At 38.6% G+C, this 108,380-nt stretch overlaps 3 protein-coding genes and 1 long non-coding RNA gene across 5 annotated transcripts; 2 read left to right on the top strand and 2 right to left on the bottom strand.

Annotated features, from left to right (window-relative positions):
* Window positions 1–50,697: 50,697 nt before the first annotated feature.
* MAIP1 (matrix AAA peptidase interacting protein 1) lies at window positions 50,698–57,063 on the bottom strand. Its single transcript, XM_005028552.5, has 5 exons — window positions 56,666–57,063; window positions 55,555–55,626; window positions 53,719–53,845; window positions 52,655–52,805; window positions 50,698–50,841 (listed from the first exon to the last, which is right to left on the bottom strand). The coding sequence occupies exons 1-5, from the start codon at window positions 57,008–57,010 to the stop codon at window positions 50,763–50,765; spliced, it is 774 nt and encodes a 257-aa protein (XP_005028609.2). The 5' UTR covers window positions 57,011–57,063; the 3' UTR covers window positions 50,698–50,762.
* Window positions 57,064–57,096: 33 nt separating this feature from the next.
* TYW5 (tRNA-yW synthesizing protein 5) lies at window positions 57,097–65,629 on the top strand. 2 transcript variants are annotated; one of them, XM_027462276.3, is made up of 8 exons: window positions 57,097–57,229; window positions 57,709–57,863; window positions 60,606–60,675; window positions 61,534–61,578; window positions 62,073–62,210; window positions 62,846–62,933; window positions 63,453–63,569; window positions 65,102–65,629. In XM_027462276.3, the coding sequence occupies exons 1-8, from the start codon at window positions 57,143–57,145 to the stop codon at window positions 65,356–65,358; spliced, it is 957 nt and encodes a 318-aa protein (XP_027318077.1). In that variant the 5' UTR covers window positions 57,097–57,142; the 3' UTR covers window positions 65,359–65,629. The 2 variants fall into 2 exon arrangements, with proteins under 2 accessions (XP_027318077.1, XP_071897466.1); XM_072041365.1 differs by lacking the exons at window positions 57,097–57,229; window positions 57,709–57,863 and adding an exon at window positions 58,551–58,764.
* An 8,266-nt stretch (window positions 65,630–73,895) lies between these two features.
* Window positions 73,896–78,657, bottom strand: C7H2orf69 (chromosome 7 C2orf69 homolog). The gene is made up of 2 exons (XM_038181770.2): window positions 78,222–78,657; window positions 73,896–77,459 (listed from the first exon to the last, which is right to left on the bottom strand). Exons 1-2 carry the CDS (start codon window positions 78,519–78,521, stop codon window positions 76,620–76,622), a joined length of 1,140 nt encoding a protein of 379 aa, XP_038037698.1. The 5' UTR covers window positions 78,522–78,657; the 3' UTR covers window positions 73,896–76,619.
* Window positions 78,658–78,881: 224 nt separating this feature from the next.
* Window positions 78,882–92,106, top strand: LOC106019806 (uncharacterized). The gene is made up of 3 exons (XR_001194947.5): window positions 78,882–79,093; window positions 81,637–81,738; window positions 91,210–92,106. It is a non-coding gene; the product is annotated as an uncharacterized lncRNA (long non-coding RNA).
* Window positions 92,107–108,380: the final 16,274 nt, after the last annotated feature.

Below are 108,380 nucleotides of genomic sequence, written 5' to 3'. Positions count from 1 at the left end.
TCGCTGTAGCATAACCACGAGTGGCATGGGATCCCTGACTAGCCGAGGTAAATGGCAGGAAATGTACCACTGACCTGCTGCTACAAGCAGAGGCCAGTGCAAGGACAGCCTGCTGATTAGCAGCATCGCTCCTGTGTGTGTTCTGGACACGTCCGTGTTCTGGACACTTGTGTTTCCACAGACTCAATCCTACACAAACTCTTTATTCCTTTCACCTCTTTTCTACAAACTGCAACTCCTTAGAAATCTTAAGCAGTTGTCCTATTATGTCAGGAGAATGAATCAAACTTAAGGATTCACACTGACTGAGAGAGTCCAGTTCTTACTTTTCTTGAAAGTCGTGCACTCTTTTGGATGGCCTGGTAGAAATTGGAAATCAGATCACAAATATGAGTAGGACAATCTAGTTATTAAGATCTTCTTTCAAAGAGGTACCTCTTTCACAGAGGTACCCAAATATGAATATCAGAATCTATTGCTGAGCACCCTCTTTGGCAAAAAATGACCTATTTTTTTTCCAGTTAAACTGAAGTTCATTTCATATAATGGGATCCAGCAGTTCTTTTCATGAGTCTACTTCCCTTCATAAATCAACTTACATGCTTTCGCTATTAGTATTATAAGAGAATACAATATCCTCTGAGAGCGTCAACTTGTGCGAAAGAACGTGGATGCACTGACTGTTTTGGAACACGGTAGATTTACAGCAGCTGAACAATTCACTGTCCTCCAGCAAAACTGTTGCAAAGGTCACAGATGCACATACCCAGTACAATGCTTGCACTTCTGTTTTAAGCTAGATTCCTCATAGCTGCTAAATTCACAGTAATTAATGTTGCAGTATGTAGCACAGATTACTACAAATCTAGTGCCTATGTACACACATATGGTGTAATCTTGGTTACATTACTACTAAATCAGTCTCTTAACTGTACCAAAGAATAGGTTACAAACTGCAGTTGAAAAATGTTTCATGAGATGGCTGGTTTACATTTACAGAAATCACATTTATTTATTTCCAACTATAGCTCATGATTTGGAATAGAAATAACGTACTTATAAAGTGCTCTTCATTCACTATTTTTTCACAGACAACATTTGTGGATTTCTTCTTTAAAATTGACAGCAGTTAAATTATCCTTAGAAATGCCTTACTTTCTAAACATGTGAATGGCACTTTTCCTATGGAAAATATTTAGTAATTTCAAATGACTATGTAGCATCGCGGATATAGAAATTAATGTATAACCTGAGGTTCTTCCCTTCCCCTTGTGAGTAAAACAATGAGGTCAGTTTTCAGCTCTGTTGGAAAAATCTACTACTCTATTAGAAACCCAGAATGAAAATTAACATGCTGATCATCTATAAATTTAAGTTGCTTACTTTGGGGTCTGATACGAATCATGATATTAAACTCAGTAGACTTTGGATGACACTGTGAGCCTTGTTTAGTCTTCTACTGACTTATTCTCTATTTCACATGAAATCTGCTGCATTTTTTGATGCCGCTAAGTACACTGCATATAGAAACTAACAGATTGCATTTGCAGCATTATACTGCACAGAGTTGTGAAATAGATTTTATAGAGGAATGCAATCACATGACAGCCAGTCAGGCATAGTAAGTCAGCCTCTCTCTGTCAGCACAATTATCCATGTTTCAAAGCAGAAATTCCTTCTATTTTCTTCTAAGTTCAAATGGATTCCTGCTAAATGCTTTCCTTTTTTACTTCCCTAAATGGACAAATAGTCTTCTTGCTACACTCAATGACATAGCATTCACAGCAGAGTGAGGGAACTGTTTTGTAAGAATATTATTTATTTATTTTAAGAAAGGTCCTTTGTTTGAAACTCTCCTTGAAATACCTTAAAAAACACCACAAAAATACTTTTGCCAAACACAGTGTCCAGAGGAGAACAAAAGTTCTGGGGCCAGAGAAAGAAAGGTTGAGGCTTGATGGGCCAAATTTTTCATTTAATTCCCTTACGGTCAGAGAGACATCCAAGAGTTCCAAAGGAGCCTCAATCTATTTTATTTGGTCACAAGGAATTCTGTGTGATGGACAACTTAAAATAAACACTCAAGAGGAAAGCATATAAATCAGGAGAAGAACAAAATAAACACGTATCTTACAGAGCCCTACAGCACAGACCTGTGGCAGCAGCTATGGTAGAAACTATTCTCCATTGAATTCACTAGTTTGGGCCTTGCTCAGTTAAAGGGTCCTTTGTCCTTCAACAAGTTTTGAGGGTTATCTAAGAATACGCTCTTCTCTGGTATTTATTAGAATCCTATGCTAGTTATGCATCCTGCTCTCAGGTCTTCAGAAGAAGAAAAAGTATTAGTTCAGTCTGGTTATAGGCAGACCCCAGAGGAAAGGCAGTTCACATCTAACAAGCTTCTTTGCATAGTTTTTAGTCCAACAATGGACTCCTCTCTGTTTATCATTAAATAACATCAAAGCACAGCATTCTTACAGCTTGTAAGTTACTCGAAGCTGATTTTTAACTAATCATTCTCTTTCCTTACACGTCTTCACTATTAACAGCACAGCCCTTCAATCCAGACGAAGAGTGCTCAGAGGACACCAATGTGCCGATTTCTCTTCAGTACACTTCGTTAATGAGCTGGTTTGCCTGTCACACACGTCTAACACATAATATTTGTCCAGGGAAACAATGGCAAATGCAACCCCATAGCTTCAAAGCACGCACTAAGCCACCTAGGTAAATAAGGACATAAGCAGGACATAATTTAGCAGGAAATGTACGTTACTGACATGGGAAATGGTCCTAGTGACGTGCATTCTCAATAGTGCGCGGAGAATTTTTGCATACTTCTGTGGTCATTGATATGCTGTTATATTCACTTGTAACAACTATGTACCTACCTTATCTCAACATACAAGTATCTTTAATAAGCCTAGGAAAAACAGAAATTGGAAGTTAATTACTGGCCTCCTATTTACTCCTGTAAACATAATTTCTTATACTCAAAGGTGAAATCACGTTCTTCTGATAGTACACAAGAAGAGTTCACACAAAAAAATATTATGATGTAAGTAGCAAGATCTGCATGTGCAAAAAATTTGTGAATTACCAGAAGAGGAGCCAGACATTTCAGAAGCCTTCACAAAAAAACACATCTATCCTGGGGTTACATGGTTTATGTCCCCTTGAGCATTACACAATGCATGGAGTAAACTGCTGCTAAAATGTGTGGTCAGGCTCTGATCTCAACACCAAGGTTTTGTTGAAGGTAGGCAAAGATCATGATGGTATTTTCTTCCCACATTACTTCCCAGGTTTAGTCTATGTTACTCGTTTACAATGTTTCTCAGCTTATTTTCCTCCACACTTTGTCTGCTCAGAGTCCTAATCCAGAATCTGATGTTTTTCTGCACAGACCTGCAATTCAAACTAAAACCTGCAACAATCACTTTATTTATTTATGTATTTATTTATTTATTTATTTAAACAAATTTCATCCAGGTCCCTGAAACCACACTATCCAAATTACTTGACAGTTCTGGAGTGAGAGCTGGATGGTTGGAAATGTCTTGTGCTCCTCAGCCTTTGGAACAGAGTTGTATAACCAGACCTCAGAAAACACCGATGTGATTCACTCTAATTTGAAATCCATGCCTCCTCTGGCAGGAAGACACAAACCCCATTTAGCTACATATTGAAATTATCTTCAGCCACTACAGGCTGCTTAAACAAGACAACCATCCAGAATCTGACCTATTTTCTTCAAGAATCACCAACTAAGCAGGACTTTTTATAAAGTAATTCCTGCCTTTTTCGGAAGCACTCGCTGTAGATATGATCCAGTTACACTGTATCAGGGGACCTCATGTCAGTATGCTTCTCCTTCAAAATGTTTACAACAGGGTTTCAGCGTTATCAATTAGCCATGCCCTGGCTGGGCAGAACCTTCACACAAGTTACCCATTTATTTGCTTTACACTACTCGCAGTGCTTGGTAAAAGTTTTTTGTTTGTTTGTTTGTTTGTTTTTGTTTTGTTTTGTTTTCAGTATTTCAGCTTTTTTCCTCCTCCTTGTACACTCAACTTTTGAAGTGATGTGTGCTAGTCTGTTTTCAATTATTTTTTAAAAAGTGTCATACACAGTACAGTATCAGACCAGTTATGGTTTACATCTGTGAACATATGTGACTACATTCTTTTGCTTTAAGTAAGCAGCAAGCAGCAGTGTAGTTCATGACCTTTTGGAAAAACAAAGTCACCACTGGAAAAAATTAGCTAGTAGATAGCTTTACGCAATCGTGACTCCAATTCAATATGCCAAAGATGGGGAGGAAAAAAAAAAAAAGAGCCTGTCAGACCCTGCTGAGGCAAACACACAGGAATTATTACACATTCATATACACTCCTAAAATAATCTCGCATACTAGCTTCTGGGAGCGGAGGTGGTGAATTCAAATTAAGGCTGAATCCCTGGACAAAGTCCATCTCTGTTGTAACTCACGGGAGGCCTCTGAAACCTCCAGAGCCAGCTAAGCAGAGCAGCCTGACAGCACACATGGAAGACGCAGTTCTGTGGCCAGGTGCAGTCAGCAGTATGCAAAAGCACGCCTGCCTACACACAGCTGAGAGAAATCCAGCACTGAAATGAAGACAGGCTTTTGAGTATCTGTACACTGAAAAACATATGACTATCTTCCAGTCTCTGCAAAATACTAGAGCGTTGACTAAGCAGAATAAGCCGTAGCTGCAGACAGAGGCTTGAAGCCTCAAGTCCGGATTTCTTTTTTTGCAGTAAGATTTAAATCATGAGGTAAGCTCCTCTCTCAGTTAAGTCTTTGATAGATCGTGTGCTGCCTTGCTTGGATGGAAGAAGAGATTTATCAAACGTTAATTCCACCATTTTGTCCCTCTGCCATATATTTCTAAAATGGAAAGAAAACTCTCTGGTCAGTATCCGTGTATACTACTCTTCTCCCCATCTATGAAATTTCTAGGAAGGAAACCAGAGTGTCAGGTAAAATTCTCCAGAGTCCTGAAGTGAAGCACATGTCCTTGCCAAGAGTCTAGTTGCCTACACAAGGAAGTTGCACATAAATGGAGAACCAGTTTTCAAATTTCCTTTGAATCTACAGACAAGTAAGCTTGTTTCCCATCCCATTTCCCCCTCCCCTGGCACACACAGTATCTGCCCTTTTGGGGAAGAAGCACATTAAAATCCACCCTTCACCTGGTATTGTTTTATTTCCCTGCACAGAAAGCTTAGGAAATTAGAGTTAAGCTGACACTCACAAAAAAAAAAAAAAAAAAAAAAAAAAAAAAAAAAAAGCTCTTGGAAATGTGGGATGTGTCAGCAAGCCAGTTAAAGCCACATCCAAAGGCTTTCAAATTTTGTTGGTGATAAAAGTAACGCCACCTTCCCTTCCCGTGTGGAAAGTTTAATGACTGGAGACAGTTTTCAGCCAGCTGACACTTTCATCGAAGGAAAATGCTTTAACAGGGAAAACAGCTGCTAGCATGGATTTCTGCAGTGTTCTTTGTACCAAGTACAGCGTCAACAGCCAGGACTGAAAGGACTGCCTTGGATGCAAAACTATACAGCTCTCCCTTTTCCCTTGATGCTTTCCTTGAAAACATGGAGAATCAGTAGAGAGACCGAGCAGAGTTCTGGGAACTGCACTGCAGACGCCAGCGTGCAGGAAGGATCCAGAAGCACAGAGCTGCTGCAGCTCAGTGACATGTTTAAGTTGCAAGTTCTTGAAAGTCCTCAGCTCTTCCAGGAAAGGGGACTGGTTTTGCCATTGCCATGCTAGGGCGCAGGCTTTTTTGACAGTTATTTAGCTTTTGGAGGTAATTTTATCAGCAGACTCTGCAAAGAGACTGGGTGGGTGATGATGGTCTACACTAGTCCAAAGAGGGTAGAGGGGTTATTCTCCTATCACCTGGGTTGTTCAATAACATTCCACTCTGCAACCAAATAAAATCTACAACAGGAATAAACAGAATTTTTTCTTGTCATGTGTAATCTCTCCCACAGATTGTCACATTGTTGCCACATTGAAGAGATGGTATACAAATTCTCCTCACCTGAGAAAAGAGAAAGAACATACAAAAAAAATAATAAAAAAAGATGGAAATGAAACCTATAAATGTTCTAGAAAACAAACAGAGGTCTGACATCTGTTAACAATTGTCACTCACATTTGCTAATTTTGAATTTGGTAGAAATTCCGTTTCCAGCACTGTTTTTCTGTATTCATACAGACTTATTGATCTCTGAAGCCAAATAACTTTCCCTCATTTCAGTCAGCAGCACTGCCTGATGTGGGATCCATCAGCTATGCCTTTTTTTTTTTTCCTCCTTTTTCCATTCAAAGTTTTCTTTCCAGGTAACTGGCAGCCCAGCTTCCACTTCTTGCCTTTTGGCTTGTCCACAATCCTCACACGCTCTTCCCAGTACTCGTAGCAGCCTTGTGTACCACTGGCTCACTTCTTGCTTCATGCCACACGTAATTTTACAAACTGGCAGCTCTGCTGCAACCAGTCCTTGGGACTTCAGTCTTCACAGTGTGGCCTGGCAGGTCAGCCTTTGTTTTAGAGGCAGCTCCCTCCCATCAACTTCTCTGGTCCTTGACAGCCTCTGACAGACAGTAAAATTCATCTTCAAGCTTGCTCCTGTCAGCTCCTAAAACCCAGCTGTACCCGAGCACTGCAATTTAGCAGCCCACTGAGGGTCAGGGAAAAAGCCAGCATGAGATATTTTTAATTACCACATGTATTCCTTAGCTTCTCAAAGAGATAAGATTAATACTAGATTCCATCAAGAGCTAACTGCAAGGATAACACCATTGGTTAAGGCAATTCCTGACCTGCAAACTGTTAGAGGATGGGAGAACATAAGGGAAAGCAGTGATCTGACAGGTTTTGGTGCAGGGGGAAGATGGAGCAAGCCACAGGCCATAGCCCAGCTCCACAGAGCTATTTAGTAGGAAGTACTCACAGCATAGACTTGTCAGACATTAAAGAGAAAAGAAGAGACATGACAATCTAGGCCAAAAGGCCAATAATAATAAAAGCCTGGATGTCCTTGTGGTCAGATGAAGCACTGGCACAAGAACTGTTGTGCTTCAAGGCCTCCAGAACTTCCCTGTTAGAACTACTTGCAGGAAATCAGGTGATGTCTTCCTCTATTTGCTGTGTTTAAGACTTCACATTTCCTACTGAAGCTTTGCCATCTCAAAGCATTTCTGGGCATCAAACTGCAGCAAGCAAACTTTACCCAGAGAGCTAAAATCCACCTGAGCTCCTTCACCACACAGCCAGGGTCAGCTGCAATTGCCCATTCTGCCTGTTCGTGCAGAGTGTCATTGCAGCAAGACAAATGGTTGTGCCCACTACTTATTCCCAGCACTAAATGAATAAATCAGCCTGTCTGTAACTTTCATTAATCACCCAAGATCAACTCAGTTTTGCTGGATGACTTATGATCTGTGGGTTTCTTTGCTGCTACACTTGAATAGCAGGGTGGATTTTGCCTTATGAAGTTATTTTTTTTGACCTTTAGAAAAGAAAGATTTGAATACTATTTTGACTTCTGTGAGCTGGCAGATACAAAAAAAAAAAAAAAAAATCACAAATCTCTCAATCTAGGAATATTTCTTTTATTTCCATTCATACAGATTTTCTAGAAACAGTGAAGGCAGATTCCTTTTCTTTTCCATCTCTGGTTCAGATTGCTGTTGGGAAGATCTCCTGGTAATAGGAATCTGACAGATATTAAAAGCTAAATTAAAAATCACAGAATCACAGAATCATCTAGGTTGGAAGAGACCTCAAAGATCATCGAGTCCAACCTCTGACCTAACACTAAACAGTCCCCACTAAACCATATCACTAAGTTCTACATCTACACATCTTTTAAAGACCTCCAGGGATGGTGACTCCACCACTTCCCTGGGCAGCCTGTTCCAATGCCTAACAACCCTTTCGGTAAAGAAGTTCTTCCTAACATCCAACCTAAGATTCCCCTGGCGCAACTTTAGCCCATTCCCCCTCATCCTGTCAACCCAAAGAATGGAACCCAAAATCACAAAATTTGGAATCTGCACCCTAAAACCAATTTTATGTACTGCCAAGCTTTTCCTTAGTACCCACTGAAGGAGAAAGCAAAAACTAATGTTTCTTTGAGCATTTAGCTACTGGCATTTTCTGCTGCAAATTAACCTTCAAGCTCCATACTACATAAACACTTAGGTTTGAATTGAATTGTAAGCTGGTGTGTATTGCTCACATGCTTAAAATAGAGGGCAGGTTCACATATTCCTTCATATAAAGCACATCCATATATATATATATATATATATATATATATAAATAACTCAAAAACACACAAGGAGAAAGTGACAAGCCACTACTTTGTGGTGGATGGATCAGTTCCTTTCTTAACTATATTGTTATGCATTTCTTAGCAGAGAGCACTGCTCACATGTAAACATACATTCAAATATTTCTTTTTTATAGGACATGCCCGCCATCGATCACATGGCCAGAAACCTTGATGAAACAGAGGAATTTTCAATAGATGCATTTCTTCCTCTGCCACTTTAAATTGAACTGCCTTAAAACCTCATTGTACAGCTACTACACATGCTGTAAATAAAACATAACAGGTGCTTGCTAAACATGGAATTTAAAGCTCATCTTGAACCTGAAACCTGCTCACATTAAAAAACACCCTAGAGACTTACATAACACCCAGCCTCGTTTCACGCTGCAGACACAACATTCCTCTTGGTGATACTTGCAGGAGGCCAGCACACACCCTCCATCTCACTCAGGCAAGTCTCTTCCCTGTTTTCACTTCAGTTCAGTCCTGGCTCACACAAATGGGAATTCTTTTTAACAATTAGTAGAAATAAGCTGCATTACAATAGTACCTATGAGGACATACTGTGCCAGTTGCTATACACATACTAAGCAGGAAGATAGCACCTTTGCCTGGAAGAATTTATGATCCTTATAGAACGACAAAACCAACAAATCTATGAAATGACCAGCCTCTTGAACAAATAAAGCTGAGGCAGAGAGAGATCAAGTAAAAAATAAATAAATAAATAAATGTCCAAAATCACTTAAGAAAGTTCATTATATCCAGAACAGGTTATTCCTTGGCAAGAACACTCAGATCACAAATGCACAAGTTAAAAAAAAAACAAACACATTTACTGCTTGACTGTTAAAAATGCCCTAACGTATTCACCTCAGGTGCTGTCCCAAAAGGTGCTGTTCTGTTTGTTCAGACAGCAGTCTTTCACTAATTAAGATTAGGTAAAGCTTCAGTGCCAGTCTAGAAATTAAAGCAATTATAGAAAGAAAGAAATGACATCACCATCATCACTTTATCATCTCATTTGAAAGAGAATTTTAAAAATGATTTCTAAGTACAGTCATTTAATGCAAATGTCCTCTCTTTAGTTCAGCTTAACCAATTGCTCTAAATCCTCCCCGATTCCTTACAATAGAAGTCTCCTCTTTTGCTCATGGACACCCCGGCTCCTAATCTTTAACTGAGGCACAGGGCAGCTCCATGGCATGGACAAGCTGAAATGACTACATGCTCAGGCAGAATCCATGACATTTTCTGGCAACATTTGGTTTTAAGGACCCCAAAATACCTACAACCTTTTTTTTCTTGTAACTATGCTGCGGTTACCAGATTTTGAGTTAGCAGCAATGTGTAGATATTTTTCAGAGCATTTTTTCCAGTGATTTAATGTATGAACAAATTCATCATGAAACACAGAAGTGTCATTAACATTCACCCTAAGCAAAAAAACAGCTTTGTGAGTGTCCACACACATTTGCTTCACTCCAGCCACAGTTCACTACATTGCATACTCATTCAACGAGACTGTTTGGTTCTGGTAAACACCAGACAAGCTTTCCTGGCTCCTGTAGTTATTAAACCAAAGGAACATTCTGTTGATAAGCGTGTAGCTGGTGTACTTCAGAACTGCAGAAAACATTCAAAGGCTATCTTTGAAAAAGTCTCTTTCATACAAGATGACAAACCAGGTCGGTACAGTAATGAGCAGAACTTTGAACTCTACAGAGCCTTTCAGTAAACCAGGAAAATGTTTTGATGATGGAAAAAGTGAATCCCCAGGAACTTAGCAAAAGCTATGCAGCCTAGAGGGTGATTTGCAATGAAATTCTCCTTCCTATCATTACCTAACGTGTATGCCTTACCCACATGGCACTGCTGCATATTATCAAACAAAAAAAATTACAGTTGAGGGATATTTTCATGAAGCCAAGTTTAATTTTCCCACAGGCCAAACTCATTTAATTCCCATCTAACTGCATCCAGAGACCAGTTCTGCATCAAGTGCACATGAGACCAGACACTTCCCAGCTCACTCCCTAAAATGTCAATAGCACGTAAATGAATTCCATATGCAAATGATCAACTCAGAGAATGGTGACAAAGAAGTCCTGCTATTCCAGTTCTCTGACTCAAGAAAAAAAAAAAAAAACAGGCAGCGTAACTACATGTCACCTTTTATTTAAAAACCTATATTAAACATGTAGTGGCCAGATTCAGAATAATGCAAGCATGTGTTATATTGTGTTCTGGTTTATGAGCTGACTCACTAGAAAGCTGGGATCTACAACTACAGTGCAAAAAAAAGGGGGCAAAAACAGGTTGTTAAAGGCCTTAAAATATAGCTGGATAGATGCTGATAATTCAGTTTATTTTTCCTGTATAAAAACATCAATAAGCTTACAGAGTTTATATCGGGGCACTGGAATGGGGAATTCTTCCTCCCTCCCTTACTTGCTAAGCAGGCCAGTAATCTCCACAGGCTTTCCACAGAGATCACAGGATCCCCCAGGTTGGAAGAGACCTCCAAGGTCACCCAGTTCAACCTCTGACCTAACACTAACCAGTCCTCCACTAAACCATATCACTAAGTTCTACATCTAGACGTCTTTTAAAGACCTCCACGGATGGTGACTCCACCACTTCCCTGGGCAGCCCGTTCCAATGCCTAACAACTCTTTCAGTAAAGAAGTTCTTCCTAACATCCAACCTAAAACTCCCCTGGTGCAACTTTAGCCCACCAGGGCTAAAGTTCAGGGCTAAAGTTCACTGTCACCAGGCACATGGGAGAATAGACCAATCCCCACCTTGCTACAGCCTCCTTTAAGGTACCTGTAGAGAGTGATAAGGTCACCCCTGAGCCTCCTCTTCTCCAGGCTGAACAAGCCCAGCTCCCTCAGCCGCTCCTTGTAAGACTTGTTCTCCAGACCCCTCACCAGCTTCGTCGCCCTTCTCTGGACTCGCTCAAGCACCTCCATGTCCTTCTTGTAGCGAGGGGCCCAAAACTGAGCACAGTACTCGAGGTGCGGCCTCACCAGAGCTGAGTACAGGGGGACGATCACCTCCCTAGCCCTGCTGGCCACACTGCTTCTTATACAAGCCAGGATGCTGTTGGCCTTCTTGGCCACCTGAGCACACTGCTGGCTCATATTCAGCTGACTATCAACCATCACTCCCAGGTCCTTCTCTGCCTGGCAGCTCTCCAACCACTCATCTCCCAGCCCGTAGCTCTGCTTGGGGTTGTTGCGCCCCCGGTGCAGGACCCAGCACTTGGCCTTGTTAAACTTCATGCAGTTGACCTCAGCCCATCGGTGCAGCCTATCCAGATCCTCCTGCAGAGCCTTCCTACCCTCGAGCAGATCGACACACACACCTAACTTGGTGTCATCTGCAAACTTACTGAGGGTGCACTCAATGCCCTCATCCAGATCATCGCTAAAGATATTAAAGAGGACTGGCCCCAGTACTGAGCCCTGGGGAACGCCACTAGTGACCGGTCTCCAGCTTGTTTTGACTCCATTCACCACAACTCTTTGGGCCTGGCTACCCAGCCAGTTTCTAACCCAACAAAGTGTATGCCAGTCCAAGCAATGAGCAGGCAGGCCAGAAAAGACCTTTCCCTACAATTCTTTGCATGACAGAGACCTGCACTGTGTAAAATCACTCACAGTCCACACATTAAGTGAATCAACACAAAGTTCTAAATATTTTGTGATGTACCCTATTATAAACTAACACTTCATTGAACAGTTGTACCAAAAACTTACTGTATAGTCACTTTGCACAGGAGTTTAAAAAAAACTACTGGTAATTTGCTGCTAGATTCTATTCTAGAAGCTTAAAAAAAAGCCTCCTTTACAATAAGGGCACATCATGTTTTAACATAGTGGTTTTACAGCTTTTAGCAGTTTAATTATACGGATCTTCAGAACTCATTTCACTGGCAGCTCCTTTTACAGAGTTGGACCACTGTACACTGCAAAAATTCAGATATGTTGCATAGAGCCATGGAAGAAAACTTTTTGTCCTGTCAAATCCTTGTAAAAAACAGCAGTTTAGCGTGTGAACTGTTCAACACATCCTATGCCCTAGAAATTCCTTACTGGTTTCAGCAGGGCTTGAGATGCATCAAACATACCAATGGTTCTTACATCAGGGAAACTGAATCACTTGGGCCATAAATAAAAAATCATTCATCTCTAACTATTATCAATACCAGCATTTCTTTTAAAATTCTCAGCTAAATCCCAGGATTTTGACATCATATCATTAATTTCAAAGAACAATTAACAAGAGAAAATTTTGTTTTCCAACTGAATCTGCAATAATTACTAGAACTTTAACATTTTGCACATCTTAATGTCACCTCTTCAAACATTTGCTGGTAACAGAGACCTCAGAGTTCATTGTGCTGCTGCAGGAGTGGATGAAAAACTTAACATTTAAGGGTATTAAAGGCAGTCCCAGCTATCTTAAGCTTCAAGAACAGCTCCTGTATTTTAAGACAATTGTATGCCCAAGTCATGTTGAAGTCTCACTAACCACTGGACTTTAAGCTATACTTCTCATGAAAATTAATAAATATACTATTTACGCCAATGCTATACCGAGAAATGGGAAAATTAAGATAAAAATGTTAGTTCAAAAAGCATCCATCTGATTCAATTCTTGCATTAGCAGGATGTCATGGTCCCAGGATGCAACCTATGTAATTTTATTCCAGTAAAAGCAAATAGAGGCTGATAAGATTCAATTTCAAGGGATCCCCAGCCATTATCACCAAGGGGCTCCAGGAAAGGTAGCCACTGATTTCAAAATAAGTGAGTTTATGGATCAAAAAGGTTTTGCTTCCTTTACTCAATTCTGTCATAAAGGTTACAGGTTAATTTAAACTCAAGCACAAATCCACTGCAGCCACAGTTCCATCTCAGGAGCAGACTTACTAAAGAAGATTTGAGAAGGCTTTCCCTTTTCTCTCAGCTTTTATATGTCAGTGTATATGGCACATACACTAGGACATTTGGTGGCTATGCTACAAGGACACTACACAGCTCTTCTGCACCTGCATCCACATCACAGCCACATCAAGCAATGTAGATACACAATGGATGCAGACCCTGTGGCAGCAGCACTGTCAAAGCTACACAGGCGTCCAGATACTTTTCTTACCAAAAAAGATTGTTCATGTGCACACGTATCAACAGATTAATCTGTCTTAAAGTCTTATCAGGAGATGAGTTCCCTCTTCTAAAGAATTACCCAGTTGGTATTCATGGCTATTTGATCTTTACATTCAAGGGCAGGACATCAATGGCAATGGTCTCAGAGTCAAGACCAGAGTATTCCAACATCCCAGTTGAATCCCTTAAAGCATTCAACTCCATACAGCACACTGCAGAAACAAGGTGTCTCTCTTGGGTGCATGCAGAGCTCTGCTCTGAAGAGAGGGCTGACACTGCACCTCAATCTGGAAACTGGAACTTTGTAGAACAAGACTGAAAGCACTGTGTGACCTTGGAAGAGCCTGGTGTCCCTGCAGAGACATGCAGCAGAAGCACATCTCCCACGGATCCTGCAACAAGTTATATTTGGAACTCTAAACAGAACCTAACGTGAAGACATTATAACACGTTTCTCATTTACAGCTAACAGGAACTTGCTTTTATCTCTGAAATCTCAAGGGTCTATTCTGTCAGCCCTGCAGAATGGCTAGGAGCACTTTCTTAAATTATCAGAAAACCAGTAGGAGCAAGCCAACCTACAGGAGGTTTTTGATACAGAATGGTGTGATTAAGCATTTGTCCATTAAACGAAGCACGTAAACAAAGCTTCATAGCAGAGATGCTTGTTATAGAGCATTTGTTGGCTCTCTGATATTTGTCATCTGAAAAGATTTTTTATTCTTCCAAATTGTATCTTGATTTGTCCTTTCTTTCTTACAGAAAACTGTATGATCACCCAGCATTCTCTTGACTTAGGTAAGAGTACACAACATTTTCCTTGCTCACGTGAACTTGCTTGCATAAAGTTTTCAGCTGTAGACACTAAATATATCAGTTAATGTATCTATAGATATCTAATATATCTATATATTATCTATATAATCTTATCTATCATAAGGAACAAATGCAACAAAACTCATGCATCCTGGAAGACTTCCACTCTGTTCACGTTCAGATACCTTTACCCTACATTAACCTTATTTATTTTTTTTCCCCACTTACAAATTCAAAAAAATCCTATCAAAACTTGAAGAAAAAAAAAAAAGACATTTTATACTATTGATAACTACTTAGAAAGCAAAAGAGTTAAAATTAAAAACTTCCTCAAACAGCATGCCAGCCCAAGTCTTGTGATTAAGACAGAGGCATCTAAAATTAATTGGGATTTTTTGGGCTTCAAATTAATTACCCCTAACTTTGATTTCAGAAGGAACAAACCAAAAGGAGATAGCAAACTGAGGTACTCTCAAAACAATATGCTGGTGAGCAACACCCAAATTACATTTCTTCTTTAACTGGGAAAAAAATACTTGCACCAGACTATCAGCTACTTTCCTGAGCCCTGTTCTGAGCCCCAAGCCTCCTTAGGCATTCACTGCAACACCACCTTCAGCAGCCAAGGTGAAAAACTACACAGCAGCATCTGACACGGTATTTCTTGCTGTGGGATACATGTCTTAAGGTTTTGCATGTAAGCTAACCCTAGCACACACCTTGACTTGCACTTACTTTGGACTGAACAGGGTAAGGAAATCTGAAACTTCTCAGAGCTCAATGACTGCCGGTTTTTGCAGAGCCTCAGTTTCACTGAGGTATCAGTACTGGGCAATGCAATGTATTCTAAAACTATGATAGCTTTTGATGAGAGGACTAACCTTGCTAGAAAAGTTCCCCCAAACATTCTGCATTCTGTTATTTTAAAACAGTAAATCTCTACCTGTCAGAACATTAACATTCCAGATTCATCTTTTGCACAAAATTTATGTTTGTTTGTTTGTTTTTTCCCCCTACAAGTTTGTACAAACAGTTTGAAGAGATTTTTCTATTTGGCATATCATCCTCGTATCAAGACCTCCACATTTTCAGATTTCTGCCTCTTGCTTCAATTTTTCCTATTTTCCACTTCCATTTTCCAAATGCATTCTTGGAATTGTCACCAGGAGGGAGGATCAAAAACAAAACATAACTAAGTGCTGAGCTCACTTTACCATATGTGAAACCACAACTAGGAGCCAAAGAATTTTTTTGTATCTAATCTATTGCAGGAAAGGGAGGATTCGAGGACTTAGCAGGTAGTGGGCCAATACGTGTACACTGAAGGTCTATTTCAGCTGTCAGCAAAAACATTGGAAACACTGGATCAGGGCCTAGAGCTTTTTAAACCTGAAGCTGAAAAGGCCTTGCCATGAGAAGAAAAATCTGTTTCGCACTATTCCATAATCAACTTTATTTCAACATCTTTTTTCAATATTTCAATAACCTTTTTTGAATTAGTCCCAGTGTAAACTGCAGCTCAATACGGTGACATTTGGTACAAATGGACAAAAGTGTGATAAACAGAATAGTTAAAAATCTGAATACATAGCTCTGTGCGTGCATGTGTGCGTGTCCATCGGACCACGCAAGCTAGTTATCCTACTCAAAGTACTTACCTACTCAAAGGTTCTGCTGAAAAGAGACAAAGGAAATAAGTTCTTAGCAAATGCTCCAGAAAAAAACCCTACAGAGTTCTCTACTGAGATGCTGAGTTAGATACCTGAGTTAGATACGTGATGCACCCAGTGAGGACACACACAGAGAACAGTCTACATGACATTCTATTCCTCTCATGCTGAAAAAGCCTCAGCTGGAATCTCTTGCTTATTTTTTTTTCCATCCTTTCCCCCCCCCTTTTTTTTTTTTTCTTTCAGTCATCTCTACTTCTCTCTACTTCTTTTCTCCTACTATATTCCTTTTACATGAACTAGAGTAGGTATTTGGGAAATCTAGTTTGGAATGCCAGATTTTTTTGCCTGAAAACCATCACATACTAAAGAATTTGGTCTAACTTTCACCATTAAAATCCTGTGAGATATGATCCTCATCTGAATTTGTCTAGCTTTAGCTTCCAACCATTAGCTCCTACATGTCATCCTCCACTGAACTGAGAGCTACAAGAAGTATTTAACCCAATTACATATTTATTATTAGAGAACAAGCTCTCTCTTAACCAAGAATGAAATGAACTGTCTTAAATCTCTCACCAAAAAAAATCCTTCCTAGCTCTCAAACTGTTTTCTTTCTTTCTGAACTATTCCAAATATCCAACATGCTTCTGAATGCATGGACACCAAAGGCCCACACAAGTTATTCACGGAACAGCTTTGCTAATGTTGTGGATGACTAACATTTCTTCCCTACAAGCACATTACGTTCATTGCTTATATAAAATAATCACTTTACTTCACTGAGCTGCAGAATCACACTGGGAATATGAGAATACGTGTGCAGTAACTTATTAAAATTACTCTTTGGGCCATTAAATCCTTTCCAGCATTACTGCATACAGCACTATCTGGTAACTTTGACCAACATGCTGACCCTTCCTGTCACTCCATGATTTCTTCTTCTCCAAGTAACCCCCATGGGACAGGACAGTAACTGTCCATTATCATCTTGATGTTTGTGAAAAACAAAACAAACAAACAAAACAAAAGCCTTCACTAAAAAAAAAAAAAAAAAAAAAAAAAGATAAACATTTTTCAAAATCCTCTTACTGTCATCATTGACTACAACAGGTATGTTTTGTGACAAAAGAATGACTTATAAGTCCTCCACTGTAACGCGTATATCTAGTAATGGAAAAACTCTAGTCCAGTATTCAGAAGACCACAAACCACAACTAGCACTGCTTTGTGAAGCCATTGTTAGTGGAATATACAGCCGTTTAATACAGAGGAAAGTTCTCAAGATTTTGTATCACAGGTGTAGCATATCTTTGTTTTGTGGAGATCCAATTAGATTGATTGTAAAATCCTTCTTGTGTTGCCAACACAGTGGAACAAAGCACAGGAGCAGGATTTGTTTCCTCTGTGCTGATGTCATCCAGTCCAACCTGCTCTGGTCTCCATGAGGGTATTTGTCAGTGGCTGGTGTTAATCAGCTCCTTATTTGCTCAACCAGATGGACAGATTTTCACTTTAGCTTCTAATGTAAATGTAAATGTTTCAGGCAACTGTTCCATTGTTTGCACCACAGATTTCTGGTATCATCTGCAACACCCCCATTGCACCTACAGTCTACTCACACTGGTTACTAAGTCGGTGATGAGAAGGTAAGAGTCACATAAAGATAAGCAAGGATATCTGTTTGCAGATGTACTATCCTTAGAGATTGTACAGCCTAAAACCTGCTCTCAATTGCACACAGGTAGCTCATAGTCACACTGCATAGAAAACAAGAAAAGATTTCCTACAGGTACTCACCTATTCTTGGGAACAGTCTGCTGTGCTCTGCAGCATGGGCCTCTCCAGGGATATAAACGTCAGGAGTGAATGCAAGTCTTCAGGTAGGTTTGACAGTAGGGCAAAATTTACTAGCTTCCAGGGGTCCTTCTGCATAGCTTTTAACATATGTGCTGGGTTACAGCTGTGGTTTTAAATGTCTCACTATCTTTTCTCTTCCCATCCTGTCCCCAAAGTATCAGAGGATTCATTCCCATCTGCCTCACCATGGGGCTTTTTGCTTCTTGAGGTAGAAGCTGTGCATCTTAAGAGGGTCAGCACAAAAGCTGCAGACCTATACTGCTTTGTCTGTGTTAGTGAGGAGAGGTGAACTCTCGAGGCTTAGACAGGGAACTGGAAGCAGGAAGGAAAGCAGTGACTTGCGGAAAACAGACTCCACAATCAGTAAGATTGCAAAGTAGGTGTACTTACTCAGTGCTGTGCACCAAAGCCATGCACGCACGGCTTGCCATGGTTATATGCAGTAAAGAGTTACATATGCATGAAGTTAAACAATGCTCCTATACATATTCATAACATGACCCCACTTCATATTAAAATTAGTTCAAGAAGTCATTTCCATAAGCTCCTCCCATCTGCGCTTGCACAGTGTCTCCTGGTTGTGGTCGCTGGGAGTCTTGGGGATGAAGGTTGGTGACTTCCTCATCACCGCTGGCTGACCTCTCGTCTTTGCGCAGACTCAGTTGCTTCTTGGCTCTTGTTCATCCACAGGACCAGTTTCTTGAGATAGGCTCAACACTCTTATCAAGATACTAACCTTGGTAAGGAGCCCAAAGCTTCTTGCTTTAATTAATTTGCACAATGCATAATAGTTAGCAAAGACACTACGTGGCATCCACTAGTTTAATACTGTCTGCGCGCTATCTCTGCTTGATAAGATTCTTCTAACTCCCTCTCTCAGCAAGAGCCTTTTTCCCCTTCCAAGGGCTGCAGGGCATGGAGTAGTCCAGAGCCAGCCATAACACCATAGTACCTGATCTGCTGTTACACTACTAAATAAAAGTACAGAAGCTTTCAACTTGGAAAAAGGAGAGCTGCAATTCACTTAGTGGAAAGATGTAGCTAGAAAGCATTAGCAGAAAATCCACATGCTGGCTGCTGCTAACACCTGTCAGCACCACTGTGATAACATTTGCTTCACGCATGTTCTGGCTTGGCAGGCACCTGATTTACAATTTCACACTTTGTATCAGCTTTCTACACACTTATTCTCTAGCATAATGTTCGTTCACTAGATACCACTACATGCTTATTTTTCAGTGCTAAGTGACATAATTAGGTTACTACACAGGATAAAACTTGCTCTAAAGTACATCTGTATCAAAACACAATAACCTTCAGACAATACATAAATTAATGACAATTTTATTTTAAAAAGCCATTAACCTGTTAATAACTATTAGCCTATTGCACTGCCAGATTTCTTCCTGCTGCACTGTAATAATGAACTCTGCCTGCTTAATTAAAAATGGTAACAGGTAACTATAACTCCACTTGTCTCAACAGAATTGCATTCATTTCTATCAGTCCTAGATTTGGCCCAGAAGCTACCAAACTTACTTGTCCCCTTTTCTGAGGTGACCAGGTAGGAAAGACCTGTATCAGAGACCTCTTTTTAATATATGACCTTACGGTGAGCTAGCCTCCATTTCACACAGAATTTCTAGGTTGGAAGAGACCTCAAGATCATCGAGTCCAACCTCTGACCTAATGCTAACAGTCCCCACTAAACCATATCCCTAAGCTCTACATCTAAACGTCTTTTAAAGACCTCCAGGGATGGTGACTCCACCACTTCCCTGGGCAGCCTGTTCCAGTGCCTAACAACCCTCTCAGTAAAGAAGTTCTTCCTAACATCTAACCTAAAACTCCCCTGGCGCAACTTAAGCCCATTCCCCCTAGTCCTGTCACCAGGCACGTGGGAGAATAGACCAACCCCCACCTCACTACAGCCTCCTTTAAGGTACCTGTAGAGAGCGATAAGGTCGCCCCTGAGCCTCCTCTTCTCTAGGCTGAACAAGCCCAGCACCTTCAGCCGCTCCTCGTAGGACTTGTTCTCCAGACCCCTCACCAGCTTCGTTGCCCTTCTCTGGACTCGCTCGAGCACCTCGATGTCCTTCTTGTAGCGAGGGGCCTAAAACTGAGCACAGTACTCGATGTGCGGCCTCACCAGAGCCGAGTACAGGGGGACAATCACCTCCCTAGCCCTGCTGGTCACACTGTTTCTGATACAAGCCAGGATGCTGTTGGCCTTCTTGGCCACCTGAGCACACTGCTGGCTCATATTCAGCCAACTATCAACCATCACTCCCAGGTCCTTCTCCGCCTGGCAGCTCTCCAACCACTCATCTCCCAGCCTGTAGCTCTGCTTGGGGTTATTGTGCCCCAGGTGCAGGACCCGGCACTTGGCCTTGTTAAACTTCATGCAGTTGACCTCAGCCCATCGGTGCAGCCTACCCAGATCCTCCTGCAGAGCCTTCCTACCCTCAAGCAGATCGACACATGTGCATAGCTTGGTGTCATCTGCAAACTTACTGAGGGTGCACTCAATGCCCTTTAGTTAATTTACAAGTAACTAAAACTATTCTTCCAAGGCATGTGTTTACTGACCCTAAGGGATGCAGAGACGGTAGAAATGCTTTGCATCATTTTCAGTGATGTAGGCAAGAATGATGAAAAAGAAGGCAATACTTCTGACTAGCCTCTTAACTGAAGAAGTTAATTCTGTTTTTCTTTGACCAGTATACATGTATCACTGAAGAAATGTCAGTAAGCTCTTACAGACTTGGGCTTACTTGCAAAGATGCTGAAAAAGTATTATTTAACTGAATTATGACAGAGGTACAAGCCAGCTAACATGTAATATGGGACCACACTCCTCAAAGAGATGATGATCTAAACAGGCAACAGGTGAAAGGAAACAGAGCATCAGGGAAACAAAATGGTCTATCTATAAGAGAGACCTTAAAGAGTTTGTAACAGAACCTAGGCATTTTGGTTTTCAGTTCTTGCTCCACCATGCGAGTTCATGCTTTTCACTAGAACTGGAAGTTTTACACTATAGTCAGGCAGAGATTTAAAAATTTTCCAGAGGCATCTGTCCAGTGCTAAGAAGTGGCTTTCCCAGGTAACATTTAAGCCATTTAACATTAGATAGAAAGAACCAGTTTACTATGATTAATAATACAACACAGGCATATTAATGTTTGCTATGCAAGAGTCCCTTTCTTAGCCAACTAGTTTTTAACAAAGGAGGCCCCCTATCACCTTAAGGGTGATCAGCAGAGCAGAGATGCAGCAGCTATATGCTGCGAGTGTAAGAACCCCAACTGATCCCCCCATACATGAAGAGATACGGAAAAAGTTTGAGTAACAGCCAGATACACTCCCAGAGCATTAATTATGGAGGCAGACAATTTTGAAAAATCTTCAACTGTATGAATTTTTGCAGACCTGTTAGCAGGCACTCACAGATGCATCAGCAGACAGCAAAGGCCTCCTTGGCTCCACAGAATAGCTTGATCTGAGCTTTAGGGAAGCTCTCTGGGGAGAGGTTATCACTGACCACTGAAAACAACGCATCCCTGACAGCAGGATGGATGTTCTGCCAGGGTTAGCAGTAAAATTTTTCTCATGTTTCTGCCTATGTGAATGAGGTTGTTCTCATACAAGAGATCTGTAAATTCAGAGAAAGCTGGCACTGCTATGAACTTGCATCTCTAACATGGGGAATAGCCCAGAAGGTTAAGAAATTTGTTTAGAGTTTGTAATAAATGTTTGTAGCAGATTTTGCTGCTTTTCAGCTTTCCTGTCTAAGGTCACAGAAGAGACATTTGTGTAGAGCAAGCATAACAATCTCATCCATGAGAGAAAACAGGAAGATTTTTATTGCACTGTTTTTACAAGTTAGTGGATCCAGATTTTTAGGAAATGATCGTCTGTGCTCACTGCAGATATCTTTAAAACAGTGGGTAGTCATACCACCTCAGTCATTAGCCCACTTGTTTTGTTACAGAAACTCACCTCTATGAATGAAAGCCTTGGTACAGCTAGGAAAATGAGATGGTGAAAGTTAGAGTGGGACATAGGAGAGGGAAAAAAAGATTCACTTCAGTGGAAAAGTGGGCAGAAAAGCCTGGGTCTAACAGAGTTTGTTCCCCTTCAGAAGAATAGAACCACAAGTGCAGAACAGACATTGAATGGTATTTCACAGGCCTGATAATAGAGTAAGGCACATATAAGTTCCTTCTAGGATGGCATATATTAGTGGATTCAACACAGTCTTTAAGTTAATACTTTACATCTTCCTCTCTGACACAAACTGATAGACTCTCACTTGAATGTAACTGACAGAAAAGCTTGCAACTTTCAGAAGTCTGCAAATTATTAGCAAAATCTTCTGGTAACAGTAGGGAAGTTCTGAAAATACCCTGCTAGGGGAGATAATGCAATTATCTGTGACTAAGAAGGCAAACAGCTACTAAAACAATGATATAAGCATACACCAGCCCATGGTGAGGTTGGAGGGATGGCCTGACAGACTCTGAAGGTCGTGTGAAAACCTGTTTTCTCATGACTCTGCTATAGGATTCAGTTCTTTTTCTACATCATGCATACAGGCACACCATCACACAACCCTGCCATCAGAGAAACAAGAAGATTGACCTCACTCAATCACTGAATTGGTATAAGATAACATCAATTTGCGAAAACAGAATTACAAAGTTTCCCACTCTGGGCTACAGAGCATCTCCTGAAAACTCAGAGTTCTCTCTGAGATTAGGTTAATCAGCTGGTTGCCTAAGGAAGTGGAACTATAACAATCACAATGTAGGAGCAAATTTTTGTACATATAAAGTCACGTCTTGTGTAACTTACAAATTTGTTAGCAGATTTCAAACAAAGAGGAACATGCAATTCAGAAGTAAGGGAAAACAAGCAACTAGGTAGAGGACACTATCTTCAGCATCTGGCTGAGAACAGCTTAGACATCAGAGAACACAGTTGGAAAGCTAGTCTTGTAAATAAAATCAGCTTTGTTACTTTAGTTGCTCATTTTGTCCTTCAGAAAGAGAGAAATTCAAAAATTGTTTTTTTGTTTGTTTGTTTTTTGTTTTTTGTTTTGTTTTGTTTTGTTTTGTTTTTTTTTTATGAGATACTGTTTCCATATCAGTTTATCAGTGTACACAAATCCTATTACTGTACCACAGCTCATGCAAAATGTGGGACTAAATGCTTCTCTATGTGACTGAACAGTAAGCAACAGATACAGCCTTTTGCATAAGAAATTGAGAGGCAACTACAAACACCGGGGCAGATAAGGGTTATGTAAACGTTCTTGGTACCTGTTCCTTTTCTCCCTTGAATTGTTGTTTTAACTCAGTTTTCACTTTACCTTTACCCTTCACCTTTATGGAAATTCATTAACTTAACAAAGAGAAAAATATTTTCTTTGCTGTCAGCAGTAATTAAATATATGTTGGCTTTTGCCTGTATTAAGATGTGTGTGTGCCACTAACAGAAGAGCTTGCTGCTAGCATGACAGTTGGTATCATTGTCAGTGCAACTAGAATTGTGTTCCATAAACGTGGGATCATACAAAGGTATGTAATTTTAACAGAGGAACATGTGTTTTAGAAAAATAAAAGTTCTGCAAGCAAGAGGAAAACAGCAGCATTTTATGAAAAGCTTGGTAAAGGTTATTTTGCTAATTTGCAACCCCTTCTCAGGGCTGTCCTGAGTGCAAAGGTTCAGATAAGACACTGTTTATGCAGAATCTGTTCTGTACTTAATGAGATGGAACTGGACACACAGCAACGCAGGTCTCTAAAGAAAACAAAAAGGCTTTTTTCACCAAAATTTAACCCAGCCTGAGAAATGATGTGAGCTGTGGCATGTTTCCATTAGACCCTTTCCAATCAAACATCAGTTAGCTTTCCTCTCCCAAAGACATGCTGAATCCAAAATGGCCATATATTGCAAACTCCTATGCTAATTAAATTCCTGTAAGAACATCTCATGAAACAGATGCTTTGTAGAATAAGAGACTACGCTTTGATGCAGGTGTAGGGAAGACAGAGCACAGGTAGACAGCTGCCAATGCACTTGACAACTCTGGCTCAACTGACACTTGAACAATATTTAATGTCCTTTGCTGTTTTACCAAAATATTAATTTCCTTTCGTTTATCTATACTGTTATGTGAGAAGCTTCAAGAAAAAAAAAAGGGGGGGGGGATTTTTTGTTGTTATTTTCATTGCTTATCTGAAAACTGAGCTAAGGTATCTAATTATATAAGAATTTTTTATTATTATTATTATTTTATTTTTTATAGCTTGTATGGGGAAGCACAGGAAATCAGCTCTGTTTTCCTTTGAAATTGCCCATCAGTATAAAAATAAATAATAGGACATTAACCTTCTCTGCTATCTGTTGCATGGCTAGACCATTACAAATGCAATCAGATAAAAAAAAAAATTATCAGTCTGATTAAACTTGAATGGAAAACCTCACCTGTAAATCCAGATATCCATGCTTCCGCAAACTGTTTCAGTTACTAGCACCACAGGATCGAATTATTAGCACCATACGTGGGATGGAACATACACTGGCTTTCAGGTAAACTAATATATTTTGTAATAACAAAAACATACTCAAAGCACTTGTTAACTGGGATGAAAGGAGGTGCAAAATTGCAAAGTGAGTTAGACTACAGGGATTTTTTCTCCAGGTACCAAAATTAACACCAAATAATATAAAAGACTATCCTGCACTAAAATACATTTTAAATTACCTTAGTGGTGTCTGGCATCAGAGAAGAGAAGCACTTTGGGGGGCCAAGTCATAGCAGAAACCTTCTCCACAGAATCCAAACCACAGTTACCAAGGGAGAATAATTCACAAGGTTATGTGGATGTCTATAAGTACTTTTTGGTGAGTCTGTCCAAAGATGCTTTTGAATAAACCAGTCAGATCCAAAACAGCAGTGTCACCATGGTGCCATGGCACCATGGAGTTGCATTGCTAACACAGCTGCTACCTGTATCAAGAAGACACAAAGCCTAAGCAAGGACTTTCAGTCTGACTAAACAAAAAGAAATGAAGCAAGGAGAGAGAGGTGAACAGACTCCTTGAAAGCCTTACAACAAGAGGCAATCAAACCAAGACTGAAGGCCACATGTGACAGCTGTGAGATTATATCATGAGCACCTAACACTAGCAACATGCACTGCTAGCTCAAGAGCAAGTAATCTATCAGTCTTGCATTACAACACTCTGGTATAACTTTTTTTTCTGACATACCACGTATCAGCATTACAAAGAAAGAGTCCAGCAAAGAGACTGGTCAAGGAAGTAGCTAAGTGAAACCCTGTTACTGCCACAACTGGTATGACCAAGCACACTGAAGGGCAGTAGGAGTCAAAAATGGATAAGAGCAAGTTCAATGAACAAAAAAAATAAGGCATTTAATGCTGCTTATACCGATTTTCAGAAATACATTTTTAACCTGATTTCTGTATCCAATTTCATCGGCAGTGGTTAAGCTAGTACAGTGACTCAGTTGTGCCTGAGCCTTAACTGTATTCCAGCTTCAGCCCCAAGGCAATGATGATACTACTCTCACTGTAAATGTCAAGGAAGTAGTAAACAACACTTTAAGTTCAGAAAATTCAGGTTCATTTTCCATTGTTCAAGTGACAAGACTAAAAAAACACCATGAATATTTCAATTTAAGAAAAACAGTACGGATGGAAAAGGACACATGCTATTCCAGGTTCTGTTTACACAACACAATTTCTTTGGCCCCTTCTTTGAAGGTAGAATTTTAAAAAGTCTCTCAACACACAGACTTTACTATGCTCACTGAAACAGACACACGAACTTCTCTATCCAGTTCTTGCTAGGTGCCAGGGACAAATAGCAAGCAGAATCATCAAAAGAAAAATGCAGCCATTGCTCCATTTTAACCAGTGACTTTTAAGAAATGCATATTTTTGTAGTTTGCACGGATGGATGTATATTTAAACAGCAGTGGAGCAGATAGATAGAAGATGAGTAGGAAAAAAGCTTGATATATTTCAAGATGAAAAAAATGACATTTTACAACAGTTATATTTGTCTCAACACAATATATAATGCTTCCTGACAAATGATTTTTGTCTAGCATGACTTTTGGAATTAACATCACTAATTTTTTTAACCTCAATGTAAGAGCTTTGGAGAACAAACTTTTATTAAAAAAAAAAAAAAAGTCTTAATAGCAAAGTAACGTATCTCAAGCTAAATATCCTAATGTACAAAGTCTGAAAGTATTGACCTTTTTGCTTCCTCCAGAAATTACAACCAACATCCACCCCACAATTTCATCTCCTAAATTAACCTTTCTTTGTCAAAGTGTCATATTTGTTCATTTATATGTTGTAGCTAATTGAAATTCTTTCTGATCTGTTATGCAAATAATTATCTCAAACAGACTTCACAGCCAGACTACACGTAATCTCTGTTATATGTTAAACTGTACCATCATTATTTGCATCACCACAATGCTTAGATGTTGCAAATGATGCTCTGGTTTTCATCTGCTAGGTGCTGTACCAACACAGTTACATAATCTTAGCACTTCAGTATCAGTAAAGCCATGTTTATGCTTAAGTGCTCTGTTGCTTGGAGCTAAGTACACACACACACAAAGCATTGGATGAAAAGCAGAGTGGTCAGCCCTTACTGTTTGGATGAAGGTGGGACATAAATTTGTAACAATTTTATCCAAGGACCCATACAATTTCAAGGGAAGGAACAGAAACCGAATTGAGAATCTACTGAACTAGGGCAGCGGCCTTAAAACTTGCTCACAACTTTCAAGCATTTCTGTTACATACATGCCACAGTCCAGACTAAGTAAACCCTAACTGAGTTGTGATAACACAGCTAGCATTTCCCAATTATACAGTCCAAAAAAGGAAAGAAAATCAAGGTCCTAGTTTCCAAATACACTTGAATACTTTCTAAAGAGGAAAGGGAAGACAGACGAATAATAACTAGTTAAGAACTTGCTGTCTTTATACCTAGCTTTTTCATTTATGTGATTGTAATCAAGAGAAAAGCACGTACCTAACAGAATCATCCGTTTTCACATCAGTGATGGGCACAGTGGGGTATATCAAGATTCCGAAAGAAGTTCCCAGGGGTGTACTGAAGCATCTACTTCAAACAGTTATTTTAACATCTTCCTGAGGAAGCATGGAGGTGAATTACAAAGTACAAGGAATGACATAAGATTCTCGAAGAACAAAAGAGCTTGAATTTTATGTATCTCCTGAGGGAGGGAGGGGGGAACTGAAAAAACAAACAAACAAACAAACAAACAAAAAAAAACCAACGACACACCATCCTTTCAGGTACAATGTCATTCAAAAATTAAATGGAAAATTTTAACTAGGATAAATGTTACTGCACCATTCACAAAGCAGGACAAATGCAGCAGGATTTGTGTCCACTGAGCTGGGATTCCAGGGGTATAAACAGGAGATGGAGTGTAATCAGGACTCTGAAACTGATCTTGATGAGTTATTAAAAGGAAACATTCAACTACATCTACAAAGCCAGGCCAAAATCTTATTAATGAAGCAGTCATTCGTGTTCATCATTTCTCAGTCAACTAGTGTCCATCATTTCTCGCTTCTTTAATTAGCTTAGGAATCTTTTATTGACATTACTATGAATTTCCCACTATTCTCCAGTAACACTACAGGCCCAAGAGATGGGTCTGCTAATGAGATCTCTGCTTGTTCATTACTCCGTCTTCACTGCAACTTTTAAGCACCACCTTTTATGCAACAGGGATTTCTTCATGACCACCTGCCTTCTCTCCACTCTCTTCCCTAGCTTCTGTGCCACCTACAAGTCTATCAGTACACAGAAAGTTACAGGTCATTTATGATCAAAGAAAACTTTGCAAATCATTTGTTTGCCGATTGTCACAACAGATGAACAATTTTTAAACAATAAATTTTAAACAATAAATTCTTGATAAATAATTGGACTGTGTTAGCCAAACCATGTTCTCATTTACTTGTGCCAGTTTATCTGTCAATAAATGATCAATAATGACATTATTCTCCGTTTGCTCAGCGTTAAAAATTCTGGAATTGGCCACAGCTATTCTAAGTATTTCATGTTCAAATACTGCCATATTATGAAGTAGTGCTATGCAATAAAAGTTACTGATACATACTCCTAACATACAGCCAACCTGAAGGATTTTTTTTGCCTGGATATTTATATAATTAATAACATTTTTCCTCATATTTTTCTTTCAGTAAACCACAATGCTGTTGCCAATTCATAATGCAGTTTTAAGACCTCTTCACGCTGAAAGATGTTCAGGACATAAGGGTAAGAAAATATTTACTTAAGTTTAAGGTCAATGATATGCTGCATGAAATATATACCAAAATACATTACCTGTAAATGTACCATATTATGTATTCCAGGAAGTTTTGCTGGGTATGTTTGTTTAACTTTTATATATACGTACATATATATGTATATACATACATGAACACGCACATTTCCCCAAAAATATACTTCAGTTCCCTGACTGCATTATCATAAAACTGTTAATATACTATATGTACCTCATTCTTTGGCCTGATTGCTATCACATGAACTTTGAAAGGAACAGGCTTCTGTTTCCAATTAATAAAGACATAAAAGTGTTTACGTAGAAGGAAAACCTGGAGAGCTTATTATGCTGACTCCTGTTCAGAGCCAATGTGGTTTTGTCATGTGTATGTTAAACTGACACAGCCAAGTTTGGTTACAGACTAGTAGAGCATCTGCAAGTCATTTACACAGTGATAAATACACACAGCTCTTGTGATGATCCAAGGGTTATGTCTGAAAACGAATGAAGAGAAAGCACTTACAAATGAGTAAGACCATTTATGAAGGAAACCATCATGGAATGATGGTTCTTTAGACTGAAATTGTGGAGGGGTAGGAATGGAAAGGGAAGGAAGAAACACAAGACATACTCCTAAGGGCCTGAGCAGAACTTTTTGTTTGCTCTCATCTTAAAATTATTCCTACCATGTGCTTACTGGTAATACATTTCATTTGTACTGTACAGACATTACTGCTTATCCATGGAAATACATTCAGACAGATGAGAAGTGAAAACAAATTTGCTGATTGCACAGCTGCCATCACTACCTTCATCATAACTCTGCAAGAGAAAGAGCATCGTGGGCAGATTCATCCCAGCACAGATCTTATCTACTCACAACCAAACTTCTGACTCAATCCTCACCTAGGGGATTATTCCCTGTCACACACTGAACAGGACTTCAGACACTGATTTTAATCACAAGAATTAGCCTTAATAGCAATCCCGAACCAATCACTTCAGAGTAGGTGCTATTTAGACTTTTTTTTTTTTAGACTTTTTTTTTGTTTTTGTCTGTTTTGCTTTTAAGATAAGAATCTCTCACTCTTACTCCAGATCTCTTCTAAGAAGCAAGAAAAATGTCTACATAGTTGGATCTACATTCACACTCCCACTGTGGACAACTCCAATGAATAGTCCTGATGGTAGAATCACAGCTTAAGGTCTTTTGGAGAAAGCTTAGGGTGCTGGTAACCTCTAACACGCTTTTATCCATTCATATAGGCTCTAGAAAGAGACATAAAGGATGTGATGCAAGTATGAGGAATGTGTTTGGACGAGCAGTCTGTATTATGCACTTCTTGGCCATTGCTGTCAGCCTCTTATTTTTTTTATGAGCAGAAAAATTGCTATAAATATTTAGTGCATATAAAAATCTAGTAACAGCTTCCTTTGAAACACAGAAAAATGCGTACACTTGGAAATAAATTTTTAATCTGGAAGGCTATTCTTGAGTTATACTGATATTTCTAGCTTTCACATCAACAGGAACTGCAAACCAATTCCTCATTGGTGACACCTCTTGCAAAGAGAGTCAAGTGATCACTGGACATTTTCTACTTAAAAGTTACCAGCATATTTTGAGATCTGGACTGATGCAGCTTATGCTCAAAGTATTTCCAGTCAGGTCCCGAGAAGTGTTCCATTCAACCATTGCCAGATGTGCAGCCCGTAGCTGGGCAGCAATGTACCTCAATCCAACCTCAGAACCACTCTAGAGTAGGAGAGGTAGAGATGAGAGAAAGCCCTGACTAGTTTGAGGATTACATGAATAAAAATAGATGTGACCCTTTGCCACAAAATCTTCAGCAATTACAGCGTGTAGGCCTGGCCTAGAAATTATGGGACAACCATGATGGATGGGATGTACTGCCTTCATGCCTTTATCAAGGGATTGGAAAAAGGGAATGCATTGTTTTTGTCTCGTCTATTCTCTCATCTCATTAATAGCCACGTATTGCTATAAATTGAATGTCACACTGACAGTGTGAATGTAGGTCCAGTTTTGGATGTTTTCTCATTCCTTAGAGGAAACCTAACTCTGTCTGAGCATAGTTTGCTGAAACACTGTGGGGGAAAAAGAGTGTCTAGAAGAAAAAAGGGCAACAATAACAGCAATAACAAAGGTTGAAACAGAGATGAATGAGAATAAGCAATCTGAATGTCTCCATTTTTCTACAAATTAAAAATATGATGAATAAGACAGCAAACATCAGCTATGCAACTCAAACCATGATATTTTTATAGCTTTTATTTCTAAGAAGCATTTATGGTTTCCATGCAAACTAAGAGTACGCTTGCATGATGGTTAGAGTTACAGCCCAAATACTCCAGAGCTCCAGAATCCAAATATTCCAAAATCCAGAGCAAGTGGTGGTCATGAGTAGAAGTAGCACATTAAACAGGACACTGTCCTTAAAATACGATGTATCTTACAAAGAAGTTTTCAAACAGCTAGCTTTGTACATGTTTCTAGGCACATGCGTGCAGACAAGCACACAGTATTGGAGCAGTACTGTCAAACCGCTCATTCTGCCAAATGACAAACTTCTGGGCACTTGGCCACATGACTGAATACAGGGATGAGTCAATCATAAATCTAAAGATATTCAAGGAGCTAAGCAACCAAAGGGTTTACATGTTAGCGAACACAAACACTCAAAATTCATCTATAATTATTGTATATTTGTAGGAATTTTGACAATCCAGCATGGTAAATTGAAAGAAGCTCTTGAGGACTAATTTTACTCCTGATTAGAGGTTATTAGAAAATCAGCCGTAAAGACAAAGCAAATACAGCACGAATTCCTTAAGAAAGAGACGGTAGTGTCACAAATATTGCAAGGTGAGGGGGTAATAAAAGCAGAGGCATTTGTAAACATGTAACTCTTAAAGACTGAAGACAAAGATATCTGACTGAACTTTGGTTTTGAAGATTTCTTACTATGAAATAATCAACTGCACGTCTTCTTCTAAGGAACCCAACTTTAAAAAAGACAACATACTTCTTTTCTTTTTACCTTGGTATTTGTTTTATCTTTGCAATATGAATGTTTAAAAAAAAAATTCAAGTTCATGTGCAGTGTCTTTCAAAATACTGTATGCAGATAAAACTGGAATGGAAGCTACTGAGAGGCTTCTGTTGGGTCAAGATACCACTCATGCCTAAGTTCCAATTCCACTTCAGAAACAGTTCCTATTCTGTTCATTCCTCTTCCTGGTATCTGCAGGTTTAGTAGGGATCCTAAATGTTTCAGATGAGAAAGAAAAAGGTACAGAGACTGAAACATCAAAAACTGATCACCATTACCACTTGTGCCTTTATAAAGTGTTGCAGCAAGATACAGGTTTTAGTTGGAAAAAAAAAAAAAAAAAAAGCTCAACAAGCAAGTTATTTCCTGCTTTCAAAAATGTTTGTAGGCTCCAAAATATACAGCCTATGGAAACTATGCAAAGGAAACTATATGGTTTTTGTGGGGAAAAAAAGTCACCTATGTCGACAAAGTTGGGATACTTTCTTTGTCTGAAACTGGCTAATTGGTCTGAACATATTACTTTTGCTATAGTTATCCAAAAAAAAAAAAAGTCAGGAGCTTGATTTTTGGAACTACTCTTTAGTGCACATCAAACATGAGTGTCCCAATTATACCCAACCTACTCACACCATGACCCACAACCATCTGTGCTCCCATGAGTACGTACAAATCTATCTCAAGACAACAGATTCATACGTGCACTATTGTCATGGTGCAGTAAGCAATAAAACGTTGTTTGTGCAGTGATACAGACAGAGCAGCCAAACAAGATTTAGGCTCAAGTTAGACACCTGCTAAAGGTCTGGAACAATCTCCTATTAGGATTAATAGGAAAACAACTCGTTACTAGTAGTCCTATAAGGCTGGGGGATCTAGCCTTTGGCAGTATGATGAACTAGAAGTGATTATTCAGATGACAACTCCCAGTTCCAGCTCAAGATTCTGAGCATCTTCTCAGAGTTTTGAACATCTCTGAGACCAAAATGATTAGCTCTGGGAATATGCTCACCAAATTACTTAGCACAGATCCATGCTCCTTGCACAAAAGTTCCAGCACTAACACTAAAACATGCCCACACAGCAGCACTTTACACATGACAGAAGGTAGCCAGGCTTCCAGAAGATGCCACAGCCATGCCAGCCAGCCTAACGTGTTCTGATGTCTAGAGCACAATCCCTACAAATAGGATGATCATAACCGTATTCAAGATGTGCATGTAGTTTCCCATTGTAGCTCACCTCCATCATGTGCTCCGCCATCAGGCTTGAGCTTCTGTTACTAACCTTTGTTTTGTTTAAGTACTTACAACAGAGATCAGAAAGGGAAAAAATCTCCTACAGGAAGGTATACTAATTTAGTGAAAACCTGCAGGGACTCAGTAAAATCTGCAACACAATAAAATGTGCCCTGGAATATTCAGAAGACTAGCAAGATTTGAGAGAAAACAGGCTCTCCCAATACATCACTGCTTTTCTTTGCAGAGACTCAGCTCTGTGGAAAAAAAGCTACCTTCTGATTTGTGAAATTGATCCAAGTTTTAATTGGGCTGCTGCCCAAAGTCAAGTAACTTCCTCAATTCATTTCCCCATTTCAGCTTTTTGGAGGTAGGTTCTCTCCACTGACCAAATTTGTTATTTTGGTTGTTTCCCAAAGTAATGAAATGTTATTAACTTAGGGGGTGGGGGCTTTAAGCCCCAATTCTTCACAACAGTAAGTTTACTTCTACATTTGCAACTGATTAAATTCCATAAGCACAGTGAGGAATTTTCTTCAGCTCTCAGTTCACTATTACACAGATTAAATGATTTGTCATTGCCTGCTGTGCAGTTATAGAAAATACATCCTGAAAAGTTGTGTGAAATTTTAAAGCTAAAGCAGTATTTACAAAACCAAACTAACGAACCTAACACCCCAATCAAACAATTTCAAAGCACCGACAACTGACATATCAATACTCAATACATCAACATTTAAAAAAAAAAAAAAAAAAGAGAAAAAAGCCATTTACCTCTTCACAGGAGCTAAACCATGAGGTCTCATATAACAACATTGAACGACCAAGCCCAGGAGTCTCGAGTACAGCAGCACAAGTCCCTTCTACCTCTAGTCAAAGACCAGCAGCTTAGACATATAAAGCCATTTAGATTTTCAAGAGCACTTAAGAAGGCTTGGCACTTAAAGCTAAATGAAAAAAAAAAAAAAAAAAAAAGGATTTTAGGCATCTACACTGCTTAAGCACATTCATTCAGCATTCAAATGTAAGGTCCAATTTCAGTGCTGACAGCCAGAAGCTGAACTCAGTATTTATACATGTTCCTGTCCCAAGAAGTGTGGTGAAATGCCACACTATTTTCCAGCACGTTCCAGCCCTGTAGAAACTGAGGGTCTGACCACATACTCTTTGGGTGCCGAGAAATCCTGTCCTGTTGTTTTTGATTTTCTGTATAATAACATGGATAGAGATTATACTGAAGAATAAATACAGGACATTAAACCCACACTATTGAGAGAAGGCATCCCTAGCAAAAAGCATCATTCATGCACGAAGTGCCATGCGACATACATCTAAATTCCAGTATTCACCCAGAGTCCTAGAAATATTAAGGAGGTGATAAGAACACCCTTTCAGGAAATGGTCTTGCCAAAATAGACTGCTTCTGGTAACTTCAAAAGATAGCAATAAATCTTACCACAGCCATGAAGAAAAAAAAAATGCAGCAGCAATATAGAGGCTTGAAGATTCCTTTGAAGATCCCCAGCTCCTCACGATGCAGCTGGCAACACAGCTGCCATTACCTGCTCTGTCCCATGACCAAAACTGCTTGCTAAGCCAGAACTGCTCTTCAGACTGAGCAGCAGTGGCCACGAGGTAGTGCCAATGGACAGCCTAGCTTTTTCTGTTCTGCTTGCTTATACTACGTAGAGAAACAGCATCGGACAGGAGGATTACAGCTTCATAAACTGGATGCCTTCATACTGAACAGAGCTTGCTTTGGGCTTAGTAATAAGATGTGTGTCTATGTTATTAGGATCAGTAAAGCCTTCCATAATAAGCCAGAACAAGAGAGCTCTTCTTCATATTGCATGATTTTACATTTTAAAAGAGACATTAATAGAGATATAGAATACATAAACATAATCATAAGAAAATTACTTGCACATCTAAATCCTCTGGGTTTTAAAATGGAGGATTTATTCCTTGTTTTAAGCACATTTCCTCTGCATTTCATGATGTAGGGGCTCCCTGCTGCTTGAGAAGGTTCCCTTAATAGAATGTTGAACAATGAGTTTGGAAAAGTTTTGATTGATAATAGCTTACATATGGTGTTACAGAAAAGAAGTCTATTTTAAGTATCCTTCTTCTCTGAGAAGGGATTTTAAAGAGGTGCCATGTGTTCCATACTTGCTGGAAACATGTTGAGCTTTTTCTCAGGGCCTGCCTCTTGAACTTGCTCTCTGGCTTACTATGGAAATGTACAAGTCCATCATAACCCTTACTAACATTTAATGTAGTACACTTCATTTCCTACACTTGTGAGGTTTGGAGGGTAGGGCAGCAGTGGTGCATAACAAGCAATTCTAAAGAGGATTCCTTAAACATTTGTACACTGTTGGCGGATATATGGACTCGGAGCAATAGATACAGTTCTTCCACATAAGCAGAAAGAACAGGAAACTGTCATCATTCAAGCCTACTCTCCTCCCTAGTGTAGGAATTTTAGAAAATTTTTAATACATTATTACAAGGAAATAGGAATTTTAGCTAAATAGACATTCTGAAAAGGATTTGATCAAGAATCAGGGAAAAGGAGCACGAAAACTTTTTATTAAGATGAGTCTTCACGTCTTTCTCACTTTCCATCAAGATTTAATCTCAAAAGATAATTTTAAAGACAGTATACTGAAACGTTGCCTTTCAGATAAGAAGTTCATATTCCTGACTGTAATCGAGGATTCCAGGACCTATTCTTTCAGCAAATAATAGGCAGGGAGGACACTGTGACCTTGCAGCATTTCAACCTTCATGAGAGCTGTCTGGCAATTTAAATTTTACCTCAGATTTCCAAGATTTTGCAGCATTTCTATTTTATTTCCTTTTCTAAAGGGTCACATAACTTTATGAATTTGTTTCTAATATTAGTCACACAGAAGGGTGAAATGATCCCAAGTAATTTTAGTGATTACAAAATTTCCAATATCAAAGTAAGATTATCCTTATCAAAGAAGCATTAGTTTGCAGTCCTTTACAAATACTTTTGTCAGTATCTACAGCTACAACAAATTACTTGGAACAATAAAATCATGCAGAAGATTTTTTGTTTGTTTGTTTATGAATTTTCTGTAATGTGCTCTATAGATGCACTACCAACATTATTCATATACAGAACTATTTGTTCATGGTAACAAGACCACTAACAGCTATCTGTCACCTGTGACTGGTCACTCTATAAACTGGACAGTGTTTCTGTTTTCTGTGCATCTACAACTTTGGTAATGGAAGCATCCTAAAGAAGTTCAAAGTGGCTGAACCGTTTTGGTTGGTGTGAACAAACCTACCTTCCTTTAACCATAAACTAGGGTCAAAGTTTTCACTGATCAGCAGAGATATGCATACAGAAAGATAACTTTAAAGTATTATCCGATTTACATTTTTCCTCTATAAAAATATATGGTGCTAATTCTTTTGTAGTATTTGCTCACTTATCTCATCTACTTTACTTACCCTGTAGGGCTTTTGACATTGTGAACAAACATTAGTGGTTCATTAGAGGACTCTTCACTTTGATGGAAAAAAAAACGGTAGTCATCAAAACAGCAAACTATGCAAATTACCAATTTTTTGTTAGACTACTTTGGTGTTTGCATACTTTTTCCTAGCAGCCACATGAATTAACTGCAAGTTAATTCCATAACCATACAAGGCCAAAGTTATCTCTAAGGAACAGCAAAGATTATAGAGTTGAACTTTACATCATCATCATGACATTACAAAGGACAAACACCTCAGTATCTCACTGCCAGCTCTTCTTTTTAATAGGTATTTTTACATTGTGATATTTTCCACACACTTGAGACACCTTTATTGCTCCTCAGTAGAACTTCCCTTTTACCTCTCAAGCAAGAAGACAAGTGGAATTTTTAAGACATGTGGCACAGAGGTATTCTGCAGACTTGGGGCATATCAAGGAGCCCACCCACAAACTCCTTCTCCCTGATACTTCCAGCTCCAGGAATTATGTCTACAAGAAAGGCAATTCATTTCCCTGGAAGAAAGCAGGAAATGGATAAACGTTACCACCAGGGAGCATTTCCTATTCTTCATAAACAGTCAAGCCAGTGCATGCAGTCTCACAAAATGTAGCTGCTACGCTAAGGAAAAACATATGCTTTCCATACAGAAACAATAAAAACTTTCCAAAACTGTCTTTCAAGATTCGTTTTCAGCCTAAGCTAATGCAGTCTAATCAGAGAGTCATTTGGAATAATTATGCAAAAATGTCTGCCACAACTAGTGCTGCATTGCTCCTTGCAGCATTTTGGAGCAGCTTCCTTTGGAGCAGCTATGCTCATTACATCCTATGTTTCCATTCTTTCCCAGGAAATGATCCCTAATCCACAACGCCAGTTTGCCTGCAACACTGTTGCTTCATTCCTTGCCTCTGCTGCCCCACACCACAAGAAATATAATCACTTCAAGGAGGAGTCAGATACCACATTTGACCTGACCCCCTCTTTCTTAGAAACTAGACAAGCTTGTGGCCAAGCTGTTTCAGGTCAGAACATAGTTGGGGTCTTGCACAGCTTGAAACATTGCACCTCAAACCTAAGACTGCAATTTACCAAACAGATTTACCAACTGAAAGTTCATTTGTAACTAAAATGACCATGCAAAGACCTCCACATAGGGAAGTTTACTTACTCAGCAAGGCAAGAGTACAGCCTGTAAAATAATTATTACCAAAATTGTCTATAACATTCTAGGTAAGGGAACGCAAACTCTGTAATTTAAATACAGAGGAATTCATCCTGATCTTGTTTATACCCAAGAGAGCATTACAATTCTGGCCTTTAGGAACTTCAATAAATACTGAGGAGTTTTGTAGGTAGTTAGTTATACGTACATTTAAAAATATATATTTAAGTGGAATACTAAGAGACTGTCAGTGGTCCCAGTATATTCCAAATTTTCTGGATTTCAAGGATTAGAAATATTGGTAAACTCCTTACAGTACCTTAAATCTCCTGTAACCATAAAAGCTTAAGCCTCAGGTGACAGCAGCAGGCAGAATTGCATTTAAGGTTGTGACTTACAAAGTACAGTTTGACAAGGCTGCTACCATCTCCTTAAAGCACGGTATATGCCACTTACGAAAAGGGTAAGTGGATCTCAAAAACCAACACAGATGAGAAGATACAACTGCTTTCTTGTTTCCATATGCACTATCATATATATATATATATATATATATATATATATATATCATATATCTATATATCTATATATAGATATGTATCTTTCACCTCCACCTACAAACTTGAGTCAGCACTTAACAACTCCCATAATCAACCACCATGCCCCACATGGATCTGAAACCCCCATTTCCTAGAAGCACAGCACTGGACAAAACACATCCCTAGCCCTAATAAAAAAAAAAACTTCAAAAAAGATGCCCTTAATGAATGTATGAACTCTGAAAGCCAGAATAAAGAAAAAAAAAGCAGCTGATTTTCATAGTTTTTTTTTTTTTTTTTTTTTTTACTAGCATTAAGCCAATTTCAGGTCTTTTGGATGCATGTGATCAGCAATACTGAGCAATGACAGAAAAATAAAAGGGAAGATCAGTACCAGGACATTGACTGCTACGCAAATCATGATCTGATGCAATGAGATTTATCCGGGGCCAGCAGCCTGCCCAGTCACTGGTTCAACTGCAGAGACAAGGCTTCCCAAGGGAGAACTGCTGCTGTAAGGCAGCACAATCCTGCAACTGTGTATTGCAGGGCTGATCACATGCAGAGAAGGAATATAAATGATTTCTTGCACTTCCCAAAGCTCCTGACTGCTGAGCAAGGCTGATACTTGAGCACAGGGCCAAAGACTTTTGAGAGGTTCACACTTATGGGAACCTGGTCTAGGACAGGTTATTTTAAAATAAAAACAAAGAAGTATCAGAGATAATAAGTATTTGAAGGGGAAAAGGAGAGGAGTAAACCTTTCTTTACTTGCAATTGTTTTTATTGTGAAGCAATTATCAGCATTGTGTGCTAACTACTGCCATGTGCAGATCCTGAGATGCAGCACAGTCTGCATCTCTTTAATCATGAGGATGAGCATGGTAAGTTTGTCACCACTGGCTATTTTCTGTTTTCTCTAAAAGAGCTACAGAGCTCTTTTGTGTACCAGAAAGCTATCTGAAGCAGAAAGTACCTTCTGCTTTCCTTTTCTAACTTTTCAGGAACAGTTAATGAAAAGTTTGGGTCAGAGCTTAAAAATATGATGAAGCTTTGAGGTAAGCTATCAAAGAAGAGAGCTTGCAAGAGAACGAGAGCAGTATTCTTCTATTTTTCCAAGTAGTACAGTACACAATTCTATCCCTGAACCAAAATACTGTGTTACACTAATTCAAGCTTGGCCCCTTTACATGAGTGTCCTACACATACCTCCTGCCCACCACCTTAACTGCCAACAACTCTGAGTTTCTTCATTATTTCTTCTAATGTCCGGAGGGCTGTTGGATAGGAAAGAGAATTATAATGTAGAAAAATAGGCCACTGATACTTAAGTCTTAAATCAATATTAGAACAGGAAGTTTCAGTCTGGTATATAGGTCGGCAAACTATCTGAAGCACAAACATTGGGCAATTTGATTCTTGAAGAGGGCTGGCTCAGAGCCCTCTGCTGCTCTCAAAAAACTGCAGCATACAGCTGCTCTGGGCAGCCAGGCTGTCCCCACGTACCACTTTAGAGGCCATTTTACTGTTCCAAGGCCATGGAAGGGTAGAATGGGTCTGGTTTCGTGGGAAGCTGAGCTTTGAACTGCACTCAGAAACAAGAGGTAAGTCATTGTTCCTGGTCTGTGACAAATCCACATGCACAGTAAGACTGGAGAACATGTTCCAAGCAGTTCTTAAAACACACCAAACTGGGAAACAGACTCACACTTACAAAAGCAATCTAGAACTAGAATTATAAAGTCTTCAATGTGACAGCCTCTCTGGTCAGGGGCAGGAGTGTCTGTTTGTGGAACAAAACTCCAACATTTCTAGACATCTGCAAAACTTAGCTCAAAACTATGCAAACCACAGTAATTCTTCTGAATATGTGGTAGGACACCTGATATTATTGAGTGCTCAGGCTCCTTAGTGAACTGCAGCCCATTCTAAAGCACAACGAAATCAAAGGGAGGCATTTATAAGACTCTGAATGGGTATTGAGTCATGTCCTATGTGAGCTGACTTCAGCAGTGCGACTGCATAATGCCATTCACTAAGTCACTGAAAAACCCTACACGCTCATGCCTTTGGAAAAAGTCAAATGACTTTGCCTTTACTTTTACAAGGAGAATACACAAGTAACATTTTGAAAGCGTATAAGCAACTTAGAAATCCAAAGTGCTTTGTTTTACAAGTCTGATTACTATATACTTGCTTTCAGCAACTGGGATTTGAGTTCTTGTATTAGTGTTGTATTGAAAATTTTGACTCAGGTCCTACACACAAATTTAGAGACTTAAAAATGTAAATTTTACCTTCGTTGCCATACACACTAAAAATACAAGGGACATGACAATGATCAGACTTCCATTGCCTGCAGCACCTAACAGAATGCTCTCTAGAAAGCAATACATTTTATCTCCATCCTGTAAGAACAATATCTGAGATTATATTTAGTGTTACTTGTTGCAGATGTGAAGAACTATTTAGTAGGTTTATTCCAATACAGAACTGTGATTGAAAATTATGTTCTTGCAGCGTGCAATGCTACTCACAATGGTACATGGTTTTCTCTTTACCACCCCCCATATATTGATCAAAAATAGAAAATACTGTCTTGAGAGCCTAACTCAGCACACAGGACACATCTGGACTTAAAACAGCTCAAAGAGCATAGTGTGTAGTGCAATATCAACATCAGAGTCTTCAAACATGACTGACAGCTTGGTATAACAATTGACAGTAACATTTATTTCCTGCTTCCTTTCCCAGGAGATACTGTGTGATTCAGGTTTGAGTTTGCTGTAGCCTGTTTATAACAGGTATATTCCAATCCATCATGGAAGGAAGTCCAGCCAGGAATGCTTGACTTGAATGGACTAATTCAGGGACAGTTCTGATTTGTTTGCTTGATTAGGACTGAATTCCATCTATGAAGTACACCTGGCATTCATCAAACTAAGCAAATACTTACCTTCAACACATAATGCAGTCCCCCCACAGGCTACTTGAAGCCAGGTGTGCATTTAAGCAGCTGACTAGATGAGGCCTTTGTGTCTAAGGATGCCAAGTACTTTGGAAAAAAATAATCTATTTACAGTTATTGCCTCCTCTACAGTACAAGGTATCAAGCTATATATATACCATGGACCTTAGATGTTACTCTGAAAAATTCACAGAATCACAGAATCATCTAGGTTGGAAGAGACCTCCAAGATCACCTAGTCCAACCTCTGACCTAACACTAACCAGTCCTCCACTAAACCATATCCCTAAGCTCTACATCTAAACGTCTTTTAAAGACTTCCAGTGATGGTGACTCCACCACCTCCCTGGGCAGCCTGTTCCAGTGCCTCACAACCCTTTTGGTAAAGAAGTTCTTCCTAAGATCCAACCTAAACCTCCCCTGGCGCAACTTAAGCCCATTCCCCCTCGTCCTGTCACCAGGCACGTGGGAGAACAGGCCAACCCCCACCTCACTACAGCCTCCTTTAAGGTACCTGTAAGGAGCAATAAGGTCGCCCATGAGCCTCCTCTTCTCCAGGCTGAACAACCCCAACTCCCTCAGCCACTCCTCGTAGGACTTGTTCTCCAGACCTTCCATGAAATTCCTTCCATGAAATTCCTTCTCCATTCCTTCCACGAAATACTTTATTATGTACAATTTCATAATCACAGAATTAAATTCAAATCACTTAGTCATGTATTAGTCATGTCATTAGTCACTAGGCCTATTGACCCCTCTGAAGAGTTAAAAAGAGCCCTGATGACATAAATTATAAGTTCATTCAGTGACTCACTTCATGAATTATGTTGGATGCAGCATTTGGAAAAAAACACAGGAAAACATTTGTGTGCAATCTTCATTGATAATCAGGACTACCAGGTTAAGAATATCTGAAGTTACAGCATTGAGCCACTTCTCTTCAATACCCTTATGTTGCAAATCACTGTAGACTCAGTCAAGGTACATCACAATAGCACTGCCAGGACTTCACGAAGAAATGCAACAAAAATGTGGCCAAGGAAAATGGAAATATGTGGAAGCACGCACGTGGATTTCAAATTGAGGAACATGGAGAGCTGACACATACTTGGGAGAGGGATGTACAATCTGGATAAAACTTCCAAAATAGTTCTTCAGATCATTCAGGAAGAAAGCAAGAATGGTAAAACAATCACATATGGTGCTGTTCACAAAGAAAACAGGAAATACAGTCCACTAGGGAAAAATATAGGAGACTACTAAAACAGACAGCCTGTTGGGAATGCAAATAAGAATTTAAAGGAGATGTGAAACGGATTCCAAATTCACTCACTTCAGCTCCTACAAACCAGCTACAGTGAAAGCAAACAACGGATCTAATAAAATCCTCTTTGCTATATAGCTTATTCTACACCCAAATGGTACAGGGACAATTAAACAGATGTCCAGCAAATTATATATACATATCAGTAAGAAGATCATGTAAAGGCAAGTTACAGGGGCACTGTCTTCATAAAACATCACAGAAGCTGAAGGCAACAATTAAGCATTTGTGCTCACACAGTTGTCTGGATTAGTGCTTGGACACATTTTACATATTGAATAAACCGCAATGCAAGCTAGGAAACCATTTACGGAAGAATACAACTAGAGACATACACAAGAGGGCATGACCTGTGATATGGCACTTTGGTCAATTTTTAGAATTGCTTGCAACCAGACAGGCTTTGACTTCAAGTGTCTGTCCTAGCAAACACACACAGATAAGTAAGAAGTGAAGTTCATGGAAATGTGAAAACAGGAAACTAATGCTTCTTTGGCATTTTTGAACGTATACTGTATACTTTGAATGAATGCTATATATGTACTTTTTTTTTTTTTTTTTTAGAAGCTTTGGGCATCATCTTTCCAATGTTTCAGCACAGAAGAAAGAAATGATTACTTAATATGTCATAAAGAAAGCAAAATGAACAATTAAGGGAAGAGCATGGTGAATATAGTATAAAGACTAAGAACATACAGTGTTAAATAAAAGTGAAAAGTGGTAATGTGTCACTGGACAAAAACAAAAAGAAAACATTACTCACAGGGGCAGCAATAGCACTAAGGAGAAATCTCAAGTACTTTTTGCTATTATACTTAACAGTTAGGAGAAATGAGATCCTGCAAGCCAAGTTCAGGAATACGTACATAAAAGTATGAAATATTAAAGGAAATTATTCCAGTACCATATAAATATAGCAGGCTTATCTGGAGCATAAAGGCAGCTCTTGTCAGGCTGTGACACAGATGTTTGAGACAAGACGATCAAATTTCTGACACTCCGAAGCACAAGACTGAGTATCACCAGTTAACTTCTAATTAGCCACCGTACAAATTTGGTTGCAAACTCCATATACTGACCTCATGAGAAGGTAATGACTGCAGCTAAAAAGAAGGAACCGGGGTCTTGCAAATAAAGACTTCAGCAAACATCTTCGCATTTAAGTTTTCAGAAAACTTCCTCAACCGGGGCAAGTCACAGTAAGTCCTCAAGGAGCTTTCTTCTTCAAAGGAAAGATTATTGTATTTTTATCATTCAGTCACAGAATCTGTTTCTTATTTAGGTTGCCAATCTACTAGCAGAAAGAAGAATTTCTCATATGATTCTGAGGCAGTGTCCAAACAAGAAGTACAACACTGAAATTTGAGAAAAAGACTCAAGTGACTTTTAGCGGAGATCAGCAGCTAGAGAACAGCATCCAGTCAGAACCCTGACCCTCACAATATTTTTATTTTGTTCAGGTTTTCTAAACTTACTTCCATCTCAGGGCTGTTACAGCTTCTGCTCTGGACAGTCAGAATATTCACGGTTTCTTCTTTATTTGAATCTCTCACATTGCCAGCAACCTTTGATCCCCTTCCTCCATCTAATTCTGCTATTATAATTTCATAGCTTTTGCCGGAGCCTTAAGGAGATCTCCAGTACAATCCAGAGACTAAGTTACATCCAGCTACCCCTGCCCCAAACTCACATGCTAAGTGAAATGAAAGCAAGAAGTTGCGATCTGAAAGAGATCCTGGTGAACAAGCTGTACCCAGGGACACTGTACTGGCAGGAAACTGACTGGGAGAGACACTGGGAGAGGAAACGACAGCCTTTGCTGCAGAGAAAGATAATGAACCTTATCAATCTGGCATTCAGTAAAAATAAAACCTCCTTTCCAATCCAGAATCTGAAAGTATAATCAGACATATGGAAATGACTTACCAGACAAAGAATCCATCAAAGACACAGAACCCTTTAGACGTCTATACTATCAGCAGCAGAACAATTTTTCCAGCCTTAACTGTAGCTGTTTAGGGGAGAACAAAGTACAGAAGCAAACAAAAAAGCACATCACAAGGATAGAATAACAAAATACCCTCCCTTACAATAGAAAGCAGGATACCAAACATTTTATTGTAATTACTGTTTTAATGCAGAGCTCTCTGCTGAGACAAAGCTGAAGGTTGATATGGATTCAGTATCACCTGTTCATTTGCTTCTGAAACTGCACTACGGTACAACATTTAAGAACACACCCAATCTAACAGCTTGGAATCCAAGCCACAGTGAGCTCACTGTCTTTATAAGTACAAACATTTTATTCTCCTTTGTGACCAAGAGCTAGAATGTTACAGCAAGAGTGCAATCACAGAGTTTAATTCTCTCCACGCTGGGTTGCCCCATGATTTCATAGGCTGAGACTGAATGACAGCAGCAGGAATTACGCCTTTTGACAAAAGCATAGGGAACAGGCTAACAGCTGAGAGGGTTCTGCTACAGGGGCATGAGCCTGAAGCCACCCAAATGATAACTGAAAAAGCACAAAGCACCTAACTGAGCTCATTGCAGATATTAATAACATATGCACTTTGAATATGTAAGAAATGAGATTTCATGCAGCTGCCAATCCACGATAGGCCTCTTCATGACTTAATTTCCACCCTGAACACCTGTAATTAAACGTTCACTTGTTCAACGCCTTGCAAGACAAGTAATGAACCACACAAATTCATTTTCATTAGCTTGTTCTTCATTTTACATTGCAGTCCCTCAACCCTATTCCCTCCAAAAATATATAAAAATACCAAACCGTTACTCATATTCATCAGTTTATGAAACCATATATGCATGAAAAGAATGAAAAGAGATGTCAGTACCATCACAAGTACTGACCTGGCTATACTGTGGACAAGAGGGTATAAGGTCCCAAATCAGTGTTACAGCCACTAGCACAAGAAACTGCCATTCTGACAGACCCATGGGCTTTAATGAGACTAGGGACTTTAATGGGACTAATGGGACTTTAATAAGAGCTCAAATTGTACCACTGAAGCTTTCGTTCCAGATTGGGCATCTGATATTTAAGTTATGGATGCTGTGCTTGTCATGTGGTTTCAGAAAGCTCAGAAGAGGGATTATCAAGGCATTTCTTCTCTTTCTGCCCCTTTTCAATCCTGATTTCTAAGGATGTGCCAGTTTCTAATTAGTATAAAGCAGAAACAGCCTCTAAGTGCTCTGATTTACCATACATTTACTTGGGAAGCCTCCCCTATTCCTTCCCAATCAGACTGGGATCTCTGCAGCCTTAAGGTTGGACTTAAGTTCTGATCTTGGAAACTCAGATCCCTCCCTCATACACAAATCAGAGCACAAGTACAGCTTGTTACATAAAAGCTTACTGTCAAATGCAAAATATAATCCAGACAAACATCAAAGTCACCACTTGTCTCCCTAAACATGCTAAATCTCATGTCCTCATGACAAAGAGCTATATCCTCCATTTCCTCTGCCAGGTGCAAAGCAGCAAATCATAGACAGAACATTTCCAATGTCAAAAGGGCAGATTTGCCCATGTGAACAATCTTGACCTGACAACCTTACACCACTTGATCTCATCTTGCTTACACATATACTTTGCTATGCCTGACCTGGTCATATCACTCTGTTCCTAAGCACTATCAAACCAAGCTCACTATCAAGAGTCCTGTTCTGTGGCAGCAGAAGAGAGAAGAAATAACATGCAAGAGAAACTACAGCATGTCTAATTTTAGTTCACCTCTATTTCTGACAAAATAACTTGAAAGGCAGAAAAAAACTACAGTCTTCTCCCATTAAAGCCCATGACAGTTTTCGCATCAACTTCAATAGGAGGACCTTATATTATGAAAAGCATACATCACTTAATTCAGACTAAATATGCTTAAGAGACATTGTTGTGAAGTGGGTTGTTTTCAACAGTGTCACAGATGTACACAGTGACTTATTCAATCTCCATAAATGGCTGGGTTGTAAGAAAAAGAGAAAGAGCAGTACATCAACACTAGAAAAAGTGAAAGACAAAGAAGTAAATCCCTACAATTTACTGTGGTCAGTACTCACTGAGCAACTCCATTTAAGCCAGCTGCCTTTCCCTTAGAGGAATGAAAGCACAGCTGCAGAGGCAATGCCTATAATTTTTTAACAGCCAATTATCTTTTCCAATCCCTGGTCCAAGAGACAAAGCTGTCATATCCACGTGCAAAAGAGGGATGAAGCCAGAAGCAATCCCCTTGCATAAGCTTATACCCCAACCCATGTAAGTTAGGAGACATCATGTGCACACAGCCTGCAAAGAATCTCAAAGACCTCTACTGGCAGCCATCGAGGCTGGAGCACATGGGATAGAAAACAAGTTGCACCACAACACCACTAAAGAGAAACACTGCTCTCAGCTTTGAAAGACAAAATTAATTTTTAGTACTAAACAGTTTTTTAGCTATAAGACCAGAAAATAATTAACTAAGCATAAACTCAAGTTAAGCTTGAGCATATTTTAAAGACTGGAGAAAGTTGAATATGGACCCCAAATTAAACAGGACAATGCTAGGACAGAAAAGAAAGGAATCCCAATCAACATAATAAACGTACTTTAAAATGTGAATACGAAACTAAGGTTTGCTACTGCCAGACACTGAAGTACCTGCATGAATTCACATATACAACTCGTCTTTTCATGCTGCTAACTCACCACTTTAAAAAGGGTAGGCACTGCACAAACAAAGACACTATGGCTGATAGGATAAAAGCCAGTAAGAACAAAACTTTAACACAATATATCTAAATCAAACTGCACTTAAATGGGAATCAGTGCCTCTACCATTTTATCCTTCATGCCTCTTACAGTCATTAATGCTAGCTACTTCTTGGACATGCTGTGCTGTGCAGCTACCAAGCATCTGTTTATAGTTAAGCAATGTCAGTAACTAGTAAACACAAGCAGTTTCTGATGAATGAATGAATAAAGCCTTCCCAAACTCCACATGAACCTAAAGAAACGTGACTATGTGGTATTTCACATCTCCAACCCCAGTTCAAGCACTGCATCAAATGTGCTCTGTATCATGTAAATCACTGGTTTAGCCTTGCTAATAGTTGTAAGGATTTACCCTAAAAATCACAAACAAACCTAGTTAATATTGTTTTCAAGAAATATGAGGGCCTGAATGAAAAAGTTTGCAGGCAACTGCAGTTGTATTTGTTATCCATCCCTAATTTACAGCAGCAGAAACGGAAGTCAGGCAAGGAGATGCAAGGCAAATAAACCACAACCAAATCCTTAGAAAACAGTGTGCAAGACAAAACAGGAACATACTCTCCTTCAACTTCACCTGCAAAGTCTTGGATCAAGATAAGGCAGGCAATCCTTTACTCCTTTTTGTCAGAAGAACTTGGGATGATCTTTATGGCATACGGAAATGTATTCACTAAATCCATTTCTTAGTTTAGATAATAAGAGGTTGGAGTACCTAGTTTTGGTTGGCAACATAAAAACCAGAAGTTCTTGATTTGCCTTAGACATCAAAGAGGATTATTTCTTCAAGCTAACACTGTCCACTAAATAATACTGGTTTAAGAACAAGACTTGCAATTAACTTGCTCTTGAAGATTTTCAGACAAGGGAAAAAAATGTAGACATTCAGGATTACGGCAGTATTGGAGGTCTATATAAATACACAAATGACTACAGTGAATGTTAAAGTGTATTTCAAAGCCAGATACAGTTAACAAAAATGGAAAAAAAATCCCTTAGACAACTAAAAGAATTAAAAAACTCAAGACCAAAGACAACTGGCATTCTACCTGTCATAATATCACACACGTCTTTATCTCAACTCTGGTTAGGAAAAAAAAAAAAAAAGCAAAAGCTTGGTATGGTTATAATAGTCATCAATACTGTTACATGTATACGCAGAATAAGCATTCTGGTCTTTTAATTCTTATGCTATCCATCATAATTCAGGCAATAATAAATATTAGAAGACTAGAGAAGTGTCTATATTTTTTAGTAGAATACTAAGCTAGGAGGTAAGCTTTTTAATTTTAGTTCTAAGGTTGCCTAATTCACAATCAAGCTCTACATTTATTATGAAAAATAAGTATTTACTTAGGAATGACAGCAGTGGAACACAGGCTGAAGACAACATGACTTGCATTACAAAGTCATCCCATAAAATTTTGATTTCTCCTATAAAAATACTTAGTTGAGACGTCAGAGAAAATATATTTCCCATAGTCTCGATCCCTTAAAACGTATTCATTTCATCTCATGCCCACGGGAAAATCCGTTCTTGACAGCAAAAAGCAAGGTAGCCATTTTGTGTTATGCCAAAACATGGAGAAAATCTGAAAAACCAGTATCACTGTACAGTACTATTTCCCAACAGTACAATGACAGCAAACAGCTTGTGCCCACTGCCATCTAAGAAATGCACGAGACAAGTTTTAAGGGTGTAGAAAATCTGAAATGCCTTGAGTTGAGGGAAATGCAAGGTAATGATATAATGAATCTAGAAGACTAAACAGTTTGATTCCCCCTGTAAAATTTCAGTATTTTAAGAATCTTTGTGGGGTTTAAAAACAAGTTCTCCTGAAAAGAGAACAAATTATTCTCTGAAATTAGCATGTCAGTTGGTTATGGCTTCCATTTTCTTAGGAGCTATTGACACAACAGTCACCTGTAGCTCATGTAAAGCTACTACAGGCCTGAGACTTATAGTCTCCAGGACAATTTTGTTAACGGAGATTAAAGGAAAAACAACCCAAAAAGTCCCCCAAAACCACAAGACAAACTCAACTTTGAAAGCATAGAGCATGCAGATTTCCAATGACATCTTATTCCTCAACAAAACTGTGTTATCAGTATTGGACGTGTTTATATTAAGCCAACGTTTTACAGTGGAAGAAAATCGAAGTGTTAAAGAATTTTTTCACTTTTAAATCATATGGAAGGGGCTGCTCTGCCTTTGCTATCAAAAATGGAGCACTTGGTAATAAAAAGGCAATCCCTCCTCACTCAGGAGGGTCTGTCATTCTGATACATCTAATCAAGTGAAAGATATAAATAAAATAATCCAATTCAAAGAGATATACCAGAACTTCTAGATAAACTCTTTAATGCGAAAAGCAGAGACTCCTGAATACAGATTGTTTCACTGAAAACAGTTTTGTCTTCTTTTGCTCCATAAAAATGACTTTTTAAAATTGCACCTGTGCCCTTCACTACTGTTCTGCTTATTTCTCCTGTGACTATGTTAAGTAGAGCTGAAGATTGCATCTCCTCACACCACACCATTGGCTGGCCTAACTGGACATGTTACCACTTAGCCGTCACTCTAGCAAATTGCCACAGAATAAACAATTTTCAGTTTGCTTTGAACTTCTAGACTGACCTCATACAAAACAATTATATGCAATTTTAACACAAGATTGTGTTTCTCCCCTGAAGACAAGGTTGTCAATACTGAAAGTTGTCCAGATGCTAAATTAAAATTCTCCATTATAAAGTTAGGTTGTTGCTGCTAAGAGCAAAATACTGTTACTACCTTGTCAGTATTTAACATGAAAACTTACTGATAAGCTTTAAACGTTCTCGCCATTAAGATATTCCATCAATGGAACTGAACTCTGAAACTTTGTTTACTGTGAATCACACTAATTATACCTTACATTTTTAAAGCACTGAACAGATCTCTAAAACATGCCTGGGTAGAAAGTTAGCTTTATCATTAAAGCTGAAATGAGGAATATGAAAACTGTTATGAACTCTTGTTGAACTGCATATAAAAATCTCAAGCTGTGAAGACCAGGAATTGCATTCCACAAACAGATAACATGAGAACTCAGAAATTGGCAATTTGCAAAATCCAATTGTAACAATTTGCTTGTCTCTTCTACAAGCATTTCCAACAGAGGACTTAATTTAGCTACACTGACAGGTCCTCTTAAATTCAGGTTTTAGACCAATTATTCTATCATAAACCTATGAACTTGGGATTGTCTGCATGTTAATGAATTGAAAGGAATGTTGTTTTTATTATCAAAAAAACTCTAATCTATTTTGCCAGTGCATTGTTAATTTTTTTTTCTTATTCCAGTTTTGAACCGAACATTAATAACAGCTCTAAGTTTCTTAATCTAAAATACATTCAAGAGTAAAATTACTTCAAAACTGTTGAAGCTAGACAATCTAAGAAGTCCATCTACCTCTAGCTCATCTTGCGTATTATTCAGTTACATACTGTAAAGTCCATAGGGAAAAAAAATACATGAAAATAACTCGGAAGGGCCATTAGCCATGAAAGTGCTGCTTATCTTCGTGTAGTACCATTTCGTCTCAGAACATGTCAGCATACCCATGATACTGGCCCACGTGAAAATGCACCATCTATGATGAAAGCGTGCCTTGAATGAGCAACAGTACCAATTAAACCTGTACCAGCCTGTTCCAGGGAAAAGGCTTCATTGTAATTCTTCAGCATAGCGTTAATTTCATATATTTAATTTCCCAAAATTGTTTCTAATTTCTTTTTCTCTTTTGGGGGAAGAGCAAAAAAGACACCAAAAACGTCTGATATTTGTTAAATCAGAATATTTATAATTAATAATGGTCATAATATAAAGACACTGTAGAAGGTATTTATTCTAATAGCCTTGGATGCTCAATCCTTGTAATTGTCCAGTCCGGTTTTGCTCCTTCTGTAAATTCCCTTTGGAATCTGGAAAAGGCAACATAGTAAGTGAAGAGTTATTAAAATCTACTTAATCTCTGAAGAGATAGTAACAGCAACAAGAAATCATGAAGAAATATTTTACTTCAATGTTATTTCTGTGAAAGCTCTTTAGACTTGGATGCTTATGCCTCAAAATGAAAGATCAAAATTAATTCTTTAGCAAGAAACCAAGTGCACTAACTTCAGTGTTTTAGTTCAGGTCTCAGACAGGATCAAGCATCAACAGTAAAGACCCTGATATCAAAACAGCACTCAGCTTTCATACCAGTAACCAAGACTATAGCTTTGTAGCAGCTCATCTCTAAATAAAGGGTTTTGATTTTGTAAGATGCAAACTGCATTATAAAGCAAAATCCTGTGCTAGGCATTCCACCTTAAAAAATCATTTTCACTGAATTACACTTTAAATACTAATAAAGTAATACATTTTCAGAAACACATCTGAGATCCGGCTGGTAATAGTACTGAAACTAAGAGTAAATTCCACAGTTGACAGGAAAATGAGGACATTCAACCCCTATTTTCAAAGAATCTTATATCTTCCTTTTGTAGTCATTAATGCCTTCTTCCCTGAGCACGTCAATTTTGACTGCTTGTCATCTAATGGCAAGTCTGAGCTTCAAGCTGAATATTCGCAATCCCAAGTAACACACATGTTGTGAACAAGAGTGCTCTAACATCATTGCTTTACTATTATATGTCAATCCACTCCTCAAAACTGTCTTCTCCAGACATCCTAATACTTATTACTAGGCTTCCAAAGCTTGAGGTATCTTTGCTAGTTTAAGTTTAGGTCAGCATAGTAGATAGAAGTATTATCTACCTGCAACGACTGCTCTGCTGGGAATTAGGAACAGATACTTTAGGCCTTAAAGTCAGGATCTTGAGGTAAGTAGTAACCTCAGAAGCCTCCAATTGCACAGAAGATGCTGAAATTGGGTAATGGATGGATCCAGGAAAATCCATCCAGGCAAAAATTGCTGGTAGCCTCAGAGCATTTCCTTTGTTTTTGAGCTTCTCATTGTCTAGACCCCCACAGCCTCTCCATTTCAAATATGGGTGTAGAGGTAACTGATTATACTGCATTTCTCACATAAAAATCCTCACTTTTTCCAACTTCTGAGAATTATTTTCAGTACATTTCACAAATTGTGCAGATATTTCCACATTTATTTGCCATTAGTACACTAGCAGAGGCATTTATAATAATTCCTATGAAGATATATCCACACAACTAACATGAGCTTTAAGGGCTTAGATCAGAGTGGCATTAATTAACCTGAACACCAAGTGATGCTTGTTTTGCTCTTTCTGCAGAAAGCATTTGGCTAAATAATTTCCTGTTTCGCAGGATACTTACTTCAGCTAACTGCTGACTTCTGTGCAGGGAATAAGTCAACAGCACTGCACTTGACTGCTTCACTTGACTGCACTGCTGTTACTTGTGCTACGAGAAATGGGAACCAAGGACTGACATTGGCCTCCTTCCTGAAAGCTGCAGGAGCAGCACAGGAAAGCATCAGAAGACTCACACAGTGCTACAGATATTGCTCCTTCTGAAAGAGTTTCCATTTATCTCAACTCAGAAGCAAGACAATAACATAATGACTTTAAAGGGTATTTTAAAAGTTTGGCCCTACAATAGGGACTGGAAAGCTGGATGAGAGCTAGCTTCATTCAGAAACGAGGCAATCTAAAACATACCAAGTTCTGCAGTGGCACAGTGTGAATGTTTTCAGTTGCCAAACTAGTTTCCATACAATTAGCCCACGTACATACAAGGGGCAAGGAGACTTACTCATAGTTCGCTGTTAAAAGATGCCTTTTTTCTTTTGTGCTTTCATCTCCAAACACAATTTGGAAAACTTTGGTTTCACCTGGTACTTCATCAGGTAGGTTAGCTCCATTCAGATACCAGAAACGCATCAGGATACTAACAAACTTTCTGCCTGTTGGAAATAAAGCATAACATAGATGTCATTTTGGTCAAATAGAGGCTGAGGAAGGGTAACCGACTTCAGCCAAAAAGAATGTATAATAAAATAATAAACAATAAAGCCATTTATAACCATATTCCTGCTGTTTAGCAATAATAAAAATAAACTCAGTAGAAATATGTAATTTATGAGCTTTGCCTGAGAATGTAAACAATAAAACTGTATAAAAAAACAGGTTATCATGATGTCCAAAGCCAATGATTGATACTACAAGAGTGAGTAAAGGAACTGATACTTAGGAGCAAACTGGAGAAAAAAATCTCTATATTCAAAAGCAGGAAAAAAAAGCTCACTGGCTTTGAGAATTTGAAACGTTTATTGGAAGACCCATGGGTAGACTTTGAATCACCTCAACTGTGCCTGACAGAACTGAACATGTAATACTGGCATGTAAACAAGAGAAACTTGTTTGAACTCATCACTTTAAATAAAGAAAATCAATGCCCTATAAGCATATTCCACAAAAGCAGAATAGATATGAATAGAGAAAAAAATATTTGTCTAGACTTCATTATTATTCCTGGAAGATACATCTTCACCGCTGAAGCAAACAGCTTTCTGTATATAGTAATTTTATAGTAATTTGTCTGAGTGGTTTCAGATTACGAACTAAAAATTAAACTTGAAATTAGCTAAGAGGAATGAGCAAAACCTACAGAAGTCAAAACAGTATCTCAGTAACAAATAGTAAATTACTAACAACAAGTTTAAAAGGAAATCAGAAAACTATATATACAGATGAACTATAAACAGAAGAACAAGGAATGAGAAGGATCCAAAAACACCCCTGTAGAGAATGCCTGCTGTGAGCAAAACCAGGAAAAAGACTGCCCATCGCTGAGATGTTTTAGAATTCTAAACGTACCATCATCGTTGTAGTAAATGCGAATATCTCCTTCTGTCGTGTACATAATTGCATCAATGTCAGCTGCTAAAGCATCCCTGTGGTTGTCAGAGAGTAAGGAAATCTTTTCCTTCAGCACATTAAGTACCTAAATTCAGAAAAACTCAATTTTTCCACTAAGAAATTGAAGTAGCAACCTTATCTATTACAGTTAATAAAATGAAACCTATTGCTATAGCATTTGTGTAACATTGTATAACATACAACATGGGTAGTGAAAAAGCACCAGACTCTCCCAAGCCCTAATTAACAATATTAAACAAGATTCATTTAATACTCAAACCAATGAGAATATTTTAAAAATGATTAGAAAAGATACTGTCAAAAACAGAAGTTTCAAAGCAATGCATGTAAACCCAGAAAATACCAGTTAAGTTTACTTCCACAATCATACTTACACTCTGCCTTCACACTGCTGACTTCTCTATATGGGATATTCTTAGCTTTTGATTCAATCATTTCTCAGTTCTCACAAATTTCTTTGTAAATCTGTTCCATTACCACTAAGTTTATGTTTGCCATTTCAGGATCCACACTCCCACTGGAAAACGTTTAGACATTTGCCAATCAGAAAAGACTGGAAAACCATTCCTCTAGGACTTAAGTTGCACATCACATTCACAGCCATAGTATTTAAGCACCCCAAGATCTACACAACTGTGCTAAGCAGAAAGGGTGTGGTGCACTACTTGAACAGAAGCATCACCAAGAAGGATGAAGCCATACAGCACGTTTTTAACCTGTATTCAGTTTTTAATCCCAACTGGAATTGCCCCTTTGGAAAAATAGGCAAATCCAGAGGTCATGTGGAAGCAAGAGGCATCTTCACTAGAAGACATTGGCTCTAGTGCATGGTAGGTATAAATTCCACTGGACAAAGCAATGAAGTAGTGCTTCAGAGCTTCAGCCACTGCACACGTTATGAGTCTCTGGAGCAATATTACCCCTAAACACCTGAAGAATTTAAGACAAGCAGAGGAAGAAGAGACGCTCTTTCAAAACCATTATTTTATTATTATTACTCACATTTTATTCCTATCTCTGCTTAAAGAGGAGATTAGATTGTCCAGTGGGCATGTACTAGAACGGTGGCAAAATTTTTGTTGCAAAGACATGAGTGCCAATAGAACAGGCCAAGCTGACATCCATTAACAGGGCAGACTCCTTCTGAGGCATCTCCCCCACATGAATCTGATGCATCTGCTACTTCTGTCCACTGGGAAGGCCAAGAGAACTTCAGCAATTAAGAATTCACAAAGGGATAGAACGCAGACAACACTGTTATTTAACTAGCCAGGTCAGTCATGTCCCTGTGACCATGACTAACGACTGCGGCCTCCCAGCTGAGACCAAGAATTAGCTGTATGAGATGCTTGGGGTGGGAATGTATTGGGGCAGCAAGAAAGAACATGAATTAGTTCCTTCATCTGAATTCTGGTGCACACACTGACAGTTTCAGCTATCTGCTTACACCAACAGGGGTATGCAAATCCACCTGCAATCCAGAATCCATCACCTTTCAAATCCCTTCTGGTACACCAGCAATCTTTTTGGCAATTGGTCCCTATGCTTAGTGGCAAGGACATTATTATTATTTTTTCCTATACAGTAACTCTAGATTAATTTTCACGCCTTGAAATTAAACAAAAATCTGCAAGACAATCACCTATTCAATGTTATGCTGTTTTTCCCCAATTAAACCAAACTGGCAATGCTTGTAAATACTGACAGGCTGAATACACGTTGCTTCATAATGGAAAATATCAATTGGCAGAACTAGAGACGGGAAACACTTACCTCTGATGACACAAGTCCATCTAGCAGATCAAGTTTACGCTGAGACAGCAGCTGTGAAACAACAGAAAATGCCTAAAAAAAAAAATAAGAGAAATAAAACATGAATTTTAGATCAGCTTATTTTTTCTGACAAATCCATCAGTATAGGACAGGCTATCTAAATATTCCATGATTTAAGACTTCATTACTTGCACAGTATGTCAACATTGATATGGGATCCCTCCAGCTTTTAAAAAAAGAGAAAGTTATTCTATTAGCTTATAAAAACATAAGGTTTCTTTTCCACCTTATTTAGAGCATGAAACTTTTTGCAGGCAAATGAATGCCTTAATAAAAAAAATGCAGTAACCTATGAATTGTTTTTATTCTTTCTTTCTGCAGGTAATTCAGACACTATGTCTTTCCCTGTAAATATTCTCCTCCGCAACCTGCGTCTCTTCCCAGTGCAGTGTCAGTCAAAACAGAAGCTCATATCTAAAAAAAAAAATCTAGTCTAGTCCCTAAACCTTGGAGGAACACAACATCCCTTTTTCATCAATTCTGTAGGTATAATTACATACAGAAACACCTCTGTGTGTGCAAATATTGTGCTTGTTAAATGCTGACGGCATGTTTAAGGCCTTAAAATAAAAATAAACAAGAGCAGAGCAAAGTAAAACAGGTAGTTCTCCACACTGCAACTAATGTGTATTTTTTTAAAGGTCTCAAGCATATTAACATTGTTCTCATCATCTTTTTATTTATTTATTTATTGTTCAAATACAATAACTTAAATGTCACTGCTAGCAGTACTAGTTTTCCACGACTAGCTTTGAGAACTGAGGCATTTTGCTGACAGTGGTTGTTAGGTTCATAAGCTTGGTGAGGCAGATTTATGAAACAATTCTCCAACCACCTGAGCTTCACAGTATTACACGAAAAACAGCTAAAATGACATACATATCATCTTGGAGTCCCTAAAACGTTAAGAAGCGTTTTTCTTCATACTACTTCAGGGGATAGTAGCACACACGACTTTGGGATCTAGAGAAATGTTTTTTAGGCCTCTTCCCCCGCCGGGCGCCCCCCACACCAGACGAGGGGGCAGCCGGCAGCCCGCCCGCCCCCTCACCTGCTTGGCGCCCCGCGTGAACTCCTCGACGCTGAACTCGGGGTCGAAGTAGAGGCGGATGAGCAGGTAGTAACACCGGCTGCGCAGCCAGGCCAGCGGGCTGCTGATCCGCACCACCACCACTCGCCGCCGCGGCCCCTCGGCCTCTGGCTCACGCCCCTGAGTGCTGGCGAAGCGGGCGGCGGGCCCAAGCGGCCGGGGCCCCGCCGGGCGGCGGACCCAGCTCCAGGCCGGGACCGAGACCGGGGCCGCGGCGGCGAGCGGCGGGGCGCGGGCCGTCCCCGGAGCAGCGAGCGCCCGCCCCAGCCAGCGCCCGGGCCCGGCGGCGCCGCGCAGCGCCATCATGGCGCCGGCTGTCCCCCGCCCGTCCCTCAGCGCGGCCGCTCCGTGCGCTCGGCGGGAAACCGAGGCGGCTCCGGCGGTTCCGCCGCCGCGCTGCGCTCCGGCCGGCCCTGGGTGGAGGAGGCGGCGGGCAGCATGGCGCGGCCGCGGCAGGAGGCGGTGGCGGTGCCCAGCCTGGGCGGCGTGGGCCGGGAGCGCTTCCTGCGGGACATCTACCCCCAGGTATGGCCCCGGGAGCGGCTCGGCTCGGGGCTCGGCTGCTTGCGCGCGGCCTGAGGCTCTGAGGACATTCACCAGCAGTATAGCTCACAGCCTATACCATAAATTAATGGTCTCTTAGGTATTTTTTGCTTAGCTGAGGCTAGAATGACTGCAAGTGTTCCTTAGCCTAGCTAGATTTGTCAATGGCCCTAGAATACAACAGATGTTAAAATTGCCTTTGCCTTTCCATGTTCTTCCTTGTCATGCTATGGAAGAGGATGTAGTAAATAGAGAAGCACTTCTGTGACTTCCTGCCTTTTGTTTCAACACTCAGCATTCCAGTCCACATTGTTCAGTCGCAAATAGTTGTGACTGTGATATTCAATCGAGTTGTTTGCATATATTTAGTTTTAAAATCTTTTCCCCCCCCTCCCCCCCACTGGATGCAATCACCATTCTTTGTTTCCTTTTTTTGTTTGTTGTTTTTTTTTCTTCCTTAGAGAAAGCCAGTAGTGCTGAAAGGAATGGAACTGGGCTCTTGCATAACCAAATGGACAGTAGATTACCTGAGCCAAGCCGAAGGATCTAAAGAAGTAAAGATTCATGTTTCTGCAGTACCACAGATGGATTTCCTTAGTAAGAACTTTGTTTATAGGTACTTCAATCCAAAATCTTTTATATGTAAAGCCTTTTAACTTCCAGAGATACAGTGCATAGTTTCAAGCAGAGGGTGAGAACGTGTAGCTAGTTTGAGAAAACTTTCAATAGCATACCCAAATGTTGTCCTTGATTTCCCCCTCCGTTCATTCCACAAATATCTCAATGCCATGAGTAAATACTGAATAAAAGAAGGTGACAAGCAGGACCTTGAAAATGATGACTTGGAGAAATGTTATGTAAAGAGATTTTGACAGAGCATTCCTGTAGGAAATTTGTGCTTGGCATTAATATTAGACGATGTGCTAGTCTGTTTTAATTGTATGGTGCCTTTTCAATGTTACTGAATAGTGTCAGTTTCTGATTCACTATATATCTGAACCTCTTTGGATGCTGGCATATGACAGGCATGGTATTCCACTTCAGAGGGATGTTAGTAATTAAGTTAAGCTCCTTTTAAAGTTAGCCTTTGCAGTTCCCATTATGTTCAAGCTACTGGATACCATATCTTTCACCAGCTCAGTTCCCATTATGTTCAAGCTACTGGATACCATATCTTTCACCAGCTCTTTAACGTTGATAAAACTCACATAAACCCTTGATCTCCCTTGAAATTCCTCTTGCATAGCTGATGAAACTTGTCTTCAGAGTTCACGTAATCTCACTTGTTGTATTGTTCTTCCAGGGTAAATGCCTTTATTTTAGTTGTTTGTTATTTTTCTGAAGAGGAAAGATGATGTGTTCAGTTTCTTAAACTTCTAAGAAAGCAGAAGCATGTGCTGTACATGTAAGAAGCTACAAGTCCCTATGAGTGTTACCCATTGTTCAGGGGAAAAATACCATTTAATCATATTATATTCTGCTCACTGCACAATGAACTTTGGAATCTTTGAAATCAGGTTGTACCAAATAACTATTTCCTTTCCCCTGCTCTGTTTTGTTTCTTGTTGTATCTCTTACTGTGAGTTGATCAGCTGTGCTAGTTCTAGCAGTTTTGTAGACAGCCATGTGGAGGTGCTTTGATGGTGCTTTATTATAGCAGGTGTTAGTAATTAGTGACTTTAACCTAACTCACTGCAAATTCAGGAAGCTTTGACCCTTTCCACAGTAAGCCCCCTATTTTTATATGGAGGGAGAAGTAGAATCAAAAGAAGAGCAACGCTGAAGACTTAATGTGGGGTTCTATGACTTTAAAGTGATGCAAGTAAATGTAACTGCAGTCTACGTTGCTTTTGTGTTGGTTTTGGAACTTCTTCAGCTGTATTGTGGTGTGGTACAGAAGCGTGTCTTTCTGTTTTAGCTTTGTGAGCAGGTTCACTGTTAGCTCAAGTAACTGCCAGTGGAGAACAGGTAGGAGATAAAATGACTAGGATGAATAGCAAGGGCAGTACCAGCATGCATCACTTTAATCTGTTGTGGAGCTGTGCTCTCACTCTTTCTCAGTAAAACTGTAAATGGACAGGATATAATTGTTCAACTGAAGTCAGAGGGGTTTATTTTGTTGTTATTTTTTTTCTTGTTGACTTTAAGTGGGTTCAATTATTGTAAACAAATTTAAAGTGTTTAGAGAATTGGTCTAAGTACTGTGAGATGCAGGTTGTATTCTGGTGGAAGGTGTAAGTAGAGGATCATGAGCAATTTTGCTTGAGGAGAGCCTTTCCTTAATCCTAAGCAACTGGTGGTTGCTCTGAGACTTGACGTTTATATGTAATGTAGTTGTTATTCAGTGGCACTTAATGTGAGGTAGTAACTTCAGTGAACATAACATCAAATTCACAACACTCATAACAATTGTATCACTTTGTGTGTTTGGTTTACTACCCAGCTATCAACTAAGGACAGAATCTGTAGCCCTTATGAAAAATTGCTCTTATTTAAACATGTAATAGTAATGTTGATTTCAGAGCGATGAGCTATAATGTGTGGTGTGTGTTTTTTTTTAATATTCTGAAGTAACGTTTAATAAATTCTAAGAAATCTCTAAGGAAATCATAGAAAATACTAAAAGTCCTGTCTTCTCCCTAGATGAGGTAGCAAATATAGCTGTATAGATACGTTCAGAAAACAGGAATAAATTTCATAGCTCTACACATGGCAATATTTATCTGCTCATAAATAAATTCATAGAAGAAAATGCATATGTATACATATGCATAAGTAAACACGTATATCACCCACAGCTTTTTCCTCTACTTTTTCTGATAGTTCATTTAAAAAAAAAATAATCTTGAAGTTCAGCTTCTGTTTATATACCTAAAACTGTTTGGGACAGAGTGGCTCCCCTTTAGCCTAGTAGTTCTTTTGATACTGAAGTTTTCTACAGATTTGCAGAAATGCACTGCAAATGAGCAGTAAAATGACATACAAATGACATACTGTAAGAGAAATTGTCAAAGTATTTTTGGGCATGTCTCCATCCTTGGAGATAATGAAAAACCTAATTTGATGTTGAAATATTTCCCGAGATTCCTTCCAGGCTCAACAATTACATGATTCTGTTTGAATCTATAATACGGCAATTTACTAAAGCAGAAAGATTTGTAGCACAGGATTTCTGTTTTAGTCCTACCTTCAACATTCACTGCAAATACTTAATCACCGTGTTAAATAAATAAAATTTTAAAACCTGTATTGCATCTTCTGTTAGAATAGATATGATAGGAGAGGCTTTTAAGCCTATGATTTAGACCATGTGTTGTTGCATTGATTCACTGTATGAATTTGAATATTTGTATTTCAGAACTCTGCCTTTTAATGAATTTGTACGAAGAGCAGCTGAAGTCAAACACAAGGAGTACTTTCTTTCTGAGGTAACTTCCTTAGTGTCATAGCTCCGTCTATTAGTTTTCCCAGTACATGGAGGAAAAATAAAAAAAAAAAAGAATTTTAAGTCTTGTTGCGCTAAAGCACTTGATCTTAGATTTAACTGGTTTGTGTGGCTTGGAGCCAAGGGAAAAACTTGAGGGAAAGTAACTTCTCGGAAATTGTTTTGCATGTTTACAGTGCGATTGACTTAATGGTCCTGTTCCTGTTATCAAAAGCTGTTTACCTGAGAAAAAGTTCCAGTACAGATTAAGAAATCAAACCTTGCTTTAAAATAAGTGTATAATTTAGGCATTTTGTAATAAAAAGTCATGAAGATATTTTAGAGTTCGATTACATCTGCTATTGAATTGCAAATACAGATTTATTGTAACATAACTTTTGAGTAGCAAACTTGAGGCAATCTCTGTACAGTGATGTTCAAAGTGTGGATTTTTTAGGTAACTAATTAGCAAGCAAACCTTTCTGAAACCAAACATGCTTTTCACCTTGTATGGTAAATAGGATGCTGTAAGATTCGAAGCCAACTGACAGAGTGTTTCTGCATCAGCATTACGAGGAATTTAAGTTATCTGCATTTGCTTTGAATGCATTAAAAGCAATGCTTATGCAGCTGACAAGTCTCCCACTTCTACCCAGTTAATAGATGTTTCCCATTTCTTGAGATGAACAGCAGGGAGCAGTAGAGTGAAGGCAGTGTAACAAAATAGTTGCGTTTGTGAATGTCATCTATTTGTATCATATTTTAATAAAACCTCAAATTAGATTAATGAAAAAATGTAAATCTTTAAGTGCATTTGTAATTCATATTAAAACCAAAACAATTATTTCTGTATTATCTACAGGATGAAAAGTACTACTTGCGATCAGTAGGTGAAGATGCTAGGAAGGTGAGTTACTTGAGATTGCAGTTCTAATATTGTTAGGAATATTTTTAAAAGTCTGTTGTCATCTACTGTCTGTGTAGTACAGGCATAAAACTTATTTATTATCACTTGGGCTAGGAATCTGTCTGGATTTAGGTCAGAATATTTAAACCTAAGTGTCCAAAAAGTTGCTGTTACAAGAGTTTAGCAGATTACCGAAGAGTACGGGCTTCCTGTTCTATTCTCTAGCTGTTGTAAGCTAATATAAAAGGATTTCTGATAGTCACTTTTTTGGTGTGATTTCTAGCTGTGATGGTTGAAATTAGCTCTCTGATTTTTTTTATTAATACTGGTGACCAAGTCAGCAATGAAAGAATGAAAAGCATTATTATTTTCAGTTACTTGCTAATGCTGATGTTCTAGCCCTGTGTTCCCTATGGTGGAAAGGTGCTAGTAAGATGCTCTCCTATTTTAAGTGTGCACAGATAATGCTCAAAGTTTTGTCCTTTTTGATTTAGGATGTTGCAGATATCAGAAAGCAGTTTCCTGTTTTGGCAGACGATGTTCAGATTCCAGAGTATTTTGATAAGGAACAGTTCTTCTCTAGTGTATTCCGCATCAGCTCAGCAGGATTACAGCTATGGACCCATTATGATGTAGGTAATAATGTGATTAGCATAAAATTTTGCAGATGATGTTGAGGGATTGAGATACTAAGTTACAAGTTTCTGTTGACAAAGATCTGTTTCATGAAAAATGTCTCATTGGTAATTGTACGATGATTTGGGCAGTCTGTTACTTTGGTGTGGTAGGCTCCAAATAACAAACGTTTTCTAACATTATACAGTGCAATTCTGAATACCTATTTATAAGGAAAGGTTTTTTTGCATTGTTAGTAGGAGGAAAAATTATTTTAATATTGGAAAAAAAAATCCCAATATATTTTGCTGGTTTATATTATCTAAAGCATAGTAAATTTGTTTTAAGATATAAAAACTTGATCCCTGTACAAGGAAAAAAGTAAAGCTTCAGAAAGTATTTTTTTTTTCCAAACAGAGTATTTGTGAAGAATGCACAGCTAGGAGAAAAGGAGAAAAAGTAACTCTCATTCTTGCGTGTTTTTTTTTTTTTTTTTTTTTTTTTGGATTAACTCTAGGTGGAAACTCTTTTAGCTAATTCTAATGATGGTTTTAATGCCCTTTTTTATATTGACGCTGTTTTTAGATTATTAACAGACTATGTATTCATTCTTAATTTTTGGCTGACATCTTCTTTACTATGCTCATTTCAGGTAATGGATAACTTCTTAATCCAAGTAACAGGGAGAAAACGAGTTGTTTTGTATAGTCCTCAAGATGTACCATATTTATATTTATCAGGTATGTATACTGTGTACATCTCATTTGGACTTTGGTGATCATGTTGGCTTTCCGGTTTAAAAGTGTTGCACTATAGGAAAAAAATCACCAACAACTTGACATAAAAAGTGATTTGGTCCCTTATTCTGATGCAGCTTGCTTTAGTCAAAGCTAAGAATTGTAGTGGGGCAAGCTAGGAAACTTGAAAATGAGCACTGAAGCTTTACCTGGTTCTGTCTTCTCCACCTAACAGGAGTTCAGTGCTCTGTCCAGATTTAAAATGACATTTTAAATGTCAGAGTAAATGTCTTTTAGTGTTCATAAGGGTGTGGTTATAGGAGAAACACAGACAGCAGGAGAATATGCCTCTTCAGTAAATGAGGAGTGCCATCAGATTTGCCAGATTTTTAGAGGAGTTAAAGAACAATAACCCAATATTAAACTGTATTCAAGAACTGACATTTCCAGCAGTGCGTAAATGCCTTGTTACTGTTTGGAGGAGTCGGACTGTCTATTCATTACTTCTGAAAACTTTCCTAGGTACTAAATCGGAGGTGCTGGATGTTGATAACCCAAACTTTGAGAAATATCCACTTTTTGTGAAAGCCAAGCGCTATGAGTGTTACCTAGAAGCAGGAGATGTGTTATTTATTCCAGGTATGTAACATAGTTCCTGACTGTGGTGTGTTTTTAAACAGCTTTATTTGCAACTTCTTATTTCTAGGGATGGCATTGCTAAAGCATTGTTGTGTCATAAGTAGGAGCATGTAAGGATTTTGGCAAAACTTGTTTATTTTTTTTCCAACTGTACTGATTAGCCTAACACAAGATAAATTACTTCTGTGATCTAAGTTTTCTAATAACAGAATTTCAGTCAAGTGCCATTTCTGTTCTTCCCTCACTTAGAAACTGTGAGGCATGTGACTTGTTAGTACCTTCCAGCCATTTATAATGGCTCTGAGGAATTCTCTGAGGAATGGAAAGACTAATCATTTTTCTGCACAAACAAAATACAAATCTGCTAAATCTGCTTCCTGGGTTGAGATGACACCTCTGGTGATGAGGGGAAGGCATTTGAATCAATGCTATTGAGCTATTCCTACTTAAGATTTTAATTTGACATGTGTTTGTGGCAGGTACTTAATCCTATTCATTTTCATATTATCTGGGCAGTATAAACAGGCCAGTAAACAAGGTAGTAGCTTTCCATGAAGATTTTAAAATAGATTCTTAGAACTGAACTGGCTACTTAATTTTGAGCTTGCCATTTGTGTTTCTTTCCTTTGGAATAAATCTTGTTATTGCAGTTAAAGGTATATCTATTGTTCACAGACATCTTCTATGCAATACAGGTACTCGTTTATCTTTGCCAATAGGTGTGCTGGTCCAAACTTAGATGCACTCAGCACTCTAAAAACTAGTGGAGTACAGGGATTTTTAAGTTTAGAGAATTGTGCTAGGTTTGTTAGAGTACTGGGATATTTAACACTGAAAAAAGGAGATCTTTAAGAAGTGATGTGGCTATTATGGAGATAATAGATGCAGCCTCAGTTGCTAATTTGACAAACTTCTTGGTTCATTTCTCAGAATAAACTTTTGATGTCTTATTGCAGCTTAATCTCTTGGTGTCTAAGCACAACATTCTGTCTTCTAGCTTAAAATTAAAATTGAATTTATCCTGGAACTATACTAGGTGAGGTAAAATATAAATATCTTTGTATCTTTAACCACACCCATGATTCAAAGGAAAAGCCCCATGACTTTACTATCCAGAGATTAGTAACTTGCATGGGTGACTTGACTGACACCAGTAGTTTACATTAATGTTTGGACAACGTGTGCAAGGTCAGGGACTTTTTCTGTGAAAACAGATATGTGAATGCAGAATAGAGATGGGTGAGGTGAGCAAGGAAGATGCCTTACTTTTGTCCTACACACTTACCACTTGTTTGAGTATTTCTTTACTTCAGTAATTATGTTTGCCTGAAATTGTGGACGGATGAAAATGTCTTGAAAATGTTCGTTAATTTGGTACAATGTGATATACTAGTAGATTTATGAAAAAGTAAACAACACAGTAGTTGAGGCTTTTCCTCAACTAGATTTGGATTTGGTGATTCTGGCACTTGTCATGAGTCACAGACAAGTTTTAGATGCCAGTCTTCATTTTAGACATTTTCTTTCTGCAGCTTTGTGGTTCCACAATGTAATTTCTGAGGAATTTGGAGTGGCAGTGAATGTCTTCTGGAAGCACCTTCCTGCTGAGTGCTATGATAAGAGTGACACTTATGGAAATAAAGATCCCATGGTAGCCTCTAGAGCTATACAGATCTTGGACAGGGCCTTGAAAACACTTGAAGAACTACCTGAGGAATACAGGGATTTCTATGCTCGAAGAATGGTGTCACGGATCCAAGAAAAAGCCTATAGGAATGATTATGGATAAAATAACACATTGTAAGTTGCAAGCTCCTGTGAAAGCAGAGAACCATATGATAATACAGAAACTGGCCATGTGTACACAAATAAATTTCCTGTAAGGCTAAACCAATGTTGATAAATTTTGTTATCAATAAAGTTTAAAAAAACATCTACCTTGTAGACATTTTTCTTGGTTTTCTTTTCCTCATGTGATGTGCACAATGTGCTTGACTGGGAGACGATCTCTTTTCTGTAATGAGGCATACGCCTGTAGTGCCTGCATTTCTAAATCTGCTTTTTTGAAGTTATTTACTTAAACTTTTCTGAATGAAAGTTTCAGCATCTGGATGGAGCTGACAGAGTGAATGCTTAGAAGTAATGATACACCTTCCTGAATGCTCCTGCTTACACTAAAGTTTAGGAAAGCCACAGATTTCTGTGGAGGTCTAAGACAGCCACTGGTGGTAACGGTTGTGGTTTCTTTTTGAATAATGGCCTGGAGGTGCGGGGAGTTCCTGCTTGCTCTTGTGTTGGAAGAGAGGAGCGTGTGAGAGGGGGCACAGCAGGGGATGCTAAAGCTAATCCTTTGAAGTTGTTTGGAATTTTGTAGCAGCTTGAACACAAATGAGATAATATACCCCCGCTAGCTGAATAAGGTATTGTGCAGGAAACCTTGTTTGCTGCACCCACAGTTACTGCCCCAGTGCACTCAGGCAGTGCTTCTGTTTCTGCAGCTGTAGAATACTAGCAAATAACATGCCCAGAAATCTATCAACCTTCAGCAGGAGAATCTGAAAGGAGGATCATAATACTGAAGTAGATGTAGAGTCTGTTGGGAGCAGTATCTGAGATGCATTTTGTTAACATACGAACAGAGGTTGCATTGCATCTTTTGTAGGTGGTTACCTTTTGACAGCCTGTGGTGCTTACAGAAGCCTTGTAAAATGAAGATGGATATTTCACAAAAAAAAGGTTTTGCTTGTCCCTTTGAAATCTGTTACCATGCAGTTTGGGAAATGCAGTATTTACCTAACATTTACATCAGTCTGCTACTTCCAGCAGGTTTTTTCTTTTTATCTTAAGAACTGTAGCTCTTAGATTAAACAGGTATGTAGTGTTAATAAAGCACTGGAAGGAAAAAAAAAAAAGCAAAAAACATTTCCTGAGGAGCAGGGGTTTGTAACACTACATATTTTTCCTATAAACCTGTTCTTGGCAGTGTAACACAGTAAAAATAGTGTGCTGCCCTGTGAATAGGCACCCAGCCATCGTAATGAATAGGCATGAATTGAACCAGCCAAGCGGTTCTGATGGACATCATTGCACATTCTGTGGTCAGAATTTAAATCTAGGATCACAAACAGGTCTCGAAACTTCTGTGGCTAAAGGATTGCTTGTGCATACTGCTGAGACAGAATCTCTGTGTCTGTTAGGCTGGAGAAGCCTCCTGGTTTTGTCAGGTTTGTAATGTTGAGGGCATCTTAAGAATTGTTCTGCAGAGATGCGTGCAACATAGTTTTTGTGTATGTTTGTTAGGAGTTAATAGGCTCAAAGAGCCTGCAGGGTTACAGAAAGCTGTGTTCTAGCATTATGTCTGTGCAGCTTCCTCTGTGTTTTTTAACCACCAGCAGCTTCTCATTAAGCTAGTACAGAGGACGGAAATACTGTGCTGATCCGTTGCTCTGCTACTTCTTGATTCCCCATTCCCTAAAGAGAGGCGCTAACTAGCATGGGGTTCTCAGGTCCCCTCAACACTCAGGCATAAGTAAGGAAACCCTTGTATCACTCAGTCGCAGGTATTAGTGTGGAGGTAGCCCAGCAGGGAAGCTGCAATGCACTTGCTTGGTGAGTGTGAAGTTTGTATTGGAAAATATGTTTCTCTCTGTGACGAGATAGTCACACTGAATTATATGTGAGCCAAGTGCTATAGGAAGTGCAGCTATTTCTGCCTTATGCTACCAACTTTTAACTTTATTTTTATGACAGCAAATTAAGTCATCTTAGCATGATCAGCTGGTGATAACCTAGCCCTGTTTCTGCTTCCCTTCCACTGTCCCATGAGAAATCTCTGCAAGGAAAGTTTTTTTGTTTGTTTGTTTTGTTTTCACTTCTCTGAGAAAACTCTCAGTAAATCCTACCAGATGTTATGTAAGTGCATACCTGAGAAAGATCAACAAATAGTATTCTATTTCTGTCAGTGCCACCCATTTTTCACTTTGAAGCAATTCCTTTAATTATTTAATTTCTATAAAACACACTGTTCTGAAATGCTACCGAATTAGAAACCAAGTGGTTTTAAAATACATTTTCATAACTTGAGCATGTGACTAGTGATTAAAAAAATCTTGGAGTTAGTGTTTAAAAAAATAAAAGGAAAATTTTGTGCTTTCCACCCAGTGTGCTACACTGTGTGAAATACTCAGTAGCAATGAGTGACTGGTGAAAGCACTAAAGGAATAACTCAGCTAATACAATGCTAATTGTAATAAAAGCTAATACATTTAGCCACCCTTAAAACCCATGATTGAAATAAGACAATTAGAGCCACTAATGTTTTGTGGAAGTTTGTCCCTTAGAGACCTACAGCAAAATGGCACCATGCCACAACAAAACAGATGAAGGATATATCATAAATGCTAACCATCTTAAATATTCAAAACAATCACTTCCAGCAGTGTATGCAGCAGACTAGTCAGGTGATGCATACTGTCCTGGACAAAATACTCAAGCATAGACAGTATCTGAAAGCAGTAGTGCAAATTTTAAAGATTTGGTGAGTGGTGCTTTTAAAATGTAATGAAGTTCATTGCAAATCAACTAGAAAAAGAATATTCTTGGTTGTATGTATGTAATATAATATGATTTTAAAAGAAACATACCTTGTGTTTTTCTTTATGTGGTTGCTAAGGAATGAATCAAGTGAAAACTTGTGTCAAAATACTCTTCTGTCAAGCTCTTAAACAGGTCATAAATAATCTGCCCATCATGTACATGCTGAAGGTTTGATGCACATAATTTGAGAATGTTTCTCTACAGGAGTTATGCAGGGTATAAGTTAAATTGTAAGTTAAATGCTTAATGTACAAAGATTGGATTGTGAAGCATCAGAACTAGTTGCAATCCCTTTTTAAATAGACAGGATGAAACTATTTGCCTCATTTACACAATCAGTCCCACCATGGGACTACTGACTTGAAGACAAACTAGGGTGATTTTACCAAAGTGTAGGTTACATTATATAATGATACCATTATGTATTATTTTACAGTTATTTTCTTCTGGCCAAAATGTACTTTTCCAAATCTGGGATATACAGATCACAGAATCACAGAATTTCTAGGTTGGAAGAGACCTCCAAGATCATCGAGTCCAGCCTCTAACCTAACACTAACAGTACCCACTAAACCATATCCCTAAGCTCTACATCTAAACGTCTTTTAAAGACCTCCAGGGATGGTGACTCCACCACTTCCCTGGGCAGCCTGTTCCAATGTCTAACAACCCTTTTGGTAAAGAAGTTCTTCCTAAAATCCAACCTAAAACTCCCCTGGCGCAACTTTAGCCCATTCCCCCTTGTCCTGTCACCAGGCACATGGGAGAACAGGCCAACCCCCACCTCTCTACAGCCTCCTTTAAGGTATCTATAGAGAGCGATAAGGTCGTCCATGAGCCTCCTTTTCTCCAGGCTGAACAAGCCCAGCTCCCTCAGCCGCTCCTCGTAGGACTTGTTCTCCAGGCCCCTCACCAGCTTCGTTGCCCTTCTCTGGACCCGCTCAAGCACCTCCATGTTCTTCTTGTAGCGAGGGGCCCAAAACTGGGCACAGTACTTGAGGTGCGGCCTCACCAGAGCCGAGTTCCAGGGGATGATCACCTCCCTAGCCCTGCTGGTCACACTGGTTCTTATGCAAGCCAGGATGCTGTTGGCCTTCTTGGCCACCTGAGCACACTGCTGGCTCATATTCAGCTGACTATCAACCATCACTCCCAGATCCTTCTCTGCCTGGCAGCTTTCCAACCACTCGTCTCCCAGCCTGTAGCTCTGCTTGGGGTTATTGCGCCCCAGGTGCAGGACCCAGCACTTGGCCTTGTTGAACTTCATGCAGTTGACCTCAGCCCATCTGTGCAGCCTATCCAGATCCTCCTGCAGAGCCTTCCTGCCCTCGAGCAGATCGACACACGCACCTCAGTTGGTGTCATCTGCAAACTTACTGAGGGTGCACTCGATGCCCTCATCCAGATCATCGATGAAGCTATTAAAGAGGACTGGCCCCAGCACCAAGCCCTGGGGGACACCACTAGTGACCAGCCTCCAGCTGGATTTGACTCTATTCACCACAACTCTTTGGGCCCGGCTATCCAGCCAGTTTCTAACCCAACGAAGCGTGCGCCAGTCCAAGCCAAGAGCAGCCAGTTTCTTGAGGAGAATGCTGTGGGAGACGGTGTCAAAAGCCTTGCTGAAATCAAGGTAGACCACATCCACAGCCTTTCCCTCATCCACCCAGCGCGTCACTTTGTCATAGAAGGAGATCAGGTTCGTCAAGCAGGACCTGCCTTCCATAAACCCATGCTGACTGGGCCTGATCGCCTGCTTGCCCTGCAAGTGCCACGTGATGACTCTCAAGAGGATCTGCTCCATGAGCTTCCCTGGTACTGAGGTCAAACTGACAGGCCTGTAGTTCCCCGGGTCTGCCCTCTGGCCCTTCTTGTAGATGGGCGTCACGTTTGCTAGCTGCCAGTCACCTGGGACCTCCCCTGATAGCCAGGACTGCTGATAAATGATGGAAAGTGGCTTGGCCAGCTCCTCTGCCAGTTCTCTCAGTACCCTCGGGTGGATCCCATCTGGCCCCATCAACTTGTGCACGTAACACAGCTGCTGAAGATACACACTCAGAGACAATTAACTTCTAAGGAGTTTTCTATAAACTAGTATAAATCCATAACCAAAGATTCCAGCATTACTAAAAGATGTTAGTGGACTTTTTTGTTTGTTTGTTTCTTTTTTTGGGGGGGAAGATGAGCAGTTATCTAAGGTTAAAATTGAATGGTGGTGTTTTTTGGTTTGGGTAAGACTGTAGTGCCAGGATGGACTCTGATCTTTGTAGGTGTTCACTGCTTTCAGCAATTCTCTCTTTATTTGTTGCTCCTGAGAACATCAAGAGCAGATCACTTCCTTTTCAATTATTCAGATTTGTTCCTAGTCAACACTTTAAAGAGCAGCCTGAAAAGAATAAAAGAACTGCTCAACCGTGTGAAGCTAGCAGCCCCATGTGCGATGCTATGTTTGGACAAAAACACTAAGAAGCTACTGCTTGCAGTAGTAATGCAGATCTCAGTAATAAACAGTATTTGCTGTAAAAGTGCTTGTATTTCAGGTGTCAAGCTGTACATGCATTGCTTCAAATTTCTGTCACCCAAAGTCAATGTATTTCTAATAAAGACAAATAAGAAAGGAGCTATGCACATAGTCTGTAAGGGATGCAATAGCTTAATCTGACACCAGGCTCAGGAGTATTCCTCAGCAGGTAAATTCTGTAGTGGGAGATGGGAAGAGCCTCGTTTCATACTTCAGCACCACTGCTTCCCTTGATAGCTTTATGTCATGCAGCAGCGGTTTCTTTAGAAGCAAGTGAGCTCTGAAGTGCCAAGTTTAATGCAGGAAACTAACAATCCTGATTGGGGGTGCTCTCTGAAAGCCTACTGGAAGCTGGAAAGTCTATACTGAAAATGGGAGTAATGGCATTCTGCTGCTTTTTAAATACATGAAATAGTTATAGACAAAGAAAAAATATTCTTCCCTTTTTTTCTAACAGAGGCTTTTCTGGTCACTTAGACTTGGCAGTTCCTGGGTCACTTGGAAACAAGCATAATGAAATCCTAATGATAGGAAACTACTACAAAGCCATCTCTGTTTAAAACCTACCCTATATTACGTGCAAAATGACTTCCTTAATCAGTTTTTCCATGGTGAATCTTAGTGATGTGGAACAGCTACTACGGTGCAAGTGTGGTGTTCTGTTTTATTTTTGTCAGTGGGAGGGATGAATTGTGTTATGTTAGTACTGATAAAATGAATTTAGTCAGGAAAGCCTGACTGACAGTGGGAGAAACAGTGCCTGTCACTGCCACATAAGTGTGCTATGATTTTGGAGTCCTTGCTTAATGGCTTCATACTATTTTTATTCAAGTTAAGAGCAGTCACCTTGCATTTTAACAGATTTAAGAGATCAATAAAATCAAGAGAAAGCTAGCCTTTGCCTCATGGTCTCAATCAGCAATATTTACAAGTCAAGTTATGAACAGCAGAAGTAACCCCTTTTTTTTTTCCCCCTTTGATATATTAGCCTTACAAAATGAAATTAGATTTCAATATAAGATTAAAAGATTCTGAAGTAGTAACTCCAAAATCTGATTTTAACAGGCTGTTCCTTGTGGATTTCAGTCTGTGAACATGGGCCTGTGCTTTTTGTATTACCCAGGAACACCAGAACCAAAATGCATGTTTGTGGATTCTGCTAGGCGGTACCTAAAGGCATGGCTCATAAAACAGCAAGCACACAGATTACAATTGCTTTTTGTTACAGTTCTTCAACTTCTCTCTTACATTAAGTACAGCTTTGCATGGGCAGCTACATTGCTTAGATGAAAGACGGAAGCCAAGAGCCTCACAATGCTTCAATAGTACTAGGAATCAAGGGAGAGCTCAATACAGGTTTTATGCTAAAGCAACTGTGTTGGTTTCCACGTGGCAGATTACCAGTAGTAGAGTACACTGACTTATGTTGTCCTATATTAAAACACACATGGCACTATAGCTATTTCAGTGTTATCAAGACAAGTCTTGTCACCTTGATCCCCTATCAAGATATTACACAGTTAAACCAGTACAGTATGTAAACTCATACAGAATGCATACGGGAGGAATACAGACTGTCAAATCACATCCTATGACTCTTCACAAAACACATCTCTCATCCTTGCAATGCTTCTTATCATTATTACAAAATCATACTCACAAAGCAGCTTAAATTACCTGCATAGAGACTACTATACAAGCCCAAAATAGTCTTACAATTTTATGAACTCTTTGAAAGAGACCAGACAAAAAAGGATTATTCTCAGAAGCATGAAACTAAAAAAGCTAAGGCCACTTGACAGGGTTGAGAGACATAGGCTTATACAAAGACAAGAAGAGGAAAAAGTAATCAAATTCTGATGAAGTTTCCTTGGAGAATCTGACTTTATCCATCTTTGCTTTCCTGCTATGCTCCCATGTGATGCCAGATAAATTGATTGTTATATTTTTAATGGATAGTTTTCAGTTATTTTGCTTAGCTGACAAGTGCCCACTTTGAGGCCTTAGAACCAGATCTCAATAAAATAGTGAATATACACATTTTTCATATGCTCAGTGGAACAAAGACCCTCATACAAATAAGCACTCTAGGTAAATGGATGGGTATAGTCTCAACTCAGTACTTCAACTTACATTCTCTAAGCGAAGCCAAATACTGTCTTATCCATGTTGGCAAAGTAACTGCTAGCTTAGGAAGGAATTGCTAGCTTTGCATTTTAAGAGAGAGGGGAAAAGAAGGTGACATTTCTTTCTGCAAATAGCTCAAAAAGAATCTGTTGGGAATTATCAATCACATTTATCCATGAATATCCAGTCGTAACATACTATCCTAACTCCTGAACTGACTTTGCAATCTTAAAATAACTTCTATGACTATTCAAATACATAGCATTCCCATTAGTTATCTCTGTAAAAGCAATAATGTTAATTTAGCAAGATAAAGCAGTGTACCATAAAATGCAAGTGCTAATATAAGGGAGGCAGCAAGATGCTGGGAGAACAGAAAAGATTGCTCCTTCCAGCAACATGTTAAGACTTGGACCCTCAACCATCTTTCAAAATTAGGGCCCGATTTATTAAAGAAGCATTTACAGAGATGTGATTAAATTAGCCCAAGATAGGAAGAAAGCTAGTTAAGTTTCTAGTACTTAAGATACACACAAAGTAGAGTGATTTAAGTCATATGGAATTTGGACAATTTCACATAACCAAGCCTTGCTTTAAAAGGATTTTTAATAGATGTGGCTTAAAGAACGTTAGCATTTCTCAAAATCTGAAGAATGTCTTTCCTTCTGTGCAAGACACAAGCATTTATCAAAGAATATCAGCTATTACATACCAAGTCACACTAAGGGCAGTTTAGCTCAAGACTTAGTTTCTGAATGGAGTAAGGAACATTAAACACTGTAAGCAAGCAACTTAACTACATGCATTTACATCTAAGCTTATTATAAAACTGCTTTTATATTTCACATCCAGAAGCAGGTATATACAAACTATGACCCATTTCATCCCAACATAGAAATGTTCACATCCTTGGGTACTTCACACTGGCTTTCCCATGTATACAAGATCCCAGGAAGCTCTTTGAGAATTATAGATGCCAACTACACTAATACAAAGCCTGCCTTGAAAAAAAGATGCTACCAAATATATCATTTTTTGAACTAGGTCTCCACAAACACCTGATAAAGCATAACACAGAGAACTTAACTGCACATTCCTTGTTTAATTGTTTTACATTCACACTGTTTTCGCCCATTAGAAATAGTTTATTTTCTACAATCGTTGCATAACATTTTTGCATGCAGTATGGTGAATGATAGAGGCACGTTCCAACAGAACTAGAACTGTTAAGAGAGTGAAAAACAATCAGTTTTCCCTCCGCAACAGTAAGTCTTACAACAAGATTAGCAACAAGCTTTACAACAAAGTACTTATTCTTTAAAGGAATACAGCAACAATTGAGCTGATTTTAACAGTTATTGTAAGGTGCCTCTATCAAACAGATTAATATTATTTTCATAGGACAGCCATTCAGAAACTTCTGGAGATGATGACAATATTTTCATAACTGTTTTCCAAAGCTTGAAACAACCTGCTCCTGCTGTTTTGGCTAGCACTAAACTGTTCTGAAATTGGTCTGTGATCTGCACTGCCATTGGATAGGGCAAGTCTTAACATACCCAAACTAGTCTGGTTAATTTTGAAAATCTTGAAATTGAACTGTCAGAGAACAAGAGCAGTGGTATATTTGTTTACTTTATTTCTATTTAATTGTGGATAATCAAAGATATTTCAAGCAATTTGCAGGCATGTATAGGCTAATAAAACTATTTCTAAGGCGATCCACATTTCCTTTACAGGAAAGAGTCCTGGCATATGCTGTAAGCATTATCAAGAGGACAAATAAAGGGAAATAGCATCCCTTAGAACAGATAAGTTCTTATAAGCCCACTATCAGTAAAGGTAGGTAATCAGTAAATAGAGTTGAACGAAATCTCCAAGAAAGTTTTTGTTGTTCTTAAAAAAAGAATGGAACTACATTTCAGATTCTTTTATGAAATACTAGCGTTGGTTTGCATGTTGCTCTTTTTCTCCATCAATTAAAATAGATTATTTCCACTTTTGATCAAGTTGTTACATATAGTCTAATTATTAGTGATAGAGCTCCCTTTTACATTGTAAGGTACATACTGTAGGCATAATCTTTTTACACTCAAAAGCAGTAGAAAGAAGCCTTCTTAAGAGTTCAACACGTTTCTCATTCTTCAATGGTCATTAACATGTTCACTACCCCTGAAAGAGCTGTCAAAATACCATCTCCAGTGAACCCTATATATTTAAAGGATGCTAACAGAGGAAAGATGACACAGGTCCATCCTTCCTTTCACAGCGTAAGAGTAAAAAGCAGCAAAAAATACAGGGAATGTTTTGCTAAACAGTCAAACACAGGAACAAAGCTGAGTATAATACATTTTTTTTCAGAATTTAGATGCATTTGTTTGTGTGATCTTCACAGTGCTTTGCTAACTTGCTTTTGTATTTCTGTGCTTCCAGAAAATCCAGAACCATTTTAAGCTACAGGTTTATTGTTGAAAGCTGCAGTTGTTATGCAAGGGACTCCCTAGGATTTATTTGTAGATAAATGGAAAAAGTTACGACAGTAGAAAAGTTGTAATATCCCCATGTGTCCATCTTTCAGTAGTTTCTTTTTCTGAAGAACTTCCAGGTTTGGGGCCTGAAAGAGATTACATGTTTTCCATCTGATTTGTCTACCTCTGTATTTAATTAGAGTTGTTGAGTTTTTGTTTGTTTTCTCTATTGAGCACTGAGCTCTGAAAATAGATTTTTTGGGTGGCTGTATTAACAGTTACTGCAGTACATCTAAAGGAGAGAACAGTTCTAGAAATGGGAGCATTATTAAACAGCTACAGTCAACACAGTCTAATATTTTTTATGCAACTTCTCATCATGTACTTATGGCCAGATTTAGATGAACACCAATGCTGCAATTTGGAAGAAAAACCTCACCCATCCAAGGTCAGAAGGGATAAAGAGACGTCTTGAGTTGAAAATGCAGATATTTCTGCTGGTCCTTATAGAAGATAGTCAAAGCAATAGCAAAGTATGTTGAAACAGCGATAAGACTACACCCTTATGAACATTCGTGGTCACTTGACACAATTGTGTCAAAATTTTCAAGCTCCCCAGGCAAACTGGCTATTCACTAGAAAATGCTAGGCAATGAGTTAAGGAAACTGTATAGCCACAGAAAAGGCAAAGCGCTCATAAAGAAGAAAAACAGGTTGGCACAATTATTCCAAAGGTAAATACTTGAGATTTTGTTTCAGTTAGGAGAAATGCTGCAAAACTGGAAGATCTAATTAACTATTGAAAGCACTTTTCACCAAAATACATACCTAAGACTACGATAACAGTCACCACTATCCTTATACTGAAAAACTAATGCTGTACCTGCTATTGACAGACCAAAATTTTCAGCCCTGGAAGCTACTAAACTGAAGCATCCAGACAATTGAAGGTCTTGAGCACTTAAAACTCCCATTAGAAGCAGTATACAACTTTGGACATCCAGGACTAAAAATTCTGTCAACATTTCGACAACAAATGCTCACACGTAACACAAAACATATAGAATGATAACTTGATGATCATAATCATAATGATCATCAATAATCATCATGATCATAATGGTAATCATAACTTCTTTTTTTTCCTTCCAGGAATCAAATGACATCTCCTGCAGGTAGGGGGCCTCCTTTTTAAGCTATTGAAATGCACGTATAGTATCCATTAGTAACTCAGGACTGATTTAGTATTCTCTTCAGAAAGCTCAAAGTTGTAAATCTAGATGTCAGGACTTAGTGTCAAAAGTGCTTTTGCAATGAATGTACTACTCAGATACAGTCTCAAAATACTTCATGAACTCTGAAATGGTTATCCAAGGAGGGAACTTCATCAGCAAAATGTATTTGATCATTTATTTCCACACCAAGTTCTTCAAGTATCTGTACAAATTTCTCATGCTCTCTCCCAATCCATGACCTCATTGTGTCAAACACTTGGTATGGAGTAACATGAGTGTGAACTTCAATTCCTGTCTGTGCAAGTTCTTTCAGCACTTCAGGGTAAGTAACCCAAGTATTGCTTCCTCCCGAGTGACCGCCATCCAACCAGTAAATTGCTTTTATGTTTTTTACAAAGGCATCTGTATTCTTGTCTTTTTTAGCTTCCTTCAGCTCATAAAGCAGCTGATTCAAAACCACACAACCTTTACTGAAGCCAATCAAAGTAAATGACACAGCGCCTACAGCAGATGGCATAACGAAGTCCATAGCAGAATTATTAGAGCATTCACAATCTCTCTCTCTTTCTGTGGATGAGCAGCCATTTGCTGTAGGTGGAGACTGCGGCTGTGATTTACAAGCAGATATTTTTGCATCCTTTCTGAAACCATGCACGGTTTTCTGGGACAGCAGAATATTCTGAGAGAACCTGAATGCATTAACTAGCAATGCATGGAGATGCTTGAAGGCTCCAAAGTCAGTGCTGTGCTCTGGTGCTCCAAACATGTTGCTAGCCACAAAGTTGTCATAACAACTGAATTTGTGCAGGTGCATTCGAGAACACTTCACGACCCAAATAAAGCTATTAGGGAATCGGCGAGCAAGTATGGTAGCAACATTTTCAAAGCTCCAATGCTCCCACTGAAAGTTTTCTGGGTGGCAAGACATGATGTCATAATAGTTCTGAAAAATTAGAAAACAGAAAAGACACATTACTACATTGTAAAAATAAATCAGCTCCGTCTAGCGTATATATTCATAAGGAAGGACCAAGGTGGAGAGAAATGTGCATAACGGAGGTGCTGTCTTGCTAGGCTCCCAGAAGAGGTGCATTAAAGAAACAGACATATTTACATTCACTTATTCTATTGTAGTATTTTGCGAGAGGTTTTTATATCCCCCAAATCAATGTAATAACAGCAAGTATGGGCTTAGTATGTAACAAGGAAGCTTAGTGTGGTACAGAATACATAATTACATGGTATTTTCTCCATCTGCAGAAACATTGATTGGCTTATAACAGGCAAACAATAGACTTAAAACATCAGTAGTAAGTTTTCTCATGAACCTCACCTCTGAACTCGTAATGGCAGCGAATACTAATTAGCTGCTTTTATTAAAGCCGAGACAAGCCATACCCAGGAATGCTACTCAGAAGGGTTTCCTCAGACCCCGCTAATCCTTGAAATGAAAGTCACACCCTCCCCGTTGTGCAGTTACGGCTGCCCGTGCGCTGGCCAGCCTCGTAGCCGTGCAACACCCCCGCTGGGTGCCCGCGGTACCCGCATGGCCGCTGCTCCCCCCGCTGCTCCCCCCGGGGCGCAGCGCCCGAGTGCCGGCAGCCCCACCGCCCCCGGCAGCGCCCACCCGAGGCCCGTCCCCAGGCGCTCCCCGCCCCGTGGGGCCGCTCCCCTCGGCGGCGGGCCGCCCCCGGCCCCGCCGTACCTGCACGTCCCCCGGGAAGTACACGACGTGATGCTGAGGCGCGGCCGGGCCGCGCGGGGCCGGCGGCAGCAAGAGCAGCAGCTCGTTGGCCCGCTGCGGCTCCGCGCCCGGCACCTCGGGCAGCCGCAGCCACGGTGGGCTCAGCCGCGCCGAGGACGAGGAGAAGCCGCTAGGCTCGGTGCCGGTGCCGCCCGCAGCCGGCGCCTCGCAGAGGCTCATGCTCCTGCCCAGGCTGAGGGCGGCGGGGCCGAGGAGCCCCCGCAGCAGGGAGGCAACGAGCGCCCGGCGGCTGCCGTTCATGGAGCCGCCGCCTCACGGCCGCCCACGGCACCGCCCGGCCCCGCGCCGCGCTTGCGCGCCGCCCCCTCGGCACTGCCCAGCGCCCCCTCAGGGAGCCAGCGGCACGGCGGCTGCACCGCAGCCTTCCACAGGAGCGTGGCGGGACGCGGCCGCCCGTTGTGCTTCCTCTGGAGGAGCCCTCCCGGGACAGGGCTGCGGGCGCCCATCGAGGCCCTCCTGCCTTTCACTCGCCCTGGTTCTGGGGCCCTAGCGCCCCCCAGCCTGGTTCTGCGGAGCGAGGGGTGGCTGAGGCGCTCCCCGTGAGCCCGCCACGTTGCTCTCCCCTCGTACACCGAGCTGAGGTGGCGGTGCCCAGCTGGTGGTCTGTCTGCGTAGCCTTAGCTTGAAAATAATGCTGGGTAAAAATTTCTGAGGGAAGATAGGACTTTATTAGCCTCTCAGTTTGATACTGTGACCGAAGGAAGTCTCCTGAGTGAAGTAAAGCCCTCCAGAGCATGCAGCTGAGACGCAGATTCAGCAGTGTGGGGTATCTTACATCCTATGTAGAGCAGTTTATTTCAAACCAAGGAGAGGTATGTGGACTCAGTTGTTTCCTAAAGGTGCTGGTTATATTTATCAGCGCAACCTAGGTGTATTTATTTGTATTTAATTTTACTAGCGTGATTATGAGGCAGAGGAAGCGGATTCTGTAAATAACCTGTTCCACTGTTTTCTTATGTTCCCAAGAAAAAGGGATTTTAATGGATAAACAGAATTTCCAGTGTTCCAAGTTGTGCCCATTGCCTTTTGCACTGTCACTGGACAACAAGTGGGAAGAACTGGATCGATGTTTTTTTATTCCCCCAGCAGGTGTTTATAACATGCATAGGATCTTCCTGAGCTTTCTCAATCCCAGCTCTCTCAGTTTCTCATATGATACATGCTCCCAGCCCTTAATCATTCTGGTAGCCTTTCACTGGACTTCCTCTGGTACATCCATGTTTCTTCTAGTGGAAAATCCCAAACTGAACACTATACTTCAGATGTAGCCTTACCAGCCCTGAGCAGAGGGGAAGGACCACCTCTTTCAACCTGTAGGTGAAGCTTGTCATAGCACAGCCCAGAATGCAGTTGGCCTTCTTTGCCATGATGGCATCTTGCATGTTGCGTATCATATACTTATCGCTTATATGGCATATTTGTCATAAATATGTATGTTATATATTCATCAGTTTCCTGTTGTGTACATAATCTAGGAAGTGTCAGTGCTTAATCAATTTACACAACTATCAGGATAACAGACTCCAAATACCCTATTAGAACCACAGAGTAAGTCAGGTGTAAGAATTTACATCACTTTTTGGTAGAGTTCTAGGCATGTTTAAAAATGATAAATAAATAAATAAAAATGAATGCCTAAATTAGCTCTGAAACGATTTTAATGAAGTTCTATTTTCCCCAAAAAGATAGTTGTGTCACTTGGCATGCCACCCATATATATTAGAAATCAAACTGCAAAGGTCCAAATCTTTCACATACTTGGAAAGATGCTTGGCTTTCCTATATTGAGCAGCAGTAGTAAAGTTAGATAAGAGACATCAGGTAAACTGTTATAAGTGTGGGACCTTATTTCACCCTTGCTTCTGTACAGTCTGTGCTATAGTGTTTGTTGCAGGAGGTTGGGCTGCACTGAAATTAGTGGGGCTCCATATTGAAGGAAGCTTCATTTAGGATGAAGAACTAGGGTTGGGGTTCCTAAAGATCTTGTTAGGCACTTGGGTATGTTGGGAGTGCATATTGTGCTTGGGGCCACCTACAAATCAAATCCTCATTTTCCTTCTAGTCAGAAGGTTTGTTTTGTTTTGTTTTGTTTTTGTACAGTTGTAGCATATTTTCTAGATTATTATTTTTTTCCCCTAAAGTTAGAATCTTAAAGTGGAAACTTTCACAGAACCTCTGCTAATAAAGCAAAATTATTATGGAAAAAATCCCTAGCTCCCTCTGTACAACTGCTTGTTCTAGTTCATGCAGGCAGTTTCTCTTAATCCAATTTTGAGCAGATCTGGTCTGTACTGACACTAAAACTTCTAACTAAAAGGGCTAATGAAACATTATTTCTGTGCCTTATTGGGTACTGTGCAAAGGAAATACAAGACCTGTTCAATATGTAAGTACAAGAAAAAACACAAGTGGCCTACTTTTCTCCTATGGAGTGGAAATTTTAATAAAATCAATCACAGAGGTAAAGCAACAATAATATTCCTGTGCTCTAAAAATGTAGCTGCTTTTATCTTGATTGCTGAGGTTTGTTTACACAGGCAGAGCTCTTACAATTATTGAAATACCCTGAAGTAGTAAGGATTCATCTAAGAAAACTAGTTAGGAGAACGAAAGTTTCCATTTTAGTAATTTTTGAGTAATGTGAATAATTACGTGTCAGTAGCATGAAAAATCTGTGTTCTTAACATCCTGTTGTTGATGTTCCCCCTTCTGTGTTTTCCAGGTGAGTGATTAGCTTTTCCACAAGAGTTTACAGACATTATTAACATTTTAATGGCAGTTACTAACACTAACAAAAGTTGATTGTGGTACTTCTGCCAGGTAATCCGTATACAGTTGGATGTTCATGATGCAGCTTTAAAGAGATAATTGCAGTTAATATATAAGGCGCTATACAGGCTTTCATCTTCACATCAAATGCTACATGAATCTTATGGAAGACCATAAAAGTTAGTTCGTATCTTAGGCAGAGTTCAGGTGCACAGAATAATAATGAAATAGGTTCTTTGTTATAGGAAATGACTGTATACATAACATGTTCACACTTAAAATGGAAAGCACCAACCTATTCATACCTTCAAGAAAACACTAGAAATTTCCCTTCCATGGCATGCTATAAATTTTAATGGTACATAGATTGCTCTGAGTTTACCTCTGATCTTAGTGATGTAGCTTTTGCAACACACAAGCAGCTTCAATGAATCTCAATTTCGTTCCTCAGTCAAAGGTGTAGAGGTGGTAATTTTTGCAGCTTAGGTTGCTTTGCTACTAAATAATTTATTAAATGAGTATGGGTTTAAAAGTGGAAAATGGGAGCAAATGCGAGGCTAGAAGATAAAACTTTTGTTTGTTTCAGGAAATACAAACATCTTCCTCAAGAGTGGACTTTGTTCAGCTGTGGGTTCTCTGTATACTTCAGAGGGCAGAAAAAGGATGATGAGCAAATGTGCTAATAAAGGTAAGGCTATCAAACTATTAAGTGTAAGTGACAGCTCTTCAGTATGGTATTTGCTAGAGTATGGGCTCTTACATTTTATAGGTAGGTTAGCATAACTTTTTTTCTTTTTTTTTTTGGAGATACTCCGTGCTTTTGTCTTACCCCTTTCTTTCCTGGTTTCTTTCCTGGTTCCTCCCAGTACGCTATTTCTGCAGGCATAAGCCTTCAAGCCTATTATGGTTCTTAATTTTTCTTACATCTGAAGTGAATGATAATTAGAATACGCTGAAGGCAGTAGTCACAACATGAGAAAATGCATCTTGTTCAGGATGTGAATGTGTGCTGATGTTTTTATGGCCTGTAGGAACACAGCTACAGTATTTTGTAACAGTTGTCATACCATGTCAATTTGTTACTGTACCAAGTGGTACGGTAACAAATAATCCTTCCAAATACAACATGACTGAGACATGAAATGCTACTTTGCAAGAGGCCTTTATCAGCCTTCATTTTTGTCCTGTTGTCTGTGGTGCCTCATTCCTACATTACTCTGTTTTCTTATCTTTTCTTTACAAATTGGTTTGCCATGCTCTGTATCACAATGTAAAAAAAAAGTTTTTATTTTATATTCTTCTTACTTCACATCTGTTCTTCTATCCCTGCAACAACCCTCACCATCTTCATATGTTGAATCATAATGAGCCATCACTGTGTTGCTAGCCTGTCCTGCATGCCTGCATTAGCTCAGTTCATTGGTTAGTTTTGCCACTTACTGTAAGTTAACAACGGAAGTCAGGAGCGTAGTTTTTCTTCATGATCCTGCGGGAGTCTAAACACAGATTTTGGGGATTTTGACAGAAAGAACGTGTATCATGGTTAATCAGCAGTGATGAGAGATGGGCATATCGAAATTCCTCTGGAGAGAACTAATGGCTTATTCTCCCCTCTAGTCTCCCAGAGCTCCTTAATAGACCTTTGTGAATGCCTACAGTCACAAATTAATTAGTTTCATCTTTCAGAGGCTATGACATCTGCAGTTTGAGTAGACAAAGTACCACTGCAGCAGTAAGCTTTCGTACAATCAATGTACTTTTACTGCAATCAGCTGTTTCATTGCACGTATAGCTCATACTAATTCTGTGCTTTCATTCAGAACATATTCAAACAGTAAAGAATACAATTTTGATTTTGTTTTCTCAGGCCACTAAAATATGTTGATTCTTTTTATTTATACCAATTAAATTAAAATATTTTAATAGGCACTTAACCAAAATTCTTGGTGAAGAAGAATTGTCTGGTGATGTGACAATACCTTTAGACAAGTACTAATATAAATGATTTTCTATCCATATGTAGCAACTGTAATATTTCATGGTACTTCAGAGATCTTCAAAAACATGCTTCCTATGTATGTGCAAGGTGCATGTATATGTATGTGTATTTGTATTACCTTTTATATTTGAATTTCCTTTCAAGCTTTTTTCAGCTCCAAGTGTGTTCAAACTGCTTGCTAGAAAGTTGGCAGATGATTGGAATAGGTATGGAAACACCTGTTAAATAGTGATAGGAAACTCCTTTGTAGTGGATTGCAGCTGTGTCTTTCACTGTTAAGAGAATGTGCCAAGCCTGGCTTCATTCAAACTCATTCTTTCAGGTGTAGTAACACTTTAAAGGAGTGAGTTATGTGTGTCTGTGGTGGTGTGCACAGAGGAATTCCCAGTGGCTATACAGTGATGGATGGCAAGGTCTTGACTCATAGTTTTATTAACATATTAGTGGCAACAGTTCAAACCAAATTACATCTATTATGCTCCATTACAAGTACTAAACAACTTACATCTGTTGAAATTCCTACAGGCAGCTCTGCCTGCCAGCAGCCATCTTTTGTGCGTGTAAGGGTATTCAGGAGAGCATAGGGGAGAATAAATTATACAATCAACAATTTACTGAGTTGTATGAAAGTGTGAGTAAAAGCTTTTCAGCATGAAAAATAAATCCATTTTCTTTTTCCATCAGAGCTGTGTTGAGAATCTTCTAAAATTGCAGGTTATATGATCTCATTTCTGTTTTTTCACTGCTGACAAAAATTAATATAAAGAATTAAGAACTACTGATGTTGTTTAATAATCTGTTTCTCTTGTGCTATTTTTCTGTGGAAATTGGTTTTATTTAATCATACAATCTGCCTATACTACAGATGATCTGCATAATCTGTCAATTCCTCCCAATAGCCTTTTAGACTACTTCAAGAACGGGGGTTTTAGAGCAAATACCTGTGGGCGTGGGGAGAACTGCTGAATCAATAAATGAGGGTGACTGAAATGAATGCCCTTACAGAAGGGAAGTTGTGAAGAGCTTGGTCTTTGTACATCATGTTTGGAAGCAATTGCCTGAAAATTCAGTATGTGTTGGCTCCACATGTAGCCAGCATACGCTGTCTGTTGCCTAGTCTGGTTCATAGAGGATGTGGTGGGTAGGAAAGGCTGTTAAATTAAAAGTTAACTGTTAAAAGTTAAATTACGTTAACGCAAGTAGTTAGGACAAGGTTTAGGACAAAGGACATGAGTCTATTTAAAAAAAAAAAAAAGTTTTGGTAGTTCTGCTGTTCATGGAACATCTAGTTAAATGACAATTTCTGTGCATTGCAATTTGTATAGGTATACAAGAAGAACTTGTAATTTAAGGAAACTGTAAACTGTATGGTATAAATTGATATAAGTTTGGAAATCTAGTTGGTATTTAAAAGAACACAAAGTGGCCCAGGAAGTGGAGTAGAAGATTTTATTGATTAAAATGGGCCCAAGCTCAACCTCTCATCATTCCTGCAGTCTGAGGTTAGTCTGGCAGTGAAATTATGAAATTCTAGCTTGTGCATGCCTGCTTCTCAATTTCCATTCTCTCTTCGTTTCCTTAATAATCTGGCTTTGTGGATGGGTTCTGCTATGTATTCAACATGAGACTAATTTATCTCAGGAAAAAAAAAAAAAAAGGCACAAGCAGTTGTTACTCCACCAAGCATTTTACTTAGATAATGGAAATAACTAAGTATGTGAATGTTTGCATCTTAGTAGGATTGTCTGAGACTGATATATTCATTAAACTAGTTTTCTAGTGGTTTCAGTTTAATAGTAAATAGGCATTATAGCCCATATAATAAACGTGTAAGATCTGTATCATTTTCTCTGGCTGTCTGAAACAATAATTTTTATATGTTAAATGTATTTCGAATATACTTATTTGACTTCCTTTGTGGGATATAAGATTGTAAGTCAATGCACTAAGTACATATGCTTTTCAGAGACATTTTTGACACCTCTTTATTTCAGTTTGTGTAAGTGTTGGTTTCTCTGCATGCATAACAAGTTCAAGTTGCGGTCTAAAAACTGAGCTTTGGACCCTGTATGAATCTCTGTAGTAGAAGGCCCTGAAATTCTTTCAAAAATCTTATCTGCCTAAACTTACACATAAGAATATGGCTTTGCTTTGGAGACTTTATCTTGTAGTGTCATCATTTAGCTATTGTAGAGAATGTTACAGCATGTACTGATGAACAAATAATTTCATTATAAATAACCCCGTGTTTAATAGCTCTTTAAACTAAGGAGGGATTACAGTGAAACAGGCAAACTGGGATGCAATATTAGTAAAGGTGTAATGACCCAAATTGCATTTTCTGTTGAAATACTATTTCAGGTTGCTCCATTTAGATCTGTATACTAAACTTTAGACTCATTGAATTTGCAGGAAACTTTGCACTGATTTTAGTGGAAGTAGAGTTTTAGCTATAGTATGCAACACTACTAGGAATTTCTGTGACTTCCCATTGAATACCTGACTCATGGTTTTTTGATATTAATGCTGTTGCTAGCTTTAATTTTTTGTGTGAATGATTAATTTTTTTATTGTTTTACTTATGTCTGCTAAAAACAGCTTAGCTGGAAAAGCTTTAACACCTGGTTTAGTAGTATCCCTCTGACTAAAGTTCAGGTGAACATTTAGGGTAGAGTAACAGATTTTGGGATGCAGAGGCTGCTAATGTACCTAACTGGCCAACAGCAGATGGGTAAGATGCAAGATGTTTTAGAGAATGCAGAATAATACAAGGTCCATATGATACAGGGTATGTATATACTTGAAGGTAAAGAAGTTTACTTAGTTAGTCTACTGTAATCAGAGCACTTTAAAACTAGATTATGAATAGAGTTCTCTTATTAATTCTTCTTCAGCACTTCCTTCCCAAAGCAGATCTACCTACTTTGATGATCGATCCTATTGACTTGTGCTATTAGATTTTGCTTCTGAGTGGTACTAAGGCTCTGTCCTAGATCTAGCAATGATTTAGCAGTTGCTTTTAAGTACATGAAGTCCTACTGATATCCAGAGCTCAGTCACTAATTCCAGATAAAAATCCTTCTACTGAAGGAACATGAATGATTTAAAGAATTATTTCCTAGTTACCACTGTTAACTAGGCCTACGGTGCATAGTATTGTGCCTAATAAAGGTTTTACCATGCTTGTAATTCAAATTCAGGTTGCATAGTTTCATGGAAGCTAGCACTCATTACATGAACAAGATAGCCTGTCTTCCATGCAGGTAGAGGTTTTAAGTTAGCATAAGTTATGAGAGTTCAAGAATAAAAGCTTAATAATAAGAATCATATATAATTTTATAATAATGAAAAGGCTAAGTTTTTCTTAAAAGTATATGTTATTGAAGTGTCATACTTGCTACAGCAGTAGCTTCTCACCGTTGCATAACGAATGGGTTTGTCCCCCAGTAGAACTATTAGCATTTATCAATGTAATACATCCTGGTTCAATGTGGTGACGTAGGTCATCCAGTGGATTCATTAATTCCTTACTGTTTCACAAAGATTGATCTTACCTGAGTACTCTTTCTGCTCCACAAACACTGTTTTTGTTTTTTTTTTCCTGTCAAGGTAACAGAAATAATTAGGTCAAAATAAGAGACACGATTTCTAATATGCTTTTAACTTCCAGTTTGCTGCTGCTTTGTCATGTCTGTTACAAATACTTTTACTGAAGTCCATTCTGTTTAAGTATAGTCATATTTTCCACTGGAAACGTGGATAGCAACTGTGGAATAAGCCCCCCACACAAACAAACAAACAAAGATTTTCACGATAAATGCATAAACAAGCTCATGAGTGATTTTGAGTGCTTAACTAGCAATAATTGAAGAGTTTGACTTCTTAATGTTACTCTAGTAGCTGGTAACTCAGATACATTTCATATAGCATGATATGATTACTCCAAAATTAAACCATCAAAAACCATTTGTAATATTTCAAAGATACGGCTGTGAAGAGATGTAAATTATTCTGAAGTAAAACTTCAGAATTCAAAGTTTGATGCAAATATTCCTTTCTGAGAAAAAATGATCTCATAAATCTCCACTGAAATCATGCTCATTAGAAAACCATGAAAACTTTGTGGTTTTCATCTCCTTGTGTTTCATAATTTCCAATTGCCAGAAAAGCTAACACTGAACAAAGGCTGATGCATTTTTTTTGACAGCTTTCACTGAAGCAAGTGAAAAGCAGCATAATTCATAGGAACAGCTTATAGGGAGATACTGAGTGTTGTCATAGTTGTTACCACACAGCTGATCTCAAGGCTTGTATTACCCAGCTTCAAGGGCTAGATGCATTTTGTGTCAGACCTTATTATAGAAGTAACATACAGGGTAGTGGAGTTCTTATCAGAAGACATGATAATTGAAGAGTAATAAGCAAATATTCCTTTGTGAATATTTGTGATGTGTGACTCAAACTTCTAAGTGCCAGTCCTTTATGGCAGTACTGGGTTTTCTGTAGTTTTATTTCATATGGCTAAAGTTATCCTATCTGCATGTTACCTTAATTTGTGATCTTTCAATTTAAGTATTGATATCTGTAGTTGGTATTAAAACATTCTTCTAAAACTAACCTGATCAAGAACAATTGCTGTGATCTCCTGGACACTTGTGCTATTCTGTTTCTTCATAAGAGAAGCAGAATGTAGCTTTTACCTCCAGTTCCCTAGCTTAACCAAATATAGGAAAGAAAAATACAAAGTGAACTGTTGGATCCATCTGAAGTATATGCTGTTAATCATGCCAGTACTTTTCCCAGGGCCCTGGCTTGTGTGGTGTTCTCCGAGGCTGCATTGTCAGAGTTCAAGTGAAGTTTTATAAAAGCATCTTTCCTTTTCAATGAAAATGATTCTACAACAAATTTAGTCAGCAGCTAAGACTTCCCAAATTCTGTTGAATGAAAAGTAAAAAGAACAGCATGTGAGATGCACAGATGGCAAAGATACAATTTGGAGCAAGCAATTCTGCTTCTCCCTCTCTTCTTACACTGTGAACAGTCTCTTTTTTCTCCATCCTATTTGTTGTTCAGAACTATTCATCAAATAGCTGTGGGCGTTTGTTCGTGGTATTTTTCTGTACTTAAGTGATCGACTGCATATATTTGACAACTCAGATTCTTTTGGTTGGATGCTTAGTCACATGATTTGTTTCCTTTCCCTGACTTGATAGTCTTTTTTTTCTATTGATTAAGACTTTCCAAATAAATGTTCAGTTTCTAAATTATCTGCCAATAATTTTTTGTACTTATAAAATTCCTTGTTCTCATCACTTTCACTGATACATTGGAGTACTGGAGTATCTATAAACAACTTCCATGCCCTGAGATTGAGATTTTTTGTTTCTATTTTTCCATTCTTTATCTGAATTTGAAAGAGAACGGGGATGAGTGAGGGTGGAGCAGGGTATTGTATTTGTGTCATTTTAGATTACCTTCTCTAGCTGTGTAAAAAAAAAAAATAAAATAAAATTTAGAGAAGGTCATTTGCACTCTTAAAATGAAATGTTTCCAAAGGAAACATTTTTTCTTCTGGAGTGTGTTCTAGTCCTGCAAAACATTGTTAGGCAAGCAGTCTGTCTTTCTGTTCTAAACCGTTTCCCTCTCATGAAACACTTGTAAATTGGAGTAACTTTATCTGAATACTTAAGATTAAAATGTCTTTTGTAATATTTGCTTCAAATATTGCTGTTATGTATTCTGTTACATGTATGTTGTCTGCATTCTTCACATCTGCCACTGCAGAGTTTTCTGCAAAAACACTAAGCTCTGATATAAAAGGTGAGGACTACCTCTACTTTCTTTTGAGTTAGCTGGAGCTTAGACCACTCATGTGCTTTTGTAGAGCACTGCAGAATGAAAAGTACCATGCTATCACTATTTATTCTTTGGATAGTCAAAAGTCAGTGACTTTGTAGGCTTTGAAGTCTACAATTTCAGTAAAGTGCATGGTAATGTATTGGTTTTAAAAAATGGTTTATATACAGCTTTATACTAGGTCAGTGGGATGATAAATGTTCTATATAAGAAGTGCCAAAATGCCTACATGGTATTCTGGGAGATTCATAATAGCAAGCCTAAACATACAGCTATCTTGCAGGAAGAAATGCTTTGCACAGTTTTGTGGATATATTTTATCCAAGCAGAGTTGGCTGCATACTGACACTTACGTCTGGGGAGGATGGAAGGTGGTCTTTTCATGTTGGCCCTTCTGGTGAAATTTGGTCATACAAGCAGTTTCTGGAGTGTGTTGCGGTTGCACGATAGGTTGCTTGAGAACATGACACAGTACTGGGGTTTCTTATTTTTTATCATGTGTAGACGAGTAAACACTCATTTTGATATGGTGCTTGATTTTGCTTGAAATTTTACTGTATTTTGGTATTAAACTCTGGTTTTGATATTACTTTGAGGGCTAAGGTGGTGTAAAGCAGCAACCTTTTTGGTGAAATGGTTTCACTTTCTTCCACGCAATACAGCATCTTTCCTTTATCCTTCAGGAGTCTTTACAGGTTTCTCTTCTGTATTTCAGGATGAGATTTCCCCCCATCTATTACTGTGATTGATAATTTGAAGTGCATTGTGGAGTGAGGAAGAAGCTGTTGACAAGCATTGAGTACAGTCCTGTATTTCTGATCCATGAGTTCGGAGCAGATTGACAGAAGTCAAAGAAAATGATATAGAAGCACACTGTCTTAATTAAACATAAGCCTTTACTTGCTGTTGTGACAGAAGCTTTACTACATCAAACTTCAAAAATTGCTTTAGTAGTAATAGAAGAAATCATGGTTCGAAGACAAAGAGGAATGCTGTTCACATTCATATTTTACATATTGTTTACATTTTATACTATTGCTTGTGACAGTAGAGCATTAAGGCCTGAACCACAGAAGCAAAGTTTGTCTATAGAGGGTATAGTGGTGGTAGAAGAAAAATGCATGTCAGGCTTAAACATCTTATTTTAACTCTGGATAGTAGTGAGATGACTTGGTTGTAATAGATCCTGTGTTTTAAGTACTCTGGTTGTTGTTACTCAGTTTAGTGATTCTTCAGATTTCCTCTGCTGAATCTTCTTTCTTTTCAGATGTTTTAATCTTATCCACACATCCAAAATACTCTGTAATAGAAATTGTCATTATAGGCCTGTTTCCAATGTTACAGTAATGCAACTTGAGCAACTGTTGATTTTACTGGTTTGTAAAATGAGACCAGACCTGAGTCACTACTTCATGTTGTTTTTCAATATGGTATTTCATTTTAGGAAATACAAGAGTGCTGGTAGCCCTCGAGCACCTATTTGGAGGGAGGTGAATCTATTTACCCTCTCCTTGTGAGAATTTTTCTATTACATCACCTTTTTGGTGGAAATAATTTCATCCAAATTATTCTTCGTGGAAAATACTTAGAAAATTTCATTGACAAGAGTTGTTTGTTTGTTTGTTTGTTTGTTTTAAAAAGCCAAACAACTTTCCTCTACAATTAGAATGATTCCTTTCTTGTGTTTTACTTAAAACTGGAACTCATCCCATGGGTTTGCATCAAGTTCAACATTCTAGGAGTAAGCATTTAGAATTAGAGAAGCTCACAAGCTTTTTTTTTTTTTTTTTTTTTTTTCTTTTTTTTTAAACTTGAACTTTGTCACCTAGTTTTCCACTTACCTGTTTTGTTCATGTCATTGAATTGACTTTTTCCTCCTGATTTATCTCTGCAGATCAGCATTTGGGTTATTTTTGACTATGTCTGTCTTCACTGAGATTGTGGAAATCAGGGTCTGCTCCTCTTCATTCTGGTCATTCATTGTATGTTTTCCTTTCCAGCACTGAATAGCACCGAACACTTAATCAGGGTGTGGGAAAGTGGAGTGGCATGTAATTTCAGTTATAGCACAGACTGCAATATAAGACCCATGTCTGCTTTGTCTGTTAGATTGATTCATATATCTGTATGGATTTCTGATTAGCTTTAGCCTCTCTCACAGTATGCATTTTCAGGATTGCAAAATTCTGTAAATATTCTGTAGTTTCTGCTTTTAAGGAGCTGTTATTTTTTTTCACCGCTACATGAGAGGGCAGCAGCTGGCTACTAATGCGTGCATCTCACGGCATTCTCTTTTGTTCTCAGCTTGCCACCTGGTGGCGAAATATGGAACGGTGCTTACAGGAGCACAGTGGACTAAGTCCTGACTGTTCACCAAACCCAGGCTCTGTTTCCACGTGAATCCTTTTATTTTAAATACCACAAGAATTTTCATAGGGGTCCAATGTTAAAATACTTGGTTTTGTGCTCTGTATCAGAAGTTTGAGGCTAACTCTGCTTTTGCTGAAGTAAACAGTAAAACTTGTATTTTTTGTGCATGTTGTACGCATTAGAAGTAAATATTAATTGTTTGTGTTTTTAACAACTTCAGTGTTGTTATAAAGTGGTCACGTTAAATCTTTTCTCCTTTTTAAACATTTTGTTGTTTGGCATTTTTAGAGTTTTATTACAGGATTCTATTTTTACATAATTTTCAGCAGTTATTTAACCAGGGAAATAAGATACGTATATATATCCTTAGTTTTTAAATGGCTTTTTGATGTATTACTTCTTGAATAATGCTGGCATTATTCCTCTTGCTGAAGGACACCATTATTGAGGCAGTTATATTATGAGTTTTAAGGAGCTTAAGATTAGAGTTTAAGATTACTTGTAGTAAATACATACTTATCTGATTGAATTAAAAATAAAGCACTATGTAGATTTCTTTCCAATGTTTTTATAAGTAAGATTGTATTCTTTAAAATTTTACTGTAATGAATAATTTGTATTTCATGACAATAGAAGTTGAACTTCTATTTTTGTATATGTATAAATATGAAGCATATGGATATATGTACAAATATTCAAATATGCATCCTTCAGTGAAAATGATTACTTCATTGTATGCTCAGAAATGCTGCCTTCACTTAATGCTGTTTTGCTGTTGGTTCTGTCATGATGCTTAATTTTTAATGAAATTAAAATGCGCTTCTTCATTTATTCTTGGGCCCTTTCGCATTCAGTTCCTCAAGGAATTGTGCAAGGGCAACATTAGGTTTGCATTAGTGTTATTTTTCAGATCATGCACATTTTGCAGTCATTGAGGGTTCAAAGCCCATGACAATTTAAATAAGGTGGCTGTTTAAATTGTAGACCTGAGAGCTTTTCAATTTTTAATGTTTGTCTTCCGAATAAGAAGATTCTGGTATAATTTAAGATGCTTTATTGAATGGAACACAGTGAACTGCTCACGATGAAGCAGGCCTTACTGAGGTCGCCTTGGCAGTGGGGTTGATGGGATTCATGCCAGTTAATCAGTCTAAGTATATGAATCAGAATATCCAGTTGTGCACTGACACCTGGACACTGGCTTTGAATAACTTTTGGTTAGAGATACCTGATAATTGCATACCAGTTATCAGGTGGGTTTTGTGTTTATCAGCAATGACTGCCAGAAGGTCATTTACTCCTCCAAAGAATGTAGCCAGCTGTGAATCTCTTAGATTTGTGTAAGCAAGGCTACAGTTGCTTCCCAAAGTACTTAAAAGCATCTTCAACATGCAAAATAACTTCATAGTCCCACAAACTGATTAAGCTGACAGGAACAAATGCTGCAGTTCAAAGTAATCATACTTTCCCCCATCTGGTCATTTCAGCCATTTTGCTCTCCCTTGCTCTATTCCAACTCAGTGGTTTATAAACATGGTAAATTAGGTCAGAGTCTAAGCCATTTTTTGTAAATGGTGAATTGATTGATGACAATACAAAAGAAGCTAGAGAAAAGCTTCTAGCCTGAATGGTTGAGTGATGAGTTGACTTCATCATGTAAAGATGGTGAAATAGCCAAATTTTGAGTCACTTATGTAATCGCCAGCCTCTTAGGAACATATGATTAAACAGTACTAATGTCACTCTTAAGGAGATATTTATTAGATAACTCATCTAAATGATTTTTCAGTAAGTGCATACAATAGCTGGTGATTCAGTTTAATGGTGCAACTTCTTAATATTCATATGGTTAAGTCAGTGCCCATGGAAGCTGTGTGTAAAACTGTCACCTTAAGCATCTACTTCTGGCTAGAAAGATCCAATTTTACTTGACCTCTCAAATGAGCAACAGCAAATTTGACTTTTGAGTTCTGTTTTCTCTTATTTCTTGGGGGGGGAGATAAGGATAAAGATACATGATACAATGAAAACATTGCACATCTTAGTTTTATTGGCCATATTTTTCCAGTATCCTTCCAAGTAATGAAAGAACACTGGTGTAACACCTAATGTGTCAAAGATCAAGTGACAAAACTGCCTAGTTTGGTGGAACACAAATAACTGTTAAGGGAATAGCTCTTCGTTTTCACTTTTACTGGCTGAATAATATAGTCATCTTTTTGATGCCAATACCAACTGCTAGCTGTGCTTTTTATTGGGTGACAGTGCAGCAAGCCTTCATTTTGAAAAGGTCTGAATCACCTGCAAGTCTAGTTTACATCCTAGAATAAATTTCAAAAGCGATTCAAGATGAAAGCTTGCCATTTGTTGGGCTGTAGCCTGAAGAATAAAGAAAATGTTATGTTGCACAGAGATGGAGAATAGTATGAGAAAGCTAAAATGCCACTGTAGAAAACTAAGACTTGGGTTTACTTGAACTGCCATGATCTGGTTACCAGTTTGCAAGAAAAGCTGGTGCAGCAAAACTACACTTTTCTCATCAGTCAATTCACTTCATTCTTTACTGTTATCTGGTCTGACACAATTCCATTTCTTAAAGTTTTTGTATGTAATGTGTGTGTATATTTGTATATTATATTCAAATGCGCATATTTAGTATATTTTTATATATAAAAGCATACATATTAAATATTATTTATGGCTTGTTTAGCCTAGTAAAGTGAAAAGAAAGTGATAGCTTTAAATATGGAGGAACTAGAGGTGGGATAAATACCAAAAAAAAAAAAAAAAAAAGAAGTTACTTAAACTGAAATGATGGCAAAGAGCAAAAAGACATACTATGGTTATAAATAAGTTCCAGTAAGAACTTAGTCTACAAACTATCATTAAAGTGAGTCTTTAGAATTGTGTTTTGTAATTCTAAGAGAAAGAAAAGGAACAAGGAAACCACGCTAGTTTTAATTCAGAATTTGATAAATTTGAGTGGAATCAAAGATTAGATCAGCCACAGACTGGATATGTAACCTAGGAGGTCTTCTCCCCGGTCTGCTATCACTAAATGAATTGTTTTGCGTACTACAATATGACACAAAAGTAATATAAATTTCACATTAAATACAGTGATGCTCTTAAATGTGTTAATATAACATGTTAAATGACCATATCTCTTTACATTTTAATTTTAGCACATTTATTTTGATAGTACATAAGAACTCTTAGAACCGCTATGTAAAACTGCTTTGCAAGTTGCCATAGCAATTAAATTGTGGAGTTCAACAATGTTTCTTCCTTTGTCTTAACTCTGCTGTATGATTTTTTTCAAAATCAAGCCAATATTTCACATTTTCTTCTCATTTTTCTGACTAGTTGAATAGCAGGTACAAATCATGTTGAATTTTGATTTGTGCTCCGTGCCTTATCTGTGCTAAAATGTATCACCTGTTTCAATTTTCTAATTTTGGTTCTTCCTGTATACTTAGCTTGCTCATACAGACTGCAAACAACACAGGGCAAAGCCAATGATTTCAAAGTATCTCTGACAACCTGGGTATCTGTTCTTCTGTTTTAAACATTGTCCCTCTATGTGGCTCCATTTAATGCTTCTAAGCTAAAAATAATAACTGGGAGGGTCTTTTTCCCCTTTCTGCTTTGCTGTTGATCTTTAAAATTATGAACTCAGGCAGAACATAAGGAAGCTGTGCTAAGACTTTTTGCTTATTATATTTCTCCCCAGAGGCCACAAATTAGCACGCAATAAGAGAGCTCCTCTCCTGGAGTATTTTCAAATCAAAAATGTATGACTGCGGGAGGGAGAAAAGAGTGATAACTGCCATTTGATGGAGGAGGATCTGAAACACCAAGGATTATATTCAGTATTTCTTCTATAGTGACCAAGTTGAAGAGCTTTTCCTCAGTTCAAGATAGCTTCTATTTCTGGTCTTTGTACTCTTGTTCATTGAGACCTGTGATGTGGAGAAAGTCATTGTAGTATGAGTGGGACATAAGCTATGTTGGAGTATGGCCCAAAGCAGTTAGCAGTTAAAGGGGGGAGGCAGTGAGAACTTAGACTTGGTGGGGGGGGCAACAACTAGAAATTCTCAAGCTTCCCACAGAAAGGGAATTCTAGAAAATTAACATTCTTGAAGGCCCTGTAAATAAAATATAATTTGTTCTTTTGTTACTGAAATGGAGCAGACAGCTGCCCTCAACTCCTGGGAGGCATCCTGTGAAATACCCCTACATTAAACAGGTCCCTATAACAAATCTATGAATCTTGAAGAGTCAGGTAAATTGCCAGGGAAGTAACCAGTGTCACAGCAGAATTTTGTTGAATGTTTTCCATGAAACATTTTTATGAATCAGTATTTTCCATCAAAAATCCATTCAATGAGAAAATTTCCACCTATAATTAATTACCAGTTGTAACTAGATTTCAAAAGGCCATTGTAGAAGACTGTCAAAGGTGAGAACTGAAACAAAACCTCTCTGGGTGATTACATTACTGTCAAGACTAATTCCAAACTTCTGAAAATGAGTAAATAACTGTTGTGGAGTAAAGAGCTGCACACAGTGTTCAAGGTAAGGCCATACTAATATATAATATGGTATGAGAATTGCCTCTTTTGAGCAGCTGGTGTTTAATGCATCCTAAAATGCCGTTTACCCTCCTGGCTATCAGGGCATGCTGCTGACTCACGTTGAGCCTGTTGTCAACCAGATTTGATAGATTTTCTGTAGGAAGATTATATCTTTTAAGTGACAACAGAACTGTCATCTTGTTTTCTAATAAGCTACTGTGTATTAGCTTGTTGGTTTTTTCCTGTAAGATAAAAATACTTCATGTTCTGAGTTTTGATTTGGAGATGCTTCCTTCCATTGAAGTGGGAGCCTGTCTGAGGTAGCTTCCTTGTGTTCTTGAAGACCCACATCTCTAGCTGAAATTGGTCAGGTGCCATTTCTTCATCATCTTTACTGGGCGATATTGCTATCTATTTGGCATGTCTGTGGACCCTTTTTTGGCTGTGGGAAAAATGGCTGCACTTTGTGCTGCATTCCTGATCCAGTCAGAAATAACATTTTTTTTTTTCCTGTTATGAATCTCAAGAGCTTGATTTATGTGGTTTCTGGCATAAACATTTCCAACTGTTTACATCATGGGCCTTTGATCAGTTGCATCGATAAGGCAATGCCCTAGAGCCTGTCTTGGACTGAGTAAGCTCTGGGTCTAGCCAGTGTTTGTTTCCTGGATGATGCCCTCAGAAGGAAGATTAACTTTCACAAACCTCAAATCCTAAGCAAGATAGTTTAATACACCTTCCCCTGCTTGAGAAAACAGGTAGGGAAAGGCACATAGTTATTTCTTTCTGGAGGGCTTTATCGCAAGGCCTTTGGCTCAAACTGGGATTCTTGGAGACTTAAGAGCAAAAGGTTTTGTGATCTCTGATGGACCTTCATAAATTTAAAAACTTCTGATCTTGAATGTGAAAACTTAATGTTCTCTTATTTAAAAGGTTACTTGTTTATCATTGATTTTCTGAAGTTAATATTTTGACTGTAAGTTACCTGCAGTGCATATGAAGTTTTTTTTCCTAATGGCTTACAGTACAGGTGCTGAGTGTTGTAAATATTGAAGTGATATGAAAAGAAATAAGGAAGAATTTCAAGAGAATCATGTACATTACTTTACCAGGAATCAGTAGAATAACTCCTGTTCTTATTGATGGTATTTAGAGAATTGGGCTGCAGCTGGAAATGCGACTAGTCATCTCCAGTTGTCTTAATCTCTCTGCCTACAGCAGACTACAGCAGCCTACGCTTGTCCTTACTTCTTTCCTAGCATTAGCAGTTATGGTGATCAGCACAAACTACTCCTTTTTTTATTTATTTTTATTTTTTAAGAATTGAAACTCTTATCAGAATGAGAAAATGTCCCCATGACAATGCCAATCAGAGAGGAATTCCCTTCCAAAATGTGGGAAGCAGTAGTCACCAGCTCTAAAACAGCACTTGCAACATGTGGCCTCTCCTTTTGCCATCCATTTCTGAAATGCCTGTTCGTGACCTCATTCAAAGAGAAACTAAGCAGCTACTCCCTAATCTAGGTGCAGCTGCTATTGCTGACCCTGCTGTGGCAGGCCTTCAGCCAAGGTATGAGAGAGAAATTGGTCTCTAAATGAGGAATAGGCTGTTGAAAGGAACTAGAATATCTAGCTACAGATGTCTGAGTTCTAGCCCTTCCCAAAACAGTATTGTCTCAATGAAATATCTCCACTGAGCAGAGAAAAAGTTCTTGTGCATAAACTTTGTTTCTGGGAGGATCTTCTCTACCTGAAGAGCCCAGACTGCATTCTACATCTAAGCACTGTTGTACATGTAGAACATACGATGTGTTTATACCTGTGTGTGTGTGTGTATATACACGTGTCTATACGCACATGCATGCACATGAATACATATAAATCGTGTGGAAGTATTTATGAATTTCCCAATCTGTTTTCCCAGGCTTTTTTCAGGGAAGGAGTGGGAACTGGGTAGCATTCTGAGACTGGCTTGGAGGAGCCATCTGTTGGCTCTGATCCAGTTTGTAAACACTTCTGTATTGTTGCTCTGCCAAATGTAAAGCATGTGTTAAGAAAGTGACAATCAATGCATTTACAGTAAGTGCATTCTTATGCATAGGCTCTGCTTAATGTTTAATTCTGAAGCAAAATACAATGTATCTATGGCTATCCAGTATCCTTTTGTTAATCCAAATGAGAAACCATATATGACTATTTATACAAACTGTGAAAGTTCAGCTGAAACTATAGTACAAAGCTGATGGAGTTGAAGGCATGTTATACTGGCAGAAGATCTCATCTAGTGATCTCAGAACAGTTCACTCTCACGCCAAATGCTTGAGTTGTTTGCTCAAAATGTCTATGCATAGTTTCAAGCTTCAAGAACTGTCTCAAATGTAATACTGTAACTCTGTTCTGAGGTAATGATTTTTAAATGGCTAACAAGCATCCAGAAGTACTTAACAGCTTACATTATTTTACTTGTATTCAAATTATAGTTTACAGAGGGAGTTGGATATAATATGCTGCTCCCTCCCCCTTCTCAGCACTGCACAGAGAACATCAATAGTCAGTGCCTGGGAAGTGACAATGAACACTTAATCTCTCCCATAAAAAAAACTCTTCCCTTGATAGAGCAGAGATCAAAAATAGTCAGGGGGAGGCAGAAAAATGGATATAATGTTGTTCCTTTCCAAGGTAAATGCAAATCCTGCTTTCCAGAACAAAGGAGCTGGCAAACAACAGGAAGCAATTTCCTTGTGTATAGCTCAAACCCTCCTTCAGCTACCACTTGAAGCTTTTTTTTCTTTCAGGATCATGAAACTAGTGCTTTTTGAGACTACGCTTGACTTCAGAGTTTTCTTTTCCTCCTTTAATGCTTTGCTTATCCCATGCTTTTTATACAATTCAAACTTCTGGCAAGTATTTTGGTCGCTCTTGCTCAATATGATTCCATACACTAAAGTTTGAAAACTATTTCAATTTTGCAAAACCATTACAGTTTTAAGGTTTCTTTGAAGGCATCAGTCCTATCTGAATTTCAGCACTTGCACAATATTCACAATGACAATGTATTTTTGGAGACACCTCCCTCTATACCAGGTTGTCCAAAGAAAATGAGAAAATGAGAAATTTGAATTGTGATGTTCTCAGTCACAGCAGTTTTTAGGAAGGGGATGAAGCAACATCAAAAGGCTGATCCGACAGTGGTTTCAGCAAGTGAGAAAGTAGTCAGTTGTTTTTGGGCCTGAAAATGTCCCAGTTTGTCATTCTCTAAGACCAAAAATGTTCCAGTGGCCTGGTTTTCTTTCAGAGGGTTTTATTCAACATTTTTTAAAGCCTGTGTTACCAAAATGGATTGTGTACTGACAGTCCTAAGTGCTAATAACTAAATATACAAATGAAGACGACCTGCTTTTAAAAGGGTATAGTTTTCAAAGATATTATTTCTCAGTTCAAGTTATTCCAAAAAAAAAAAAAAAGACACATCTGATCATTCTCCATTACAATGTTTTTATCAGTTTTGCAAAGTTAAAGAACTTTTTCAATATAAATAATGTCTATTCTATGAATTTTGGAGCCTATTTTTACTGTCTGGTATGATGGCATTCAGACCACGCAGCCTGGCAGGCACTGGTCTCTCCTAGTGGCTTACCTCCCTAGTGACTATTCGTTTGCTTTTTCACTTAAAAATTCAACTTGTGACCTGTGTCTTTTCAATTCTTTCACAGTACAAGTAGCAAAACTTCATCAGACTAGATTCTCACACAATTTGTACTCAGGCTAGTTAGAAACCTAAAATGTGCTAGAATCCTAAATGAGTTTATGAAATGTAAGTTAATAATCCATGTAGAGAGCTGGACTTTCCAGTTCTTTCTGTATGTATAGGCTATGTAAGGGCTAATGGTGATCAGGAGCAGTGGAACTTTTTTTCCTGTGCATGAGTAAAGCATTCAGCTTGTAAGTACAGTGTGGATGAAAGGTGTATTTTTTTCAGAACTGTTAGAAACAACTCCCTGAATAAATGTCCTTAAGTCACTTTGATATAGGTTTATTCACTTTCAATATATTATAAATAATGCAATTTAATGTCCATCTGGACAGTAGGTTTTTTGCCAATTCCTACCACCAGCTGCAAAATTCACTGACTACAAGCTATGCAGCTGCCAGTCAGTGCCAAGAAGGAGCATACTGCTAATGCTCCTTCAAGTGTCTGGGCTGGTATGCTGTACAGGAAAACAGATTAACTATGAGTGAGAAAGCAGGAAGAGCAAAGATTTGTGCTGGGGGCATGCACCTTTGTTTTAAAAGTTCACTTGGCGGGGGGAGAGAGAGCCCAGCTAAGATCTAATCACCTTTGCTTACATTGGTAGTGGCCTTCATGACTTGTTTTATTTTGTCTTCTATTGTAATGCATGTTGTTGACATTGTCTGCAGTTTGTCATATATGTTGTAGTAATAAGAGCTGCATAAGTGCATAAAATCACTGTGTACATATGATTTTTATGTATGTCTGGATGCTTTTTTTTTTATATATTTTGCTTAGTCTTCCCTGGTTTATAGGCTTCTTGTCTGAATGAAATGGTAGTCATCTTTCCCTAGGGAGAGCTCTCTATCAACATTTTCAGACTATTTTGTCTGCTATGCTTTTGGATCCACTTGTCAGTCTCTAAATATTGAGGATCTCCTCCATTTCTTTAGGCAACCAGTCTGGTTTGTTTCTCTCACTGTTTTGGAACGCATGTCCCAGGGGACCTGAAGATGCTGATGAGGAACCTAGAGCTAACGCTCCATAAACTGAAATGGAGAACTCATAGCAAAGGCAGTTGAAGCTGATGATGGGAGAAAATACAAGGTCTACACTGGAGATGGATCCAAGTTTATTGCAAGTTTTTTTTTCATTAGGAAGGTGTTCTTTACCTTTAGGGAGAGATCCATGCTTTTTGACAATTGATATTTATTAAATTAGCTAATATATTTAAATCTCTAAGCATACTCCTGTGATTTGGGCACCCACAGTATATATTAGCTATATAAAGCAATGCTCAGTTACGAAAGAATATTGCTTTTCAACAAGGACTTCAGATGGACAAGTGTAGTACTCTTAAATTGAAGGCATCTGATATTCAGTCATGTCTTCCAGCTGCTTTAAAGTTAAGGGCAGAGTTTAAGCTGGCAAAAATCATTTTTTTTTATTATTATTTTAACATGAGCTGAGAAGCCAGGTATCACTTTGTCTTGGCATGTGTGTCTAGGTGATTATGCTGCTCTGTTTGTGGTGTTCACCAACCTTAGCAGTGCACTTGGGGAGGTTTCCAGACCAGGAAGAGCAAGAATCTCGATCATTTTGACTTGTTCCGTATAGCAATGGATGCTTTGGTGGGAATTAGACTTCTCTGCTACAGAAAACAGCACCATAGCACCTTAGTGGGGTGGCATTCCCAAATATTTGTATTTAATATCTGTGAAATGTGTAACTAGCCTCTTCAGCAATGAATGTTTCAAAAGTCCTGGTTTGGGGAGGTTGTTGTGTTATTGGTAAGTAATTCAGAATTTACCCAACGTTAGTCACATTATAGTTCATAAGAAAATGAATTTCATGTTCTGTGTAATAAAAGAGCAAAATAAATTCTGGTCCTCCTTTGTCCTCTTCTCTGATTCAGGTGCACTCACAGTTGCTTTTTGAGACAGCCTATATAAGGATGTCAGATTCACTCTGAAAATGAATACTGTGATGGCAGAATTCATATTGAGTAGGAAGGAAGTAGGAAGTGAAAGATCACCTTGTTTTTGTTTTTGTTTTTTGTTTGTTTGTTTGTTTTGGTGTGTGGGGGTTTTTTTTTGGATGTTTGTTTTTTAGAGATTTTTAGAGATTGTCAGCCTCTGATGGTGTTCCTCAACCATGTACTCACTGGAAGATTTTTTCCCAAATGTCTTAGGAGCCAGGGTGTCATTACTTTGGGAACAAGGTAGACAAACTGCAAAAGACCGAGTTTAGTCCCATTCGTTTTTTATTAAAAAAAAAATAAAAAATAAAAAAAAAAAATGTATGAATAGTGGTTTCAAGTTTCCTTTTTTACAAATGTTCCTGCAGGCAAGAGAATTTTCTCAATTAATGAATCAGCTCAACCCTCTAGAATTCGTAGTGCAGTCTCCTGTGTTTAAATCAATTCAGTGAAAACAAATCCTTCATTAAACTCACTGTGAGTGTAGGTGTGATGTTTCTCTATATGAGTAGTAAAAAGAAAGGTAGAGATGTTCATACAGAGGAAGTTTCACAGTTTCAGATGAGCTTACCTCTTCCTACAATTCTTTACCACTATTACATTTACCCAATATTGTAACAGAAGAGAGTGCTGGGGGGAATGTTCCTTTCTAATTAAGACATCATAGAATGTTGGCAGTTCTACTGTAATTACTGAGTCCATTAAAAGCACTGCATAGAAATTAGTAAAATTCCTTCAAAACATAACTCAACCTGGAAGTACGTATATGAAGTCTTGGATGTTAGAGCTGGCTGCTTTTAAAGATTCAGAATCTCAGCTACCTCCAGTTTTAAGGCTTTCTTGTTCAACTCTCCAGTGTCTATGAAGAATGAAATGTGCTTTGGGATGGTCATTCTAATAGCTTGTTTACTGAAGTCCAATGTCAAAACTACTAAACCCTCAGTATCTGTGCGAACAGATTTTCTTATAAAACCTCGATGTGCTTATGATGGACTCAAGCAACCCTCAAAGCTGAACTTACCCAGAAGCATTCAGCTTGGCCCTATTTCTATTAAAATCCACTTTGTGATAACAGGTGCTAATATCAGCTTGTTACTGGGTAAAGCTAATGAGTGGGAGACACCTGTCATGATGACAGGGTGGGTGTTGAAGGCTAATAATATTCTTGATGGCTAGTCTGTTGCTTACTGCCAAAATGTGCCATTATGGTCTCCAGTAAGTGCCCTGGACGACTTCATTGCAGCTGCAAAATATGGCTTTCAAATAGGAAATGTTTCTAGGAATTAAGTCAATCAGAGATTCCTTCTGAAGGGAATATGGCAAAATGAAGCAGCCAAGTGAGAAATATAAGCAGCCTCAGGAAAACTCCTAAATAAAGGACACTTTTAAAGCTGAGTTCAGAGATCTGTTATTTTTCCTCCCCTCTCCCCTCCTTGGAACAGCCAGTTCCAAGTCTTTTTTTTTTTTTTTTTTTTTTTTTTTTTGTCCTTTGTAGTGCTACAGCTTCACCTCTAGTTCACCTGAGGGGTCAGTGAGTCAGTGTTTGTAGCTTTTGTTAGCTTGTTTAACCTCTACCTCTGTCAACTATAAAAAGGAGCAACATGTAGCTCCCAGAAACCAGTTATTGTTGCAAAGTCCTCTGCTATCAGGTGATGTTATGTAGGTTGAATATGTATTGTTTCCATTGGGGAGCTCCTGTGAAGCATCAAACAGACCATTAATCAAATCAGTGAATACTAAAGCTGCTCAAGATTACTAACTTTTTTCCTTGATCTCTCTGTTCATCAGAGCATATTCCAAAAAGTGAAACAAAATGGTCAACATGTATGTATTTTAAGTATAAAGCTGACTTCACACCTTCTAGATAATGCTTGCTGAAATTTTGAACAGTTTTCATGTTTTTATTACTTCAAAGCTTATTACTCATATATTAATTACAATACTATTTTGAAATGTATTTCAAATTTATTTTAAAACTTCTTTTCAGTTCTATTAGCTGTGAAAGAACATTTTTGGACAAAATGTATTGGGCTTTCATGTAATAAATAAAAAATAACACGAAGTAATTTTTTTTATGATACAGGAATAAGTTGGACGAATACATGCTTTGAAAACGCTGACCAATATTGCTCTTAATGGAAAATCATGGTTGCTGTAGTGTACCAATGTGGTTACTCAGCCCTGGCTTCTTTTGACATGGTTAGTGTAGTTCTTTACTTTTAAGGTTAAGGTACTTTATCATGTCTTTCCCTGGTGAAGCAATTCACCTGATGATTGTGATAGCTCTTAAGGCCGAGAGATCTGGAAATCACCCAGTCTGAGTTCTTCCAGTCTTTGCTTAGTACAGGAATGCAATGAAGGTCTCCATGGAAATCATTATTCACACTCTTACAGCTGCCATGGACATATTCAGAACATAAATATAAGTTTTTGAAGCCCCTATGATATGCTGATTCTGGTGTGATGGTTAAATAATTTACCATCAGATTAAAGAGATGATTTGACAGACTTGAGCAGCTATGGGGAATTGCTGAGATATTGTCAGTGTAATTTTACCCATATAGTAGGATTAATCATAAATCCCAGTCAAGCTCCCTTTGGAGACAATGGAAGTCTCAGATGAGCCCAAAATGAGGCTAGAGACAGGGCCTGAGGTTTGCAATGCTACTTAAAGTGGTATTTGGCCACTCAAGTCTCACTGAAATGAATAGAAACTGGGCATTAAATACTGTAGGTGGCTTGCAAAATGGTCTTGAATTTTAACAATGATCTCTCTCGGTCCTACTGAGACTCTTAACAGGTGGCGTAAAAGAAATAAACAGGGATCCTGTCCTGAGTCTGGCTTCTTTGTAAAGACAAGATATACCAGAATGTGCAAAATAGCACAAATAACAAAATAGCAAAATAGCACAAAGTATGTGCCATACACATATTCAGCCTAATGGGTCAGCCTGTTTGACTTGCAGTGGTGTACTGTCTTTATTAGAAAATTACTGATTGGGCAAGGATATTTAAAATATTAATTTTGGTGCCTTAGGCCAGGTATCAGGTGGCTTTTATTATGGCAATCTGTGTGGTCCCACGTTTAACTCCATGGATATGTAGAAGTGCAGAAAGCACTGTTACCCTCATTTATTTTTCATATCACATAGCTGAATAAACATCTTATTTTTCAGATCTCTACCCCATCTTTTTTTGCTAACTAGTCTCTTTTTATGTTATTTCAATGGATAGGATCTTAAATTTTTTCTGACCGCAGATGGTTAACTATTTGCATATGGACAATTCTGTTGTTAGCATCAAAGCGATTGTGATAATTCCTCCTTTATTTTCATTTTTTTTACTCGGTGTAATAAACCCACCACAAGCAGCTCAGCAAGGTTTGGTTTTAATGCCTGTTAGCACTGGAATGGGCTTTGAATTAGCACTATATATATATATTTATATTTCATTTGAAATTTGAATTAGCACTGTATATATATATATATATATATATATATATATATATATATATATATATAATGATGAATTTATATGTTGAAGGAAGCAGATAATGCCTCATCTTAAAATAATATTTAATTAGAAAAGTAAAACAAAACTAGAAGTGATGTTTCATTTTAAAAATAATGCAGAATAGAAGTGCTGGCCTATTTGACTACATTGTTCAAGAATTGATTGTGTGGTGTGGGTCAAACAGGGGCCATTAAAACATTCAATGTGATGATATTTTATACTAGTAAAATAAGAGCATCTGTTTTTTTTTGTTTGTTTTCTAACAGGGCTTTTCCCTTTTCCCTTTACCCATAGACTTGTAAGAGAGTCTTATTTGTCTTTGAAAGAAGAGTCTAGTTCTCAAGGTAAACAAAACTAATCTTAAGGGCATACAGAACACTCAAAAGAAGAGATCAGTAAAAAGAAAGCCAGAATTGTTGTTTTTATGAATATCTTGATTTGGGTGGCCTGATTCATGGTCTTTTAATTTTAGGTGTAGGCAATTAAGTATTCCCTGGTGCTTTATGTCTTCCTTGAGCTGTGCATGCACTATTAATTCACACCAGACCCCAGAAAAAAGATTTGCTTGTTTACAGGTACAAAACTGAGACAGAGACTAAATGACTTGCTAAAATGTTGGTGTGCAGAGGAGACAAGCAGAATTTGGTGTCCTGCTGAGAATTTCAGTTGTCCCAAGCCCAAGGTTTTTGTTTCTTAGCAGCAAGAACATTTCCATCCTGTTTCTCATCTAATCATCATGATTTGGAAAGGTTTACATGTCTTCTCCTTGGGCTTATTGTGTTTTCACTTCTTCGTGACATAGGGAAGTCCTTTGGAATATCCCTTAACCTAAAAAGAATCCCAAATCTTTTTAAACACAATGAGGTATTTACAGCTCTCAAAATATTATTGGAAGAGGAAAAAAAACAGTCTCCAGTCTCTGAAACTTGGTTGCTGGAAGTACTGAGCTTCTGGTGACTTCAATTGGCTTTGTGAGTTAGCATGACAACAATTCTCAAACTAGGCTTACTTCTTTGGATGCTTAAGCAGATGCTTAGTTAGCTAATTTCACACTTGAAAATGTTGGCTTTAGTTGTCTAGATGAAAAATATGATAACACCCCGAGGAACCATTTGTGTTCACTGGAGTGCTAAGGGCTAGCCACTGCAGCAATTTTCTTTTCAACAGACAGGATAAGTTCTGAGGTAATTTAAGTATTTCCTTTGTCTACTTCAACTGACTACTTGCCTCAACTTGAACTTTGCATGGTGGTGCCAGAAGATGCTGGGGAATCCAGTGCCAGATGCACCACTAAAACTGCCCTGCTTGCTCTGCAGTTGGATTCCTTAACAATGAAACCACATCTGGAGCATTTGCTTACCCAACTCTTCCAGCCCTGTTTCAGATGCACACAGAGGAGTGTCCTTTGAGGGACTGTGGTGGTAATATTTGGGTCTCCATATTGGTCTAAAAAAATATTTGTTCCAAATAACCTCAAAGTTCAGTACTGCCCATGATGCCCAACTTCAAAGATAATCTTGGCTGTGTAGTAGAAGATATTAGTATCTTGTTGGCACAGCAGTTTATTTGCATATGATTGTAATTAGCTTTTTTAAACAACAAGTTTCATAGCTTTACATTGTTTTTGTTGTTGTTGTTTTTGTTGTTTTTCTTTGATTATCAGTAGTAGTTTGAATTAACTGGTCTTGATGCAGGTATGAGTTCTGACTGGTCTGGGTAGGCATTTGATCATTTGAACTGCACTTAACTGTAATTTTGCTGTTCTAAAAATATAATCTTCTAATAATCTTCTAATTCTGTCAGTCTAGACTCCTGCTCTTTCAAGGAACTGTTTGCTCCAAAGATATTAGTAAGCATCAGGATTGTGTGGGACTGGTGAGGCTGAGCCTACCAAGAAGAAAAACTTTGTGTGCTTTATGAATAGCTTCCATGCTAATAAGGCCCAGGACATAAAACAAACAAACAAACAAACAACAACAAAAAAAAAAACACTTGGTGCTTTTGGCAGATTATCAGTTTATTTGAATGTGAAATTCAAAGCAAACCATGGAGGGTGTGAACATAGATGTGAACCAAAACCAGAAGAAAAGTTCATACACCACCATGAGAACTAAAACTGACTTTTTGTACTGTTCTCATCTGGAAGTTAAATACATCAAGAAATCAAACCCTCACACAATGCCATCTTAGTGAAGAAATATGCAGACATTTTGAGACTTCTAAAAATGTAGTGATCTGCTTTGAACAGTCAGCAAGACCACTAAAAAAAGAATAGAAGTCAAGTATGGGGGCTCGGAGGAAGTCTCCACTGTTTTTGAGAGTGGGAGACTCGAATTTGGATTCAGGCTTATGGTTAGACTGCTACAGTTTGATTTCTTCCTCTAAGTGAAAGAGAAACTCAAGCTCTGGTTGTTTCAAAAGTTAGCATTTCCAACCAGAAACTAGATTCATTCTTTTGCTGTAGGTCCCTCAAATAACAGAATAAGAGTGCATTTCCATCAAGCTGCCTTACGATTTTTATTTTTTTATTTTTAATAAGGGAATGCTACGGTCCCCTGCTTCTTCTTTTTTCACTCTTTTATTTCACATATTCATTAGCAATTTGCATTTATCAAATATTTGAACATATTTAGTACCAGATTGCAAACTCTAGTGGAGATGGATGTAAATTAGTCACATGTGGAATCAATAAGCCTACCCAGGTGGGCTCATAATCCACAGCACAAGATTCACTAATGTGCCCATAGCGATATAATTGTCAAAAATATTAATTGATGATTGTCTTAATTTCTTTCTGAGACAAGTTTAATAATTGCATCATGACAACAGATAAGCTCTAGCAAAGATTCTACTGTACTAGCTGCTGACTACAATCAGAAAAAAAGGAGAGTCCCTGCCCAAAAGGCATATAGTCAGTGTGGAAACATTCGTGTATGGGCAGAAAAGCACGATAAAGTGTTGAACACTCATAGACATTACAGCAGAGAATACAAAGTGATGTGGAAGAGAACAGTGAAATAGTTACCTCCTGTTGTATGTGAAGGGCCACACAGAGCAAAGCATGAGGAGGCTTCTCTAGAAGTGCAACAAGTAGGTAATGAGTGCTGCAGAAGGGGGGGGGGGGGGGGGGCAGAAAGACAAAATATGAGATGATACAAGTAGATTAAGATTTGTCCTTGATGGCCTTGAAATAAATGTTGCATCTTACTCAACTTCTTTCTAATAAAAGCAGATCAAAGTTGAAGAGCTATGTGAGGTTAAAGAGAAAACATTTTTTTTTCTTATTTGGCAATTGCTCTATAAACTA

This window comes from Anas platyrhynchos, chromosome 7 (genome assembly GCF_047663525.1).
Source record: "Anas platyrhynchos isolate ZD024472 breed Pekin duck chromosome 7, IASCAAS_PekinDuck_T2T, whole genome shotgun sequence".
NCBI classification, from domain to species: Eukaryota; Metazoa; Chordata; class Aves; order Anseriformes; family Anatidae; genus Anas; species Anas platyrhynchos.
This window is presented reverse-complemented; position numbering and strand designations above follow the sequence as displayed.

Bases quoted from the DNA above. Each gene is read 5' to 3' on its own strand.
- MAIP1 (XM_005028552.5), bottom strand. From the start codon at position 57,010: ATGATGGCGCTGCGCGGCGCCGCCGGGCCCGGGCGCTGGCTGGGGCGG. The intron at 55,627-56,665 runs GTGAGGGGGCGG...TTTTTTTTTTAG, and splicing joins TCACGCGGGGCGCCAAGCAG to GCATTTTCTGTTGTTTCACA. The intron at 52,806-53,718 runs GTACGTTTAGAA...TATTTCCAACAG, and splicing joins CATTTACTACAACGATGATG to GCAGAAAGTTTGTTAGTATC.
- TYW5 (XM_027462276.3), top strand. From the start codon at position 57,143: ATGGCGCGGCCGCGGCAGGAGGCGGTGGCGGTGCCCAGCCTGGGCGGC. The intron at 57,230-57,708 runs GTATGGCCCCGG...TTTCTTCCTTAG, and splicing joins TGCGGGACATCTACCCCCAG to AGAAAGCCAGTAGTGCTGAA. The intron at 62,211-62,845 runs GTAGGTAATAAT...TGCTCATTTCAG, and splicing joins AGCTATGGACCCATTATGAT to GTAATGGATAACTTCTTAAT.
- C7H2orf69 (XM_038181770.2), bottom strand. From the start codon at position 78,521: ATGAACGGCAGCCGCCGGGCGCTCGTTGCCTCCCTGCTGCGGGGGCTC. The intron at 77,460-78,221 runs GTACGGCGGGGC...CTAATTTTTCAG, and splicing joins ACTTCCCGGGGGACGTGCAG to AACTATTATGACATCATGTC.